The sequence below is a fragment of the Lepidochelys olivacea genome (genome assembly GCF_965140295.1).
Source record: "Lepidochelys olivacea isolate rLepOli2 genome assembly, chromosome: 11".
NCBI lineage: Eukaryota > Metazoa > Chordata > Testudines > Cheloniidae > Lepidochelys > Lepidochelys olivacea.
Genome location: NC_140421.1, coordinates 75,071,950 through 75,216,128, shown reverse-complemented (window position 1 = coordinate 75,216,128; position 144,179 = coordinate 75,071,950). Strand labels below are relative to the sequence as shown.

General features: G+C 43.0%; 2 protein-coding genes across 5 annotated transcripts; one reads left to right on the top strand and one right to left on the bottom strand.

Moving 5' to 3' along the window:
- Positions 1-2,971: 2,971 nt before the first annotated feature.
- On the bottom strand, positions 2,972-13,275 carry LOC311528248 (anterior gradient protein 3-like). Its single transcript, XM_084643033.1, has 8 exons — positions 13,076-13,275; positions 12,145-12,288; positions 10,517-10,580; positions 9,508-9,560; positions 7,823-7,899; positions 7,219-7,282; positions 5,075-5,158; positions 2,972-3,070 (listed from the first exon to the last, which is right to left on the bottom strand). Exons 2-8 carry the CDS (start codon positions 12,281-12,283, stop codon positions 3,021-3,023), a joined length of 531 nt encoding a protein of 176 aa, XP_084499159.1. The 5' UTR covers positions 12,284-12,288; positions 13,076-13,275; the 3' UTR covers positions 2,972-3,020.
- Positions 13,276-29,645: 16,370 nt separating this feature from the next.
- Positions 29,646-122,962, top strand: TRAF3IP1 (TRAF3 interacting protein 1). 4 transcript variants are annotated; one of them, XM_084643331.1, is made up of 16 exons: positions 29,648-29,844; positions 31,749-31,817; positions 32,537-32,698; positions 37,087-37,230; positions 37,354-37,836; positions 43,893-43,970; positions 50,393-50,468; positions 57,354-57,455; positions 63,731-63,751; positions 72,296-72,386; positions 86,756-86,839; positions 91,760-91,880; positions 92,063-92,099; positions 97,420-97,493; positions 114,388-114,611; positions 120,521-122,962. In XM_084643331.1, the coding sequence occupies exons 1-16, from the start codon at positions 29,722-29,724 to the stop codon at positions 120,684-120,686; spliced, it is 2,055 nt and encodes a 684-aa protein (XP_084499457.1). In that variant the 5' UTR covers positions 29,648-29,721; the 3' UTR covers positions 120,687-122,962. The 4 variants fall into 4 exon arrangements, with proteins under 4 accessions (XP_084499459.1, XP_084499460.1, XP_084499457.1 ...); XM_084643333.1 differs by lacking the exon at positions 86,756-86,839 and having other exon boundaries at positions 29,646-29,844; XM_084643332.1 differs by lacking the exon at positions 63,731-63,751.
- The last annotated feature ends 21,217 nt before the right edge of the window (positions 122,963-144,179 follow it).

Below are 144,179 nucleotides of genomic sequence, written 5' to 3'. Positions count from 1 at the left end.
CCCAAAGGAAGTGTCAGTGGTCACGGTGTAACCAAGTGTGTTAAATGCATTTGTAAAAAAACCCTGAACGTGGCTAGTCTAAACCAGCAGGTTACCATATGATTGTGCTGCTGAAATATTGACCTTCCTTATAGATGTTTACACTCACTCATCACGTCACATCTAAATGTAGATTGTCAACGGGTAGTGATCAATGGCTCCATGTCTAGTTGGCAGCCGGTATCAAGTGGAGTGCCCCAAGGGTCGGTCCTCGGGCCGATTTTGTTCAATATCTTCATAAATGATCTGGAGGATGGTGTGGATTGCACCCTCAGCAAGTTTGCAGATGACACTAAACTTGGAGGAGAGGTAGATATGCTGGAGGGTAGGGATAGGATACAGAGGACCCTAGACAAATTAGAGGATTGGGCCAAAAGAAATCTGATGAGGTTCAACAGGGACAAGTGCAGAGTCCTGCACTTAGGATGGAAGAATCCAATGCACCGCTACAGACTAGGGACCAAATGGCTCGGCAGCAGTTCTGCAGAAAAGGACCTAGGAGTGACAGTGGACGAGAAGCTGGATATGAGTCAACAGTGTGCCTTTGTTGCCAAGAAGGCCAATGGCATTTTGGGATGTATATGTAGGGGCATTGCCAGCAGATCAAGGGACGTGATCGTTCCCCTCTATTCGACATTGGTGAGGCCTCATCTGGAGTACTGTGTCCAGTTTTGGGCCCCACACTACAAGAAGGATGCGGAAAAATTGGAAAGAGTCCAGCGGAGGGCAACAAAAATGATTGGGGGACTGGAACACATGACTTATGAGGAGAGGCTGAGGGAACTGGGATTGTTTAATCTGCAGAAGAGAAGAATGAGGGGGGATTTGATAGCTGCTTTCAACTACCTGAAAGGGGGTTCCAAAGAGGATGGCTCTAGACTGTTCTCAGTGGTAGCTGATGACCGAACAGGGAGTAATGGTCTCAAGTTGCAGAGGGGGAGGTTTAGGTTGGATATTAGGAAAAACTTTTTCACTAAGAGGGTGGTGAAACACTGGAATGCGTTACCTAGGGAGGTGGTGGAATCTCCTTCCTTAGATATTTTTAAGGTCAGGCTTGACAAAGCCCTGGCTGGGATGTTTTAGTTGGGGATTGGTCCTGTTTTGAGCAGGGGGTTGGACTAGATGACCTCCTGAGATCCCTTCCAACCCTGATATTCTATGAACTCTCCAGTTCAGGGGCACCATCTCTGTTTGTGTGGATGCTGTAAAATATACTTCAATAAACCTAGATCTTTCTTCTCATCCCACTGCTCCCTAGAAATGCTAATGTAATTTAGAGAACGTTCTTAATGCCAAAAAAAAGTTGAATTTTTAAAGAGATTTCATAGCCTTGTGTTTTTCTCTCAGATACTTATTGCAGGGATCAGGTTCTGTTTTTCTTTTTGAACATAAGTGTGGGTTTGGTCTGAAAAGTGATCATGTAAACATGACTGCGATGGTTTGAGATATTTGGAATCTATTCTGACTCTGGGATGGTGAATAAAGTCATTAAAGATTCAGCAATAAGAACTTGGTCATGTGTGACCCAAAAATAATCTCTGATTTTCAGATCCGAATCTCAGGTTGCAGAACTGGCAGTTAAATTAAATCGTTATGAATTGAGCAGATTTGATGGGAATCATAAGCATGGAATTCCACACTGTTATTCCCAGTCACTTTTCTGAGTGTAGCCATGCTTATATCAACCAACCAACCATGTAAAGGATTAAAGAAAAAGTTGGACTGGAAAGAAAATCAACTGAAGATGCTTTTGCGTTGTTCTTTGAATGATAGTAAAGACTTGGTGTTTTTAAAAACAGGTAACATTTCTGAGACCTACATTAGTCATGGTGGAAATTCACAATGTAATGTGATACCTTGCTCTTACCTAATGCTTTTCATCAGTAGATCTCAAAGCACTTTACAGAGGAGGTCAGCATCATTATTGCCATTTAATGGAGGGGGAAACAGACATAGGAAGTGATTTTTGCCCAAGGTCACCCAGTAGGCTAGTAGGTAAGGGGTAAGTACAAAACTTGGAAAATGTATACAGCTTGCCCTTGAGTGCATTTTAATCTGTTTAGAATTTTACACATCTTAATTTTTACTACACAACTATGGAAGAGTATATTTAACCATAGCTACCTTCTGTGTCGAGGACGTAAGCAAGATGACATGAAAAAAGTAAAGCAGACTTACAGCTTATAAAAGACTCATATGGTAGATGTGTCCAATCAGAGTACTGGGATGTGATTCATAACCAACTATTAGATTGTTGGATGTTTATTACCAAAGAAAACATTGGTTAATCTTCTCTTGGAGCTTTCTAGCAGAAATGGTCACGTGCAAAGAAATGAAGAATTACTCATTTGCGAGATTCGTTAGCAGCTTCTCATGGGAAGAAAAAACCAATAGCCCATAATTAGAGAGAAATGGTTAAAATATAGGTTTATGTTTTGGAAAAATTAATGGAAGTATATACCCTCCAAAATACAGAGCAGAAATGGATACTTAGATATTTGGTTACTATTTATTCAATAATTAAAGTAAACTGGCCCACAAAAAAACATTGTATTTGACACTTTTTTAAATATTAAGTTTGAAAGACATCAGACATGAGCAAAAACAGAATCCTGATGCTTGTATAGTGATTTGTAAACTTGCTAACTTCCTAAATAAACAGTTACTTACAAGAAAGAAGTGTACTGTTCAGATGTTCCCCATCCAGCACACAGGGTTCACATAAGTTTGACTTTGCCATAGAGTTATTTCAGAGAAGATTGAATGTATTCTAGTCTAATCCCTCAGTACCACCACTTCCTCTATATTAACCTTTTTTGAAAAAGCCACTATCTACAGAACATTTGAAAATGCACTAATGCCACTAAACTTCCAGATTTGTATTTTCATGTTTTCTGCACTATCAGGGTTGTCAAACCCTGGCTTTTGCTGTGCAATCTGTCCACTTCCCTGGCATGTGTAGATCTGGTCAGGCCCGTTGTTCATAGTTCTGTGTGGAGAAGTGTCTTTGCTCGTCTCATGTTTTCAATCACTGTAGAAAATACTGGAGTTACTGAAAGCACTGACATGTTGTTGCTGTGTGCATTTGTTAATGTGCAGTACAGACCAGATGGCTACATTATGTGGGAGTGAGAAATAAGAGTATACTATGCTTTGAATCTCCTGACTTTTAAATGGTTTGTTTTTTCAAATAATTACATCTTTCCAGCAATTTTTACATTGATAACTATTCACAACCATAACTGTATCTTAGCAAAGCTTGTTTGCATGAGGATTTTTCTGTAGAAAATATTTTAAAACACTGATTTGTAAACTTGTTGTAGATTTTTTACTTTTTCTGATGGGACTATATTTTAACTCTGGATTTAGTGTAAACTCACATTTAGAGTAACACACACACTTCTCAGAGTAGCAGCCGTGTTAGTCTGTATTCGCAAAAAGAAAAGGAGTACTTGTGGAACCTTAGAGACTAACAAATTTATTTGAGCATAAGCTTTCATGAGCTACAGCTCACTTCATCGGATGCATTCAGTGGAAAATACAGTGGGGAGATTTATATACATAGAGAACATGAAACGATGGGTGTTTACCCTACACATTGTAAGGAGAGTGATCATTTAAGGTCAGCTATTACCAGCAGGAGAGCTGGTGGGGGGGGACGACCTTTTTGTAGTGATAATCAAGGTGGGCCATTTCCAGCAGTTGACAAGAACGTCTGAGGAACGGTGGAGGGGAGGAATAGTTTTACTTTGTCTAATGACCCATCCACTCCCAGTCTCTATTCAAGCCTAAGTTAATTTTATCCAGTTTGCAAATTCATTCCAATTCAGCAGTCTCTCGTTGGAGTCTGTTTTTGAAGTTTTTTTGTTGAAGAATTGCAACTTTTAGGTCTGTAATCGAGTGACCAGAGAGACCACTGTTCCTCAGACATTCTTGTCAACTGCTGGAAATGGCCCACCTTGATTATCACTACAAAAGGTTCCCTCTCCCCCCCACCCCTCCTGCTCTCCTGCTGGTAATAGCTCACCTTAAGTGATCACTCTCATTACAGTGTGTATGACAACACCCATTGTTTCATGTTCTCTATGTATATAAATCTCCCCACTGTATTTTTCACTGAATGCATCCGATGAAGTGAGCTGTAGCTCATGAAAGCTTATGCTCAAATAAATTTGTTAGTCTCTAAGGTGCCACAAGTACTCCTTTTCTTTTTACACACACTTCTGTTTTAATCAGTATTTCAGTAGCAGGGTTTGTAACCTTGAAACAGAGCAATTCAATTAACATATTACTGACCTGCACAAGTGCACTGTTGCCAATGCTTGTGATTTTTCTTTATCATAGGTTTTAAAATGATTGTTCTTTTTCTTAAAGTCCCAGCTCCTTGAGTTATGTGACTGTGCCAATCTCATCTTTCATTTTACAAAATAAGTTTCTAGCCCTCATGGTTTCAGAGAAAAGCTTGAAAATGATCTGCCAGGTACCGTAAAGGTTTTAAAACCAGAAGGCAGAGAGAGAACCCAAAATACAACTTTAAAGACCTCATGGTTTTTTAAGGGGCAGTCTCATTATATTAACACTCAGGATTGGTAATATTCAAGTGGGAATCGTTATCCACTTTAGTGACTTAAGTGATAGAAATTTCAAACTGAGTCAATTTCAAACTAATCCTGAAGTTTGCAAAAACCTTGAACGCAAGCAGGTAAGCTGCTGTGGCCCGCACAATCTATCACATCTCTACAACCAGCTTCCTGAGGAAGTTTTCAGAGGTTCAGATAGTGTCAGGGAAGTTATCAGAAATAAAGAGCTCAGCTTTCCAGCAATACTCAAAGGTACTTGTTCCCATTGAGGGTTAATGAACAAAGCAAACATAATATTTCAAAAACAAGCTGTTTGAGAGGATGTTCCATTAAAATAGGTCCCTTTTCAAAAATTAAACTCTCAAATCCTTATTTCTTTATAAATACCATGTCTTGTTATAAGCTTGAGATGAAACTAACACTGTTTCATGTAAAATGTTGCTTATTTCACTCACAGTTTGAAATATCTTCTGGTTCATATGCATACATTCTGTTCTTATACTTTCCTGTCAGATCGGCTCGAACTGTCATAGAGGGATCTTGAGGGGAAAAGTCCAAAATGTTAGCAATGGAGGCCTTTAGGAAGGAGCAGTGCTGCTTAATTTTGGGGGGTGGGGTGGGGGTGGAGGGAGGAGAGGGGAGAGATTCAAGCCTTTAAAAACGGTGTTCATTAGCACAGCACTCTGACGCTGTGTTTAGGCTAGGGTTTCTCAGGGAAAAGTTTTTGGTGGCCTCAGAGTGCAGCCACCAACTCTTGCCAGTGGCCGCTCTCACAATTTTTCCTAAAATACTTAATTAGCTTTAGGAAAGCCAAATAAATATGCACACATTCACATCCAAATGATTGAAATTTATTTATTGCTGGCTAGTAAGTCTGTTGTGAAAAGTGATATTAATAAACATACAAGTATCACTTTTCACAGCAGACTTGATGAGCCCTGGCAGGCCTTGGGACAAATTAAGCTCTGGATGGAGGGTTGGGGGAGGCAGTGTGGGGCTGGAGCCTGAAGTCCTGGGCCCAAAGCCCCATGGCCGGACGACAGGGTCCAGGGACAGAGCCTGAAGCCATTTGGCTGGAGCCTGGGGCCTACCACTGTGCAGCCAGAGCCCAGGACTTGCAGCCAGAGCTTGCTGCCCTGCTACCCGAGGGCTGAAACCCAAAGCCTGGGAAGGTGGGGAACTCACTGGCTGCCTGCTCCTACAATATTCTGCTCCAGGTGACTCCACATGGGGGCAGGGCCCAATCCTGCTGCTGGCCCCAGCAACCAACATCAGGGTGGTACATCCAGGGGAGGGATTTCTACTTTGCCCTCCCCCCCTTCACAGCCCAGGAAGCTGTGGCTGCAAGTAAAGCCCCTGGTAGCCACATCTGAGAAACACTTTAGGCTAACAGCCCTGTGGATCTCAGAGCTTAATCTCTGCCTTAGATTGACTGTTGGACAATAAACTGGTTAGATGCATCTGAACTGCCATTCTGATCTTAGTAATGATGCCAGGTACGTGTGGCCATTAAAAAGGGTCGGTCTTTGTCCCATTCATGCCCAACAATCTCACATTGGGTTTCCCCTAGAACTATTGCTTATGAGGCTAGACCCTGTCCCTGGGAAGCCCAATGAATCATAGAATATCAGGGTTGGAAGGGACCCCAGAAGGTCATCTAGTCCAACCCCCTGCTCAAAGCAGGACCAATTCCCAGTTAAATCATCCCAGCCAGGGCTTTGTCAAGCCTGACCTTAAAAACCTCTAAGGAAGGAGATTCTACCACCTCCCTAGGTAACGCATTCCAGTGTTTCACCACCCTCTTAGTGAAAAAGTTTTTCCTAATATCCAATCTAAACCTCCCCCACTGCAACTTGAAAAATTCATCAGACTCCTTGTCTGCTGCACCATCTCTGTTGTCTTAGAATCATAGAATATCTGGGTTGGAAGGGACCTCAGGAGGTCATCTAGTCCAACCCCCTGCTCAAAGCAGGACCAATCCCCAATCTGCCCAAAGCAGATCCCTAAATGGCCCCCTCAAGGATTGAACTCACAACGCTGGGTTTAGCAGGCCAATGCTCAAACCACTGAGCTATCCCTCCCCCCTTAATCCTTAATAAATATTCAGATATAGGCAGGGAGTCTAATCCTTATCCATTTTCACACACTCCAGCATGGTGCCACGTTGGGTCTGTATCATGTGTGTATAGAGGACCAGCTCCTTAACTGGTATAAGTTGGTATGTTGATGTCAGTGGCGCTACACTGATTTATACCAACTGAGGATTTAGCCCATGGTGGCCAACATTTAAATAAGGTGACTACTGATTTTTGGGTGGCCAACTTTACACCTTAAAGGAGCCCAATTTTCAGACAGTGCTGAGCAGCCATCCTCTGAAAAGCAAATCTTTTTTAAATGTCTCAGGTTAGGCAAGAAAAATCACTAACCACTTTTTCAACTCTTGGTCGTAATGTCCTGCAGCTTTAAAAACCAAACCTTAACTATTTAAGTATAACTTGGAGAAATGTGGGTTTCCTGCTGACCAAGCAAGAAATCTGAGCTACACATCACACAAGGCAATTGTTACATTTTGATTATCACAAAGAATTGGGAAGCTCACCAACAAAGAGGATCCTAGGGACATAGTGGCCATCAGGGGCCAGGTTGTCATCTGTGCTCGAATGCTGAAAGAAAGTTAGTTAATTTTTTTTGTGACAGGTCATTATCAGAACAGCTGTCTCATCAGTCAAAGCAACAGAAATGGAACAAACTAATCAGTCGTCTTTATTTCGCTTCAAGTACAATTTGTGGGGTGATCTATGGAGTCTCCCTCCTCCCCCTGCATATAACACAGCACCAATAGTTAGTTACATAAGGCTTGCTGTCTTGGATCAGAACAAGGTCCCACTCAATTCAGTATTCTGTTACTGACCGTGACCTGCCGATAGAGGTCCTAAGAAACCTAAGAAAACTATTTGAGACTAGATAACATAAATATATCTGGATTTGAGAGTAGTAATGTCTCTGTCTTCTCCTCCTAAAAAAGGAATTTTTACCAAACCCTGTTGTGGGTTTCCAGCAACTTGGAAACCACATATTTGAATGAAAATAAAATAATTAATAAAAAAGCCCAAAGAAGTAAATTTCTGATTTGATATTAAGACTCTTTATTCTGCTTCCCATCATATATTTTGATAATTATGACTTTTAAATTATGATCTTACCACCAGATTAAGCATAATAAAATCCTCTTGAGCCATCTTTTGGATCTCTGGGCTGGAAACAAAAGCTTTCTTTAAAGCTAAAAACAAACAAAAATAATTTAGGTGGGGAATTTGATCTGTAGCTCACTGTTTTCCACTCCGGTGTATGTTTTATATCCACTTATAGTGTTCCTAAAACCATCAATTTATGGTTAACATCTTCAGACTATCACATGCACATGTTAGATAAGGCTTGGATAATTCAGGTCTAATAAACTAAGCAGCAGGAAAAAAAATCTGTAGTTTGCCTGTGAAGCTAGTTGCTGCTTGATGTAATGTAAAATAGTTCATTCCCTTTGTGGGACTCAATCATAAATCTAACTTGACTTCCTCCAGTAGTCACTAGCATTACAAGACAGAATAGGAATCATGCATGTATGTATGTTTTATGCTGCATAGAACTAAAACCACTATAATAACAAATACTTAAAATGTTGCAGGAAATACTGAGGTCAGAATTTACATGTGATCCTCAAGTTTGTTCTGAATGACCTACAGTGGGATGAAAAGCTAATAGAGCAGTGACTCTTCTCAGGTTTTCTTTAGCAAAAAAGGATCTTCCTAGATAATGGAAAGGTACCAATATTCCCTCTTGGAATGACTGACTGGTTTATAAATATAAATGGCCTTGAAGGCTTGAAGGTCCTGTCTTAAAATGCCACACCAGACTGCGGTCTCAGGCCTTATGGTGGCATTATAGAGCAATTAGAAGTCACTGCACTTCTAAGAGATGCCATCCTACAGATGAGATGTTACATTTGGAGAGAAGTCCCATCTAAAGTTATTCTAGATGTTTTAGACCACGTTGATCAGAGAATGGCTGTTGCAGGTCATTGGCGAGTCACTTCTTTACCAATATCTAACTCATCTCATTTTCAGAATACTATAAGCATGAAGGTCCCTTTATCAATAATAAAAATAATTAGCAGCTAGCGATGCCTGTAATTAAGGTTGCATGACACTTGCCATTCTGGCCCTGTTCTGTACTTGCTTATTATTTTGCCAAACTTCAGCTGTTAGAGCTGAAATTTCTCATGCTAATTGTGAATTGAGGAGCCAGAGCTCTGCTGGACCAGCTCTCTGCGCAGAGATGGGAAAGCACAGGGAGAGAACACACCAAACACGCAAGCCAACTAACAACATCACGGTTGCAAAGTCAAGCACTCCAAAGTTAGGAAATGCCTGAATTAATATTTTTGCCCCCTTGTCCCATATGTGATGATGCAATCTTTAATGATATGATCACATACTGTTTTTGTAATGTTGTATATACTACATAACTATGAAACAAATAACAGAATATCTGAGACCTTTTTCTGATAAAATTATAATCCCTGATTAATATAAATTGAGCTTTACCCTGGCTGGGTCTGTGTGAAAGAAGATGCAATGACTTCATGTCCCTTGTCAGTGTCCTCTGAGGAAGTTTAGGTGCCAAGGCTATTTTGGATGCTGATCCAAAAAGCTAACAGGTTTACCCTCCATAAACAGTGCCTCAGCCAGTGAAGTTTTGACCTAAAGCAGGTTGCTAAAAAGGTGTTATGGACCTTTTATTCCATACTCTTATCTATAAGCCAAGCAGAGTTTATTGCTCCTGTTTTGGAGGATGTTTCAGGAGGTCTTAGAAGGGTTTCCTTTTTTCTCACCTTGGCTATAAGGGCATTCTTCTAAGTGGTGGATGACCATCACAGGTTTCTTGCTAAAAGAACATGAAAAAGGTGGCATGTCAGATCATTTATAGAAAACACTAACATATAAGCAACTATGTTGTTACAGGGCTATAATTGCATTGGGGTTCTGATGCTGCTAAAAACCACATCCAGGAACTATGAGAAGAGCTTGATTGGTTTGTCAGTGGATCTTCCAAGTATACTTCCCATACTAAGGTTTTGTGCATTGCTTAGCTGTTATAAGTGGAATGTCCCTTCATATTCCAAGTCACAACAATATGGCTATTCGATCATATGGCTGCAATGATATACAAAGAAAGGATTATGTACAAGGGTTCTAGTGAAACCGTAACACGCAAATGAAATTTAATGAAACCAGGATGGAACTACATTCCTATAACTCTCTTCAGCCTGGTTGATTTTATAGTATAAAAGTCCAAGACTTTTGAAGTGTGAAAGTTTTGAAGCATGAAAGCTTTCAGTTAGAGCAGCAACTGTATTAAAATTAATCTGATAAATACTGTGGACCCAATCCTGCAAGGTGCTCATCTCCTGGGAGGTCACCTCCCACTGAAGTTCTATTCAGCTGTTCTTTAAATCAACAGGATTGAAAGGCACTTGTCATCTTGGAGAATCAGGCTTGTACAAGGAAAACAAAGATGAGTCTTTGTCAGGGTGTCAAATGACATAAGTGGAACTGTAGTTCCTAGAATGTTCATGAGCTTTAGTTTTTCCAAAGCCGCTGTGGGCAGGGGTTGCTTTTTACAATATATTGGTACAGTGCCTAGCTTCAATGGAGTATCAGTTCTGAGTAGGGCCTCGCTCACTGCTGGAATACAAATCAACCATAACACAATCATAGTCAATAGTTTTGGCATCATATTAGCACATTTTGCCTATTTAAACAATAGCTTCTTGTAGAATTATCACCAGTGTCCCTAAGTAAACCCTTTTATGATGCAGCAAAAGAATAACTAAAGATTACCTGTTTCTTGATATAGCTAAAGCTTCTTCATATGTCTGAACCCATTCAATTTCATCACCCCATCCTATAGAGAAGATAGATTGATTAATTTCTTTTGTGTACAAATGGTACAGTTGATCTCTGGAGCAGGTGGATGTCCACACTTTGCTGACCAATGTCGCCAAAGGCTAAATGTTGTCTACTACTCATCACTCCTGTTATCCAGGACAAAGGGGAATGAAGAACTTGGAATCTCTCTGGGGGGTGAAGCTTGGAAATAAAAGTTTGGAACCACATAAAATGCATTTAAGCTCTGTCCATGCTATGTCTTACCTGCAGAGTATTGAACAATTTCCACCAGACACCTGGTAGACTACGGGATAGGAAAGTTACTCTTCTACAGATGCAGCCACTCACGTGCTTCACTAACACACGTGCTTTTGTTCTACTAGATGATTCCTCCAGGTGGACACCCATCTGTACTCCCTTTTCACAAGCACTGAACTATTCCATTATCCCTTCATTTAAAACATCTCCTTTCATGGAAGATGGCCCCATTCTATACATCTTTTTCTTTATCCACACTACAATAATGAACCCATTTACTTAGCATACAATGGGTATAGGAACAAGAGTTGCCACAATTCATAAATGCCTTCCAATCTCTTCCTTGTCTCTTTTTTTGTAATAATCCTTTTTTTCCTCTGTATGTGTCTATGTGAAGACTGGGACCTTTGTGGTCTTACTAGATTTACTCATTTTCTTGATAAGACCAGTCAGGTATATGCCTTTGATCAATTATATGACAATTACCCAAATATACATTATTTCAATATTTCCAAACATCTACATTTTACAGGACAGTTGTGCTTTAGTGATTAGATACACACCAACTTTGAAGAACATTTAAGAAATCTAACAACAGAAGCAGGTTATCAAAAATCTACACAATACTTTTCAAAACTGATGACTTCCACTCTACAAATATTGCTGTCCTCCCCCTGGTCCCCGGTCTTGTGCCTGGCCCCTAGGAAGTAAAGATGCTACCCTGACTCTCAGCAGAGGAGCAGCTCAGGAAAGGAAGAGTGGAGCTGGCTGCAGTCAGGAGCCATAGCTGCAGATGTCTGCCTGCCAAGATGGGCAGGAGGGGATGGCACTAGTGAACCTGCTGGCAGAAGGCTACATTTGCTTCCTGCCTACATGGAATTTAACCTCTTAGTAGTGGATTGGCAGCCAGCAGGATGGGCAGGGTGAGCAACTTCAGACTCCCCTCCCTCCCCTTCATAGCCTGTCTAGATTTGGGTCTGGAAGCACTGTAGTCCCATACAAGCTGAAAGCTGGGGAAGATATCTCAATCTCCCCAAGGGCCAGAGGCAGGATTTATTGGCCTTCAGGGCCCAATCAAAGTGCACCTCTTTAAGTAATGGTTTGGGACTATATTTCTGAATGTCAGTGAGGGAAGGTCTCCCAGCCACTGACTGTAAATATTGGGAAGCGACAGAAGTCATTTGACTACCTGGGTGCATGGGTGATATTCATGTTTATACATTATTTTTGCTAAGGTAAGATGCCCAGAAGTTATGTAGATGGGCATCACATGGAAATGCTAATACAGATAAATGCTGTGCTCAGAGACTTCACCATCTCACCTCGGGAGAGAGTTTGAGGCATCCTTATCTGCGTGACGTTCTCCTCCTCCTGCTCAGGGACCTTCTGTAGTTTTCTCTGGGCAGCTACCACCAGGGCATTGCAGAGGAGGAGAGAACACAGTAACTGAAAGGAGTGCATGTTTTCTGGAAAGTAAATTCAGAAGTGTCTAGTGTTAAGAGAGAAAATCTTTAGACAGCTTCTGCATAAGACAATACAACTTTGAAATGCCTATAAGCCATGTCTCATGGACACCTCACTTCAGCAAAAGTTACTCGGGAAGCATTGTTTCTGGTCAGAGCACCTTGTTTCATTATTGTTGGAGTAAACAATTATGAATAACTCAACAGGATCTTGGGTCTCCATCTATACTGAGCCACGGGATCTTGGACCTTAGCGATCCACTCCTCAAGAAAACTAGAGGAGCTTTCCTGCATTGACAGACATTTCTACGTATCTTATTACAACTGCACCTCTGAATTTTTTCTTTCACTTGGAGGTCAAAAGTTTCCAACCTCATTGCCTAAAAATAGGCTTCCAAGTCCACTTTAATCAAAGTTGCCTGGTTTTCAGAGGTGTGCTGGTCATTTGTGTGCTGGGGTTGCTCAGCAGCTCTGAACACAAGACTTTCTATTCATATGCTTGTAGCCAAAAATGAATCAGCTACATTTGACAATGTTGGTTTGACATTGCTGCATGGATCCGTGTTGTCAAATACCCCAGCAACAATCCTTTACAGCTCTTGAAATAATTTTTTTTACAGATTTTTACTTATTTTAATTTCTTTGTTACAGTTTTTAACCTACAGAATAGCAATGACAGCTGTAGGAACTTCAGCAAGGAGCACATGTACACCTTGGAAAGGAAATGCATATCCTTTTCAGGAAAAAGACAGTCCTATAAAAATGCATTTTCTTAGAATGATTTTCTCACCTGGAACCTTAGGCTGAGGTCTCGGAGCAGAGAGTGAAAATGCACCTCTTCCAGTTACTCATCTGCAGTAGGAATAAGTAAGCTAACAGCTATTTATACCCCTGTATTTGCTCAGTTAGTGAGGATGAATGTCAACTGAAATTCCAGGATATCCTGCTCCTGACAAAGTGCAGAACAGCCTTTCTACAATAGCTTTCTTTTAATCGACACAGCCGTGTGCTTGGTTTTAATCATGGGATAGTGATTAATGAAAGTATTCACTATAGTGTTTATACTAGACACACCTTCGTCTATCATGTTTGCTTCCCTAAGTATGGGCTATGTGTCTCTAAGCCACGAGCTGGTCTAAGATTTTGGTCTAAGTGCATATGAAAAGTTTATTAAGAGGAAGTCACATATGTAATTTCTTTTTTTAGTTTCATAAATTCTTCCAAAGAGTTAGTGTCATTTCTGTTCAAATCCACTTGAATAACTTTTTCAATGGACATTGTTTGTTAGCATTCTACAGCATCTCAAAGGTGCCTTATAATGTAATCAATTCTGTTTTCATTTTTGTATATTACCATAGCTTCAGCTACACAGGACTGAATTACCGTAGAATGGCTAACACTCTGCATCAGCCTGGTTGGCTGTGTCAGTAAACTCTCACAACTACTGTAGATTGTAAGGATAGTGCGTGGAAAGCATCTGGCCTCTCTTTTGACATCCATTGTAACCCATTAGACCAGCTGTCCATGCCCACAGTGTACTTTCATTTACAAACGTCTTTAGTTTAAGGTGCTTTAGAAGAGATTAATTATTAAGGAAAATAAGCTACCACAATGTGAAGGGCAAAATCCTGTTGTGAACGGAACCATGTTGAAGCCATAGAAAACAGCAGTATAATAAAAGAGCTGATCCGGGGAAGAGCAGTAAATGAATGGGATAATCTAGGTGGTAGCATGAAGATTAGTGTTACAATACAAACCGGGGTCCTGTAATGTCATAAACGAGGGGTGGCTAAACTTACTGACCCTCTGAGCTGCATACGATAATCTTCAGAAGTTCGAGAGCTGCAAGACAGGCACAATCTGCCCTGAAGGGCGGTGCCTGACCCCCCCTCCCTGCAGGACAGAAAACCCTAGTCCCATCACCCTGCTGCAAGGCAGAAGCCCTGAGCTTCTCCCCCACACCTTGCCAGCCCACTCCTCAGGGCACATTTTGACTGTAAAAGAGCCACATGTGGCTCACGAGCTGCAGTTTGGCCATGCCTGTCATAAACCATGGCCAAGGGAGTCTTCCAACCCCCCACAAGGGATTATAGCCTTGTTCTTTAAAACAATATTTTTTAATATATTTCACCCGAAATACTACATTAAAAGAAAATGATTGAGGTTGCAAAGTCAAGCACTCCAAAGTTAGGAAACGTCAGATTTACAGTTGCCTTTGTAACCATCATTTGGCCCCCTTGTTTATCCATCCGGGGCACTGACTGAGCAAAAGGACAGCACGTCAGCATGTAATTAAAGACCGTTTCACAGTGCATACGCACGAAGGCCTGAATTAAGATTGCCCAGGCAACTGTATAGCTGGCATTTCCTAACTTTCAAGTTCTTGACTTTGCAGCTGAAATAATGGTCTTTTAACAGGTTTTCTGAATGTGTAGTTTCCTAAGTGTGTGTGTTTTAAGCAAAAAATTCTCCTTTGTGCCTGAATCTTCCGTAGAGTTGAACCCAGAGCCTTCAGCACAGATTGCTGCCTAAGCTACAGGTAGCAGTAGGAGGAGGCTATTGTTCCAGATGGGACGGTGGGGGCAGGGTTCCTGCCCATCTATCTCTTTCTGCCCGGGAGTTGGAGGAGCTCCTGGCTCGGTGGTTCCACTGGGGACAGTATCAATGGCCACATGCAGTGGGTATGCAGATGTATGGGGGAGTCCAGCTAAGCTCTCCTCCTCCCTTCTGCTTACTATAGCCACGTGCTGGTGTTCCCAGTCCAGTGTGTGATGCTGCTGCTCGGCGGGAGCCTAGCATGTTCAGTGATTGTGGCGTGCTGCCAACATTTCCCTGAGGAAAGTGAGAGAGAAGGGAAATGGTGATTACCAATTTACAGCTCAGCAAAAGCTGAATGGCATTTCCTGAGACGATGAAAGGACACTTCTCAAGCCCCCAGGGATTATCAAAGGCCTGCTGCGAATGAGGGAGATGGGACTGCTGCTCAACAGAAAAGTCACAAACATCCTGTATAACTAAAATTGTTAGGCAGCCTGTCATAAATATAAAGGGAAGGGTAAACCCCTTTGAAATCCCTCCTGGCCAGGGGAAAGCTCCTCTCACCTGTAAAGGGTTAAGAAGCTAAAGGTAACCTCGCTGGCACCTGACCAAAATGACCAATGAGGAGACAAGATACTTTCAAAAGCTGGGAGGAGGGAGAGAAACAAAGGGTCTGTGTCTGTCTGTAGTCGTCTTGGCCGGGGATAGACCAGGAATGGAGTCTTAGAACTTTTAGTAAGTAATCTAGCTAGGTATGTGTTAGATTATGATTTCTTTAAATGGCTGAGAAAAGAATTGTGCTGAATAGAATAACTATTTCTGTCTGTGTACCCTTTTTGTAACTTAAGGTTTTGCCTAGAGGGGTTCTCTATGTTTTTGAATCTAATTACCCTGTAAGATATCTACCATCCTGATTTTACAGGGGGGATTTCTTTATTTCTATTTACTTCTATTTTTTATTAAAAGTCTTCTTGTAAAAAACTAAATGCTTTTTCATTGTTCTCAGATCCAAGAGTTTGGGTCTGTGGTCACCTATGCAAATTGGTGAGGCTTTTTATCCAACATTTCCCAGGAAAGGGGGGGTGCAAGTGTTGGGAGGATTGTTCATTGTTCTTAAGATCCAAGGGTCTGGGTCTGTAGTCACCTAGGCAAATTGGTGAGGCTTTTTACCAAACCTTGTCCAGGAAGTGGGGTGCAGGGTTTTGGGAAGTATTTTGGGGGGAAAGACGCGTCCAAACAGCTCTTCCCCAGTAACCAGTATTAGTTTGGTGGTGGTAGCGGCCAGTCCAAGGACAACGGGTGGAATATTTTGTACCTTGGGGAAGTTTTGACCTAAGCTGGTAAAGATAAGCTTAGGAGGTTTTTTCATGCAGGTCCCCACATCTGTACCCTAGAGTTCAGAGTAGGGGAGGAACCTTGACACAGCCCGAATGATAGAATCATAGAATGTAGACCTGGCAGAGACCTCGAGAGGTTACCTAGTCCAGTCCTCTGCCCTCATGGCAGGACCTACACCATGGACCTTACAGTGGCACAGTTTTACCAATACAGCTGTGCCGCTGTAAGGTCTCCCGTGTAGCCGCTCTTTGCCAGCAGGAGAGAGCTCTCCGGCTGGAATAATTAAACCACCCCCAGCAAGCGGTGTTGTTGCTGACATAGTGCTGTCCACACCAGCACTTTTGTTGGTGAAACACATGTTGGTCAGGGGTGTTTTTTCACACCCCTGGCCGTGACCGACAAAAGTTTTATTGACAAAAGTGCGAGTGTAGACAAAACCCATTACCTAGACCATCCCTGACAGGTGTTTGTCTGACCTGCTCTTCAAAATCTCCAATGACAGAGATTCCACAACCTCCCTAGGCAATTTATTCCAGTGCTTTACCACCCTGACAGGAAGTTTTTCCTAATGTCCAATGTAAACCGCCTTGCTGCAATTTAAGCCGTTGCTTCTTGTTCTATCCTCAAAGATTGAGAACAATTTTTCTCCCTCCTCCTTGTAACAACCTTTTATGTACTTGAAAACTGTTATCATGTCCCCTCTCAGTCTTCTCTTCTCCAGACTAAACAAACCCAATTTTTTCAATCTTCCCTCACAGGTCATATTTTCTAGACCTTTAATAATTTCTGACAGGTTTCAGAGGGGTAGCCGTGTTAGTCTGTATCAGATGCATGATGAAGTGGGTTTTAGCTCACAAAAGCTTATGCCCAAATACATTTGTTTGTCTCTAAGGTGCCACAAGGACTCCTCATTGTTTTTAATTATTTCTGTTGCTCTTCTCTGGACTTTCTCCAATATGTCCACATCTTTCCTGAAATGTGGGACCCAGAACTGGACACAATACTCCAGTTGAGGCCTAATCAGCACGGAGTAGAGTGGAAGAATTACTTCTCATGTCTTGCTTACACCACTCCTGCTAATACATCCCAGAATTATGTTTGCTTTTTTTGCAACAGCATTACACTGTTGACTCATATTTAGCTTGTGATCCACTATGACCCCCAGATCCCTTTCTGCAGTACTCCTTCCTAAGTGGAGTATTTTGCATTTGTCCATATGGAATTTCATCCGATTTACTCCAAACCATTTCTCCAGTTTGTCCAGATCATTTTGAATTATAATCCTATCCTCCAAAGCACTTGCAACCCCTCCCTGCTTGGAATTGTCCACAAACTTTACAAGAAGAATAGGAGTACTTGTGGCACCTTAGAGACTAACAAATTTATTTGAGCATAAGCTTTCGTGGACTACAGCCCACTTCATCGGATGCATAGAATGGAACATATAGTAAGAAGATACATACAGAGAACATGAAAAGGTGGAAGTAGCCATATCAACTGTAAGAGGCTAATTAATTAAGATGAGCTATTATCAGCAGGAGAAAAAAACTTTTGTAGTGATAATCAAGATGGCCTATTTAGACAGTTGGCAAGAAGGTGTGAGGATACCTAACATGGGGAAATAGATTCAATATGTGTCATGACCCAGCCACTCCCAGTCTCTATTCAAACCCAAGTTAATGGTATCTAGTTTGCATATTAATTCAAGTCAGCAGTTTCTCGTTGGAGTCTGTTTTTGAAGATTCTCTGTTGCAAAATTGCCACCTTTAAGTCTGTTACTGAGCGATGAGAGAGGTTGAAGTGTTCTCCTACCGGTTTTTGAATGTTATGATTCCTGATGTCAGATTTGTGTCCATTTATTCTTTTGTGTAGAGACTGCCCGGTTTGGCCAATGTACATGGCAGAGGGGCATTGCTGGCACATGTGTACTTTAAAAGTGTACTCTCGATGCCATTAGCTAAATCATTGATGAAGATATTGAACAGAACCAGATCCAAAACTGATCCCTGCGGGCGTATGCACCAATTCTGGTCCAGCTGCAGCTGTTTGCGGCACCACCGATCAGCTGTTTGGTGGCTGCCTGGATCAGCTAATTGGCGGCGCTGCCAAACAGCTGGGGGTGTGGCTTGCAGGAGGGCGGAGAGCAGTGAGTGGAGGACGGGGCCTTGGGGAGGGGGTGGAATGAGGGCCCGGTCTCAGGGGTGGGGGCAGAACAGGGCAGGAAGCAGCAGAGCGAGGGCGAGACCTTGGGGAAAGGGGTGGGGTGGGGATGGGGCTTCAGGGCAGAGTGGGGCTGGAGCACCCCCGGGGAAAAATAAAAGTCAGCATCTATGCCTGCAGGACCTCACTTGATATGCCCTTCCAGCATATCATATGTGAACCACTGATAAATACTCTCTGGAAACAATTTCCAACCAGTTATGTTCTATCTAGGTTGTATTTCCCTAGTTTGTTTGTGAGAAGGTCATGTGAGACTGTATCAAAAGCCTTACTAAAGTCAAGATATACCACGTCTACTTCTCCCCCCCCCATCCACAAGGCTTGTTACCCTGTCAAAGAAAGCTTTTAAGTTGGTTTGGCACAATTTGTTTATAAATCCATGCTGTTAGTTATCACCTTATTATCTTCTTCTACGTGTGTACAAACTGATTTCTTAATTATTTGCTCCATTATCTTTCTGGGTACTGAAGTTAAGCTGGCTTTCACTATGTTAGATGTCCAATTGCTACTAGCCTTTTTGGTGACACAAAACAAACAGAAAATACAGGGGTCACTACCACAAGGAGTGAATCAAAGTTCTGCATCCGAGATCTTCACAGCTGACCTCTCTCATTTTTCAACCATCCTCCATTCCCTTCTACTGCTCTCTTCTCTTTCAGATACCCAGCAGTGGTGTCCTCAACCTCCTCCAGCTCTTTACCTTGCCAGCATCACTGACTGGGTGAAATGTAGTAATTGACAGGTGTGATGTCTCCTATATTTTTGCCGTGTATTTATTCTTACACTCCACTACATCCAATGATCTTAAATATATTAATGACTTGGGGTGAGGATGAAGGTGGAGAGCAAGTTGCTGAAGTGTGCAGATATCACATTTTGGTTAGGAAAAATAAAGGTGAAATTCCAGCTGGATTTTTAAATATCTTGGAGGAGTTGAGCCAGAGGATGAATGGTAAAATGGAATAAATAATCCAAAGAATTAAATTACACTAGACCTAGTGCCTAATCTTGAATAGATTACTGTGTCCAATTTCAGCTACTTCACCTCAATAGAGAGAGTTTGCAGTTTTGTTGTAGCTGTGTTGGTCCCAGGATATGGGAGAGACAAGGTGGGTGAGGGAATATCTTTTATTGGACCCAATTCTGTTGGTGAAAGAGACACAGTTCTGAACTATACAGAGCTCTTCTTCAGGTCTAGGGATGGTACTTAGAGTGCCACGCTAACTACAAGGTGGAACAGATTGTAAAGCATAAAGAGTTAACACATGTTGCAAGAGACCATTCAAGGTTTCAAAAGGCATGTGGTGTACCTCATCCAGTGCACTAAATGCCCCAAGAACAACTGTGTGGGTGAAACCAGAAAATCACTATGCTCTCGAAGGAACTCACACAGAAAAATGATGAAAGACAAAAACACCATATTAACCACATATTACAAAGCGATCACTCCATATCTGACTTTTTAATCCTCATTCCCCAAAGGAAACCTGCATGACACCTTCAAAAGATGAGCCAAGGAACTTGAATTTATAACTTGACTGGACACTAAAAATAATCAGCTCAGTAAAGACACCAGATTTATGGTTCATTACAACACTCTGTAACCCACTAATCCTCCTTTGTCCTGTGACTGCAGAGGCATTAACTGCTCACGTCACCTTGAATGGTCTCTTGCAACACATGTTAACTCCTTATGCTTAACAATCTGTTCCACCTTGTATTTAGCTGTGACATTCTGAGCCCATTTCCCAGAACTGATGAAGAGCTCTGTGTAAGCTCGAAAGCTTGTCTCTTCCACCAAGAGAAGTTGATCCAATAAAAGATATTACCTTGCCCACCTTGTCTCTCAATGGAGAGAGAATAGATTCAGAGAATGGCAGTACCTGGAGTCTTGTTGTAACATGTTACTTCACTAGACACAATGGGAACCGCATCTCCTGATTGTGCAAGCAGGTTTGTTTCATCTATACCCATTAGTTACAAAGTCCATTTTATTTGATTCAATAGAATAAAACAAACAAGATTTTCTATTAACATTCAATGGTGTATACGTGTTACAATATGAAGGCTGGTTATCATAGTTTGGGTCTTTTTCTGAGCAACCAAACACAGATAAGCCAGCCAGATTTGTTCAAGGGATCGGACCGGTCCCTCTAATCAATAGCTTGAGCAGATAAACGTAAAAGAGAAACAAACTGCTTTTAAATGTTTGGCACAGAAATTGAATGTAAGTGATCAAAAGGAACAGGAAGTGTTTATCCTGGAAACCAAAAAGTCCTACACTTCTAAGCGTTATCTCTGGGCACAGTGTATTTGCTACCATGGTATTTTAAGGCATGTTTGCAGGGCGACTAATTAGGAGCTTTCAGATCTGAAAAACAACCCATACAGGCAACTCAATCTCTTTCTTGGTTTCCATCTAGAGCAAAACAGAGGCAATAGCCTTTTTTTATCATGCTTATGGGAGAAGAAGAGGGAAAAATCAGCTTTGCCTGTAAGTGGAATAAGCCAAAGAAGCAGTTGTGGTTCAGGGACACATTTCACTAGCCAGACCACTGCTGGGTGCAGCAGTTGAGAAATGGAGCCATTGTGGAGCTGAAATCTTACAGGAACTGCCAATAGCCAAAAAAGAAAAAAAATAGTGTCAAAGCAGCGTGGCTAAGTTTCGAAGTCCCGTATAGGTCTCATGATAGATATGGAAGGTCACTTCTGAAAACACTAATTAAGCCTTGTGGGCCAGATCCTGAGATGGTGTATGCAGCTCCATTGAATCTGGCCCCGTCTTTCAATACTAAAGCTAGTTTTAAACTATACTTACAACTGCTTGTTGCATCCATTCACTGAAATGCTTACAACTAAACCACTTATTCTTTCTAGCTGTCTTGCTACAATGTGTTTTACCCTAATCCAGATTTTCAAATGTGCTTGGTCCATGACAGCTTATTGTTTTCATCCAGCCTGCTGAACACTTCTTTTGAGGTGCCCAAATAGGAGCAGAACAGCCACGACTATTGATGGCTATTTCTACACTGCAGCTGGGTTCGAGCCTCCAGATCCAGGTAGACAGATTCAAGCTAGCAGGGGCTCGAGCTAGCTCACTAACAATAGCTGTGTGGGCACTGTGGCTCAGGCTGGGTTTTCAAGACTGGGACAGTGGAGACAAGCAGCCTTAATTAACTGGTAGAGAAGACTGGAAATATATGTAAAGAACGTTTTCTCACTGGAAACCTTAAATTGTCTTTGAAATTAAAAGCTTAAATGAAAATGATCATTTAGGGTCTGGGCTCTCAACAACTGAAAGTTTGATTAAACAACGGCTTGGGCGGGATCTGCTAAACTAGGGGTGGGCAAACTTTTTGGTGGGGAAATTGCATGCAGGGCCATGAATGTAGGGCTAGGGCAGGGAGTTGGGGTGCGGGAGGGAGTGCGGTGTGATGGCGGGGATGCAGTGTGCAGGAAGGGGCTCAGGGCAAGGGGTTGGGTCCCAGGAGGCTGGTGTACCAGGGGGCTGAGGTGTAGGAGGGATGCAGCAGGGGGTTAGGATGCAGGAGGGGTGTGATAGGGGGCTCAGGGAAGGAGATTGAGGTGCAGGGTGCAGCAGGGGGTTCGGGTGCAGGAGGCATTTGGGGTGCGGGCTCTGGCCCGGCACTGCTTACCTGGAGCGGCTCTGGGATGGCAGTGGTGCGCAGCAGGGCTAAGGCAGGCTCCCTGCTTGCCCTGGCCCCACGCCGCGCTGCTCCTGGAAGCGGCTGGCACCATGTCCCTGTGGCCCCTGGGGGAAGGGGGACAGAAGGCTCCACGTGCTGCCCTCACCTGTGGGTACCTCCCCTGAAGCTCCCATTGGCTGCGGTTCCCCATTCCTGGCCAATGGGAGCTGCTGGGGGCGGTGCCTGCAGGCAAGGGCAGCGCATGGAGCCCTCTGCCCCCAGGGGCCGCAGGGACGTGGTGCCGGCTGCTTCCGGGAGCGGTGCAGGTCCTGCAGCGCCAGAGGGGTGGCAATCCCGCAGGCTGGATCCAAAGCCCTGACAGGCCGGATCCGTCCGGTGAGCTGAAGTTTGCCACCCCTGTGCTAAACAAATACATTGTGTGTGTGCAGAGCCACAATATATGTTGTTTAAAATAATTGACTAAAGTCCAAGTTATACACTGAGTAGCAGTTCATAGAATCATTGAAGATTATGGTTGGAAGAGATCTCAGGAGGTCATCTAGTCCATCTAGTTCCTTGCTCAAAGCAGGACCAACCCCAACTAAATCATCCCAGCCAGGGCTTTGTCAAGCCTGACCTTAAAAATCTCTATGGATGGAAAAAGAAAAGGAGTACTTGTGGCACCTTAGAGACTAACCAATTTATTTGAGCATAAGCGTTCGTGAGCTATAGCTCACTTCATCGGATGCATAAAGTGGAAAATGCAGTGAGGATGTTTTATACACACAGACCATGAAAAAATAGGTGTTTATCACTTCAAAAGGTTTTCTCTCCCCCCACCCCACTCTCTTGCTGGTAATAGCTTATCTAAAGTGATCACTCTCCTTACAATGCGTATGATAATCAAGGTGGGCCATTTCCAGGGTTTAACAAGAATGTCTGAGGAACGGGGGGGGGGGCATTTTTCTGTTGTAATATTGCAACTGTCATGTCTGTAATCGCGTGACCAGAGAGATTGAAGTGTTCTCCGACTGGTTTATGAATGTTATAATTCTTGACATCTGATTTGTGTCCATTTATTCTTTTACGTAGAGACTGTCCAGTTTGACCAATGTACATGACAGAGGGGCATTGCTGGCACATGATGGCATATATCACATTAGTAGATGTGCAGGTGAACGAGCCTCTGACAGTGTGGCTGATGTTATTAGGCCCTGTGATGGTGTCCCCTGAATAGATATGTAACCCTTCTGCCCGTCAGAGTTGGCAGCAACAAGGGCCGGGTTCAATATCTCGGGGATCCATTCCAATAACACAATGCAAACCGGCTTGAGCCCCCACCCAGTGACCTGGGATAAATATATACCACCCCCGCTGGGCGCCTCCAAGAGGCAATACTTCCCCTCTCACAAGCACGTAGTCTGAGTGTAACAAAAAGCCTTTTAATAACAGAGAGAAACAACGTGGCATTATGTTGGGGAAACACCACCAACAGGATTCATAACACAACCCATGAGCAAAAAATCCACCCCAAGCAAATTGGGGCATGCCCCTTTCCCTTTGGTTCTTGAGTCCGGCAACCTCAAATCACCCAAAGTCCCAAAAGTCCAATGACCCAAAAGTCTCTGTCCCTGGTCAGGGCAGCCCCAGAGTTCGAAAGTTTATCTGTGGAGCTTTACCTCCCAACCTGGGTGTAGATGAGACGGGGGTAAGAGGCGCCTTACATGATCTGAAGCTGACCGCCCCACAGCTCCATAAGCCTCCACTCCACTCCGCTCCGCCAGCCGCCCCACGAACTCCTTCGCTCAGCTCCGCTCCGCAGCCCACAAGCAGCTCCCGCTGTCCCATGAACTGCTCCACCAGCCGGTCCACAAACTGCTCCGTGTCCCACCAGCAGCTCCCGCCGTCCTATGCACTGGTCCACCAGCCTGTCCACAAGGCACTCCAGCCGTCCCGCAAACTGTTTCCACAATATATCTTCAGGCTCCCCCACTACTTAACACAACACTCAGTGATTTCAGCTCTTAGGTGAATTCAGCTTGTAGTAGGGGAGCCTCAGTGCCGGTGCACCATTAGCCCAAAGTGAGCTCAGCAACCTGTAACTAGACTCCTAATGGAATCAAAATTAGCTCTGATATTCCACAGTGGAGAGAGGAAGAAGTACAATTAGCACGTAAGGCCCTCACCAAGGGGCCCATACCACCAAGTATTAATACTTGTCCCCAGCCTCTCTCCAGTCACAGAGTTTTAAAACCATGACCCTTGCCTAGCGAGTGCTACTTAGTTGATGGTGAGTCCCTCCATCATAACAAAAGGCCAAGTACAGTTCCAAGCACAGTTCCCATAATCAGGGTAATAACAATTTATTCTTCCTGCCCCAATAACAGAGACACTGGGGATCCCACAGCAGCCAAAGTGACCATCTGGGCAGCTATGGCCTCATTCTAGGCGGGGTGGGTGTGCCTATGCAAATGAGATCAGCCCCTGAAGTTCTTTTCCACAACTTGCCACACCTCACCACCAGATGTCAGGGTGGAGCTCATCCTGACACTGCTTACAGATATGTGGGCACAATTGACAACGGGCTTTGTCGCAAGGATAGGTTCCTGGGTTAGTGGTTCTGTTGTGTGGTATGTAGTTGCTGGTGAGTATTTGCTTCAGGTTGGGGGGCTGTCTGTAGGCAAGGACTGGCCTGTCTCCCAAGATTTGTGAGAGTGTTGGGTCATCCTTCAGGATAGGTTGTAGATCCTTGATAATGCGTTGGAGAGGTTTTAGTTGGGGGCTGAAGGTGACGGCTAGTGGCGTTCTGTTATTTTCTTTGTTAGGCCTGTCCTGTAGTAGGTGACTTCTGGTACTCTTCTGGCCAAGTACTCCTTTTCTTTTTGCGAATACAGACTAACACGGCTGTTACTCTGAAATCTATGGATGGAGATTCCACCACCTCCCTAGGGAACCCATTCCAGTGCTTCACCACCCTCCTAGTGAAATAGTGTTTCCTAATATCCAACATAGACCTCCCACACTGCAACTTGAGGCCATTGCTTCTTGTTCTGTCATCTGCCACCACTGAGAACAGCCTAGCTCCATCCTCTTTGAAACCCCTCCTCAGTTGAAGGCTGCTATCAAATCTTCCCTCACTCTTCTCTTCTGCAGACTAAATAAACCCAGTTCCCTCAGCCTCTCCTCGTAAGTCATTTGCCCCAGCCCCCTAATAATTTCCATTGCCCTCTGCTGGACTCTCTTCAATTTGCCCACATTCTTTCTGTAATGGGGGGGCCAATAACCGGACGCAGTACTCCAGCTGTGGCCTCACCAGTGCCGAATAGAGGGGAATAATCACTTCCCTCAATCTGCTGGCAATGCTCCTACTAATGCAGCCCAATATGCCATTAGCTTTCTTGGCAACAAGTTCACACTGTTGACTCATATCCAGCTTCTCATCCACAGTAATCCCCAGCTCCTTTTCTGCTGCTTAGCCAATCGGTCCCCAGCCTGTAGCAGTGCATGGGATTCTTCCATCCTTGTTGAACCTCATTAGATTTCTTTCGGCCCAATCCTCCAATTTGTCCAGGTCACTCTGGACCCTATCCCTACCCTCCAGCATATCTACCTCTTCCCCCAGCTTAGTGTCATCTGCGAACTTGCTGAGGGTGCAATCCATCCCATCATCCAGATCATTAATGAAGATGTTGAACAAAACCGGCCCCAAGACCAACCCCTGGGGCACTCCGCTTGATACCGGCTGGACATCGAGCCGTTGATCACTACCCACTGAGCCCAGCGATGTAGCCAGCTTTCTATCCACCTTATAGTCCATTCATCCAATCCATATTTCTTTAACTTGCTGGCAAGAATACCGTGGGGGACTGTATCAAAAGCTTTGCTAAAGTCAAGGTATATCACAGCCACTGCTTCCCCATTTCCACAGAGCCAGTTATCTCATCATAGAAGGCAATCAGGTTGTTCAGGCATGACTTGCCCTTGGGAATCCATGTTGACTGCTCCTGATCACCGTCCTCTCCTCCAAGTGCTTCAAAATGGATTCCTTGAGAACCTGCTCCATGATATTTCGAGGGACTGTAGTTCCCCAGATCCTCCTTCCCTTTTTTAAAGACGGGCACTATATTTGCCTTTTTCAGTCATCCGGGACCTCCCCCAATTGCCACGAATTTTCAAAGATAATGGCCAATGGCTCTGCAATCACATCAGCCAACTCCGTCAGCACTCCTGGATGCAGTGCATCTGGCCTCATGGACTTGTGCTCATCCAGCTTTTCTAAATAGTCCTTAACCTGTTCTTTCACCACTCAGGGCTGCTCGTCTCTTCCCCATACTGTGCTGCCCAATGCAGCAGTCTGGGACCTGACCTTGACTGTGAAGACAGAGGGAAAAAAAGCATTGAGTACATTAGCTTTTTCCGCATCCTCTATTACTAGGTTGCCTTCCCCATTCATTAAGGGTCCCACACTTCCCCTGACTTTCTTCTTACTGCTAACATACCTGTAGAAACTCTTCTGGTTACTCTTCACATCCCTTGCTAGCTGCAACTCCAATTGTGCTTTGGCCTTCCTGATTACACCGCTGCATGCTCAAGCAATATTTTTATACTCCTCCCTAGTCATCTGTCCAAGTTTTCACTTCTTGTAAGCTTCCTTTTTGTGTTTAAGCTCACCAAAGATTTCTGTTAAGCCAAGCTGGTCACCTGCCATATTTGCTATTCTTTCTGCACATCAGGATGATTTGTTCCTGTGCCCTCAGTAAGGCTTCTTTAAAATAGTTGTGTGCATCCTTGTTCTATGGGCAGATTTTGGCCCTTGAGGCGTAATAATTATTTTTAAAACATTGAATATAAGGGATGGAAAGTTCAAAAGAAAGTTCCAAGGAAGTCTGTTCCCTAGCACATGGCAATTCTCTTCTAGTTCTAAGTTTTCTGCTTACTTCTCTTGATTTTGACTTGCCTGGCATTGGGTGGTTGTTTCGAAGGCAAATGATTTTTAGTGTAAGCTTTTTAAAAATTCCACACTGTAGGGTTTTCTGAAACCCCACAATGTATTGTGCACAGCTATCAGATGCTTGTTTTCGGGTTTTCAATGTAGGCTGAAAACAGAATGCTCCACTGTTAGTGTCTGGGGAGCAGTGTTGCACTTGGAGCTCATCCTCAGCTGATTATCCACCATGATCCCCACATCTTTCCCAGAGTCACTGCTTCTCAGGATAGAGGCCCCCATCCTTCTGGCCTACGTTCTTTGTTCCTAGACATATCTATTTAGCCATATTAAAATGCATGTGTGTCTGCTTGTGCCCAGCTTAGCAAGCAATCCAGATCACTCTGTATCAGTGACCGGTCCTCTTCATTATTTACCACTCCCCCAGTTGTTGTGTTCTATATCCACATTTTCTGCTTCTATTAGGGTGCTCCCAGAAATTGAACGGAAACACTTCGCTCAGCTCTCTACCCCACCGATAAGAGCTCTCTAGACTTCATATTTCTCCCCTTTTCACAGATCCCACCCCTCACACCACATCACAAGTTCCCATCTTAATACGGTGGGATTGAATGGAGCTCCCAACCAGCAACAGTTCTAGCCGTTGGCCCCAAAAAGGACATAGAGACCAAGTCCAAGACTCAAGCCTTCTCCGTGTCATTGCTCCAGGACATGGCCTTCAATTCCAAGTGCTTCTCTTTGGGTCCAGAGGGATTTACACAGTCTTTGTGGCTTGTTAGCCTCTGACTCTCCAGCTAAACCGACCCATCCTTTCTCAGGGTACCACCTCGCCATCCAAATAAACACTAAAGTTTACATTTAACAGAACCCCTGAGGACTCTTCCTCCCAGTCCTTCTCAGGCATTGCAGACACTCCATGGAGAGCCAGTGGCAGAAGTCCAAATAAACCAGACAGTTCCAAAATAAACACAAAAAGAAAAGGAGGACTTGTGGCACCTTAGAGACTAACCAATTTATTAGAGCATAAGCTTTCGTGAGCTACAGCTCACTTCCTCAGATGCTGTAGCTCACGAAAGCTTATGCTCTAATAAATTGGTTAGTCTCTAAGGTGCCACAAGTCCTCCTTTTCTTTTTGCGAATACAGACTAACACGGCTGCTACTCTGAAACCTGTCAAAATAAACACAGTTCCTCCTCCCCAGTTTCTTCTTCCCATTCTTCTGGATTCCTACGAGACTCCTTCCAAAGCCCTTGGATGTAGGAAACTGTCACCACCTCCTACTCTTCCCAGGCGCCAGAGGTCCTCTGACGCGGAGTTGGTCTGGGAATCTCGTCACTTTCAGATTGTTTCAAACTGAGAAAAAAGAGACAAACTAATTTCCCTCCAAGCTCTTTGTGCTGAAGTACCTGCTCTCATGAGCGCAGCAGCAAACTCTCCTGCTGCTTGGCACCCTCTCTTGCCTGGACTGAAGCAGATTCTGAGAGTCCTATTCAGTCACATTCTCACTCAGACTTTCCATTACCCCGCAGCACTTGAATTTGAATTTGTCTGAGGGAATACAATAGTTTCGGAAAGAAAAGTTGAGAGGGGTAAGTGAACCTGTAATAATTCCCAATTTATTGCTGCTCAAGCTGAGCTGGGAGGTTGGGCTGATAAAGGTGTATGCAGCCATAATGCACCACAAGAAACCCAATTTTTCATAGGCATATCAACATTTTAATTCCAAACATTAGTGGCAGTCAAGTATCAGGGGGTAGCCGTGTTAGTCTGTATCCACAAAAACAACAAGGAGTCCGGTGGCACCTAAAAGACTAACAGATTTATCTGAACATAAGCCTTCGTGGGTAAAAAACCCCACTTCAGATGCATGCACCTGCCCCGTTCCCTTATTGGTGTCCCTCTGCCCCTATCGTTCCGGTGGTGCCCCCCTGACTCGTTCCCTTATCGGTGCCCCCCTGCCCCTGTGGTCCCGGTGGTGCCCCCCTGCCCCATTCCCTTATCGGTGCCCCCTGCCCCTGTCATCCTGGGGGTGCCCCCCTGCCCCTGTCATCCCGGGGGTGCCCCCTGCCTCGTTCCCTTAACGCTGCCCCCTGCCCCGTTCCCTTATCGGTGCCCCCCTGCCCCTGTGGTCCCAGTGGTGCCCCCTGCCCCTTTCCCTTAACGCTGCCCCCCTGCCCCTGTCATCCCGGTGCTGCCCCCTGCCCCGTTCCCTTATCGGTGCCCCCTGCCCCTGTCATCCCGGGGGTGCCCCCCTGCCCCTGTCATCCCGGGGGTGCCCCCCTGCCCCTGTCATCCCGGGGGTGCCCCCTGCCTCGTTCCCTTAACGCTGTCCCCTGCCCCGTTCCCTTATCGGTGCCCCCCTGCCCCTGTGGTCCCAGTGGTGCCCCCTGCCCCTTTCCCTTAACGCTGCCCCCCTGCCCCTGTCATCCCGGTGCTGCCCCCTGCCCCGTTCCCTTATCCCTGCCCCCCTGCCCCTGTCGCCCTGGTGGTGCCCCCCGCCCCCGTTGACCCCATTGGCGCTCGGATCGGGCCCTGTCCCGGCCCCGGCACGGAGGGGCGGGGCTGCTCCAAGAGCGGGGGGAGCCGCTGGGGGCGGGGCCCAGTAGGGCTCTTCCGGCCTGTTGCTAGGGCCGCGATGTGGGTAGTCACAGCGAGCTCGGCCGCTGCGCCTGCGCAGTCGTGGGCGGCGCGGTGCATGCCGGGAGGGGTCGGAGCCCGAGCCGGCCCGGCCGGTGCTGAGGGGCCGCCATGAACGGGGCCGTGGTGCGGCGCACGCAGGAGTTGCTGGGGCGGGTGATCCGCAAACCGCCCCTCACCGACCGGCTGCTCAGCAAGCCCCCCTTCCGCTACCTGCACGACGTGATCGGCGAGGTGAGGCGGGGCGGCCCCGCGCTCCGCGTCACCCGGTTGCTAGGCGCCGCCCCCGTGGGCCTGGCTGGGGGCAGCGCCCGAGGGAGCCCCCCACCCCGTCTCCCCTACCCGCCGCCTCAGCCCCTGCGCAGCGCCGCGGGAGCCCCGGCGGGCCGGGGGCCGGCGCGGCCCCCTCCCCGGCACGGTTCTCCAAGCTGCCGTCTCGAGAGTCTGGCTCCCGGCTGCTGAGGCCAAGGAAGGGGGCGTGTGGCTGGAGCCCAGCCCCTGGGGGCAGCGTCGGCCTGGGGAGAGCCCTGCAACTGAGGGGCTAGATCAGGGGCTGCGCCGTGCAGGGGGCCTGGGTTGAGTTCCCATACTTCCACCGGCCTGCGGAGTGGCCATGGGCCAGTCCCCCGGGCCTGGGCTTGACACCTAGACCGTAGGGCAACCTAGCGGCAGGGCTCAGGGCTGTGACCCATTTCACACCCTGGGCAACCTAGTTAGGGCCACCTAACCCCTCCTGTGGACCCAGCATTGTCGCTATCTACCTGCTGCCCTGGGGAGGGATTTGTTACAGCAAGGAGAAACCCCCTCCGTCCCTGCAGTGCCATGCTTTTGCCTCCCTTTTCTAATGTGTGGAGGCAAGAGTTTTTGCCCATCTTCATCAAACTTATTAACAGCCGCAGATGAAAGATAGTGCCAAAGTCTAAAGTAGTTTTGGTCTTTAGCATTCCAGTTGGCCTTTAATACTACAGGAGATGCTTGTTTGCAGCAAACCTTGTAAGAGCAACCGCTGCTTATGAGTAAGGCTGCGAGTTTGTGATGGAAGTCACGGATTCTGTGGCTTCTGCAGCAGCCGGTCCGGCTGGCCTGGGGGCTGCCTGAGGGGCTTGGGCAGCCCCTGAGCCAGCCACACCGGCTGCTGCTGGGGCAGTGTCAGGCCCCCTCCCTTCCCAGCAGCAGCAAAAGTTTGGGTGCGGGGGGTTGGGGAGGGTGTGAGGGCTCTGGGTGGCGCTTACCTTGGGAGACTTCCCAGAAGCAGAGACATGTTCCTCCCTCAGCTCCTAGCTCTGTGCGCTGCCTCTGCCCGCAGGCACGGCCCCAGCAGCTCCAGTTGTCCACATTTCCTAGCCCATGGGAGCTGCAGCACTTGGGGCATGGGCAGCATGCGGAGCTAGGAGCTGAGGGAGGGACATGTCACCACTTCTGGGGAGCTGCGAGGAGCTGGTTAGGGAGTCTGCCAGCCCCACCAACCTCCCACTCCCAGCATTAGCGGGGGTCCTGGGCCGTGTGCTGCTCTCCCACCCCCGCCCCTGTGCCTCCACAGCGCCCCCAGGCTGCCCTTCTGAGCATCCACAACTCCCACTGGAGCAACGTAGCAAAAGGCACAGATATGTTGCTACTAATGAATGTCTACTATATTCTCTTCTGACAGATTTAATAAAAGGAGGTAAGCACTCCTATATTGAAAGATGTTCACAGAGTTTATGCTTTTTTACCTTTCTTGAAAGAAAAATGGATTACTCACTAGAAAATTTGAAATTCTCTGAACTCATAGTCTGTGCATGTCCACAAAGAAATCAACCACCAACAAGTTAGGCAGTAACAGAAACAGAATAAATCAAGATTGTAGTTAAAGCATAGAGCCTTGTGGGTTCATGAACCTTAATTTCCTATTAAAAAAAAAGAGTGGATGCACAAATCTTCCATACTGCAGAGATGTAATAATTGACAAGATTTTGAATGGCTTATTGAAACACATTACATAAGTGATCATTGCAATAGAGAAGATCTTTAAAACTGCCCCCAAAATAATTCAGCATGAAATAGTATCTCTCTAAATGATTGCAGGAAGCTCAAAAAAGTTTTTTTCAGAAGCTTTCCAGTATTTTTTAGTAATTTATTGCATTTCCTTTGCTTTGAAGGTAATCAGAGTGACAGGTTTTATGAATGGGCTTTACACAGATTTTGAGATGAAATCTGATAATGTTAAGGTGGGTATGAAATTTCCTTATTTCATGTTGGAATTCTTTATAACTTGCCATCAGGTACTGTCACTTATTCATGTGTCACTGAATTCTATTTACTATGGCAAACCTACACTCTTCTAAAGCTAATATTGTCAAGGACTAGTCTCAGATGCTGCCTTTTTTAAAGTGTTGTGGTGATGTTTGCATTGTGGTAGTGCCCAGTCACTGATCAGAACTCCACTGTGCGAGGCACTGTACAGATACAAAACAAAATTGTTGGAAAGATACTTACCTCTACAGTTTTTTAAAATTAATCTGTTTAATATGTAGCTCAAGAAAATAGAACTCAATGTCTGCACATCTTATAATGTACATGAGATGAACAATGATTTGCAGTGTTGCTGTAGCTGTTGGTCGCAGGATAAGAGAGGCAAAAGGGGTGCAGTAGTATCGTCTAGTGAACCAACTTCTGTTGGTGGAAGGCACAAGCTTTTGAACTTCCTCAGGTCAGGAGAAGGTAACTAGAGTGTCCAGGTTAAACTGCCCTCTTCATTTCTCTTACAATTGGAACTTCATATTTTAATTTTGGATTACAATAACTATCCATTATCAAAATGCTTATTTCTAAAATGAAAATGATTTGTAATAATAATGGATAATTTCATATAGGAAAGTTTGTGTAAATATGCTACAAATCAGAGGTTAAATAGACTTTTAATAAAGTATGTTAATTTTTTTCCCAGGATAAAGATGCCAAAATCAGCTTCCTCCAGAAGGCTATTGATGTTGTCATAATGGTAACAGGGGAGCCATTGTCAGTGAAGCCAGCACGTATTGTAGCTGGGCATGAACCTGAAAGAACCAATGAGTTTCTCCAAGCAATTGGAAAATGCTGTCTCAATAAGGTATGATCATACTGTCAGTGATTCACATGAATGGTTCCCAACCTTTTCAGTCCTGTGGGTGTCTCTTGTTAAACATAACCAATATGTGATTCATAGACTTCAAGACCAGAAGAGACCATCATGGTGACTCGTGAGCCACATGTGGCTCTTTTACAGTTAAAGTGAGGCTCCTGGAGCCCTCCACAACCCTCCATTCTTCGTCTACCAGACTGTGAGGGGGGGAGCTCAGGGCTTCTGCCCTGTGGTGGGGCTAGGACTTCTGCCAGAGACGACTGATGCCTGCTGAGAGTGGGGGCACACATTGTAAAGGTTTTTCCCCCACAACAGCTTGAGTCATACCCCCTAGGCACACCCTCTCTCTTCCCCTCCTTGGAGTGGCTCTCCCTGCAGCTCTCAGCTGCTGACTGCTGCCTCTACCCAAATCGCAGCTCCCAGCTTGCCGGCTCCAGCAGCTACCGTATAGGGAGGGGGCCCGGCGGCACCATGTGACTCAGCGGGGCCAGCAACCCCTGGCAAAAATTGTGGGGGGAGGATGTGACCCCATGTGTCTCCCTCCCATATTGCCTCTGGCTTCTGCCCAGTGGGTCGGTCTCAGGGCTTCAGCCCCGCGGGAAGCACCTGCCAGGGCTTCAGCCCCATGGGGTACACGTGCCATGGCTCAGGGCTTCAGCAGGAGTGGGACAAGTGCCTTCCATGGGGCTGAACCTCCAACACCCCTCTCTCTGCAGGGCTGAACCCCTGAGCTTGGGCAGGTGCCTCCTGCAGGGCTGAAGCCCTGAGACCCCCTTCCTTTCAGGGCTGAAGCCCCAGCAGGTGCATCCCATGGGGCTGAAGCCCTGAGCCCCAGCAGGCACTCCCCAGCTCTCGAACTTCTGAAGATTGTTGTATGTGGGTTGGAAGTTCAATAAGTTTGGCCACCCTGATCTAGTCTGACCCCCTGCACAGCACAGGCCATGGAACCTCACCTACCCACTTCTGTAAAAGACTTTTAACTTCTGGCTGAGTTACTGACATCCTCAAATCATGGTTTAAAGACTTAAAAATACAGAGAATCCACCAGTTCAAACCAGCCAGTGACCTATTCTGCAGAGGAAGGCCAAAAAAACCCGGGTCTCTGCCAATCAGCCCTGGGAAAAAATTCATTTCCAACCCCAAATATGGCAATCAGTTAGTGACACTGAGCATGTTGGCGAGACCCACCAACCAGACTCCTGGAAAGAATTATCTGTAGTAACTCAGAGCCCTTCCTATCTAGTGTTCCATCTATGGCTGTAGGATATAAATGCTAATAGCAGTTGTGGACGGGCCAGATGCCATTGTAGGCAATCTCATCATACCATCTCCTCCATAAACTTACCAAGCTCGGTCTTGAAACAAATTGTTTTTTTGCCCCCCACTATTTCCCTTGGAACGCTGTTCCAAAACTTCACTCCTGTGATGATTAGAAACCTTCGTATAATTTCAAGCCTAAACTTGTTGGTGGCCAGTTTATATCCATTTGTTCTTATCTCAGCATTGTCCCTTAACTTAAATAACTCCTCTCCCTCCCTGGTACTTAACTCTCTGATGTATTTATAGAGAGCAATCATATCTCCCCTCAGCCTTCATTTGGTTAGGGTAAACCAGTTCAAGGTCCTTAAATTTCCAGGCCCCCTGGATTTGATCCCGTCAAGCTGTTTGAATTTAACTTCTATCTCTGATATTGTGATTTCTACTTGCACATCTTCATTTCCGTTACTGATCCTGCCACTATCCCCAGGCTCCTCATTGGTCTTATCAAAAACTGAGGCAACGTATTCATTTATGTGTTAGGCCATTCCTAGATTGGCTGTAATCTCCACCCCATCCTCAGTGTTAAGCACTTCTTCTTTCCTTGTTTTCTTTTTCTTTACATAGCTAAAGAACCATTTACTATTGATTTTAATTTCCCTTGCAAATTCCAGCTCTGCTTGGCTTCTGGCAATTCTTACTTGTTCCCCTACGCTTTCTGACTTCCAAGAGGTATCTTTCCTTGCGGATCCATCCCTTCTATTCCGCATAGGCAGGCTATCTGCTTTCTCTTAATAACCGGTTTGAGGTGTTTTTCCATCTAGTTTGGTCTGCAACCCTTCCTATGATTCCCCCTTCTCCCTCCCCCTTTGCTCAGGAGGTGGGCTCCAGATAATTCCTGCAACTTTGAGTTAAAGTGATTCCAAGCCTCTTTTCTATTCAGATCCTTGGGTTAGTCAGTGTAGTCCTCTTCTGTAACTAAGTCCCTTAATTTTTTTTTTTAATTTGTCCTTTTGAAATCAAGGACCCCAGTTGTTTCATCCTTCCGTTTAGTTTAAACTGATTCATGGATATGACAAACTATATGGAAACTCATCCACTATTTGTATTTACTCAATATATGAATTGTATTGTTGTGTTAACTGCAGCATAACATAACTAAAAGTACAGATGGCCTGATCCTTAACTGATGTAAAGCAGTGTAACTCCATGGAAATCAGTGGAGCTTTTTACATAAATTGAGGATCTGGCCCATGAACTTTGGCTGTATCATCACCATATTAGGTGAACATGGAATACTCTTCGGTTTAATTACAACAGAATCCACAAGCATTGTCTCAGTAGGAATTTCCAGATTTTCAGTGCACTTGAATATTCCTGAAAGAGTTGATGAGCATATCTTTAGGCACTTACTTTTCAAAATCTTTCAACCTTTTAAAATCACAAATGGAGGTGCTTACTGTAGAGAAGCCACTCTTTCCTCCGAGTGTACAAAAAAGCAGCAATGGAGACATTAGATCTCGTCTTAGTACCCTTGGAAACTCATGGGTTTTAAAACAGCTGTTGCCTTTAATATAGCTTGTTGTATTCCTGTTTTTTGCTTATAGTCACTGTGGAGCTTTTCAAATAAGACTAATCTTCTCAAGCTCTTTATCCACTGATGCCCTCCTTGATTATAGCCTCAGTCTGATCATTGATCTGAACAAGAACAGATGGACAGGCTCTAGTCTCCTGCAGAGTCCTTCCCTTTCATAAAAGAAAATACTATATTAATGGTCCAAAACACTTGGGATAATGATAGTGAAGTTTTTAAGGACATTATTATAAAATACTGGATTGTACATGAGGATCATTCAAATTGATTTTTTGGTAATCCAGTAGTTTTTGAAGTTCATATTGCATGCGAGCCGTTCCCATAGCTTTTCAGTAAATCAATTGTGTTAGATTCTTTCTTGTTTGAAATTAGGGAGGGAGAATCTAGGAAACAGGCTTTGGATTGCTTAGATAATGTTCTTGACCCGAATTTCCTTGGGAATTTTTGACAAGATCCAGTATCCTGAAAGTAGTCTCAGTTGCCTGGGTATGGGGTTGAGATAATTATCCTATTTATTTTTATGATTGTGAAAATATCAGACTTGGTCTGTTGTGTGCAAAGGATCCTCTGGTCTCAGGACTGTTTAAGACTTTTCATGCCAATCTGATGCTCTTTACTGTTTCTGTAAATGTGGCAAATGTCACGAATGATGTTCAGATGCTAGTGACTGAATGTGAAAACCCACAAAAAGTCATCCTTCTCCAATTGTATACCAAGAGAGGATCAGAGTAGCTCAGGTGCCTGACTTTTCTCTCTACTGAGTTATCATGAGGGGCAAAATCAGTTCCAGTGATTTTAACTATCCAGTTCTCTTTCAGGAAGAGGAAGCTTGAGTAGCAAAATTCCTAAGGGTATGGTAACCTCAGTATATATACTCAGATCTTGGTATAATAGAATTCATGGTCACTGTTGTGCAGAAGCTGAGATCTGACTTTAGCTGCCACCCAATTGGACTGGTAAAAATTATTTGCTTAGTAGTTTTTCAAAGCTGGATCAAATTGAACTGGACACTTGAGGGCTTCTTTTAACATGGTCGCTAAATTCTGTTGGAAGTGCTCCTCAGCATCGGGTTCCTAGCATTTTGTAAAAAATGCATCTTTAAAATGAAACAGTTTGTTGGTTAAAATGGAGCCACATCAGAGTATATCTAAATGCGGCATTGTAGGGTTTGGAATATTTAGTGTAGCAGTCGTAATATGGTAGACACTTTCAAAATAATCCATGTTGCTATTACAGAGAAAATGTAAAAGACGAAGTACTGAGAATCATTAGCATTGGAAACATGTAATAGTAATAGAAAAATATCACAACATATATGGATAGCTTTGGTGGATAGAGTCAAATTAAAAAAGAGGCACAAGAAAGCAGTTGACTTAAATCGGTGAATTGTCTTTGAATGAGAGGAGTAGCATAAAACATACGTGATTTCATAAAAATCATCCTGGGAACTACAGAATTAGAAATGCAGATTGCATTTAATAAAGTAACACAAGCTAATTTTCATTGGATTTAATCTTCTCTGCAGTTGTCCAGTGATGATGCTGTGAAGAGGGTGCTTGCTGGGGAGAAAGCAGATATCAAAGGAAAGCCTCCATCTACTTCTAAATCTCAAGATAAAGAAAATAGAGAATCCAGGGCAGAAGAACAAAAAAGCCATAAGGATAAAGAGGTGGGCTTTGCTGTGTTTCTGGGGGGAAATGGGCTACAACTAGAAATATTTTGGGGTGAAAAATACTGTGTAATGGAACTGGCTTGTGCTGTAGTTTAATATTACCTTCTACTCTATTTTTAGGGCAGAGGAGACAATGAAATAAAAGATAGAAGTACAAGCCGAGACAGAAAACCTAGCCGAGACAGAAAACCTAGAGAAGAGGTGAAAGAAGAAGAGAAGAAGCAAAGAGAAAAGGAAAGAGACAAGCATAAAGATAATGAGGACAGGCACAAAGACCTTGAAGGGGGCAATTTTAGAGAAGATGAAAAACATGAAAGAGAGAAAAGCAAGAACAGAACATCCAAACGAGGAAGAGAAACAGAAAAAAGCAGAGAAAAAGACACAGGAGATCTGGAACGTGATAAAGGACGGGAGAAGGAAAGAAAAAATGAAGGAGGAAAAGAAAAGGAAAAATTGAAAGAAAGGGACAAAGAGAAGGGCAGGGACAAAGACCGTGAGAAAGACAGAGATAGGGGAAAAGACAGAGAGAGGGACAGACGAAGGGATCGAGGCAAAGTCGGGGAACGCTTGAAAGAACAAGGAACGGTTAAAGCAGAAAAAAAGGTAAAACAAACACTTTGTGGGGAAAAAAGGTCCCTTACTAATGTGCTCTGAGCCCTGTGGTATTAATGTTGAGTCTGTGTCTTAATATCATGTTTGCACATATCTTCATCTGGCATTTTTGGTTGTCTGTGGTTAATTTAATGATTCTTAAGTGCCTTTGTTTTCAAGCAAAAACCTACTTGCTTCATTAAAAGTAATGGAGACTCTTTCCTACCATCAAAATCCCTTTCCCTTCTTTTTTTGTAGCACTTAACATGGTCTGCGATTGTATGAACGCATATACACGCTATACCTTCAGCTGAATACTGCTTTGCAGAGGCAGCTCCAGGGGCTGTAGTGTCCTCCATGATCCTGTTTGTTGATGCTGTGTCCTTTGTACTAGCCTTTTCACAGCTTTTGTAAATGGCATCCAGCAAAGAGAATCTTGGAGCATATCAAAACCTTGAAGGTAGTGGAACCCCTTGCATCTCATTTGAAGCATTGTGTGCTCTAGCTAAGAGGATCTTGAGCATCTGAGTCCTGCAAGTGACCACATAACCAGCATCCTCCCTACAAATGGCAGCTGTTGAAAATATTCTTGTGGTATAGTGGAGTCCTTGTAGACAGTAGCAGCAGAGTCTCAGTAAAGAAACAGTCCTGCAACAGTTCAGATATGCAGAAGGTGAGGACTACTTTCCCTTTTATGTAAAATGATTGCTGAGGGGGAAGGGCTCTCATTATTAAACCGCAAAACACAAACCAATAGCTGTTGCCTCTGATTTATAACTTAATTTTTCTCTGGGAAGCTATTGCCCATTCTGGATTGTCTACTTCTAGTCTTCAGTCAAGAAATCTTTCAGCTCCTACTACTGTATCAGGGATAAGAATGTACTCCGGGTTGCTGCTATGCAGGTGACTGTCTTTACAGGCCTGACTCTCTTGAGCTGAGGAACTCTTCTCACCAATAAATCAGTCCATGTAATTGCTAGTGGTAGATATCCTGATGTCTTCTGTGAAAAAAACAAAATTTGTGAAGAGAGTGGAGTAATGGTGTAATAATTTTAAATCTCCAGTTACATACCAACACCCTCTTTGAGTGCCATTATTGGAAATGTTCCCTCTGAAGTTTTTAAGTTTCTCCAGGAGGAATAACACATAGCAGTAATTCTCAAACTTTTTACTGATGTGACCCATCAGCTGAATTTTGTCTTTTGCCACCCACCATTACATATATGCACCTCCCATCCCAGCACTGCAACCCTGATCCCAGCCAGGTATGGAGGGATGCCCTGGAGGAGGTGGGGGGATAGATAATGAGCCTACCCTGCACTCAGCCTGCAGAGGTGGCTCCTATCTCATGGGGCTGGCTCCATCATCCAATGGTTACACCACGTGTCAGGTTGCAGTGCTTGGAGAGGGGAGAAGTGTACATTTGCCTACGTCCTGTGACCCATCTACAACCTTCCCATGACCCACTTATGGGTAGAGACCCCTTGTTTGAGAAACACTGACATATGGGCCTGTTAGCACTTAAATCACCTAGTGGTAAAATCAACTGAATACTACTAGGTGCTAGAAAGCCTTGTTAACATCAGGCCTTTGTGGAAATCCCACCTCCCTCCGTGATACCTTAATTTGAGCCATTAGGTTCTGTATTGTACTTCCTGATAATCAAATTGGCATTGCTTTTCTGAATGGCAGTAGGGCAGTTAGTGTAGAAGTTTGGCCTCTTTGGCCTGCCTTTCTTGTGACTGGCTGTCTTTAGACTTGTTCGCTTGGTTCCAGCTCTGTTCTTGCTGGGAGAGCTGAAAGGAAGTCCACCAGCATCAAGCCATTTCCTTCCTGAGGGGATATTATGTCCATCAGGACGTAAGGAACCAAAGGACATGAAAAGAATAAATTATTTAATTGCCTATATACCAATGAATATAAATACAGGAATTGTGGAAAATTTATATGGGGTGCCACGGGATACGAGGAGAAATCTATGGTCAGGAGAGTAAAGGACAATAAGGAGTTTTTTTTAAAGTATATTAGGAACAAAAAGAATCCTAACAATAGTATCGATCCATTACTAGATTCCAATCAACATGGGTTTATGGAAAACAGATCCTGTCAAGCTAACTTGATAGATCTTTTTGATCAGATTACAAGTTTGGTTGATGAAAAGTAATAGTGTTGATGTAATAGACTTCTGTAAGTCATCTGACTTGTAACGCATGACATTTTGATTTAAAACCTAGAACGACATGAAGTCAATATGGTACACATTACATTGCTTAAAAGCTGACTGATAGGTCTCAAAATGGGGAATCATCATCCAATATATGCGTTTTTAATGGTGTCCCAGGGGAATTGGTTCTCAGTGCTATGATATTTTATATCTGTATTAAATCATCATTGATAAAGTTTGCAGATGACACAAAAATTGAGGAGTGGTAAATAATCGTGAGGACAGGTCACTGATACAGATTGATCTGGATCGCTTGGTAACCTGGGTGCAAACAAACAGTATGGCATTTTAATATTGCTAAATGTGAATGTATACATCTAGGAACAAAGAATGCAGGCCATGCTAACAAGATGAGGGACTCTATTCTGGGAAGCAGTGACTCTGAAAAAGATTTCGGGATGGTGGTTGATGATGAGCTTCCAGTCTGATGCTGTGGACAAAAGAGCTAGTGCAATCCTTGGATGCATAAACAGAGGAATCTCGATTAGGGGTAGAAAGGTTATTTTACTGCTATATTGGCAGTGGTGCAGCCGCTACTGGAATACTGTGTCCAGTTCTGATGTCCACAGTTCAAGAAGGGTGTTGATAAATGTAAGAAGGTTCAGAGAAGGGCCACAAGAACGATTAAAAGTAGGGCTATCGATTAATCGCAGCTAACTCACGTGATTTAACTCAAATTAATAGTGATTAAAAAAATTAATTGCGATTAATCACAGTTTTAATCACACTGTTAAACAATAGAATACCAATTGAAATTTATTAAATATTTTGGATGTTTTTCTATGTTTGGATGTATTTTCATATATATTGTATTCTGTGTTGTAATTGAAATCAGTGTATATTATTTTTGATTCTAAATATTTGCACTGTAAAAATTATAAATAAGAAATAGTATTTTTCAATTGACCTCATACAAGTAATGTAGTGTGCAGTCTTTGTTGTGAAAGTGCAACTTACAAATGTAGAAATTTTTTTGTTACATAACTGCACTCGTAAACAAAACAATGTAAAACTTCAGAGCCTACAAGTCTACTCAGTCCAAACTGGGCATTATGATGAAAAGCTTGTTTTCAGGATCAATAAAAATCAATGATTTAAAAAAAAATTAAATTTAAATTAAATACAGGTTTATATTCTTAAAACTATGGCTGTCTATTAATCACAGTTAACTCACACGATTAACTCAAAAAAATTGCGATTAATCGCACTGTTAAACAATAGATTACCAATTGAAATCTATTAAATATTTTTGGATGTTTTTCTACATTTTCAAGTATATTGACTTCTATTACAACACTGAATACAAAGTGTACAGTACTCATTTTATGTTAGTTTTTATTACAAATGCACTGTAAAAATGATAAAACAAAATAAATAGCATTTTTTCAGTTCACCTCATACAAGTACTGTAGTGCATTCTCTGTTGTGAAAGTGTATCTTACAAATGTAGATTTTGTTTGTTACATGCCTGCGCTCAAAAACAAAACAATGTAAAACTTTAGACCCTCCAAGTCCACTCAGTCCTACTTCTTGTTCAGCCAATTGCTAAGACAAACAAGTTTGTTCACATTTACAGGAGGTAATGCTGCCCTCTTCTTATTTACAATGTCACCAGAAAGTGAAAACAGGCATTTGCATGGCACTTTTGTAGCTGACGTTGCAAGGTATTTACGTGCCTGATATGCTAAACATTCGTATGCCTCTTCATGCTTCAGCCACCATTCCAGAGGACATGCTTCCATGCTGGTGATACTCGTTAAAAAAAATGTGTTAATTAAATTTGTGATACAATTCTCCCTCAAGGAGTTCAATGTCCCCTGCTCTGTTTTACTCGCATTCTGCCATATATTTCATGTTATAGCAGTCTCAGATGATGACTCAGCACGTGTTGTTCATTTTAAGAACACTTTCACTGCAGATTTCACAAAATGCAAAGAAGGTACCAATGTGAGATTTCTAAAGATAGTTAGAGCACTTGACCCAAGGTTTAGGAATCTGAAGTGCCTTCCAAAATCTGAGAGGCATGAGGTGTGGAGCATGCTCTCAGAAGTCTTAAAAGAGCAATACTCTGATGCAGAAACTACAGAACCCAAACCTCCAAAAAAGAAAGCTGCTTTGGATTGTTATTGAGCAGAACCCGTCATCAGCATGGGTGCATGTCCCCTGGAATGGTGGTTGAAGAAGGAAGGGACATATGAATCTTTAGCGCATCTGACACACAAATATTTTGCGACACCAGCTACAACAGTGCCATGAGAATACAATGTCACCTGAAAGTGAGAACTGGCAAACAAGAAGCGTGCAGCATTTTCTCCTGCAAATGTAAACAAACGTGTTTGTCTGAGCGATTGACTGAACAAGAAGTAGGACTGAGTGGACTTGCAGGCTCTAAAATTTTACACTGTTTTATTTTTGAATGCAGTTTTTGGTACATAATTCTACATTTGTAAGTTCAACTTTCATGATAAAGAGATTGCACTACAGTACTTGCATTAGGTGAATTAAAGAAATACTATTTCTTTTGTTTTTTACAGTGCAAATACTTGTAATAAAAATAAAGTGAACTGTATAAATTGCTGTACACTTTGTATTCTGTGTTGTAATTGAAATCAATATATTTGAAAACATAGAAAACATCCACAAATGTTTAAATAAATGGTATTCTGTTATTGTTTAACAGTGTGATTAATCGCAATTAATTTTTTTAATCACTTGACAGCCCTAATTAAAAGATTAGAAAATGTGCCTCATAGTGATAAACTCATGGAGTTCAATCTATTTAGCACTTAACAAAGAGAAGGTTAAGAGGTGACTTGATTACAGTCTATAAGTACCTACATGGGAACAAATATTTAATAATGGGCTCTTCAATCTAGCAGAGAAAGGTATAATATGATCCAGTGAATGGAAGTTGAAGCTGGACAAATTCAGACTGGAAATAAGGTGCACATATTTAACAGTGAGGGTAACTAACCACTGGAACAATTTACCAAGGGTCGTGGTGGATTCTTCCTCAATGGCAACTTTTAAATCAAGATTAGTTTTTTTTTTCTAAAAAAATCTGCTCTAGGAATTAATTTGGGGAACTCCTCTAGCCTGTCTTCTATAAGAGCTCAGGTGATCACAGTGGTCCTATTTGGCCTTGGAATATCTGAATCTGTAATGGATCACACACTTGTTAGTTCTCTCTCAGACAAGGGACATATTCCCAGTCATTACTCCCTGTATGTAGTCTTCTCTTGTCTAGAACTCGTAACTGTCTTAAGATCCATCTCCTCATTGTCTTTCACTTCATCACTCAAGCTGTGGCTTTCTGGATGCAGGGTCCTGCTAACTTTCTCTAAATCTTTCCTAGCTTCTGTTTCTCTTCTGCTGCTTGCCATTTGCCAATAGTGACTCCAGATTAGGGGACATCTGGAGTGTGGGGACAGGTTAATTTTTGTGTGAGAAGATAATTTACAGGTACATGTCCCCCCAATCTGGAGGATTCTTTTCCCTCTGGGATTACTCAGAAAAGGTGACATTTTAAAAGTTTTAGTTGTTTATCAGTGGATGCATACTTGGAGGTGTGGTGCCATCTGGGTTTTTATACAGGCACTGCACTACACCAAAACCTCTATCAGAGAACTCCCTTTGTCCTAAGGGTGACCCTTACACCAGTAATTGCTTGGGGATATCTGTTAAAAGAAGACAGATAAGAAGAAACTTGCCTCATTATTACACTCAGCATTACTGTACATTGATTTTATCATCAAGTTTTTTCCTTTAGGTGGCTTAATGTAGGTCATTCGTTTATATTAAGTATCTCAGTGGTTGTGTATATATAGCAGCTGTCTCTCTTCAGTCCACAGGAGCTGAGGATACTTTAACTAAGAAAACAGAGAGATCTTCTAAAGACACTAAGACTGAGCCAGATAAAGAGGTAAGTATTGCAAAGCGATACAAAAGCTCTATCAAGCTGGCTATTTAAAGTGTCACATTTTAGAATATATTAACTCATATTGAGCTCTGGGAGTCTGCAGTGGAACTGGAACAATTTTCATAGTGTGGGGGCTGAGAGCCATTGAACGAAAGTGTAAACTCTGTATATAATGGAAACCACTTTAAGCCAGGGGGCCCTAGTGCCAGCACCTATGGGAGTCTGTCATCTGAGGATTGCTGTGATTTTTTTAAAAAAAATTTGGTTTAGGTTAATATAAAGTTGCAGGATGCTAAAGCAAGTATATTAAGGCAGTGTTTTTCAAACCATGGGTCGCCACCCGGTACTGGGTCGCGGCATGTAAGGCACTGGGTCACCTTGCTCTGGTCAGCAGCGCCGACCGGGTCGTTAAAAGTCCCATTGGCGGTGCTACCCAGCTAAGGCAGGCTAGGGCCTACAAAGGAACTGCAGAGAAGTTTAATTGTCCATGAAGAGACTGTCTGGTTGTGGTCACTGCATGATATCTCTATAACTCTTTCTATGGACAGTTTCATCCTGAATGATCATACATCAGTGACTCACAATGCGTATGACATTAGTGACTGTTTTCGTAACAACAACAGTCCTTCAGGGCAGATTGAATTTTCCTCCAGGGCAGATTGGAAGAGGCCCTGGAGGTTTTTCGCCTTCCTCTATAGCATGGGGCACAGGTCACTTGCTGGAGGATTCTCTGCTCCTTGAAGTCTTTAAACCACAATTTGAGAACTTCAGTAGCTCAGACATAGGTGAGAGGTTTTCGCAGGAGTGGGTGGGTTAGATTCTGTGGCCTGCGTTGTGCAGGAGGTCAGACTAGATGATCATAATGGTCCCTTCTGACCTTTAAACTATTCCGACGCTGCACTGCGCCCCAGTCTATGCCACCACACCCCTGGCTCATCGTCCCAATCTCTTTGCCCAGCCAGTCCCCGTTTTCTCTCCCTACGCTCCAGATCTGTTTCCACTCCTGGCTCCCAGTCATTATCTCTCTCCCCTCCCACCGTTAGTCCGAGTTTTACCAGCCTTCTTGTACCAATCTGCTCCTTTCCCTTTATGTGGTCTGGCTCCTGTCCCCTTTGCAGTCAAGTCAGGCACCTTCCTGTTCCTTTCTGACTGGGCAGCAGCAGAGGGGATATTGAAAGTGCAGGAGAGACAGGCTCCCTGCTCTCAGTTCTGATGCCTGCAGTGTTTCAAACTGAATGGTTTGAATACTACGTTTAAGAAAGCTTTGTTCATTTTAGAAGTCTATCTTAACACATTTCATGTATAGTAAAGCTGTCACTTAGGCCTCAATTTGTTAACCATGCTTGTTTGAGATTAGAGTTCTAGACTAGATTTTGTGTGTGCTTCTCTCTTTTCAGAATTTTAATATTCCTTTTGCTATTTATCCCCAGATGTCAGAGTACTGGGCAAATTCCTTCAAATTCTTGCGTATTCTTTATTAGTGAAAATCTGTTCTGTTGCCAGCAAGTGGTGATGTCCTGGAATCCATAATACATTTTCTGAAATGAAAGTAAATATAGTATGAGCAGAAACAAACAGGAAGCATTTGGATAATATCTGGCTGGCAATCTTCAGTGTCTGTTGGAAGATGGATGCCTGCTGGTTATTGCTTATCACCTTGCTTGTGATCAAAGAAAGTAAAATTGTGTTTTGTATGTTCGTGGTCCAGATTAAGTGAGTAGTTTTGTTCTCAAGTGGGCATTTCCATAGCATGACTGACTTTTTAGATCATAAAGACAACTTGGAGACTTGTGACAAAAGCGGGGGACTCAGGCCGTAGGCAGACCTTCTGAAGCATATGGTGCTGTTTATGGGGAAAGTGGCTACAGAAGATGGATAGGTACGTCAGTTAAATGTAAGGCAAAACACATTGAAAAGGTCTGTCCTGTTTTACAGATGACTGTTGAAACTTTTGGCAGTAGCATTTTCAAATATCCTCTCATTTTTGGCCACATCTATAGCGTCTGTTGTTTATTGCTGCACAAGCTATGTTGCTCTGGAACTGATCATTTGGATCATCCTTTAAGTCACATCTAATGATGTTCTTTCAGAGGAGAATTTCTACTTGAAGTTGGTCTGGAATACATATTAAAACAGTTTTACTGAATCAAAGAAAGCATAGCTGCTCTGAGAGAGACAAAGGCAGTAGTTCCACAGAGCTTTGTTTGGGAGTTTTCCATAAATATTAAAGTTCCAAATGACTCTCTTTTGATGGTGTCACTTATTCATGCTCCATTCATATAATGGAAGTCGTACGTTAAAATACACAATTTACCAGCCAAAATTCTCTGTCCTAGGACATTCCTTTGTGGCTGCAAGGGTTAGCTAGCATTAGCCAAAGTTGGTGGGACATCTCTTTACAGGCTACAGACCTCAGATAGTAAGTCATACCATCAAAATCACACAAGTTGTAAGGACCTTGACAAATATCGATCTTTGTCTGTTGCTGTTATGCATCTCAAATGGTCAGTAAATTGTGGCTGTTAAACAAAACTTTGATTCAGAATGACAGCTGTTTTAGAAGCAAATAATGGGAATATAAAAGGTTGGAGAGAGATTCAGGGAACTCTCCAAGGGAGATAGTAGCTCTCAGTGCATTGGAAATGAGCTGTATTTCAAGTGTTTACTGTTCACTTAACACAACAGTACATTCATTCAGAGAATGTGCTAAATGCTTTATATTGATATGCAGACATGAGCAAAGCCTGGGTCTATATTTAAAAAAGAAGCATAGCAATGTTGTTCTAATTAGGGTAACAGTACCCTTTGGAAGATTCTGGGGTAATGGGTGAATTAGAATTACGCCTGAGAATAGGAATGCTGAAGGGTTGTTTTTTTTTAATGTAGTGCCCAGTCTGTTGGACTTGATGATTGACAGAGGGAGAAGGGTATAACAAACTGCTAATACCTTACAGTACATGTATGAGTTGTATACCCTTTCTGTTGAGTGGGAGATACATTTTACCACAATGGCCAGTGAGAAATATGAGAAGTCCAGTAAGTAGACATTGGTCCAATTTATATCCCCATGAGACCCTGAATACTATGGTGCAAACACTAACTTCTCTTCCTCCCAGGTTATAAAGGTATATTCTCAGTATGTTACTTTTGTCCTTGAGTTCCCAGTTAACTACTTAGCCTTCAGACCACCTAGGAGTATAAAATCACTGAGCCAATGATTGGATCGTGAACACATCTTGTGTCCAGCAGTGTTCTAACCTCTGCCATGCCATTACTTTTGGCATGAGTTTTTTGTATGTCATGGTGACTTGAGGGCAGTGGAGCTCAGCGGAAGGGCTTTGGACATTGACAAAGGATTTTCATAATGTCTCTGCATTAAGTGTCTCGTTAATGTAGTGGTTGAACAGCATTGCTCACATGGATCAGAAGAGGGATTTAAAAGCAAAAGTGGCAATCTCTCTGGAGCATATTCTCCTCTTGATCTGCTAGATTTCCAACGATCAACATTACTTTTGTGCCTCTTACCACATAAATACAGCTATCGAAGGGGTGTAGCTGCTGATACGGAAGGCCTGAGAACTAGATTTAGATGTAGCACAGACTTTTTTAACCTTCCCAAACAAATACAAGTAAGACCTCACAAAATTTGCAAGTATTTGTACTTACTACTTGGGTTAAGTCTTAAATTAATTTTTCCAGACTAGTTTCAAATTGACTATAAAGTAAAAACTGTTGTAATGACTCCATTATTGACTGCTAAGGTCTCAGAGCCTCTGAATTTGTAAGAGAACAGAATTAACATACCTTTTTTTTTTTTTTTTAATCTCCCTTTGGAAAAAGTCAGATTGTAAACATGTGGCCTTTCTGTTTTTGTACATTACCACAGAGATAAAAATAAGCTATTATTTTTGCATCTGTTGCCATGGTGCATGTGTTGTACAAAAATGTAAAACCATGCTTTCAGTCCCTACCTGACGCAAATAAATCACTAAACCAGCTCTGTTAGAAGCCTCTCCACCTATTCTCAGCTTCTTCCCCACTTGTGCTAATAATTGCATCACCAAAAGTCAGAAGAATGCTTGACCAGACCAGATGTGCCCCAAAGGCTCTCAACCCAGATTTTGCTGGAATGCTAGGTTTTATTTTGCCTCTTGCATAATGTTATGAATGTAAAAAGATGGTAGTAATTAAAATAAACCACTTCATTATTACCTTCACTTTTGTTTATAGTAGTTTTATTTTGCAGTAAAACTCAATACTTCCTAGAGTGAAACCAAAACATTTCCTATCTTGCTATAGGTAAAATAACTGCAAAAATCTAATTGAATAAATGTTTATCAAAACCAGTTGCTTTATTCAATATCACCTGTTGTTCATTTTGTATAGTGACTTTTCTGACTGTAATATCTGTATGTTCTTGTTTTATTTCAAGCCTTCTGAAATTCTGAAGGCAGACGTATGCGCCTTACTATTTTTGAGTGGCTCAAACTAGTTGTTAAATCTGACTTGCCCGTAGATTGCTTGCTTGTCCATAGGATGCCTGTAGTGACTAATGGCTCCTGGAAAGAGGTGAAGCAATCACATAATTGCAACCACCACTTAAAAATAACTATTTTTCACTTCTGTGTTAGGACAAAATCAGTAAGTTCTCTCTACTGTCTGAATCCTTAACTCCCACTGTGCTCATGAACATTACTAGCACATAATGGGGAAAATATACCCTCTAAATGCAAATTTACAGACCCTCCTCTAGCGTGTAATCTTCGCCTTCTTAATATTAATAGTGTCTCAAATTATTATCAAAGGGGTGCACTGTCTCCGTGCTTTCTTAGAAATTGATTCTAGCATTGTTGTGAATAGGAATATACAGTAGTTTATAAGCATACTTTTCCTTTCTCCTATATTTCATTTTACTTCATATATGTCTTTTATGGTTAGTGTTTTCCTTAACGCATGGGTAGGGGTTCTATAGCCATGTATTTAAGTTATCACAGATGTAAGAAATATTATTGTGTGCTGTTTAGCTTAGAGCAATGTTCAGATTTGAAGGCGTATTGAAGCATTTTTTTAATAACCATATAGAAATGATCAAGATATGAGTCTGATTCATATTATGAGAATATGCATTATCAGTAGGGTTGGCAGTTATTCTTGGATGTAAAACACATGGGTTGTTAATTCATAGAAGCATTCAAAAGTCAGATGAGGGGGAAATCCTGAGAGGTGCTAAACATATTTCAGGATTTGGACCAAGATGCTGAGATATATAAAGGGATAGTGAATATAGCAGTGGTTCTCAAACTTTTGTACTGGTGACCCCTTTCACATAGCAAGCCTCTGAGTGCAAACCTCCCCCCCCATAAATTAAAAAACACTTTTTAATATATTTAACACCATTATAAATGCTGGAGGCAAAGCAGTGTTTGGGGTGGAGGCTGACAGCTCGCAACCCCCCATGTATTAACCTCATGACCCACTGAGAGGTCCCGACCCCCAGTTTGAGAACCCTTGGAATATGGGAAAAATAAAACTGCTTTCTATAAAGAACTAGTATGCTCTCACCTCATACTGTTCAATTTTGGTCACTACATCTTAAAAATGATGTAGACAAAATAGGAAAGTTCTGTAAAAGGGCAGTGAAACTGATTAGAGGTATGGTGGATGACATTAATAATGAATGGTTTAGTGAAAGCTACTGGGTGTTCTGTTCCCTCTGTGCCATGCTATAAGAGCAAGGGAGCAATGGTTAAATGATGAGCTAATCTCCATCATTGGGTTCATCTTTCAACCTACAAGTGAGCAGAAGTCTTCTCAGCAAATTCAAAGACACCTTTTTTTGAGCAGGGGGATATGACAAAATAGTACTTGTCTGAAGACCTGTTTTTTTCCACTCTACCCCACATTTGGCTTTGGAGTGAAGTTTTTGTATGGTATGATCTCCCCTCCCCTGCCTGAATCTTCTGCTAGAGTAGAAGGAAACTACCTTATACCCCATGTACAGAGACCTTCTTTGGGGCAGTTGAGCCCCATCTAATGTATCTGCTGCAGCAGTGGGAGTGGCAGACCCCTAGGGCACCCACTCCTACAGTGGCTCACTTCCCCCAGGTTGCCTTAACGGCGGTGACAATCAGCGCCCCTATCACTCCAAGACCAGCAGTGACACTGGAACAGTCTTTCTGCAGACTGGAGAGACATTTCTGCATTGGGTACGCTTAGCTCACAAGAGGTTCTCTCTTGAAACTGTGAAGGCTAAAAACTTCATTTGCTTTAAAACAAAAAAGGTAAGAAATTGCATTAATCTACGAAAGTTTCCTGCTTGCTAGACCTTCTTTTATTAATATATGTATGTGGATCTGTCTATATGAATGAAATCTAACTTACATTAATGTGGGGCTTTTTTTTGGTTTTGTTTTTTTGTTTTTAAGAGTGAAAGTCCTGCAAGAATACCGAGGCAGTCTTCAACAAAGGGACCCAGGCAACGAGTCAAACCTGGAGCGGAAGGTAACTGTAAAGCATTTTTCTTTGTCTATTAAATATGCTTGAGAGATAAATAGGAATATCATAAATGTATAAAGTATCTTTGTTTACTATTTTACGCACAAAACATGTATTTATAAATCCAAATGGCAATTTTTTGCATAGATTGAGTGAGTAGATATATCTACCCAATTTAGCATGCAAAACAAAAATGATGACAACCAAAAAAACCCAAAACAAAACCCCCCAGAAAAGCTGTGCATGCAAAATTTAAGGCACAAACTTAGGGGCTGATGTTGAAAATTTGGTACGGTTTATTAGATCATGACCTATGATCTCTAGAAAGTCTGGAAACTTTTTATTTTTTTCTATCACAAAGGATGCTTCTTGATGCTCCATAAGCTATCAGGACTAGACAAATATTTCCTTTAAAACTCTGTATAAGTGTATGTGTGTGGGTGTGCACATGCTATGGCATTACTGAAAAATGGACAGCTTGTATGTATAGCTAAGTATCTAGAATTTCCCTTTCAATATGAAATCCTTGAGGGCAAAAGATTTTGAAAGACTTAAACTTGAAATACTTATTATAGGATGCCCTTCACCTTGGTATCTGGGTGCCTTTGCAAAGATCTCAATAATGAGACAAAACACGATGCTGCCCTGCAACTTTTAAACTGATCACTTGACTAGGAACCCAGCATTTCATAATTTTATCAGTTGGTAAGACCTAGGCATAGAAGTGTATCTTAAAACTCTCTTTCTGAGAGCAGCCAGGGTCATATTTGCATTTATTTTGGGAGAGAGCAAATTCCAGAAGTGTGGGCCTGCAGTTAAGAATGTTCTTTCTCCAATACCTACAAGTCTTCGCTTCCAGAACATGGAGTTCCAGATTTGTGCATGAAAATCAGATAGGTGCTTTTTTGGCAATGACAAGGTGGTTCATAGAATGAATTGAGCATAATCCATAGTAACCAATAACTTAATTTCACCTTGCAGTAATTTGATAGACAGCCCAGAATGTAGAAGACAGGTTTGATATGCTTTTATGAGTTCACCAGATTCAGAAGATGGTTGGATGAATTCTGGACTAGATAGGATTTTTGGGGTAGCGTTTGCTTACAATTTCAGTCCTGAGAGGTGCAGAAGTAACACAACCCATATCTGACAGGATGGGGATCAATGTAATCTGCAAGTCTAGCAATATTGAGGAGTCAAGTAGGATCGCTAGACTGCAGACCATGTTGATTAGGGAAGATGCCCCCAATTATTGGAACAGATACCTTTTGATAGATTCTCTAAGTGCTTTCCTCAAACTCTCTGTATAAGATCAGGCTTGTCCAGATTGCGTTTCAGCTATCTTTTTTCATCCTGCCTTGTGGCTTGTCTAGGTAGTTGGAGAAGGATAGGGCGCTAGGTGTTGTCAGTATGCTGCTGACTTTGTAGCCCCTATTTTTTCCCACAATGGTTTCACCTAGAAGTCGAGGAATAAAAAGTGGGATGGTACTGAACGTTGTGGGATATCACTTCTGTGAACCTCTGATTGGGAGAAGCTAGTCGCTTATTTAATCTCTGGAAACAATCAGAAAGGAACGAGCAGGTCAATCTGAGGCAATTCTGTGCCTGGTAGCTGTCCATTTCCCTGAGAAGATGGGAAGGAGTGAGGGGAGTGTAGCAGCAACGGGATGTGGTTTGGAATTGTGGCAGGATTATGGAGGATGCTGTTGCACAATTGACTGCACCTTGGGCTTTCCTTGGTTTTAATATCTCTCATGCATTATGCTCAGAAGCAAGGTGCAGCCTGGAGTTTCCCAGTTTTAGTGGAATTCAATGGATACCATCATATTTGTGACATTTGTGTATTATTTTGTCATTTGATTAAATACAAATACTAGCAAATGGCCGGTATTCAGAAACACATCTAATCTGAATCAAAGAATTTTCACATTGCTAGCGTGGATAGGCCATGCTGTTGTGGCATATGCAGGAAGAAGCTAGATCTCTGTGTCACAGACGCTTGATCTATACTAAACCAGTTTAAACCGAAGTTTAGAAAGTCATGTGTTTCTCGTTTCTGTTCCTTTTCTCATTTTTGCCGGTTCTTGTACCCAAAGTGGCTGTTGTCATGGATGTCAAATGTCTTCTCTGTCAAACTTTTGTGCTCTGAAACCACAGTATTCAATGATCAGTTTAATGCTGTGATCTTAGAAAAACCTAAGAAATACTTTTACTTTGTAAATAAATCACATTGTTTAAGGCACTTCCCTTACTGCAGAAGTGGGCACCAGCATTAGGAAAGAGTATTAGTACACCATCAGAGTCTTAGCATACATGCTTGAATGGTTGTGTTCACATTGTCATCTTCTGGGTGTTACATGGAAAGTCACAGTGCTGTGAAGGAAAGGAAGCTGTAGCAAACAACTGTATGCTTATTGAGACATTTGATATTCCACCTTTCTCTCATTTCAAACATGATTTTCAAGTGAAATGTAGTACCATAGTGAGTGAAAATTAACTGTGTATACCAAGGTGAATCATATGGAAAAAAGAAAACTAGGTTCCTATCAATATTAGAAAATTACTTCTGTGCCATCTCCAAAAACCAAAAAAGCCCCATGGATAAATTCAAGCAGAAAATTTTCCAAGAGACTCTCCTGGGTTTCCTGCTTTAGTGTAATGTTGGGATCAAGTGTACTAATCAAACTTTTGCTATGATTTGGGTTCATAATTAACTCGTTAACAAGAAAAAAAATGAGTACATGTGAAAAGTGCCTGCTTTGACAGCATGCAAACTGAAGGCATCTGTAGGACAGATACAGATGGGGCAAGCAGCAACGTAAGCCTTTCACTTGCCACCCTGCCAGCATACCATGACTGTATGTGAAAAGATCAGTAAGTAAAGATGTAGTTGTCTCCAAGTTTCAGTCCTTGGCCTCTGTCCTAAGACTGTCCAAGTTATCAGTTGTGGCAATGGTTCTGTGATGGCCACACTTGCCCATTAGGAAGTGGACTGAGACCACCAATCTATTCGTATGAATAGGCAATTTAAGTTATTGTATGGAGATCTGTTTGAATTCCTACAGACCATAGCAGACTTGAGCCTGATACCAACTCTTCACCTCTGTTGCCACATTCTCCTTCTAAGAATTTCTCTTTATCTCCTTAGACCGTGTTTAAGTGAAGATTTTAGTCTTTTGTTAATTTTAGCTATGCCTAGGAACAGCTGTCCTGTACTTTGCAAAAATGTAACCTATCTTGTTTATCTTTTAAGGTTCTTCATTCCAGCTGATTAGGTCACCACCTGTAGTTAGTAAGTGCATTAGATATGGTATTTGTACACCAATTGAGTCTATAACATTTCTTTTAAAATATCCTAAATGCTTATCTCATAACTTTCACGTCAGGAAGAAAGGAATCTAAAAACAGTGCAGCTAGTGTGTCAACTGAAAAAAAGCTTAGCCCTTCATATATGAAAGCCAGGAAGGACACTATAGTGAAACAGCTAGGTAAGAACCAACCTGTCCATTAACCATGTCTCATGTTTTGGTACTTTAGTTGGCGTTTCCATATTCTGTGATTCCCCCCCCCCCCTTACTTCATTCATTTTAACTGTTTAATGTTTATCATACTTTTCTCATTTTTGAACACTTTAAAGATTTAACACTATTCACATTGATTGCAGCAGCAATCATTCTGATTTTTACATTAATTTAGACACTTGCATTGATTTTTAAAAGGTGAATTTTCACTTTCTTCCTCTACCTGGTTTTTAAAAAGGTAAGAAATACTGCTGAGAAAGACTCACAGTTTAGACAAGTGAGATGTTTAGTTCCCCACATCCCTTAGTCTTGGCCTGGAACATTCCTGCTATTCCAGCTTTTGTGCAGATTGCTAATCATGGTGTACCATTCAAACCACTTTGTCTGTGTACAGGACTCAAATCCCCTGTGTTCAGAAACTGATCCCAAGCTAGTTTGGTTCCGAGGTGTGTCAGGTAAAAAGCTAACATGTTACATCAGATCATGGGTACAATATTGAAAAGAACTTAGGCACCTGGTAGGATTTCCAAAAGTGCCAATGTGCCTTAGACCCATTTATTTCCTGTGTTAATGCCTGTTGCAAATTATTTTGTGGCTGTTGTAAGTTTGTCAGGGGGCTCAGAGCTTTGAATGTTTTTTAATGTTAAATCTAAAAGAAATAATGCCAGGAAGAAAAGATGCTTGCACTACAAATAGACCTGCAAATGCAGTCGTGTTAATAAAACTGAAATGGAAACTACAGGAACCTTTCCAGCTTAATGAATACTCATTAGTCATAGCCGATGATGCCATATTTTGCCCATCCTTATTATTAAGAATAATTTTTCAATATTGCCATTTTAAATTTTTTTAATTATCCTGTGTAGTTAAACGTTAAATCTACTGTCATTCAAGTTGGTGATGAGCTATTTTCACTGTTGTAGCATGTCTTGTAGTAAAACTAATTGTATAGCAATGCAAATATTAAGTTAATCCATAAATTATATGTTGCAGTTGTCAGTGATGTTTAAATAACTCCTTCCATTAAATCAGTTGTGATTTTTGGTCTATAATTGTCTTTAACAGAGCATGTGAACAGCCTTCCTTTTAAAAGAATGAATATTTTTGTTTCATAACATTGTTTCACTAAAGCATTTCGTCCTCATGTAAAGAAAATACTAATTTTTGTGCAAGTGTTAGGAGTAGATCACTTACAAGATTTAAAGCCTCTTTGCCTGTGTATCCATGTCAAAAGTAAAATGTTTATAAAGTAATATAAAAATGCATCCTTTATATTGGGAGAGGAGGAAAGCTTGTGAATTTTACATTAAAAACATTTGTGAAATGTCAGTGGATCCACAGCCATATCTGCATGATCGTCAAGAGTGTCATCTTGCCTACCCAGAAGGCAGCAAAAGCACTCCACCTTTGTGGTTTATAAATCTGAAGAATAAACATATGGTAGGATGCTCTTGACAACCGAGATGCATGGTGGGTAGCTTGTGAACACATTACATAATGCAGCAACAGATTTTGAAATGTTTGGGATTATGTCCCTGATGTGTATAGTATATATCTCATTGTAAACTATTTTATGTCAGGAAGAAAGGAAGCTAGTAAAACTGCCACTAGTGTCTTGGTTGAGAAAGCAGCTAGTATATTAAAAGAGAAAGCTGAGTCAGTCACTACAATGCAAGAGCCAGGTAAGAGAAAACAGTGCTTGGTATGTCATAGCTGAATAGGGTTTAATAACGTTCTATTAAACACTCCTGCAATAGCAGTGTCTTCCTTGTCCACCTTTCTAGCTAGTTGATGTAATATAGGAATTACTATACCAGATTAGCTCAGTGGTCCATATAGTCCAGTATTCTGTTTCTGACAGTTGTTACTAGCAGATGCTTCAAAGGAATCCTCTAGTGGACAATTATGAACTAACCTGTCAACGAGATATATTTATTCCTAAAACCATTAGTGGTTGGCTTACACTCTGATGTATGAGGGTTCATATCCCTTGTGCATGTCAATATTCTTTTCTAATGTACCTGGATGTTTTCACCATCCATACAAATGTCTATTCCTTTTTTGATTCCTACTAAGCTCTTGGCCTCATGGATAGCTTATGTCAGAGTTATATAGATTGATTGTGTGTGGTGGTCCAAATTTGTAACAGTTTTAAATTGGTTGCCTTTCCTTTTCTGTGAATGTCCCTGTCTTCTTTTCTGATGAGCAAAGCTAAATAAGAGCACCTGATTTACCTTCTCTCTACTATTCATTACATTGTGTACCTCTATCGTGTCCCCTCTTGTTTCTCCTCTAAACAGTCCTAGTCTTTTCAATCTCTCCTTACACTAGTCTTGCCATGTTTTTAATCTTTTTCATCGCCTATCTCTGGACCCATTCTACTTCTGCTGTAGTTTTTGGGGCAAGGGTGACAATTGAACACATTATTCCAGCGAAGGCAAACCATTGATTTATATAATGGTATTATAATACTTCTAGTATTATTTTCTGTCCTGTTTTTTATATGTCCTAACAGTTGGTTTGCTTTTTTGACCATGGATGCTCAGTGCGCAGAGGTTTCATTGAGCTGGCCACAGTGATGCCCTACCTCCTTTTTCAGAGTGGTTGCAGTTAATATAGCACCCAGCAATCTGCATGAGTAGTTCATATTATTCTTTCTGATATGAATTACCTTGCATTTGTTAAGTGTCCTCTCATTATACATACACCTGGGAAAGTAGTTTAAGGTAGTGGGCATATGAAATCTCTTCCATCATTTTAGCATGGACTGTACCAAAATAACTGTACTTCTACGTAGCATTAAAAAGTTGGACAATAACCATGGATTTAGGCATTTTGTTATGTGATTAATTTCAAATTGTATGGTGCGCATATTGCATATTTTGGAAGTAGTTACTTGATAACACTTCACAATTTTATTACTGAATACCATGTAATGGAAAGTTATTGGAACTGAATCAGTCAGTTATTTGCCATATAATCCAGAAAGCATACTTCAGTAACTGCTTAGGTTTTACTAGGTAAATACAGTTTCATTTAAAGACTTACCCTTCTAGTAAATGATACTATATATTTGTAAACTGCTCCTGAATAGAATAAACTTTCTTGTGTTTGTAACTTACATAGTTCAGTCTTTTGCTTCTTGGGATGAAAAACTTGCTGTGGTGATTTTTTTTTTTTTTGTACTTCACTAATTATGTGAAAAGCCATTGTAAATTTGTAACTTTCCTTATTTGCACTCAAGATAATTCATTAAACCAGAGTAATCTTTAAACAGGTAGTTAAGTGGATTAAATATTTAGCACAGCAATTTATTCTAAACTTTTATTATATGACTAATTTCTTCCTCTTGTAAATTCTTTTATGCTAGGAATAGTGGAAACGAATAGTCCTGCAGATAGTGTTTCAGATGAAAAAGCAGCTAGCATATTGCATGCAAAAGCTGACCCCAGACCTGCAATAAAACACCAAGGTAAGAAGAATAAAACCTTGTTCACTCCTCAGAATTCCTTATTTGGGTCCATGCTCTTAAGTACATCTAAGAAGTTAAGTTGTGTTCTTTTCTACCTAATTCAGATGCTCCCCTATAATTTAATCTCACCCTGTAACTATTCGTGAACTTCATAGTTCAGAAATCATACCTTTCCTAGTAAGGTCTTTACTCCCTACTGAAGCAGAATGCCTTTCAAATCAAAACTTGAAGATAGGTGGTGGTACTCTAATGAGTGGTAGAGATGAGCCACTCCACATCTATTCTCTAGTTGTATTCATGAATAATGCGATAATAGATTTGAAACCCTAGTTAGACATCCTAAAGCTTTATTTTCTGGTCTATTTTTATTCTCTGTGTCCTTCCTATGATGACCAAGCAACTATTGTTTTTCTCCCCACAAACTGAACTTTGTTGCTGGCATGCTGTGGGGGGGATACAAACAATGCTGAATGGGAGAGGGAAGTGTGGTAACAGACTACATTGTTGTTGCACTTGCACTTCAATGCAGGCAGAACTGTCAAAAGAAGCAATCAGCATGCTCCCTTACGTCCGAGGAGAGACAGGCCAGCTGCACCCCGTCTTGATGACTGTTTCCATCCCAGAATTGCGTGATTGCAGGATGTTCCCATTTGTTCAAGTGGATGGGTTTCCCCCGCATATCTACAGACTGTCGCAGCCTGCTAACCCTGTACAAGATTTTAGAGCAAATTCCATCTCCTCATCCTTATTTCACTATTTTAAAACCTCAGTTCCTGAAGATTACAATATAAGAATACCTAATTGAAAGGGTAAGTAGATACTGTAACCAAATTAAAATTTAGAAACAAATCAAGAATGCAGGCTAAAAGCCTGTAGATATTCAGGGGGAAACCATACCTCATCGTCCCTAGAGATGTCAACAAGCTTTACTGGCCATGTATGATTTCCTTAATTGATCAGCCATGGCTAAATTCGAGGAGCAGGTGCCTGAGGCCTCATGTGAGGAGTTCTAGGCATTTGTTTCAGAGGACTGTTTAGTTGCCACAACACCTCTGAAATCCGCCATTGATGTTGCAGTTACTGGGGTCAGGGCCATAGCCTTAGCAGTAACCATGAGGAGGGCTTCTTGGCTGCAAAACTCTGAGATCGCTCTAGATGTCCAGCAAGCCATAAAGGACTAGCCCTTTGACAGCTGAGTCTTGTTTTCAGAGAGGTAGGATGACACTTTGCGCTTCTTCAAGGATTCCAGGGCTACTTTGTGGTCCTTGGGAGTATCCATGCCGTCGGCACAAAGATGCCCTGAGGGGTGGTGCAGCAGTAGCAATATTTCCCGCAGCATTCCATTCCCAAGAGAAGGAGGCGGGTGGTGGTAGTCGGGGACTCTCTCCTCAGGGGGACTGAGTCATCTATCTGCCGCCCTGACCGGGAAAACAGAGAAGTCTGCTGCTTGCCAGGGGCTAAGATTTGTGATGTGACGGGAAGACTGCCGAGACTCATCAAACCCTCGGATCGCTACCCCTTCCTGCTTCTCCACGTGGGCACCAATGATACTGCCAAGAATGACCTTGAGCGGATCACTGTGGACTACGTGGCTCTGGGAAGAAGGATAAAGGAGTTGGAGGTGCAAGTGGTGTTCTCGTCCATCCTCCCCGTGGAAGGAAAAGGCCGGGGTAGGGACCGTCGAATCGTGGAAGTCAACGAATGGCTACGCAGATGGTGTCGGAGAGAAGGCTTTGGATTCTTTGACCATGGGATGGTGTTCCATGAAGGAGGAGTGCTGGGCAGAGACAGGCTCCACCTAACGAAGAGAGGGAAGAGCATCTTTGCGATCAGGCTGGCTAACCTAGTGAGGAGGGCTTTAAACTAGGTTCACCGGGGGAAGGAGACCAAAGCCCTGAGGTAAGTGAGCAAGCAGGAGGAAGCACAGGCAGGAACGTCTGTGAGGGGAAGGCTCCTACCTCATACTGAGAATGAGGGGCGATCAGCAGGTTATCTCAAGTGCCTATATACAAATGCACAAAGCCTTGGAAACAAGCAGGGAGAACTGGAAGTCCTGGTGAAGGCAAGGGATTATGATGTGATTGGAATAACAGAGACTTGGTGGGATAACTCACATGACTGGAGTACTGTCATGGATGGTTATAAACTGTTCAGGAAGGACAGGCAAGGCAGAAAAGGTGGGGGAGTTGCACTGTATGTAAGGGAGCAGTATGACTGCTCAGAGCTCAAGTATGAAACTGCAGAAAAACCTGAGTGTCTCTGGATTAAGTTTAGAAGTGTGAGCAACAAGAGTGATGTAGTGGTGGGAGTCTGCTATAGACCACCGGGCCAGGGGGATGAGGTGGATGAGGCTTTCTTCCGGCAACTCGCAGAAGCTACTATATCGCACGCCCTGGTTCTCATTGGCGACTTTAATCATCCTGATATCTGCTGGGAGAGCACTACAGCGGTGCACAGACAATCCAGGACGTTTTTGGAAAATGTAGGGGACAATTTCCTGGTGCAAGTGCTGGAGGAGCCAACTAGGGGGAGAGCTTTTCTTGACCTGCTGCTCACAAACCGGGAAGAATTAGTAGGGGAAACAAAAGTGGATGGGAATCTGGGAGGCAGTGACCATGAGTTGGTCGAGTTCAGGATCCTGACACAGGGAAGAAAGGTAAGCAGCAGAATACGGACTCTGGACTTCAGGAAAGCAGACTTTGACTCCCTCAGGGAACTGATGGGTAGGATCCCCTGGGGGAATAACATGAGGGGGAAAGGAGTCCAGGAGAGCTGTCTGTATTTCAAAGAATCCCTATTGAGGTTACAGGGGCAAATCATTCCGATGTGTCAAAAGAATAGTAAATATGGCAGGCGACCAGCTTGGCTTAACGGTGAAATCCTTGCGGATCTTAAACATAAAAAAGAAGCTTACAAGAAGTGGAAGATTGGACAAATGACCAGGGAAGAGTATAAAAATGCTGCTCGGGCATGTAGGAATGAAATCAGGAGGGCCAAATCGCACCTGGAGCTGCAGCTAGCGAGAGATATTAAGAGTAACAAGAAGGGTTTCTTCAGGTATGTTGGCAACAAGAAGAAAGCCAAGGAAAGTGTGGGCCCCTTACTGAATGAGGGAGGCAACCCAGTGACAGAGGATGTGGAAAAAGCTAATGTACTCAATGCTTTTTTTGCCTCTGTCTTCACGAACAAGGTCAGCTCCCAGACTGCTGCACTGGGCAACACAGCATGGGGAGTAGGTGGCCAGCCCTCTGTGGAGAAAGAAGTGGTTAGGGACTATTTAGAAAAGCTGGACATGCACAAGTCCATGGGGCCGGATGTGTTGCATCTGAGAGTGCTAAAGGAATTGGCGGCTGTGATTGCAGAGCCACTGGCCATTATCTTTGAAATCTCATGGCGATCGGGGGAAGTCCCGGACGACTGGAAAAAGGCTAATGTAGTGCCCATCTTTAAAAAAGGGAAGAAGGAGGATCCTGGGAACTACAGGCCAGTCAGCCTCACCTCAGTTCCTGGAAAAATCATAGAGCAGGTCCTCAAAGAATCAATCCTGAAGCACTTACATGAGAGGAAAGTGATCAGGAACAGTCAGCATGGATTCCCCAAGGGAAGGTCATGCCTGACTAATCTAATCGCCTTCTATAATGAGATTACTGGTTCTGTGGATGAAGGGAAAGCAGTGGATGTATTGTTTCTTGACTTTAGCAAAGTTTTTGACACGGACTCCCACAGTATTCTTGTCAGCAAGTTAAAGAAGTATGGGCTGGATGAATGCACTATAAGGTGGGTAGAAAGTTGGCTAGATTGTCGGGCTCAACGGGTAGTGATCAATGGCTCCATATCTAGATGGCAGCCGGTATGAAGTGGAGTGCCTCAAGGGTCGGTCCTGGTGCCGATTTTGTTCAATATCTTCATAAATGATCTGGAGGATGGTGTGGATTGCACTCTTAACAAATTTGCGGATGATACTAAACTAGGAGGAGTGGTAGATAAGGTGGCAGGTAGGGATAGGATACAGAGGGACCTAGACAAATTGGAGGATTGGGCCAAAAGAAATCTGATGAGGTTCAATAAGGATAAGTGCAGGGTCCTGCACTTAGGATGGAAGAATCCAATGCACCGCTACAGACTAGGGACCGAATGGCTAGGCAGCAGTTCTGCGGAAAAGGACCTAGGGGTGACAGTGGACGAGAAGCTGGATATGAGTCAGCAGTGTGCCCTTGTTGCCAAGAAGGCCAATGGCATTTTGGGATGTATAAGTAGGGGCATGGCGAGCAGATCGAGGGACGTGATCGTTCCCCTCTATTTGACATTGGTGAGGCCTCATCTGGAGTACTGTGTCCAGTTTTGGGCCCCACACTACAAGAAGGATGTGGAAAAATTGGAGAGAGTCCGGCGAAGGGCAACAAAAATGATTAGGGGTCTGGAACACATGACTTATGAGGAGAGGCTGAGGGAACTGGGATTGTTTAGTCTACGGAAGAGAAGAATGAGGAGGGATTTGATAGCTGCTTTCAACTACCTGAGAGGTGGTTCCAAAGAGGATGGTTCTAGACTATTCTCAGTGGTAGAAGAGGACAGGACAAGGAGTAATGGTCTCAAGTTGCAGTGGGGGAGGTTTAGGTTGGATATTAAGAAAAACTTTTTCACTAGGTGGGTGGTGAAACACTGGAATGCGTTACCTAGGGAGGTGGTAGAATCTCCTTCCTTAGAGGTTTTTAAGGTCAGGCTTGACAAAGCCCTGGCTGGGATGATTTAATTGGGGATTGGTCCTGCTTTGAGCAGGGGGTTGGACTAGATGATCTCCTGAGGTCCCTTCCAACCCTGATATTCTATGATTCTATGATTTGCGCAGTCTTTCCCCCGAAACAATGGGACTGGCCTAGGAAGAGTGGGATAGACCCCACAAGAGAGAGGAGTCTATGGGTGGGATAAAACCTAGTTTTGACCTTCATGGCCTCAACGAATTCATCAAGTACATGAGACTCCACATGGTCACACTGTTGACTGTCCTCCCTGCGCTAGTCTCAGAATGACTAGTTCGTTGGTCTGGACTTTCAGAAAGGGTACTTTCATGTGGGCATTCTGTTGAGCCACAGGAAGTTCCTGTGTTTCATAGTAGGAAAATGCTACTTTCAATATACGGTTCTCCTGTTCAGCCTTTCTTTTGCCCCCCTAAGTCTTCACCAAATGTCTGGTGGTGGTCATGGAATATATCAGGAGGAAGGGAATCCACATGTTCTTGTATCTCAACAACTGGTGGTTGAAGGGTGGCTCCAGAGATGATGATCTCACCCACGTCAATATCATGTTGCATTTTCTTGACCATCTGGGACTCATTTTAAAAACCGCAGAGTCAATCTTGGCTTCTACTCAAAAAGTCGAGTTTAATATGACCATGTTAGACTCCACGAGGTTGAGAGCATTCCTGCCGACCGACCTCTTCCAGGCAATTCAGCATCTGCTTCAGTCTGCAATCCCAGCCATCCACAACAGTTTGTGTGTGCCTGAGCTTGTTGCGCCACGTGTCTGCCTGCACACAGGTGGCCCAGTTCGCCAGGTTGCACCTTCTGCCCCTTTCAGATATGGCTCAGGAGAGTTTACTGCCCTGTCTTGCATCCTCTGGACAGGTTGGTTCACCTCCCGCCGCCAGTCCTAGATTCCCTTCATTGGTGGGAGTCCCCACACAATCTGTGCCAGGGGTCCCCCTTGCTCGGCCCTCTGACCAAGTCAGTGGTTACTGACACGTCCCTTCTGGGTTGGGGTGTGCATCAGGACTCATTGAGGGTGTAGGGCCTGCGGTCAGAATAGGAAGCCTTCATCCATATCAATGTGCTGGAACTTCGGGCTTACCACAAAGCATGTTGTGATGACTGCTTCTAAATATTCTCATCTCTGAGTTTTTCTTTACACCTTTCATTTGTTAGTGTAATTGTGGATTATGCTACATTTATGTCAAAGTGAGGCAGCTCCCTATGGTCTGGTCAGGTGAAAGCTACAGGAGTTTCTTGTCTTTCATTAAATTTGTTTCAGCCCATGATTAAGACACTAATCTGTGTTCTGCATAATAACTACAGCATCATAGAACAGACTGTGATTCTATACGTGGAGTACTCCACTAAATTATTTGCTCTCCGTGGTAATGATTCAATCCCTTTGTGGGTTGTACTTTTCTGTAGTTCTGTTTTAGTGCTAGAAGTCTAACTTGATCATTATTTTCTCTAGCAAGATATAGAATTTCTTATCTGAAGATTGATAAATGTGTGTTGTTTTTTTTTCAGGGGAATCTGCCAGTGATGCAGGTATAGTAAGGATTACACTGAAATATAAATAGCACTCACAAAATACCTATCCACAGTTAAAATTAAATTCATCATTGTAGTATTAAATAATTTTTATGGTTTTAATGGTGTATTTTTTACACTTACAGCAGTATACATTAAAGAACGTTTAATTTATAAACAAAAAATGAAATATAAAATGATGTGTTTTCACACTTTTTAAAATTTTTTATTCAAGTAGTTCTAAGTCAAAAATAATAAGTTACTCTAGGAGTTGGTCTGTATTTAGGGCTAAGTGGTGTTTCTGTATGTTTATTTTTTTAAATTACAACTGCTTTATATATTTTGAGAATAAGCAGACACTGCATGGAACTTGCCTTGCAAATACTGTAGGTAGTTACTTCACCATCTACTTCAGTGGCATTTCCATCTTCCACTTTCCTAATGTAAGTAAGTACAAGTTTAGAAAGACATTGGTCTCTCTCCTTCCCCCAGTGCCCCCCCCCCCCGCCCCCATTTATGTGTTTACGGCTTCAATTTATGTTAAAGCTGATCTGCAACATTTACTTCCCAAATAGCATGGGATGGATAATTCTGCTAGTAACTGCCTTTTAGAAAAATGAAATATACCAACTCTTTAAAGTCATTGGTATTTTGCTGTGATGTTCCACAGTCTGTTATGCTGTGATGTTGCAGCTACCATTTCCCCCTGTTGCACTTAGGAGCCCAGAAGAGTTCACTAAAGTGAAGTTTTATATGTAGTATGGTTTTCATCTCTAGGTTAAATAATATTTTAAAGACTCTGTAACTGCTCCATATAATAGCCATGCCATTTTCCTGGCTACTTTTAGGCCAACTCTGTACTCCAGCAGAGTTTATTGGTAGCTGTTATATCAAAGAGGGATGCATTTTGAGATATCTGGTTTCCCTCTTTTGCTAACTTGAGTACAGCTGATTTTTGTTTTAAAGGCTAAATTCAGTTAGCAGCCTGCACTCCTCGCTTAATTTTAAAGTCTTGCAGGGAACCTTTTAATGGGAGTTGGGTGTGCATGGAGGCCAGGAAAAACCATGCACACGCTTCCCCCCAAAGTTAGAAGAAAATCATGATGCCAAGTGATGGCTTTACAGTGTGAATAGTAAAACTGTGCCATTAATAAACCAAATAGAACACATTAAAAAGAAAAGGAGTACTTGTGGCACATTGGCACCCTGACAGTAGGATTGTCTGGCTCTGTAGACTCCTTCCTCAGGCCCTACGCTACCAGCACTCCCAGCTATCTTCGAGACACCACTGACTTCCTGAGGAAACTACAATCCATCAGTGATCTTCCTGAAAACACCATCCTGGCCACTATGGATGTAGAAGCCCTCTACACCAACATTCCACACAAAGATGGACTACACGCCGTCGGGAACAGTATCTCCGATAATGTCACGGCTAACCTGGTGGCTGAACTTTGTGACTTTGTCCTCACCCATAACTATTTCACATTTGGGGACAATGTATACCTTCAGATCAGCGGCACTGCTATGGGTACCCGCATGGCCCCACAGTATGCCAACATTTTTATGGCTGACTCAGAACAACGCTTCCTCAGTTCTCGTCCCCTAATGCCCCTACTCTACTTGCGCTACACTGACGACATCTTCATCATCTGGACCCATGGAAAAGAAGCCCTTGAGGAATTCCACCATGATTTCAACAGTTTCCATCCCACCATCAACCTCAGCCTGGACCAGTCCACACAAGAGATCCGCTTCCTGGACACTACAGTGCTAATAAGCGATGGTCACATAAACACCCTATACCAGAAATGTACTGACCGCTATACTTACCTACATGCCTCCAGCTTTCATCCAGACCACACCACACCATCCATTGTCTACAGCCAAGCTCTACGATACAACCGCATTTGCTCCAACCCCTCAGAGACAAACACCTACAAGATCTCTATCAAGCATTCTTACAACTACAATACCCACCTGCGGAAGTGAAGAAACAGATGGACAGAGCCAGAAGAGTACCCAGAAGTCACCTACTACAGGACAGGCCCAACAAAGAAAATAACAGAACGCCACTAGCCATCGCCTTCAGCCCCCAACTAAAACATCTCCAACACATCATCAAGGATCTACAACCTATCCTGAAGGATGACCCATCACTGTCACAGAACTTGGGAGACAGGCCAGTCCTTGCTTACAGACAGCCCCCCAACCTGAAGCAAATACTCACCAGCAACCACACACACCACACAACAGAACCACTAGCCCAGGAACCTATCCTTGCAACAAAGCCCGTTGCCAACTGTGTTCACATATCTATTCAGGGGACACCATCATAGGGCCTAATCACATCAGCCACACTATCAGAGGCTTGTTCACCTGCACATCTACCAATGTGATATGTGCCAGCAATGCCCCTCTGCTATGTACATTGGTCAAACTGGACAGTCTCTACGTAAAAGAATAAATGGACACAGATCAGATGTCAAGAATTAGAACATTCAAAAACCAGACAGAGAACACTTCAATCTCTTTGGTCACTCGATTACAGACCTAAAAAGTCGCAATATTACAACAAAAAAACTTCAAAAACAGACTCCAACGAGAGACTGCTGAATTGGAATTAATTTGCAAACTGGATACAATTAACTTAGGCTTGAATAGAGACTGGGAGTGGATGGGTCATTACACAAAGTAAAACGATTTCCCCATGTTTATTTCCCCCACCTCCACCCCCCACTGTTCCTCACACATTCTTGTCAACTGCTGGAAATGGCCCACCTTGATTATCACTACAAAAGGTTCCCCCCCCACCCCCCGCTCTCCTGCTGGTAAGCACTTAAGTATGGAAACCCATTGTTTCTTGTTCTCTGTGTATATAAATCTCCCCCCTGTATTTTCTACTGAATGCATCCGATGAAGTGAGCTGTAGCTCACGAAAGCTTATGCTCAAATAAATTTGTTAGTCTCTAAGGTACCACAAGTACTCCTTTTCTTTTTGCGAATACGGACTAACACGGCTGCTACTCTGAAACCTGTCATTAAAAAGAAAAAGGCCTGACCTTCACACTAATCATAACAAAGCACTCTGAGTTAAGGCTGCCTAAATCTTCTCTAAAGCTCCATCACCGTAGTCTCTAAGTAACTTAGTATTGTGCATATGTGCAGTCTCTCAGTCAGTGGATCTTAATGCATACTGTCATGTGCTTTACTAAGAAATTACTTCCTACTTTTATAAGCAATCTGTGGTATTCTTCATTCGAGTGGGATAGAGAAATATTATGCCTATTTTATATATGAGGAAACTGAGAAACAGGAAGGCTTACATGATTTGCGAGGGCCACACAAAGTCCGTCAGAGTCAGCAATGAGAATCAGAAAACCTGTTCTTAGCCTAGATATTAAGTCACTGAACTATTTGTCCTCTCTTGCTTAAGGGTGATATGGCTTGTTAACTCCTAATTTCCTTATTCATTAGTTTGTACTATCAACTTTAATGTTAAAGTAGCATTTTTGTACATTAAATGTGTTCATGCCTATTCTTTTACTCTAACGAAGTAAATCAGTAGACTATGTATTCAAAATGCCTGGGTGCTGCATTAAGTTAAAATTAACTTTAAAAAATCCTTACTATCTATTTGCCAGTGAAAAAAGAAAGGGGATGTCTTACTGGTAATAAATGAATTGTTCAGGGCTCAGGGTAAAAATAAAAAAGTTAAGAAAAGTGAACAAATGATATCCCAGTCAGCAAAGTACTTAAACATGCGAGTAGCCCCATTGAGGGCAGTGGTGGCACACATGCTCAAAGTTAGGCATATGCATAAATACCTTGATGACTCAAAGCCTGGTTTACTGGGACGGAGCCATTCTTCGGAGGTATCAGAACTAAAGTTTATGGGGGCAGAAGACAAACCTCTTATAGAGGGTTAGTCTTCTCTTAGAGCACTATCTGAACACATCAATACTAAATAGGAAAAGTCATAGAATATCTGTTTATACAAATTTTAAGATTGGTTGTAAGGGTATCGAATGCTTTCTGCCTCTAATATTGTTTTTTTCTAATTTTTATGTTTACTTATAAAAAGTATCCACAGAAATACTGTTGCAAAGCCTGAGGAACTGTTTATATCCTGCTAACCTGCACAGTTATTGTCAGAGAGAACAGAAAAAGAACTAGATAAATTCATGGAGGAAAGGTCCATCAATGGCTATTAGCCAGGATGGGCAGGGATCGAGTCCCTAGCCTCTGTTTGACAGTAGCTGGGAGTGGATCACTTGATGATTACCTGTTCTGCTCATTCCCTCTGGGGGACCTGGCATTGGTCACTGTCAGAAGACAGGATACTGGTCTAGATGGACCTTTGGTCTGATCCAGTAGGGCCATTCTTATGTCTATTTAAACTCAGCTTGAAAAAGACAGATTCAGAAGACAATCTCCATAGGTTTAGCATGAGGAAATGTTGAGATTCCCTTTGACCAGGCTAGTTTTGTATTCCATTCAAGGGTCGGGGTGGGAGATTAGTTGTATTTTATTAGAGTAATCTTTATAATACGTGGCATCAACTGTACTGAGATCATAATCATGTAACTATAACTAAACAAGAATTGGAATCACTAACTAATTGGAAATGCTAACAGCATTTTGAGATGTATAAGTAGGGGCATTGCCAGCAGATCGAGGGACGTGATCTTTCCCCTCTATTTGACATTGGTGAGGCCTCATCTGGAGTACTGTGTCCAGTTTTGGGCCCCACACTACAAGAAGGATGTGGAAAAACTGGAAAGCATCCAGTGGAGGGCAACAAAAATGATTAGGGGACTGGAACACATGACTTATGAGGACAGGCTGAGGGAACTGGGATTGTTTAGTCTGCGGAAGAGAAGAATGAGGGGGGATTTGATAGCTGCTTTCAACTACCTGAAAGGGGGTTCCAAAGAGAAGGGCTCTAGACTGTTCTCAGTGGTAGCAGAGGACAGAACAAGGAGTAATGGTCTCAAGGTGCAGTGGGGGTGGTTTAGGTTGGAAATTAGGAAAAACTTTTTCACTAGGAGGGTGGAGAAACACTGGAATGTGTTACCTAGGGAGGTGGTGGAATCTTCTTCCTTAGAGGTTTATAAGGTCAGGCTTGACAAAGGCCTGGCTGGGATGATTTAGTTGGGGATTGGTCCTGCTTTGAGCAGGGGGTTGGACTAAGTGACCTCCTGAGGTCCCTTCCAACCCTGATATTCTATGATTCTATGAACACTGTTAGAGGGGAAAGAGCAAATGTAAATATTTAATGGAATGAAATAGAAGCTTGTAATTGCAATAGATTTTAAATGTCCTAATGTATGGAACATGATCTTTTTTTATGAACTTCATCTCCTCTCTCATATGTACCTTGTATAATGAACAAATCTGAAGTTAAGAGGAAAAATTTGCTATGTTACTTTCGAAGAACTGGAGGAGAGAGTGAAATCCTTGTTCTTCATGTGGTTGCAACTGTGTGAGCATGCCCAGCACATCAAAGCTGGAGAATTTTGCCTAGCAGTACCTGTAGGGACAGAGCTTGCACCCTTTTCCCTCATAGCCCCTCCCGTGGCTATATAAGGGCAGCACTGCCCTCACCCGCCTCAGTTCCTTCTCGGATGCTTGCTGTAGGCAGTGAGTCTTCGGTGAGATTTTTTTTTTTAAACCCCGCACTTACCTTCACAGTTTTTTCTGTTTCTTTGGAAAATAGTTATAGTTGGTTAGTAGTACCTGTTAGTCATAATAGTTAGTAGTAGTAATAGTAATTAATTAGGTAGTTTCTCCTGGTGGAATGCCCTTACCAGGGTTTAAAGTTTGTCCTTTGTGTAGGGTAGCTACCCCAATAACGTCCCCCACACTTGACGTTTATGATGTCTGGGGGAAGGGCATATTAGAGAAAGGTGCTCCATCTGTAAGCTTTTTAAAAAAAAAGGACACAGGTGGCTTGAGACTTAAGATTAAAGCGGCATCTTCTCAAGCAGGCCCTGAGCTCTGCCTCTGCACTGGGGACCACTCTGGAGCATCAGGCCCGTCAGAGGTACTGAGGGGCCTGAACTAGTACAGGCTGGATCTTCTCAGCTGAGCACAGTTTCCTCGTCAGAAGGAAGAGGGATCTCTTTTCATCAGGTCCCCCATGCAGATGTGTATTGCCAACCAGCATGTGCTATTGTATAAAAATGACCTTGTGAACTGGGACCCCATGTCCAAATTTGTGGATAAGTTACCAGAATCCTTCAGGGAGGAGTTCAAGGCTTTTGTTGCAGAAGGCCGTTTAGTGACGAAGACATCATTACAGTCAGCTCTGGATATATAGTGGATGCTTCATCCAGGCTAGTGGCTTCAGTCTTTACAATGAGAAGGATCTTATATGGTTGCAAAACCCTGTCATAGCTTGTGAAATCTAGCAGAGCATAGAGGACTTGCTGTTTTTAGTCACCTCATCATTACTGAGAGAAATGACGAGACATTGCATTCCTTTAAAGACCTCCAAACCCCCCGTGCTCCTTGAGGATTTATGTGCAGGCCCCAAGGAGACATGGCTTTGGTAGCCATCGACAACAGCAGCAATATCCCCCTCAGCGATATTTCCATCAGTCCTCTACTCTATGAGGTAGCAGGATTTCTCCAGAAAGGGGCACAAATTGCAGAGAAGACTTTCTGGGTCTAATTCTAGCCACATGGCCCATCTTCTTGTCTCGTGGACTTGACAGCCTATTTGACTTGAGTCTCAAGAGCAGGACTCCAGCTTGGAACATCACTTTCCTGTCCTTTCTGTTCCGGGACAGGTTGTCCCGCTTCTGTAGTACTTGGGTGGCTATAATTACAGACAGGTAGGTCCTTAGCACTATGTGATCGGATTATGCTATTCAGTTCATATCCAGTCTCTTTCCTATCATTGTTTACTCAGCAGGTGCAAACCCTGTGTGCTATGGGGGTCATAGAGGAGCTTCCTCCTTATGTTCATGGAAAAGGATTCTACTCCCAGTACTTCCTGATCCCTAAGTCCAAGGAAGGAGAGAGACCTATCCTTGATCTCTGTGATTACCCTGACTACTGTTCTTTCTGCACTGAATCATAATGTCTGGTTTGCTGATGTCTTTCTCCAATATGCTTATTTTCAAATGAGGAATCTTCCCAGGCCACACAAAGATTCTGAGATTTCTTGTTACTGGCCAACACTGCCGGTACACAGTTCTCCCCTTTGGTCTATCTTCAGTCCTGTGGGTCTTTACCAGATTGGGTGACTGTGATGGTGGCGGCAGCCTTTCTCAGAAGGAGAGGGGTTCATGTCTCTCTGTACTTGGACAATTGGCTGGTGAAAGGCACATCCAAGAAGCAGGTCATCATTCATGTCCAGTTCACTTGGACCTTTTTGGTTAGCTGGGTCTGATCCTGAACAAAGGAAAATAAATTCTAATCCCAACTCAACTCAAAAAATTGAATTAATTGGGGCCCTATTAGACTTTACAAAGTCTAGGGTCTTTCTCTGGTAAGAACAATTCCAGACAATTTGGCACCTTTGTCTGGCTCTCCAATTCCATCCTTCAACCATGGTCTGTGTATGCCTGAGATTACTGGGCCATATGGCCTCGTGTATTTCGAAGGCACAGCAGGAGAGGCTCTTTGCCCTCATCAGTTGTGGCTGAGGTTGGTCCGTCACCCAAGTTGCTAGTCATTGGACACCCTTTTCTGAGTATCCTTAGAGCTACTGGACTCACTACAATCATGGATAGAGCACAGCAGTGTGTTTCAAAGGGGTCCCTTTTGCCTTTCTTCCACGAACCAGAACTTTAATCACGAATGCTTCCACAATAGCCCAACAGACTGCTAATGAAAATAACTGCTCAGAGGTGCATCTGCACCTGAAGTGGAGCACCCCATTGGGGGACACAACTTGAAGAATTACAGTTACAGGGTGAGTAACCTTTCCTTCTTTTCATCCCCTCTGCATCAGAGTTTCCAGCCTCAGTTTTGGTGTAAAGGAACAGAGGGAGGGTTGGGGTGGTGCTGCCCTTATATAGCCATGGTAGAACCTACGAGGGAAAGGGCACTAGCTCCGCCCTTGCATGTATTACTAGGCAAAGTTCTTCGCCTTGGTGTCTGGGCGTGTGCACACCTGAGTGGAATACATGTCTGCACCCACATCTCAAAGAACAACAATTATGCTACAGGTAAGTAGCCATCTTTTTCCAAATGGAAAAGGTCACAGTACTGTGAACGAATGTGAAGAGTTAGCGTATAGACAGTGTTGGAACTGATGAAGGTGCTTCTTCACGCCCCAGACTCGAACCATACTGGAGTATAGTATTATTTCTCAATATCCATTTGAACTGTAAGTTCAATATTTAAATAGTTTTAAATATTTCAGGCTTAAAAGGTTTTGGTTACAAATAAATTTTAAAAAATAAACTCAGTGTTTCTTTTGTAGTGGATTTAGTTAACTGGCACACTGATGAGCTTTGATAAAATGTAAAATAATGCAGTACAAAATCTTAGATTTACATTTCAAACTTGTAATTATGACTAAGCTGTGGTGGTGTTTCCTTTTAATAGAAGGAGAAGCTGGAAACCGTGCCTCTGAGAAGCCAATGGTGTCCGAGAATGGCGAAGTATCTAATGATCTTCCACCTCACGTCAACCAAAGGTCCGTTCCTATCTCTCTGTTCCTTTCTAACCTAACTGTAACAGGTCTGAAGAAGGCAATTGACTTGAGAGCAGATAAGGACACTTCTGGCAAGAAATTGCTGCTAATGATAGTCTGCATTAAGAAGATGTATCAGATGATTCAACCCAGTACTCCTAGCTATGGTTGACTTCATTGTCTTAATGAACAGTTATTTCCAGTTTGTAATTTTTGTTGAATTCAATGTTACTGTGTTAGTTTATAGCATGCTTTGATGTAAATGGTACTATTTTCAATTACAGTGCACAGATTGAGAATGAAATAATGAGATGTACATTACATTAATGCATTTCCCAAGTTCGATACTACTGAGGTACAGAACTCTCCTTTTCAATTGCCTTATTTTTTTCAGTCTTTCCAAATCCAAATTTACATTTCCTCTATATGTCCAGGCAAGACAGCAAAGGTGGTTCTTTGAGTGATTGCACATGTGTGTTCCGCTCTTGGTGGGTGCACCCTCTAGGCATAGTTGTCGGAAATTTTTTCCTCAGTGCTACCCATTGGGGCAGCTTGAGTGCCCTCTGCTACCACATGCCACTGAATGCAGATAGGGCCAAGCTGCCCTTGAAACCTCTCTCGCCTCAGTTTCTTCTTACTTCTCATGATGATGGTTCGAATCTGTTGGTCTTGCATTAGCAAGAGCTCTCAGCATGTTTTTTCTTGTATATAGTTACATGTTTGTACAGTTATTAGGGATAGTTGGTGTTTGTTGAGTTAGTTTAGCGTCTGTTAGTTCTTTCTCGGTTCCCCAAGGTTGGGGATCTGTTAAGTACTTAGGAATGCTTCAGTCACTGGGCTTCAAGCCTTGCCTGGCATGACTGAAGCCTTTGCCTGTGGGTGACCCTCACTTTGGTTGTTTGAAATGCTTGAGTGAGTTTCATATAAGGATTGGTACCAGATTTGCAAGGACTTCAAGTCTAGAACCAAGAAAGATCTAGAGACCAGACTGGAGTTTCTTTTGATAGAGACTGTTCTGAGACTATCTTCAGAGCCGTCTCGATTGGAGATGGTACTGAGCATTTCAGCATCTGAAGAAGTGAGGCTCCGATACTGACTGAGTTCTGGCACTGCTCTCCCTTGCCTGTGCCCAGGAAGAAGCAGAAGGCTTCCAAGGACGCTGCTGGGAGATGCAGATCCCCAGTCGCTAAGTCAGCCAAGAAAGGGGACAGTGTAGAGTAGAGTGCAATCAAAACTGAAGCACTCCTCCACTCATCATCAGCTATATCAGCACCGTTGACTCTGGTGCTGGGGCAGGGACTGTCGAGTCTGGGGCCTGAAGAAGCATCTTCATCAGTTCCAACACTGTCTACGCCTATTGCACATCAGTCAAAGACTATCCCAGTACATCTACTCCAGAGATGTTTTAAGCTGCAATGGACTTGCTGAGCTTATCAGGGCAGCGGTGCAGATCGCTTATATGGTATCGATTGACCACTTGGTGCCAGCTCCTCAGTGCAGTTCCCAGCACTGAGTCAATCTCCTGTGTCTTAGAACAGAAGAACGGCCATACTAGGTCAGACCAAAGGTCCATCAAGCCCAGTATCCTGTCCTCTGACAGTGGCCAATGGCAAGTGCTCCAAAGGGAATGAAGAGACAGGTTATCATCAAGTGATCCATGTCCTGTCACCGAATCCCAGCATCTGGCAAACAGAGGCTAGGGATACCATTCCTGCCCATACTGACTAATAGCTATTGGTGGACCTATCTAGCTCCCTTTTGAACCCCGTTATAGTATTGGCCTTCACAACACCCTCTGGCAAGGAATTCCAGAGGTTTGACAGTGCATTGCATGAAAAAATACTTCCTTGTGTTTGTTTTAAACCTGCTGCTTATTAATTTCATTTGGTGACCCCTAGTTCTTGAGTTATGAGAAGGAGTAAATAACACTTCCTTATTTACTTTCTCTATACCACTCATGATTTTATAGACCTCTATCATATCCCCCCTTAGTCGCCTCTTTCCCAAGCTGAAAAGTCCCAGTTTTATTAATCTCTCCTCATACAGAAGCCATTCTATACCCCTAATCATTTTTGTTGCTCTTTTCTGAACCTTTCCCAATTCCAATATCTTTTTTTGAGATGTGGTGACCACATCTGCACGCTGTATTCAAGGTGTGGGCATACCATGGATTTATATAGAGGCAATATGATATTTTCTGTCTTATTATCTATCCCTTTCTTGATAAAAAGAAAAGGAGTACTTGTGGCACCTTAGAGACTAACCAATTTATTTGAGCATAAGCTTTCGTGAACTACAGCTCACTTCATCGGATGCATTCTTGATGATTCCCAACGTTCTGTTTGCTTTTTTTGACTGCCGCTGCACGTTGAGTGGATGATTTCAGAGAACTATCCACAATGACTCCAAGATCTTTCTTGAGTGGTAACAGCTAATTTAGACCCCATCGTTGTATATGTATAGTTAGGATTATGTTTTCCAGTGTGCATTACTTTGCATTTATCAACATTAAATTTCATCTTCCATTTTGTCGCCCAGTCACCCAGTTTTGTGAGATCCTTTTGTTGCTCTTCACAGTCTGCCTAGGACTTCACTATCTTGAGTAGTTTTGTATCATCTGCAAATTTTGCCACCTCACTGTTTACCCCTTTTTCCAGATCATTTATGAATATGTTAAATAGGACTGAGTCCAGTACAGATCCCTGGGGGACACCACTATTTACCTCTCTCCATTCTGAAAACTGACCATTTATTCCTACCCTTCGTTTCCTATCTTTTAACCAGTTACCAATTCATGAGAGAACCTTCCCTCTTATCCCATGACTGCTAATTTTGCTTAAGAGCCTTTGGTGAGGGACCTTGTTAAAGGCTTTCCGAAAATCTAAATACACTATATCCACTGGATCTCCTTTGTCCGCATGCTTGTTGACCCCCTCAAAGAATTCTGGTAGATTGGTGAGGGATGATTTCTCTTTACAAAAGCCATGTTAACTATTTCCCTACAAATTTTGTTCATCTATGTGTCTGACAATTTTGTTCTTTATGATGGTTTCAACCAATTTGCCCGGTACTGAAGTGAAGTCTTGGAGCTCTTATCCTTCACTCTTCCCTGGACTCTTGGCACCAGTCCCTGGCAGTGACTGGATTCGCCCCTCCTTGGTCAGGAGAAGGTGACTCTTCTGCTGACTCGGACCTTTGCTCTTATGTTTCCCAGCTGCAGTGTGTGTCTTGCTGTTCCCCCCTCCTAAACCTTACCACCCAGGGTACACTTGCTAGATCCTGTGAGTGGTGCTGACATGGACATGTGACCTGCAAGACTTTGGGGTCCAGTGCCCTTTCAGTTGCCCTTCTGGAACCCATGGGGGCTCCCCCTGTTTCCAGATCACCCTCCCAAAGTTCAGTTTCCTCAGCTAAACATGATGAGTCAGCTCGTCAAGCCCATTATTGGGTCCAATACAGAGCAGGAAGAAGGTGTCCATGAACGTTTGGCAGGACAATGAACAGGGACGCACAGCCCCAGCTTGTGCTGGATTCATCTTTCTCCTCACCAGGTGAGGCAGTTTCCTTAGGGTTGCCTTTGCCCCCTTCTGATGACTAGAGGGTCCACCAGCAGCTCTTAAAAAGGGTGGCCTTGGACATTCAGGTAGAGGAGGTCAGGGAATCTTTTCCCTGTCTCATTGATATTCTGGCCTCTGCCGCTCCATCTCGGTGGCACTGCCAATTTAATGAGGAAATTTTAGAACCTATCAAGTCTCTCTCTGGCAAACTTCCTCCTCACTCCTTCCCACATCTAAATGAGTGGAGCATAAATATTATGAACCCTCCGAGGTTTTGAGCACTTTTATTCCCATCCCCCTCTGGGGTCACTAGTCTCAGCTGATGATGAGAGGGAGCTCCGGGGCAACTGACATCTACCCCTAAATCAAGGAGTGCTAAAAAGCTTGAGTTGTTTGGTAGAAGAAATTATTCTATGGCAGGGTTACAGCTTAGACTCACTAACCAGGAGGCTTTATTAGGGCGATATAACTCTAATATCTGGGACGCCATTCTAAAATTTAAGGACAAGTTGTAAGGCCTCATGGATCTAGAACCTGGGCCTGTAGAGCTACCAGGCAGCTGACATCTCCAGGCTGGCACCCAGCGGCAGCTGCAATCAACTTGCACTCTGCTTCCCGTGACCCACCGTGGACACAGACCATGGGAAGTTCCGCCTCAAAGGTTTTACAGATGGCAGCCCCATATCTCCCGATTGGCTCTCTGCCCGATATAAATCCCAGAGGAGTTCCAGGAAGTGTCCAGGCAACAGCGTGGATCTTCTGAAGCTGCCATGACCATTCCTGCTCCTTGGTCTTGAATTCCTCGTTTAACCTTGGCTTGATATGGACTTTGCCTCCTGATTCAGACGCTGACCCTTGTTATCAACCCTGGCCTGGCCCTTACTCCAAACTCCTCTGCAACTCCTAGCCTCAGGTTTGTCCCTGCTCTGACCCTAGGCCCTGACTTCCCTTGTCGGGATCCTGAAACAAGTTGGCTGAGGATTCTAAGCAGGAGTTTCTTTCACTGATAGATGAAGGGAAGTGAATGTCAAGAACATCACTTCAGGCTGGTTTGGACATGGCTGATTCAGCTGCTAGGACCATTGCCTCTGCCATCACCATACGCAGGTGCTCATGTCTACAGTCTTTGGAGTTGCCCCAGAAGGTTGAGCAGATTCTGTAGGACCTGCTATTTGAAGGTCATCCCTCTTTTCATCTCAGACTGATGATAAACTTCACAGCTTAAAGGACTCTAAGATGACTCTGAAGTCTAGGAAGCACTTTTGTCCTCAGCTGTCCCACAGCTACCCCACTTCTGCACCTTGTCAAGCTATATGGAGGAAAATGAATAGGAGTTATAGGCGCAAACTGGCTCTTGCTGCTGCTTCAGAATTTCCTGGTCCATCTAAGCATCCTGGGGTTGCTAAGCAACCATTTTGGTGGTGGAATCGAGGATGCCAAACCAGTCTCTGAAACAGCAAGGTTTGTTTTGTTAGTTGCTAAGTAGACCTTGATGGGACTATCTTGGCCTTCCACCTTCAGGTGGATAACTGCTGTCTTTTCTAATAGAATGTCAAGAAGATGTTTGAAAGACTTGGAAAGATGTATCCTCAGGAACAAGATCCTGTTCCCTAATGGGATCTGAACTTGAAATTGTCCTTTTGAGCCTCTAGCTACCTGCTCTTTACTGCATATTTCATAGAATCGTAGAATATCAGGGTTGGAAGGGACCTCAGGATGTCATCTAGTCCAACCCCCTGCTCAAAGCAGGACCAATCCCCAATTAAATCATCCCAGTCAGGGCTTTGTCAAGCCTGACCTTAAAAACTTCTAAGGAAGGAGATTCTACCACCTCCCTAGGTAACGCATTCCAGTGTTTCACCACCCTCCTAGTGAAAAAATTTTTCCTAATATCCAATCTAAACCTCCCCCACTGCAACTTGAGACCATTACTCCTTGTTCGGTCATCTGCTACCATTGAGAACAGTCTAGAGCCATCCTCTTTGGTACCCCCTTTCAGGTAGTTGAAAGCAGCTATCAAATCCCCCCTCATTCTTCTCTTCTGCAGACTAAACAATCCCAGTTCCCTCAGCCTCTCCTCATAAGTCCTGTGTTCCAGACCCCTAATCATTTTTGTTGCCCTTCGCTGGACTCTCTCCAATTTATCCACATCCTTCTTGTAGTGCGGGGTCCAAAACTGGACACAGTACTCCAGATGAGGCCTCACCAATGTCAAATAGAGGGGAACGATCACGTCCCTTGATCTGCTGGCTATGCCCCTACTTATACATCCCAAAATGCCATTGGCCTTCTTGGCAACAAGGGTACACTGCTGACTCATATCCAGCTTCTCGTCCACTGTCACCCCTAGGTTCTTTTCCGCAGAACTGCTGCCTAACCATTCGGTCCCTAGTCTGTAGCTGTGCATTGGGTTCTTCCGTCCTAAGTGCAGGACCCTGCACTTATCCTTATTGAACCTCATCAGATTTCTTTTGGCCCAATCCTCCAATTTGTCTAGGTCCCTCTGTATCCTCTCCCTGCCCCCCAGCGTATCTACCACTCCTCCTAGTTTAGTATCATCCGCAAATTTGCTGAGAGTGCAATCCACACCATCCTCCAGATCATTTATGAAGATATTGAACAAAACTGGCCCGAGGACCGACCCCTGGGGCACTCCACTTGACACTGGCTGCCAACTAGACATGGAGCCATTGATCACTACCCGTTGAGCCCGACAATCTAGCCAACTTTCTACCCACCTTATAGTGCATTCATCCAGCCCATACTTCCTTAACTTGCTGACAAGAATACTGTGGGAGTCCGTGTCAAAAGCTTTGCTAAAGTCAAGAAACAATACATCCACTGCTTTCCCTTCATCCACAGAACCAGTAATCTCATCATAGAAGGTGATTAGATTAGTCAGGCATGACCTTCCCTTGGGGAATCCATGCTGACTGTTCCTGATCACTTTCCTCTCATGTAAGTGCTTCAGGATTGATTCTTTGAGGACCTGCTCCATGATTTTTCCGGGGACTGAGGTGAGGCTGACTGGCCTGTAGTTCCCAGGATCCTTCTTCTTCCCTTTTTTAAAGATTGGCACTACATTAGCCTTTTTCCAGTCATCTGGGACTTCCCCCATTCGCCATGAGTTTTCAAAGATAATGGCTAATGGCTCTGCAATCACAGCCGCCAATTCCTTTAGCACTCTCGGATGCAACTCGTCCAGCCCCATGAACTTGTGTACATCCAGCTTTTCTAAATAGTCCCTAACCACCTCTTTCTTCACAGAGGGCTGGCCATCTACTCCCCATGTTGTGATGCCCAGCGCAGCAGTCTGGGAGCTGACCTTGTTAGTGAAGACAGGCAAAAAAAGCATTGAGTACATTAGCTTTTTCCACATCTTCTGTCACTGGGTTCCCTCCCTCATTCAGTAAGGGGCCCACACTTTCCTTGGCTTTCTTCTTGTTGCCAATATACCTGAAGAAACCCTTCTTGTTACTCTTGACATCTCTTGCTAGCTGCAGCTCCAGGTGCGATTTGGCCCTCATTGATTTCAATGAAGGTAACATTTTTTGGTGGCCGTGACTTCTGCTAGGTAGGAGATCAGGTGAGCTGCAGGCCCTGCCTGTCTGGCCCTCCTTATACTGTTTTCTTTAAAGACAAAATGTACCTTCATTTTCACCCAAAGTTTCTCTCAACCGCATTATCTAGCTTCCGTATCAACCAAGCGATTTACCTACCTTCATCTTTTTCCCCGAGACCACACCTGAATAAAGATGAAGAGCATTAGCATTCTCCCTTGACAGTTCTAAACAGTTCTGTCTGTATTCCCAGCTCTTTGTGGTGATCTCAGAGAGAATGAAGGGGCTCCCAGTTTCTTCTTATAGAATAACGTCTTGGATAGCCTTGCATATTCTCTTGTGCTACAGTTTGGCTAATGTTATCCCCCAAGCAAAGCGGCAGCAATTTGACAAGATTGCAAGAGGCTTCTGCGACTTTCCTGGCTGTCCTAGACATTTGTAGGCAGCATCTTGGTCTTCATTGCACATGTGTATTTCCCATTATGCCATCACTCAGCAATCAAGAGACGAAGCTTGTCCTTCAGTTGTTCAGATGGGCTTTGATGCCACCAAAACTGGAATGCACTTGTGCAGTCACTGGAAGAAGGAAAAACGGTTACTTACCTGTTCCATAACTATTGTTCTTCAAGATGTGTTGCATATGTCCATTCCATGACCCATCCTTCTACTCCTCTCCATCGGAATTTTTCTGGCAAGAAGGAACTGAGAAGGATCAGGGCAGGTCTGCCCTTTATACCTACATGCAGTGACATGCAGTGGCATGCAGCAGCAGAGGGCCCTTGAGCTGTCCTGATGTACCACTGAGGGGAAAATTTCTGACAGCTGTGCTTGGGGCACATACACACCAAGAATGGAATGGACATGCGGAACACATCCTGAAGAAAAACTTATTGTGAAATAAGTTAGTAACTCTTTCCTTATAGTTGGAGCCAAAACCAAACTTTCTCTTTTACATTAAGATTTCTGTTGTTAATGCTGAATTTGAAGCAGCTGCTGCAGTTCAAAGTCAAGCTAAACATATGCCCAAATAAATCTTAGTCTTTAAGGTGCCACCGGACTCCTTGTTCATAGAATCATAGAATATCAGGGTTGGAAGGGACCCCTGAAGGTCATCTAGTCCAACCCCCTGCTCAAAGCAGGACCAATTCCCAGTTAAATCATCCCAGCCAGGGCTTTGTCAAGCCTGACCTTAAAAACCTCTAAGGAAGGAGATTCTACCACCTCCCTAGGTAACGCATTCCAGTGTTTCACCACCCTCTTAGTGAAAAAGTTTTTCCTAATATCCAATCTAAACCTTCCCCACTGCAACTTGAGACCATTACTCCTCGTTCTGTCATCTGCTACCATTGAGAACAGTCTAGAGCCATCCTCTTTGGAACCCCCTTTCAGGTAGTTGAAAGCAGCTATCAAATCCCCCCTCATTCTTCTCTTCTGCAGGCTAAACAATCCCAGTTCCCTCAGCCTCTCCTCATAAGTCATGTGTTCCAGACCCCTAATCATTTTTGTTGCCCTTCGCTGGACTCTCTCCAGTTTATCCACATCCTTCATGAAGTGTGGGGCCCAAAACTGGACACAGTACTCCAGATGAGGCCTCACCAATGTCGAATAGAGGGGAACGATCACATCCCTCGATCTGCTCGCTATGCCCCTACTTATACATCCCAAAATGCCATTGGCCTTCTTGGCAACAAGGGCACACTGCTGACTCATATCCAGCTTCTCATCCACTGTCACCCCTAGGTCCTTTTCCGCAGAACTGCTCCCTAGCCATTCGGTCCCTAGTCTGTAGCTGTGCATTGGGTTCTTCCGTCCTAAGTGCAGGACCCTGCACTTATCCTTATTGAACCTCATCAGATTTCTTTTAGCCCAATCCTCCAATTTGTCTAGGTCCTTCTGTATCCTATCCCTCCCCTCCAGCGTATCTACCACTCCTCCCAGTTTAGTATCATCCGCAAATTTGCTGAGAGTGCAATCCACACCATCCTCCAGATCATTTATGAAGATATTGAACAAAACCGGCCCCAGGACTGACCCTTGGGGTACTCCACTTGATACCGGATGCCAACTAGATATGGAGCCATTGATCACTACCCGTTGAGCCCGACAATCTAGCCAGCTTTCTACCCACCTTGTAGTGCATTCATCCAGCCCATACTTCCTTAACTTGCTGACAAGAATACTGTGGGAGACCGTGTCAAAAGCTTTGCTAAAGTCAAGAAACAATACATCCACTGCTTTCCCTTGATCCACAGAACCAGTAATCTCATCATAAAAGGCGATTAGATTAGTCAGGCATGACCTTCCCTTGGTGAATCCATGCTGGCTGTTCCTGATCACTTTCCTCTCATGCAAGTGCTTCAGGATTGATTCTTTGAGGACCTGCTCCATGATTTTTCCAGGGATTGAGGTGAGGCTGACTGGCCTGTAGTTCCCAGGATCCTCCTTCTTCCCTTTTTTAAAGATTGGCACTACATTAGCCTTTTTCCAGTCATCCGGGACTTCCCCGGTTCGCCACGAGTTTTCAAAGATAATGGCCAATGGCTCTGCAATCACAGCCGCCAATTCCTTCAGCACTCTCGGATGCAACTCGTCCGGCCCCATGGACTTGTGCACGTCCAGCTTTTCTAAATAGTCCCTAACCACCTCTATCTCCACAGAGGGCTGGCCATCTCTTCCCCATTTTGTGATGCCCAGCGCAGCAGTCTGGGAGCTGACCTTGTTAGTGAAAACAGAGGCAAAAAAATGCATTGAGTACATTAGCTTTTTCCACATCCTCTGTCACTAGGTTGCCTCCCTCATTCAGTAAGGGGCCCACACATTCCTTGGCTTTCTTCTTGTTGCCAACATACCTGAAGAAACCCTTCTTGTTACTCTTGACATCTCTGGCTAGCTGCAGCTCCAGGTGCGATTTGGCCCTCCTGATAACATTCCTACATGCCGGAGCAATATTTTTATACTCTTCCCTGGTCATATGTGCAACCTTCCACTTCTTGTAAGCTTCTTTTTTATGTTTAAGATCCTCTAGGATTTCACCATTAAGCCAAGCTGGTCGCCTGCCATATTTAGTATTCTTTCGACTCATAGGGATGGTTTGTCCCTGTAACCTCAACAGGGATTCCTTGAAATACAGCCAGCTCTCCTGGACTCCTTTCCCCTTCAAGTTAGTCCCCCAGGGGATCCTGGCCATCCGTTCCCTGAGGGAGTCGAAGTCTGCTTTCTTGAAGTCCAGGGTCCGTATCCTGCTGCTTACCTTTCTTCCCTGCGTCAGGATCCTGAACTCAACCAACTCATGGTCACTGCCTCCCAGATTCCCATCCACTTTTGCTTCCCCCACTAATTCTACCCGGTTTGTGAGCAGCAGGTCAAGAAAAGCGCCCCCCCTAGTTGGCTCCTCTAGCGCTTGCGCCAGGAAATTGTCCCCTACGCTTTCCAAAAACTTCCTGGATTGTCTATGCGCCGCTGTATTGCTCTCCCAGCAGATAACAGGAAAATTAAAGTCACCCATGAGAACCAGGGCGTGCGATCTAGTAGCTTCTGCGAGTTGCCGGAAGAAAGCCTCATCCACCTCATCCCCCTGGTCCGGTGGTCTATAGCAGACTCCCACCACTACATCACTCTTGTTGCACACACTTCTAAACTTAATCCAGAGACACTCAGGTTTTTCTGCAGTTTCGTACCGGAGCTCTGAGCAGTCATACTGCTCCCTTACATACAGGGCTACTCCCCCACCTTTTCTGCCCTGCCTGTCCTTCCTGAACAGTTTATAACCATGTGAGTTATCCCACCAAGTCTCTGTTATTCCGATCACGTCATAGTTCCTTGACATCACCAAGACCTCCAGTTCTCCCTGCTTGTTTCCAAGGCTTTGTGCATTCGTATATAAGCACTTGAGATAACCTGTTGATCGCCCCTCATTCCCAGTATGAGGCAGGAGCCCTCCCCTCACAGACATTCCTGCCTGTGCTTCCTCCCGGTATCCCGCTTTCCCACTTACCTCAGGGCTTTGGTCTCCTTCCCCCGGTGAACCTAGTTTAAAGCCCTCCTCACTAGGTTAGCCAGCCTGCTGGCAAAGATGCTCTTCCCTCTCTTCGTAAGATGGAGCCCGTCTCTGCCCAGCACTCCTCCTTCATGGAACACCATCCCATGGTCAAAGAAACCAAAGCCTTCTCTCCGACACCACCTGCGTAGCCATTCGTTGACTTCCACGATTCGACGCTCCCTACCTAGGCCTTTTCCTTCCACGGGGAGGATGGACGAGAACACCACTTGCGCCTCCAACTCCTTTATCCTTCTTCCTAGAGCCACATAGTCCGCAGTGATCCGCTCAAGGTCATTCTTGGCAGTATCATTGGTGCCCACGTGGAGAAGCAGGAAGGGGTAGCGATCCGAGGGCTTGATGAGTCTCGGCAGTCTCTCCGTCACATCGCGAATCTTAGCCCCCGGCAAGCAGCAGACTTCTCTGTTTTCCCGGTCAGGGCGGCAGATAGATGACTCAGTCCCCCGGAGGAGAGAGTCCCCGACCACCACCACCCGCCTTCTCCTCTTGGGAGTGGTGGTCGTGGAACTCCCAACCTCAGGACATAGCATCTCATGCTTTCCAACCAGCGGAGTCTCCTTCTGCTTTCTCGCCCCAGACATATCATCTGGTCCACTCTCCGCAACGATACCTGTGGAGAGAACATGAAAGCGGTTAGTTACCTGTGTCTGTGTTACTGGAACCCGGACATTCCGCTTACCTCTTCTGGAGGTAACATGTTGCCAAGCTTCTTCACTGGCCTCCTGGCTCCTCTGTGCAACCTGCTCTATATCTGTAGAGCTTTGTGCCCCTAGAAGCCTATCCTGAGTTTCGTCCAGAAAATCCTCAGTTTCCCGTATGCAACGCAGGGTTGTTATCTGTTGCTCCAGACCTTCAATCTTCTCTTCCAATATGGAGACCAGCTTGCACTTTGTACAGACAAAGTTGCTTCTGTCCTGTGGAAGAAAGACAAACATGGCACATCCAGTGCAGGTCACAACAGCTGAACCCCCCCCTTCCATATCACCTTCCTACTACGAGCTTCCTCAGAGCAGTTTGCAAGACGTAAGCCTCACTGGGCTCACTCCAGGCGAACTCCCAGGCAAACTCCTGCTGTGAGCTGCTCTGCTGTTCCCGCTGCTCAGCTGGTTCTCCGCCGCTCAGCTGGTTCGCGAAGCTCTGGCTATTTTTAAACAGCCAGGCTTCCCTGTCGCAAACAAACAGACACCCTACTGCCCGCCCCCTGTTGTTTAAGCTAAACATAGTGCAGCAGATCATAGCTATGTTATTAACAGGGTGCGCAAGGTGTTCAGCTGGTGCAAAAGATTTGGATTCCTTGAGATGCAAAAGGTTACTGTGCAAAGGATCACTGTATATTGATTTATGGAATGCATTCTCTACGTTGCTTCATAGTATGATCACAATACTTACTACTGTTGTGATATCGGGAGATGAGTTGTTTTATAGGCACAACCCTTAATGTTTGTAAAGTTCAGTTTGTGTTTTCCTTTAATCGCTGTGAAGCGATTAAAAAAAACTAATTGCAGTTAATCACACTGTTAAAACAATAATAATACCATTTATTTAAATATTTTTGATGTTTTCTACATTTTCAAATGTATTGATTTCAATTACAACACAGAATACAAAGTGTACAGTGCTCAGTTTATATTTATTTTTGATTACAAGTATTTGCACTGAAAAAAACAAAAGAAATAGTATTTTACAATTCACCTAATACAAGTGCTATAGTGCAATCTCTTTATCATGAAAGTTGAACTTAAAATGTAGAATTATGTACAAAAAAACCTGGATTCAAAAACAAAACAATGTAAAATTTTACAGCCTGCATGTCCACTCAGTCCTAATTCTTGTTCAGCCAGTTGCTCAGACAAACAAGTCTGGTTACATTTGCAGGAGATAATGCTTCCCGCTTATTGTTTACAATGTAACCTGAAAGTGAGAACAGACATTCTCATGGGATGTTGTAGCTGGCATCTCAAGATATTTACCTGCTAGAGGTGCTAAAGATTCATATGTCACTTCATACTTCAACCACCATTGTGTCCATGCTGATGACGGGTTCTGCTCAATAACAATCCAAAGCAGTGCGGACCAATGCATGTTCATTTTCATCTGAGTCAGATGCCACCAGCAGAAGGTTGATTTTCTTTTTTGGTAGTTCAGGTTCTGTAGTTTCTGCATCGGAGTTTTGCTCTTTTAAGACTTCTCAAAGCATGTTCCACACCTCGTCCCTCTCAGATTTTGAAAGGCACTTCAGATTCTTAAACCTTGGGTCGAGTGCTGTAGCTATCTTTAGAAATCTCACATTGGTACCTTCTTTGTGTTTTGTCAAATCTGCAGTGAAAGTGTTCTTAAAACAAATAACATGGTGGGTCATCAGCCGAGACTGCTGTAACATGAAATATATGGCAGAATGCCGGTAAAACAGAGCAGGAGGCATACAATTCTCTCCCAAGGAGTTCAGTCACAAATTTAATCCACACATTTTTTTTAACGAGCGTCATCATTCCATCATGTCATGGAAGCATGTCTTCTGGAATTGTGGCCGAAGCATGAAGGGGCATACAAATGTTTAGTGTATCTGGCATGTAAATCCCTTGCAATGCTAGCTACAAAAGTGCCATGCAAATGCCTGTTTTCACATTTTGGTGACATTGTAAATAAGAAGAATGCAGCATTATCTCCTGTAAATGTAAACAAACTTGTTTGTCTTAGCTATTGGCTGAAGAAGAAGTAGGACTGAGTGGACTTGTAGACTCTGAAGTTTTACATTGTTTTGTTTTTGAGTGCAGTTATGTAACAAAAAAAATCTACATTTGTAAGTTGTACTTCACGAAACAGACTGCACTACAGTACTTGTATGAGGTGAACTGAAAAAATACTATTTCTTTTGTTTATTATTTTTAAAATGCAAATATTTGTAATGAAAAATAATATACACTTCTATTTCAATTACAACACAATACAATATATATGAAAATGTAGAAAAACATCCAAAATATTTAATACATTTCAATTGGTATTCTATTGTTTAACAGTGTGATTGAAACTGCGATTAATCATGATTAATTTTTTTAATCACGATTACGTTTTTTTGCGTTAATCGTGTGAGTTAACCATGGTTAATCGACAGCCCTACTATAAACTAGTAACTTCCATGGACATGTATTAGTACGTTTTGTAGCTATAAATGGAAAAATCTTTTGTTTATTGTAGAAGACCACCACGTCCCAATAGTGCCAGGCCAGCTCCCCCCCGGATAAAACGACAAGAAAGTACAGAGGTTTTACTTCCAGAGAGGTAAGGGAAGGGCTATGTGTGGGTACGTGATGCAGAATAAACATTCCTAGTTATCCCAACACATCATTCTGTAGTGTGCCATGTGACACTCACCCATAACAATGATACTAAAACATACATGCTGCACATGGCCTCAGCTTAGAAAATTTAAACATTTCATATGCTGGTCTTACTGTTTCTGCAGAACCAGTATATTGTCAGAACAAAGTGAAACTGACCTGTGGTGTCAGAAGCTTTGAAAAGCAGATAAAATCGTCGGCTGTTGCAAACTCTGGAACAATAAATCTGATAATGCTAATCTAAAATAGGCCTAGAGAAGACCTGTCAAAAATGCAGTGAATAGACCATGGCCCCAGAATGCTGAAGGTGCGTTTTGAAACTAGTTCTAATTACCAAAATGATAAGCATCTGATAACTGCTAACTTCCTCTAATCCAGAAAAGCAAGTTGATAGTTAAAAGAAAAAAAAATTATTTCTGTGGCCAAACAAGACAGTTACTTACCAGTATTGTAACTGTTCTTTGAGACGTGAGTGCAGACATGTGTCCCGCTCAGGTCTGTGTGCTCCTAGCACTACCTGTAGAAGCGGCACTCATGCCTTTTCCTTCCTAGTCCCTCCCATGGCTATATGGCAGTGCCGCCCCGTCCTCCCTTCCCTTTCTTTGCACTGAAACCCCAGGTTGGAGACTCTAGTGCTGAGGGATCAGATGGTGGACTGTGGAATATATGTCTGCACTCACATCTTGAAGAACAACAGTTACGATACCGGTAAGTAACCGTCTTTTCTTCAAGTGGTTGCAGACATGTATTCCATTCAGGTGACTCTCAAGCAGTTTGAGCAGGAGGTGTGGATCAGAGTCTATTTAAACAGTGACTGCAGAACTGTCTTTCCAAAGTTTTCATCCGATCTCGATGCCGTAGTGATAGCATGATGATTAGCAAAAGTATGTACAGAAGACCATGTCACTGGCCTGAAGATATCCAATATTGAGATATTGCTAAGGAATCCAATTGATGTCACTTGATCTCTCATTGAATGAGCCCATAATGACTGAGGGGATGTCATCTGAGCAACATCATGAGTTTAGGTAATACAAGCAGTTATCCCCTTGGAAATGGTCTGAGTGGAGACCAGTTGTTTTTTCATCTGCTCACATAGGGTACGAATAGTCGAGATGATGTATAAAACTGCTTAGTCCTTTCTAAATAGAATGCTAGGCACCTCCTGACATTTAAGGGATATAGATGTTGCTCATCTGCACTTGAATATGGTTTGGAAAAAAAATATAGGTAAGTAACCTGAGTAAAGTGAAATGGAGATACCACTTCGGACAAAAATTTTAGATGTGGTCTTAAAGCCACTTTGTTCTTGAAGAATTGAGTGTACAAGGATCTGCCACTAAGGCTTGTATCTTGCTCCGTCTTCTTGCGAGAAGAGAGCCAATAAACATGTTGCTATCTGCTCGAGCTGCAGGCTCTTTAGCACCGTCAGCCCCCATTAAGGTCCAACAATTGCACCATTTCCTTCACTGGTAGAAAAAGGAGAACAATACCCTTAAAAAAACACAAAAACTCACTTTCATGGGGTTTGAGAATACTGACCGTTCCTTGTATGGGAGGATGGAAAACTGAGATCACAGCCAAATGAGCAGGAGCACTTGTCTCTGTGGTGGTAATGGTACCAATCCCAGAACTGACCATGATTCCCATTGTCTCGATGACCTTCAAGATTGAAAGCGATAGGAGGAAGCAGAGGGAGATGCCTCCAAATTCCACTTTGAGGACCCTTCCAGGTAATCTGATGGTGGCAGGGGAGCTGCTCCTGATGGCGCCACTAAATGCCCTGCATCATCTGTGTTCCAACCTGATGATGTCATTGGTGCAGGAGGAACAGTCAACGGCTTGTTGACCGCTGGTAGCAGCCTCACACTCCTATTTGGCCCTGGAGCAGCCATTGAAGCTGGTCTCAGGCCTGCCAGATGCAGACTACATTGTAATCAGTGTCTGCACCAAAAATTCCGTCCCCATTAACGACACCCTCAGCGCCAATGAGGAAAACAGCTGCACCCCTGGACCGCAGGGTGGAGGACATTGCTGTAAATAACTATAAGTCTGCCCCTGGTCCAGGTGGAAGTGGGGACACCACAGATAACACTGCTGCAGTCAATTGTTCCTGAATAAGCAGCAAGTTAGGACAGGCAGGCACAGCAAATCTGCTGTCTGGTATGCAATTGGTGTGGAAACAGACAATGCTCCTTAGTACTGGATTCTTCAGATGTCCCCAAGGCAATACCAGAGTTCACAGTATGGAGTACCCCTGGTCCTGCAATGGAACTGTTGAGAGGTTGACAGCCGAGCTCTATCCCACATACCCACAGACTCATGGTGCTAATTGGTACTTTCCCTATACAGAGAAGATGAATCTCCTTTATACTCTGGAATTCCCCCGGTCCATTTTCTGGGTTCTTTTTCTTGGGGGACCTGCTGAAGGAGAGCATTCCCTTTTCTTTCTGGGCAAGGAATCTGAGCTCAGTCAAGAAGTCAGGTCCTTTTTTTAGGAGCCGGACACACCTGGATTGTTCCTGTTACTGAGGCAAGTCTCATGGCCTGCTCAAGAAGTTGCTGCTTTAATCTGAAGTCTCTAGCCACCTGAGTTCTTCTTAAAGGAGTTACAGGTGAAGCACCTTTCCTTCATGTGCCCTTCTCTGAGGCACAAAAGCGTCGGTGTTACAAAAGGACAATATTTAAACTCTGGGAGAGCATCCCACTGGGAAAAACTACCTACCTAATTACTACAAACTAAAAGGTACTACTAACTACAGTAAAACCTGCCAAGAGTGACCACTCATGGGAGTTCGGAAAAGTGGTCGCTTGTAAGAGGTGGCTTCTCTTCAGAGGTTTGCACACCGGAGAGCAGCAGCTGCTGGAGGTAAGGAAGATTGGTTTCTTCTACAGGTTTGTTTTTATAGATAGGAGTAAGAAAATGTGGTCACTGGTTGCAGATGCCAGGTTATCGCTCTTCACGTTTTCTTCACAGTTAAATTATAGGGGGAAAAACTTTCGGTGGTCTCTCTTCAGAGGTGGTTGCTAAAGCAGGTTTTACTATATATGCAAAAAAGATCACAGAAGACAGTGAAGGCAAGCGTGAGGTAAGGTCACACTAAGTGCTAGCTGCTGGCGGTAGGAAGGAACTAAGGGGGGTGTCACTGCCCTTACATAGTCATGGGAGGGGCAGTGACAAAAAGGGCCTAAGTGCTGCCCCTGCAGTGACTGCGAGGCAAAATTCTCTAACTTCTGTGAGCTGTGCATGCATACACCTGAAAGGAATGTCTTTAACAACTCGAAGAAGAACCTGAATGCCTGGCCAGTACTTTTGTCTTCATAGATTCATGTATTCCAAGGCTCTCAGTAAGTTTCCCAAACCTGAGGAAGAGCTCTCTGTAAATTGGAAAGCTCGTCTCTCTCACCAAGAGAAGTTGGTTCAATAAAAGATACTACTTCACCCACCTTGTCTCTCTGATATCCTGGGACCAATGTGGCTACTACAACACTGTATAAAACAGGCCATAGAACTTCCCAAACCAGTCTTAGAACATATCTTTTAGAAAAACATCCAGTCCTGATTTAAAAATTGTCAGCGATGGAGAATTCACCACAACTCTTGGTCAGTTGTTCCAGTGGTTAATTACTCTCACCATTAAGAATTTTCACCTTAATACTGCCAGTCTATATTTATCTAGCTTCAGCTTCCAGCTATTGGATCTTTCTCTGCTAGATTGAAGAGCCTGGTATTAAATATTTGTTCACTGTGGAGATACTTATAGACTGCAAAGTAAAGTTGGGCTACAATTGGAAAATGGCATAAATTTAGATTAGGAAGTGATTCTCCTATACAGTGGAACCTCAGAATTACAAACACCAGAGTTACAAACAGACCGGTCAACCACACACCTCATCTGGAACCAGAAGTATGCAATCAGGCAGCAGCAGAGACAAAAAAAAAAAAAAAGAGCAAATACAGTACAGTACTGTGCTAAACATAAACTACTAAAAAAATAAAGGGAAAGTTTAAAAAAAATTGACTAGCCAAGGAAACTGTTTCTGTGCTTGCTTCATTTAAATTAAGGTGGTTAAAATCAGTGTTTTTTCTTCTGCATAGCAAAGTTTCAAAACTATTAAGTCAATGCTCAGTTGTAAACTTTTGAAAGAACAACCCTAACGTTTTGTTCAGAGTCACAAACATTTCAGAGGTTCTACTGTATTAGAGAGAACAAGGAGTCCGGTGGCATCTTAAAGACCAACGTATTTATTTGGGCATAAGCTTTTGTGGGTAAAAAACCCACTTCTTCAGATGCATGGAGTGCAAATTACAGATACAGGCATTATACACTGACACATGAAGAGAAGGGAGTTACCTCACAAGTGGAGAACCAGTGTTGACAGGGCGAATTCGATCAGGGTGGATGTAGTCCACTCCCAATAATTGATGAGGACGTGTCAATTCCAGGATGGGCAAAGCTGCTTTTGTAATGAGCCAGCCACTCCCAGTCCCTATTCAAGCCCAAATTAATGATGATAAATTTGCAAATGAATTTTAGTTCTGGTCCTCTATTTGTGAGGTAACTCCCTTCTCTTCATGTGTCAGTATATAATGCCTGCATCTGTAATTTTCACTCCATGCATCTGATGAAGGTTTTTTACCCATGAAAGCTTATGCCCAAATAAATCTGTTAGTCTTTAAGGTGCCACCGGACTCCTTGTTGTTTTTGTGGATACAGACTAACACAGCTACCCCCTGATACTTGTATTAGAGAAAGAGAGGCTCTACTGTATTAGAGAGAGAGGTGTGTGCTCTCTTCAGGTATGGACAACTTTTGGTCAAATTTCTGTATGGTTTAAATTTCCATGGTCTGTCTTTCAGGAATGGCAGCGGTAAAGCCGTCTCAAATGTGATCATAGACAAACAGAATTCTGACGATGAGGATGATCAGTTTGTGGTGGAGGCAGCACCACAGCTACCTGAAATGCCAGAAATGGAAACGGTCTGTTAATATAACAAAACCCAGCCTTTTTGTCCAAATGTGTTCCCTTAATGTTGAGTTCCCTTAATGCTGTCCAATTATTTTTTTATTTGAGCAGTTTCTTATCTGAGATGCGTGCATGCGTTAGATCACAGCAGTGTAAGCTTCCTAATAACTAAAAGCTTTTTCTTTTTCTTATGTAGGAGCCAATAGTGGAGCTGGATGGTGATGAGAAGCATGGTAAGTTTCTCTGGCTCTTCTCCGTTCATCTGTGGTTCATACTCTGCACAGGATGTAAAAGAATCTTAAATAGATAATGGGAATAACCTTTCTTAATCATGTTTTGATCTTGCATCTTGAGGGTACATACTTCTAATTTATGCAATAACTTTAAAAAAGAAAAATATAGAAACAAGCTATTTAGCAAAAGCAGTCTGTTCTTATTGTAACAGGGTAGCAGGATCTACAATCCAGGTAGGGATACAGATTTGTTAATTCATCCTGTTAACAAGAGTTTAGAACCCTGCTGAGTAAATTCTGCTAACTTATTATGGTAGGTACCGCTGGTAAAGTCCACAGAGAACCAGCATATTATCAGATCAAAGTGAAACTAAACTGTGGTATCAGTATGTGTTTGCTGCGAAGTTTTAAAGAAGATCAAACCACTGAACTGGCAGAAGTCACTGACTAAGCACCGTGAACCAAAGTTTGTTGACGTGCTCAACCAGATTTTAGAGTAATAGCTTCAGGTGCAGAAAGAATATTTTCTTCGTTTCAGTTTATTCAGCTGGCTCAATTCAATGACTAGTTCATTCACCGTTGAGAAACTGGTTATGAGTTGAAAAAGCAGGGAAGTTTATTTTCCTTCCCTAATCTATGAATAAAAACTACGGATTAGAGGATAAGATCTACTAGTTCTAAAATCTTGAAGGACATGGTGACCAGAAACAATTAGTTCTCTTCATTAATTACGAATAATACTTCCCTTTGTTTATTAAATTAGTTTTAAATGCAAAACGTTTTTAATAGACATTTTTCTTACATATCAGCACATTTAAAGTAGTGTTTAGTAAATAAAATGCGATTTTTATACATTTTTAATTGAATTTCTATTTCCATCCAAATAGAGATAGACACACATTGTATTCTTTGTAAGTAATCATTGTAATCACATTGTAAGTTAAAAAAAAAAAAAAATCATCTAGCAAATAAGAAACGCATCATTCACATTCACCATTTTCTAACTTAATAAAATATAAAACTTAAGAATCTAAATACATATAAGTTAAACTATATAATTGCTTAAATAAATCTGTATAATATAGTATATCCTCCTGGTTAGCAAAATAAGCACCAAAGTTAGGATAATGGCTATATTTAGTTGCAAATCAACATGTTTTAATGGTTACCAACCAATGAGAATCAACCTTTCTCTTTAGGAAGATAACTAAAAAGTACAAATGCAAAACAGTATTAAAATTGAAGATTTAAATCATGGTTTCCGATTTAAAATTGGTGATTTAAATCAATCCACCAGGCACCTAGGCTTAATTAGTTTTGTTTTGTGGTGGTGACTGAATTACCAGTAAAGCAAAGCCCAAGAAGGAGCTAAGTTTGGTGGTATTATACAGCCGATGTAGACTTTCTTTTGAGTGTGGTCGGAACTGTCAGGTCACACTTATGTAATAAGCAGCACATATTATCAGGAACTAAACTTGTTGTCCTTTTAAATCAGGGGTCGGCAACCTTTCAGAAGTGGTGTGCCGAGTCTTCATTTATTCACTCTAATTTAAGGTTTGGCGTGCCAGTAATAAGAATCCATGCTGAGCTGCTCCCCCTCTTGGCCCTGTCTTCACCACTCGCTGCCCCAGGCTGGGGCCAGAGGGGCACAGCGTGGGGCAGCTGCAGAGCCCCCCGGGCCGATGCCAGGAGCAGAGCTCCGCGGGCCAGTGGCTGGGACCCGGGGCTGGCAGCGGGCTGAGCAGGGATGGCGGCTGGAACCCCAGTCCGGCAGCGGAGCCCCCGGGGCCAGCAGCGGGCTGAGCAGGGCCGGCAGACAGAACCCTGGATGGCAGAGGGCCGGCGGATGGTACCCCAGGCCGGCAGCGGAGCCCCCGGGACCGTTGGCCAGGACTTGGGCAGTGTGAGTGCCACTGAAAATCAGGTCGCATGCCGCCTTTGGAATGTGTGCCATAGGTTGCCTACCCCTGTTTTAAATTCTAATAACACTGAATAGATACTTAACTTCTGAGAAGTGTCTCCTGAAAAACAATCATCTAGATATGAGTTCTAATCTGAGCTCTACCACTACCCATTTTGTGGCCTTGAGGGAGTCACTTAACTTCTCTCTGTCTCTGCCTATCAGGGACTGTGGTTTTGTGATTGTGGTAAGCCGCCAAGGGGTCAATTCCCATTTTATACTGAGACAGTGTATCTACACTGGAGTTTTGCATCAGTGTAGCTGCCCCAGTACAAATATCTCTATATAGACAGACCTTGGGATTGGATTGAGGATTGTCTAGTTTACAAGAGCTCCAGTTCAGCAAAGCGCTTAAGCTTTTGAAAATTTTACCTCACATGCTTAAGTGCCTAAGGGCTTGTCCATACGTAAAACACTACAGCAGCATAGCTGCACTGCTGTAATTCTTCAGTGTAGAGACTACTTACTCTGACAGGAGGTAATCCACCTCCGTGAGAGACGGTAGCTAGGTCGACATACCAATGTCTACATGGGGACTTAGGCCTGGTCTACACTACAGAGTTAGGTCAATGTAAAGCAGCTTATGTTGACCTGTTTATGTCAGTGTAGACACTACAGCCTTGTTCCCACTAATGTAAGTGCCCTACTACACCTACATAATAATTCCACCTCCACAAGAGGCGTAGGGCTTATGTCGATGTAGTTAGGATGATGCAGCATCTATGTGAACACTATGAGTTACTTACATTGGCTCCATGCTGGAGCCGTGAAACTGACAAGAAAGCTGCTGGCAGCTTGAGCGATCACCCAGGGGTGGGTCGGGGGCTCCAACTAGAGCCTGGCTGCCCCCCAGGCTCCTGTCCTCCAGTTCAGCTGCTGCTCTGGCTCTCTGTTGGGAGCCCCGCAACACCGAGGCTCCCAGCTCACCACTCCCTCCACACTGGGCTCTTGGCTCCCCACTGGGAACCTGGCAGCCACCCAGGTTCTAGGTGTGGAGCTCCAAGTGGGGAGCAGGGAGCCAAGAACCCGGAGGGGGTGGGGGTGAGAGCAGACAGGCTCCCAGCAGGGAGCTATGTAGAGCTGAGATTCTGAGCTCTCAGCCCCCCCTTAAGTCTCTGGAAGTGTTCCTGGTGAGTAGGCATACCACCAACAGAAGGAGGGCAGTGTGGACTTGAACCACCGCAGTAACTGCTGCAGTAGCTATAAGACAACCTAAAATAGTTTGTAGTGTAGATATGCCCTTAGGTTGGCTTAACTAAACTGCTCAGGGATGTGGATTTTTCACACCCCTGAGTGACATAATTATACCAACCTAATTTTCTGCTGTAGACCAGGCCTGACTCCTGCTGGTACTTAACTTTCTAAGTCACTTAAATGCTTTTGAAAATGTTATCCATACTTAAATTTATGCAGATGCTTCAGTCTCATTGATTTCACATGCTTAAGTGCTTAGCTGAATCAGGGCTAAGGTGTTGTGAAGACTAGCTTATGTTTGCATAGCACTTTGAAAACATAAAATACTATCTAGGTATCAAGTACTATTGTTGTTTCTCACAGCCATAAGAATGTTATGTTAAAGTATGAAAAAAGATGAGAAAAATCATGTGGAAACTGATTCTGAGCTAGCCCAGAAATCTGCAGGGAGTTAGTTTCAGACTTCATACTCAGTAGCCCAGCATGGTCTGTGTGACCACTTCAGTTAACAGGAAAGATGAGTTGTCGCTACATAGTGTCATTTAAATGAGAATTTCTGAAGGACACTGTACCTGAATGAAAGTATAGAAAACCTGTACCTCCAATATTTAGCATTGTTGTGCTAAAATGAAATAAAATGCTTTGAAGGAAAAAAAACAAAAACCTTTCAACTGTTTGATTGCTGAACCTTAACAGACTACATCTCTAGATGTATTATAACTATATTTTAAAACAGAATAAATTAAATGTCTCTTACCTAACAATACCTGAGTGCTGTTTCCTCTTCTACAATACACACCTAAGACTGCATAGGAAATGCAGGTAATACCTTGTGTTGCTTTAGGTACTAATGACGACATTAAAAGTTGCAGAAAAAATAGAATCCTTCAAAATCTGATCTTCATAGCTGTGAAAAGTCTGTTGAGCAGTGCACCATGGCAGTGTAATCTGTAACTCTGTCAGTGTGAATAGTAGACTTGGTATCTCTGAAATGTAATCAAGTATCCAATTCAAATGGTTGTCTCTTTAGGCTGAGTTCAGGAGACATGTTTTGTCTCGAAATAATTTAAATGTTCTTGTGGCATGTTACTTTAGCCAGCAGTGTGTGTACCTCTGTATGATTGACCGATTTAGAGTAAACTTTGAAAAAGTGTACAAATAAATCTACACAAGCAACTTGGTTCTAAACATCATTAGGCTTATTCTTTATCCCAAATCTCATTTATTTAGTTTCTCAAAACCTAGAATCCATTGTAATTGTATTGGACCTGGTTTATTTGAGAGAGGTGTTTTCCTAAATGTCCACATGTAAATTTTGCACTTTGTAAAGGAAGGGCGTAGAGATTAGATGATCTCTGTATGTAGTCTGTACAGCATTTGGCTAATTTTTCTGAATGAAAAATGCTGTATAAATGTAAGAGATTGTTATGATAACATATAAGTCAAGAGTGTGGTTCTATACCTTTAGTGAACTGTACTTTCACATAATTTTGTGTTAATTTTTTCAAATGTATTTAAATCAAAATTAAAACCACGTTTACTCTTTGATATTTTTGCAAAAGAAAGGTTTACTTTAACCTACTTTGGGTGGTTCAGGTTGCCTTTAAGTCATCAGTTCAAAGGCTAGAATAGTAGTCTTGTAAATATACTGTTATAACATGAGGTAGTCCGATTGACAAAAGTAGTTGTTTGGGGATGTTGTCCTTTGAGCTGTTCCCATTTATCCTTCTCCTATCCATTACCCTCCAGCCAAGCAGATTTGGATGTGGCTCCCATAAAGCCTTTATCCTTGCTTTGACCACCAGTTTAGATGCTGCCTCTTTGGCAGTTCAACTGAGAGGAGCAAAAGACAAACCTTGGTATGTGCCTCAGGAAGATGAACGAAGCCTAGTAGGCCTCTATTATGATTCTGTGACCTGACTTGATTTCTTTCCTCCCCATCTCCTCTCTGGTTGTGCTGTGTAATGTACTTGCCACTACACCATCTTGACATCATATAGAGATGGGATAGATAGACTAATTTACTGGAATACAGTTACAGCTGGTCTAAAATCACTTTTCATTTAACAGAATTAAGTGATCAGGTTTTAGATTAGTTTTCAGATTATTTACAACAGTGTTTTAATGTCAGTAACCAGCACTAAGAGAAACATTGATCTTCAACAGGTGGTCTTGTAAAAAGAATCTTGGAAACAAAGAGAGATTATGAGACATCGCAACAGTCAAAGTCTACAGAGAAGGTAATTTGATAATGGGCTCCAAAGACTTGTCATTCATAAATGTTTCAGTAGTGACCTCTCTTTCGTCCGTGCATTGTTTTTTTCTTCCCAGTTTTATTTTCCTTACTTATCTAGTTATTATCCTTGATTTCTTAAATTTATCTTTGTGCTTCTCAAATTATGTCAAGCTTTCCATATCAGACTCTGCCTTTCTCCCTTTTTTCATTCTGTTTTTGTATTTGGTACCGTACTCCTTTTTCATGTCCTTTATTTTCGTTAGCTAGAAAATGAAAAAAAGACAGGACAGAGAATGAGGAAAATAAGTGAGTCTCAGAAGATAGTGACATCTCTCATTTTGCTACTTATCAAATGTCACTGAACACTCGTATTCTGGTCAGAGCTCTATAATTGAAGTCGCTTGACTTTATCAAGAAAGCATCTTTGCAGCAACAGAAGCCAATGAGTTTTATTAATTTCAAGCTGCTGTAGTTGTAACACTGCTTCAGTTGGGAACTATATGAGGCATGATTTGTGTGTTTGAATAGCTGTAATGTTTTGATTCCAGTCTTAATTGTCCTTTGGGCATTTGTAGAGCAGCATCCTGTTGTCCAACAACAGTTTTCATGGGCTGCTAACCAAAATACGATCTTAAGATACTGTTAACCTTATAAAGTATAATCAGATGTTGGTTCTCTGATACTGCTTCATGTCTCCAAAGCTATCTTGATTCCAGTCAGTACTGAAGTGTAATTAATGTAGTATGTGTCTTTAGTCTTTATACTGAAAATCCTTTACTGTTTGTGCCTTGTCAAGATCTTGTTGCAAATGCCTATTAGAGTGCACAATAACTTTTGATTGATTTTCCTGATCAACCAGCCATTGAGAAGGCTAGTAAATTATTGGGCCAACTTGATGAGCTGGAGAAGGACCTTGGGAGTCACTAAAATATATGTTGGCGAGTGCCAATATAAGAGCCTAGACAGGTAGACTTTCATGTGCTTACAAGAAGGCACTTGTAACTCCCAATTATCATCAAATCTCACCTGGAAAGTCCACAAACCTATTTTTACTTCAGTTTATCCTTAATCTTTATTCATAACTGTTTTCATTGGGCAAGAACTTCAGTAGTGACCTGGGATTTTATGTGCCTCAAATATTGGGTGCCCAACTTGAAAAAAGGTGCTGAGCACCCATCTTCTGAAAATCTTGCCCCTATTAAGGTGTCTCAGGTTGAGCATCCAAAATCACTAGTCAGTTTTGAGGACCTTGGCCATTGGGTTTCTTTTGTCATATCAGAGTTAATAATTTCACACTTAGTGGCAGACTTTATGGCTATAGTTTTAATATTAGTCCCAAAGATACCTTGAGTCATGAAGGTTATTTGATGACTTTGTGGTTGATTCATTGTTGTGAACAAGTATCTTGGGAAGCTTTTGAATACTATAGTCCCATTCTAGTCACATATCTCTTTTTTTAATTTGATGCAACAAGGCTGGCTGCTGGCATCTTGGTGGATCAGGAACAGAATTCATTAGAGAGTATAAATATTTCTAGATGACTGAAAAACAGATACATCCGAAGAACTTACCTTATGAAGAGCTATTATGGCTCAATAGTGGCCTCTAGTTTCTGTGCCAAAAGTGGTAGTGTTAACCTGAACCCTTCGAAGTATAATCTTCAGTTTGTCCATAGTTAAGACCTGAGATTGGTATATCTAGTCTTAAAAAATAAACACAGTTTGCCTTGCTGTCTGGAGGCAGTAGATTATGTTGTCAGAAAGGCCTGGATCCACAAATAGACATAGGGGTTGCGATGCCTAACTTGTAGGCGCCTAAAAATCACTGAAATCCACAAAGCCTGAATTAGGCCATGTTCTCCCGATACAATGAATGGGGGGAGGCAAGCAATTTAGGCACCTAAATCCCTTTATGGATCTAGGGCAGAGGAATCAGGATTTACTTTCCTTCCTCCCCATATTGGGACTGTCAAGGAGGAGTGCAGTTCCTCAGAGGGAAGGAGCATCTTTCTGAGTGATGCGGGAGGCTGTGTCCAGCCAGCCTTCCTTGGCCGGGGGAGAGTCCCACAATGCGGCAGAGGAAAAGTGAGGTCAAACAATACAATGAATACCTCCTCAAACAAGAAAACCCATTAGATTTTTCCAAATGGCAACCCATTATCAGAAGACTTTGCTGCATCAAACTCCTCTTTATTCTACTTTAAAATACATTGCATTACAAATCATAGACCATAGAAGTGTAGTACTGGAAGGAACCTTAAGAGGTCTTCTAGTCCAGTCCCCTGCACTCAAGGCAGGACTAAGTATTATCTAGACTAGAATAGTCAAAAGGCAGACCGCAGACCAAATCTGGACCAAAAGACGTGTTTAAACAGACTGCAAAATCTTTTTATTTACTGATGATCATTATTGTTTTTAAAATTATTTTTACCCTCTCATTTTCTCACAGTGCAATCTCCAATACGTTGCACTGTGAATTAATGATTGACTGGTCCACCTTAATTCTTTATTTGCTTAATTTGAGCTATCATCATTTCCTCCAATAAAAAACTGTGTGTTCCTTTTTAAAAAATGATTTCATGCTCATAGGCGCATTTACTCTGTTGAAAGCAGTAGTCCTGCCTCCGGTGGTTTCGACGTTTAATGGCTTTACTTTTTTTTGATGCCATGTTTAAACATAAAGTTGATACCAAAAACTGTTCATTTCAGGAAGAGTGGACTAATACTTACTGTTTTATTTTGCACAGCATCAGAACAGAGGCTTGACCACTGTGCTTAATTTATACAGCGGTTTGATTTTATTTTTCATGTAATGCATTACAAATATTAGCAATGGGGTATATTACTAATGCACAGCTTGTATGAGTTTGTTGAATAGGGGCACTTGCGGTGTGAAAAATGTTTCTCTAGAGTCTGGACCTTGACTACACCTTGACCGAGAAATTTGGACCTTGACAAAAAAATAATTGACTACCCCGATCTAGCCCAATACTAAGTGTACAGATTTCAGAGTAACAGCCATGTTAGTCTGTATTCGCAAAAAGAAAAGGAGGACTTGTGGCACCTTAGAGACTAACCAATTTATTTGAGCATAAGTTTTCGTGAGCTACAGCTCACTTCATCGGATGCATACTGTGGAAAATACAGATGTTTTTATACACACAGACCATGAAAAAATGGGTGTTTATCACTACAAAGGGTTTTCTCTTTCCCCACCCCACTCTCCTGCTGGTAATAGCTTATCTAAAGTGATCACTCTCCTTACAATGTGTATGATAATCAAGGTGGGCCATTTCCAGCACAAATCCAGGTTTTCTCTCACCCCCCCCCCCACCAACCCACTCTCCTGTTGGTAATAGCTTTAGATAAGCTATTACCAGCAGGAGAGTGGGGTGGGGAGAGAGAAAACCCTTTGTAGTGATAAACACCCATTTTTTCATGGTCTGTGTGTATAAAAACATCTTCTGTATTTTCCACAGTATGCATCCGATGAAGTGAGCTGTAGCTCACGAAAGCTTATGCTCAAATAAATTGGTTAGTCTCTAAGGTGCCACAAGTGCTCCTTTTCTTTAAATGTACAGAAATACTAGCCCCCTCTGGTTCTTACAGCAAAGTCTATTGTTTACAACAAATTTTAGTGAAAGTTCATAGAATCATAGAATATCAGGGTTGGATGGGACCTCAGGAGGTCATCTAGTGCAACCCCCTGCTCAAAGCAGGACCAATCCCCAATTAAATCATCCCAGCCAGGGTTTTGTCAAGCCTGACCTTAAAAACTTCTAAGGAAGGAGATTCTACCACCTCCCTAGGTAACGCATTCCAGTGTTTCACCACCCTTCTAGTGAAAAAGTTTTTCCTAATATCCAACCTAAACCTCCCCCACTGCAACTTGAGACCATTACTCCTTGTTCGGTCATCTGCTAGCACTCAGAACAGTCTAGATCCATCCTCTTTGGTACCCCCTTTCAGGTAGTTGAAAGCAGCTATCAAATCCCCCCTCATTCTTCTCTTCTGCAGACTAAACAATCCCAGTTCCCTCAGCCTCTCCTCATAAGTCATGTGTTCCAGACCCCTAATCATTTTTGTTGCCCTTCGCTGGACTCTTTCCAATTTATCCACATCGTTCTTGTAGTGTGGGGCCCAAAACTGGACACAGTACTCCAGATGAGGCCTCACCAATGTCGAATAGAGGGGAACGATCACGTCCCTCGATCTGCTCGCTATGCCCCTACTTATACATCCCAAAATGCCATTGTCCTTCTTGGCAACAAGGGCACACTGCTGACTCATATCCAGCTTCTCGTCCACTGTCACCCCTAGGTCCTTTTCCGCAGAACTGCTGCCTAGCCATTCGGTCCCTAGTCTATAGCTGTGCATTGGGTTCTTCCGTCCTAAGTGCGGGACCCTGCACTTATCCTTATTGAACCTCATCAGATTTCTTTTGGCCCAATCCTCCAATTTGTCTAAGTCCCTCTGTATCCTCTCCCTGCCCTCCAGCGTATCTACCACTCCTCCCAGTTTAGTATCATCCGCAAATTTGCTGAGAGTGCAATCCACACTATCCTCCAGATCATTAATGAAGATATTGAACAAAACCGGCCCCAGGACCGACCCCTGGGGCACTCCACTTGACACCGGCTGCCAACTAGACATGGAGCCATTGATCACTACCCGTTGAGCCCGACAATCTAGCCAACTTTCTACCCACCTTGTAGTGCATTCATCCAACCCATACTTCCTTAACTTGCTGACAAGAATACTGTGGGAGACCGTGTCAAAAGCTTTGCTAAAGTCAAGAAACAATACATCCACTGCTTTCCCTTCATCCACAGAACCAGTAATCTCATCATAAAAGGCGATTAGATTAGTCAGGCATGACCTTCCCTTGGTGAATCCATGCTGGCTGTTCCTGATCACTTTCCTCTCATATACAAAGTATATAGGTCATCTTGAACTAATAAGGCTGTTGATTTAATATCCATTGGCAGGAATGAGCTCTGTCTGTATACAAATGCTTAGAGAATGGAAGGGATGAGTGAGTGACATTCTGCTCTGCAGTACTGCATAATTAGTTACCAGCAGTGTACACTGAACTTGTATTGGATTTTCTTCTGTGCATGTTACCATTCCTAGATCTGTAACTAGATGGTGCTGTTCAATCATCAAATCTGATAAACTGGATTTGGGGGAAATTATCAGGTCATTTAGTTCATTCCTCTGCCAGGGCGGGATTGTTCTGTAGAGTATTTTGTCCTGTCAAGGTAAGCAGTGGGACTTCATCCATTTCCTGTGAGAAGCTGTACAACACCTAATAGATTTCACTGTCAGGAGACTTTTTTTTTGGTAATCAGCCCAAATCTCCTTTTGAATAATTTCATTCCATTTCTCCTAATTAAATCTCCTTAAACCATAGTGAACAAATCTGCTCCCTTCTGGCCATTCACATTTTTCAAATGCACATGGCATTTGTATCCCTTCTGTGATCATTTAGTCACACTGTATATCTTTGTATCATATGACCTCTAAGTAGCTGCCTGCTATTGTACTGGGTCTTTATCGCTACTGCTTTTCAGATTACATCAGAGGCATCTTTATGATCCAGAGAGAAGCTGTTATTTTTCCAACAATAGAGAAGAACTGTTTGAGGGGGAAATTAAAGGAGCTTGGTAGCTGTGATAATTGGAGGGTATTGGATTTCAGGAAAGCATTTGCCTTAATTTGAGGAATTAAGAAACTGAATGTGTGGTGCAAAAAGAAATAGTATTAAAAATATCTTCACTCAGGCACTGTCAGGGGAATTGCAAAGTCCATATGTTGAGGGTGATACATCTGGATATCTGACACACTGTGGTAGCGTTGGAGCTAATGGAGGAGGTCTCATCTCTCTCAAGCTATAGCTGAACTGCCTCGTTAACTTGGTGACTGCAAAATCTTAGTTGCAGTTGGCAGTAAGAAGGTGGGTTTTTTTCCCCTAAAAGTAAGAGTACGTATCTTCCCTGATGTTGCTAAACTAATCCTGCTGGCAGAAGAATGTTTCTTCTTTCCATCTTCAATTCTTTAGACTTTAAAGCCTAAAGCTGTTACTTAGCAAAGATCAGAAAAATTGTCTGTCTGTATTCTGAGTACTGTTTATGTGCATTAATTTATTATTAGATACTGTTTGATTTTAAAAATCCAATCTATAAAGTGGGTAAAGATGGTAAATTAATGCTTAGAATTCAGCAGTGTTATGTTTTGACTAGAGGATATTACACACCGTAACTTTTAACTGCTGATTGCAATGTAGCATTTATTTATTCATAGCTTCATCTGAAATACTTTCCGTGCCCACCCTCACAAACATACCTATGCTTTCTTGAAACACTGGTGTTAGAAAAAGAAGGTTAAATCTACAAATGCAAAAGCTATGTAGTGAAAGTACTTAAAATAATATACAAATTTTTCAGGTCAAACAAAGAGGTCACCTTGGAAATACACAAGGTTTTTGCTGTCTTGATTAGCTGCATTCAGCCTAACAAATTCTTGAAAAGACTTCCTAAATATATTTGGTTAGAACCTGACCCCTATATTAAACAGTCAGAGAAAGAAACAGATGTTATGTTTTGTATTCCACTTCATTTATTTGATGCATGGCAAAAGTAGACAGGTTATGAAATAGAGTTTTTGCTACGTGGGATCACTTAATAAAAGCTCCCATCTTTGTACTACCAAAAAAGTTCACTGGCTCTGAAAAAGAAGCAATTCTGCAAGGTTTTTGCTTGAAACAAATTTAGTAAATAGTTCCATAACCTGGATAAAGTTTCCTTTTATCACAAATGGTTTAAAAACAAAAAATCTTATCACTTTAAGACCAAACAAATCATGCTGATTGTTGATATTATTTTTGGTAAAGTTCCTCAGAACAGACTAGTGCAGAGTCTATGCTATCAGCCATATGATATGATGGATCCCCCATAAATGCAATTAGTCATTTATGTATGCAGTGGTGTAGTCTTGTCAGTCCCAGGATATTAGAGACACAGGTGAGGTAATATTTTTTATAGCTGAAGAAGCGTTCTGTGTAGCTCAAAAGTTTCTTTTTCACCAGCAGAAGTTGGTTCAATAAAAGATGTTACCTCAGTAGTAGTAATTTATGACAGTTAAATTAGCTCTGTTTGTTTAAACTATCCTCAGATCAAGTGTTGTGACAGTCTGTTCTTTGGGAGCCCAAGCTTCTCTGTATCCTACTAGTTTGTGTCACAAGGAAATGTTTACAGTGGGATTTAACTATGAGAATGCAGCTACCCTAGAGGCATACCGAAGGCCAGTTGTATTATCAGTGCTTTGTCGTGATGTAGTGATTATTTAAAGCTGCAATAAAATACAGTGAGAAACTTTTGATACTAGCATAACGAATATGTTTCTGCAAGTAAACAACCATACTATTTCAGGGCTCCTGCAGTAGAGCCTGGATATGGCTGATGAACCTTTCATTTAACGTCACTGAGGGAAAATTAGCACAGGCTAATGGAATGCTCAAATCCATCTTGTCTTTTATCCTAGTCCCAGGTTCAGATCACTGTGACTACAGCTCTCAGGAATACCCTGAAGTCACCAAAAGATGGTTGCAATGTAATGAACAGGATTTTGTGAATATTTATTATTTGAGTTCCTGTAGTGCCTGGAGTCCCCAATTAGAAATCGGGGCCTGTTATGCAAGACACTGTATGTGTACACCACGCACCCAAAAAAAGAGATGATCCCTGCACTGAAGAGTTTACAATGTAAATATAAGATGAGACAACAGGTGGATACAGCAAACAGACTGGCGGGGGGGCAGAATGTATGCACAAAGTCACAGTGAGACAGTTATGCTTATTGTAATTACCAGGGGTCACAACACATTCGCTGCCTAATTAAGTGTTTTGTAGGTGTCATGGCAGAACCAAGTTTCAAGGAGGAATTTGAAAGAGGACAGCAATGTGTCTTTGTGGAGTTATGTGAGGAGCCCTTCCCATGCATGACCTGAAAGAAAGCATGAAGTTGTCTAAAGGAAAAATTAGGGTATGTCTACACTGAAATGTAAGCCCAGGATTTGAACTCAGGCTCAAGTCTACCCCCTTCCATCTGCACACAAATTGTACTTTCTCGTGGCTCAGTCCCAGGACCCCATGGGGGTGCAGGGTCCAAGCCTGAATCAAGCTGGAACACAGGGTTCAAGCCCTATTGCTTTGCAGTGTTGACGCAGCCCCACCAGACTTGGGCTCTGGGAGTCCACCAAAAGTATCCCACAGGCTGACTTTCTTTGCTCACTGGAGAGTCAAGTTTAGTGGACAGTCAAGATTTCCTACACTGTATACCAACAAAGAGCTAAAGCACCCACATGTGGGAGGGCACTAGTAATTCTGGCATACGGGTGGTTGGACTTGGCCCTACATAATGTAGTGTAGACACTGGAGCCCTAGGTTGGGATCCTGGGTTCAACAATTCCTAATCTGGGGTTACAAATGAGTGTAGACTCTCAAACCCTAGGTTAACAATCCTGGTCTGCTAACTCATGGTTGACCCTGGGCTTACATTGCAACGTAGACATGTCCTTAAACTAATGGCTGATGAAGGCTGGTACCATTGACAGAGAGATGGGGATTCAACAGCTTAATAGTCTGAGAGATGAGGGAGAGCTAAGCCATGAAGGGCCTTAAATATGAAGACAAGTTATTTGTGTTTGTTGCGATGGGTGAGGCATGGAAATTGCCAGTGAAGGGATGCAAGAGTGGGGTCACGCAGTAAATGACAAGGCAGGAAGATGATTTTTTTTATTTTTGGTATCATTTTGAATGGATATAAATGCAGAGGCGGCGGGGCGAAGCATCTGCGAAGGCAAAGAAAGGAGAGATTGTAGTAGGCAAGGTTGAAGATGAGAACGTAAACGAGCTTTAGCAGAATGGACAGAAAGCAACTGCTGGATCTTAAAGATGTCATTCAGAAAGAACCAATGTCTTTATAGAACTACTGCCCTCTATAAATCAATGCTGAGTTAATATTTTCCACTTAACTTCCTGTATGTATAAAAATTAATCATTAGATTTGTTTTTGGATGTGTTTGGGTTTCAAAACCTCCTAGGACTTTGCTTAAACAAACCCTTGCTAAGTATTTAGTTTTGATGCTTCTCCAGAACGTTCATTGATGTTGAGTAAGATGACCACCAGAAGCTGACCTGGGCTAGGTGGCTCTTCCTGTGTTTGTTTCAGCATTTCTATTCCTCCATATAAATATGAACTTTAAATTGTGTGTTCTAAATAAAAAATAATATCCCTACTCTTCATGAAATCTGTTTTTTTTTTTTCTTTGTGGGTTCCAGTTCAGAAGCTGGGAACACTCACTCACTTTCAGAATTTGCAGGGCAAATAACATTGTGTCCTTGTTTCTTGGCCTCCTACTTTGAACTTCATACCTGGTGTAAGCAGAAAAAGCATCCTGTTAATTGAGAAATTATTTGTTTTACTGTTTTCCAATGGTTTCTGTGAAAAGGTTTCTCTTGGGCATCCCTAGTAGATAGTTTCTGCATTTTAAATAGACTATGCTATTTATGATCACACAATATTTTGTATAATAAAAAATCCAAACTGTGGTTTTGGAGTCAAATGGATTTAAAAAAAAAAAAAACTTGTCCAAAATGAGTGTTCTGCCCTTTCCTGTGCTATAGAAAAAAGGGGGAAACGGTGTAGCTCAATAAAAGTGTGGCTGTTTTGTTCTACTTTGATAGCAGGATGTACTACTTCGGTAAAAGGGGATGTAGAAACTGTTAACCATTTATAGTGTGCATGTTTTGTAATTTAATCCATATTTCACTTCCGTTCATTTTCAAACAACAAGCACTGTACGTGGTATTAAACATAAAATAAACTATTATCAAATAATTCATTAAAATATTGACTCTAGAAATACCCTTTCCAAATGGTGAATAATTACATCACCTCTTTCCTAACTTTTTTAGGATGTCAAGCACTTCAAATTTACCGAAAAAATTGAGCATTAGAACTGGGTGTTCTATGATAAACCATCTGCAGAGCTATGCACACCATAACCTTGTGTTAGTCGCTTAAGAAAGGCGGAATGAAATGAAAGTAAATCCTGTGGGTTGGTGGTTTATTTTGGGTTCCCATCCCTCCCCTCTCCCACCCGCACCCCCTGCATCAATGGTAGATTTTCCCTCATTGATTACAAAAAGAGAATGTTCCTACTTTTTAATTTGGCAAATCCCTGCGTGCCGTTCCACATTGCAGTCTGTTCTGAACAAGGTAAGGGGAAAGGTAGACCTTTTCCCCAGGCATCCAAAATAAACATTTATCTTGGTGTCCTAAAAAAACATGAAGAAAAGGAGGCACACTGGGCCTATTGAGTGAAATAGTCCTTTTATATGGGGACAGTTTATTGATTCTTGGATTTTATTGAGAGTGGGTTGTTTGAAGTATATGACCAACTTAAATGATTCTGGCATTTTTCTTAAAATGGAATATATCCTGTTATATATTTGTGCAAAATGAGCAAAGGTGACATGTAGGATTTTACCACCCACATTGCTTGTTGTAATGCACCATCTGCCACAATTCTTAGGGATTTAAAGAGAAATGATCCAAGCAAATTTTAACCCATAAACGTAGCCGTGAGATCAGGAACTCTTCATTTTTATTAACTGCCTTTCTCACTGGGCATTCTTGCAAAGTTTTACTCATTTACCCTGTAGAAATAGTAGCTCTACTATACATTTATCTGCGTCCCTGCACCTCTGATCAGAGATTTTAGATAGCAGTGTCCATTTGGCCCGCACATGCACTCTCCCTCCCTTGTGCTCTTCTTTGAAGGTAACTAGCCCTGCACGGGTGACCCACCCTCAGTTCTTTCTCTGCTGCCCCTGGCCTGAGACAGAGCGAATAGCAGTCTGCTTTTCTCTTTACCTCAGAGTTTGAGTTCACTTTCTTAGCTCCTACTAGAGTTTCCATTTGTTTTTTCTTAGCTTTATAGAGTTTTCTTTAGTTTTTTTCCCCATGTTTAAAAAAAAAAATCCTTCTCCCTGTCCCCCCCCCCACACTTTTCCCCCCCACTGTCTGGGGATCACCACAGTAAGGAGCATACCTGGATCCCCCAGTTTTAAACAGTGCCTCTCATGCAGGAATGCAATACTACTTATGGACGGACACTCTTGCTGCGTCCTGTGCCTCGGAGAGACTCCTATTCCGCGGAAGTGTACCTTGTGCCAACAATTGAATGCTAGATCCCCAAAGAACCAGGAGTTAAAGTAGAAACTAGTCCTGATGGAAGGTGCTCTGAAACAGTCATCTGACCCCAGTCCCAAATCCCCTCCACGGCAAAGATAGTCCCCAGAGCCTTCAACTTCTAAGGAGGGAGAGCTGAGCAGGAAATCTTCAGGCTCTTCTCGCTCTCTCCAAAAAGAGGGCTGCAAGCCCTCAGACTGAGCTCCTGACTGGCTAGAGGAGATCCCCAGCACAATGGGTCACTTAGGCACCGACGGCCCCAAAACACGGTACCCGTAGGACACATGGGTCCTCCGGTGCAGACACCACCTATAAGCCTAAGGACTTGAAGGGTGCAGGCTTTGAAGCAGCAGCACTGCCTGCTAAAGGCAAGAGCAAAGACCATACCGTCTCTGTGAAGGCGGTACCAACGCGGAAACCTACGGTACCAACTACTTCCAAACAACCCTTGTCAAACCGATCATTTCTCACAAGATCTCTTCCAATTTCCTCTGTACCAGCGACTCAGCACCAACAAGCCCTGAATGCACTGATCACAGTGGTACTGCAGTCGTTTAGTTTTCTAGAGACCTCATGATGGCTGAGATTCCAGAGTTCCCACTCTACATCTCGATCCCCAGAATCACCACTGGTACCGGGGCGTTTGCCTCCAGTCTCCTTATTGGCTCCACTGCTATCCAGTGAGGACTCAGTGACCAGGATGATATCCTCTCACTACTACCCCGACACCATGGCCCATCTCTACATCAGCCAGGACCCTCCCAGTTACACTCGGTCTGAGCCTCAACCCTCTTGGTATGGCCACTCGTGGGTACCACCACTCGTGCCCTTTCCCCAGCCCCAGTGGCTGTACGGGGACCTGTGAGCAGCCTACAGACATCATACTTCTCCGGCATCTAGCGTCTCTTACCAAGAATCCATAAGATGGTCTCCTTCAGCCTCTGTATCCAGAGCCCCAGAACAGCAAGAGGAAACTTTTGAAGAGCAAGAGGCCAGCCTAGAAGAGGAGGTTACACCACACGGGAATATCTCCTCCTCCGCCTCCCCAGACGAGGCAGTGATGCCCCTATCACCATCCATGGCGAATGAATTTAAACTGCTTCAGGGTCTCACAAAAAGGATGGGAGACACTACAAATTCCCGCCGAAGAGGTGAAAGATACTCAGCACAAGTTACTAGATTTATATACTGCACATCTCCTCCTCCTCAAGAATCGTCCTCCCAGTCAATGAGATGCTTCTAGATCCTGCTAAGATCATTTGACAGACGCCAGCCTCCAGTACACCAACGTGTAAAAGGGCCAGTTAAAAAGTACTCTGTGCCCTCCAAGGATGCAGAATCCCTGTCTGTCTGTCTTCCTTCACCTACTTCTATAGTTGTGGATGCTGTGGATTCCCGGGGCTGACAATATCATACTAAATCCATTATGAGAGAGACTGGAATAGACTTGATTTATTTGGTAGGAAGGCATACTCCTCAGCAACCTTGCAATTCAGGATTGCCAACTACCAAGCCTTAATGGTGAAGTATGACCACATGAACTATGCTAAACGTAATGCCTTTATTGCCCACTTACCGGAAGCATAATGAGAACTGTTTCAAGCAATCCTACACGAGGGTCAGTTAGTAGTGAGAATGGCACTTCAGACCACGCTAGATGCCGCGGGTACAGCAGCGCGCTTGGTATCGATGGCGGTGGTGATGCGACGGACCTCATGGTTATATTTCTCAGGGCTGCTAAAGGAGGTACAGACAGCGGTTGAGGGACCTCCTTTTTGAGGGCATACAAGACTGATGCATCACTCTATACTCTAAAGGACTCCAGAGCCACACTGTGCTTGCTAGGGATTTACACACCAGGACAGAAAAGAAAATTCAGTTCTTAGCCATCCCACGGATCCTGACCACCGCAGTACCACAGCGTTACTATGAGCCACAGCGAAAGAGGCCTAGGATTCGAAGGCATAAACCATCAGCCGCTGAATCCTCAGCATCTTAGCCCTCAACCTCAAAACACCAGTTTTGATGCCTTGGTCAATTGGGGTGTTACTTTGGGTGAGATTATGCCCTCCACTGTGAAGGAATTAAAAAATAAAATGTGGGCGAGCATAAGGTGCTGAGATACTGTGGTGATAGGTTCAGTACAAGACTCAAAGTAGAATGGAAAAATTTAATAGAAAAATCTGAGTGTGTGTCCATGAAGTTTGCCATGATACCTCCAGTGGATATGGCGTGGTGGATGGCAACGTGAAAAAGGTTGTGGCCCTCCAGGTCAAAGTGTGTCTTGAGATCCAGGGGGAAGTTTTATGGATCTCAGGAGAGAGATGGTGTGTCATGATAAATGTATGGAGTGTGGTATGGATTGCAGAACAAATGGGAATTATTACTGACATAATCAGCATTAATTTGGTTATTTCCCCAAGAGATTGCCAAGGAGGTGAAGCATCACAGCTCTCTGTGGAACACTCCCTCTAAGAAGCTTTGGTATTTTGGGAGTGTCAATGCTTACCAGATCACAAAGGACAAAACTGGTCAAGAAAGACATGCTTTGAAGTTTGTATTACAAACGAGAGCAAAATACCTGAATACTGTCCTCTTTAATCGATACAGTGGTGCAGTATAATGAAACACCTGCTTTGAAGAAAGAAGTAATGGGCAAGTAACAGAAGAATTAAATTGAGTATTTCTTTTAACCGTCAAACCATAAGCCCACAACACTCAAGAACTGACTTTCGAAGCCAAGGTCACAAAGTTCACCAGTGTTCATTGCCTCACCTGATTCCTAATTAAACAAATCTGAAGTTCTAAAGTCCCTGAAAACTCTGAAGTCCCATAGTTTTCATACACAGTGTGTGTGGTAAAATACAAGCATCAGGAGTAAGTAAATCTGCCTTAAAATCTTAGAAGTATTTTTCTAAAATATATATCTGAGTTCATCAGTAAGCCAAAGGCTGTTGAAATGTGGTTGGCAGAATTCCCTGCTGCCTGTAGATTGCAGCTGAGCAAACAATCCACAGCTTGTGTAGGAAGAAAGTCCAATCAGGTAGGGGGGCAATAGGGGACAGTATAGTAGATTGTGGCCCAGTGAGGCACACCCTGGCTGCCACCTCTGGATTTATATAGCCTGTAGGAACTGCTTTTAGTAACCGATCAATCCTGGAGCTAGGATGTTAAATAAAGACCTTCTAGTTTTCCTGCATCCATTAAATAGCTGAAAGGAATTTACATCAACTTCAACATGCACAAACTTTGCACTAAAGGAAAACTCAGTTTTGGAAACCAAACTCTCTGGCTGCTGGCTTTTTTTTAATAGAAAGAAAAATGAATCCAGAAAGGAGGGACTTCGGGGGTGAGGTGGAGATGGAAATTCTGTTGCAGCAAATGGTGCATTTGAAGGAAAGCTCACTGGAATAGGTTTGTTACAGAATGTTAATGATGTGTCAGCTAAGGTCAGATTGGCCATTGTGATTTAGTCACTTTTAGCAAATACTAGTCTGTCACTCCAAGTTAAATGCTGTGGGCTCGGAGTTTCCAAGATGCCTAAGGGACTTTGGCAACCAACTTCCATTGAAAGTCAGATCTGAGTGCCTAAGTCCCTTGGGATGCTTTGAAAATCCCATCCACTGTCCTTTTAATTTTTTTTAAAATCTTGTCTTCCCCAGTTACTGTACTTGGACCACCAAGAGGGAAAATTTTAAAGACACAAATGGCAGTGAGTTGCCCAGCTCTATCAAAAGTCAGTCTTATTTGGACACCTAAACTTCCATCTGTGCCTGTGACAATCTTATCCGAAAATCAGCATGTTGTGTTAGTGACACACTGGGCACACTGACTTACCAGTGCCAGTCTAGCTGAGCCACGCTGACTAACCATGTTGTTGTACCTGATGGAGTCTCATGATGGTGTTCAGTAGACATGATACTCAGCGGTCATGCTTCCCACCAACACAGTTAATGATCAGATCTCATGTTCTAGAGATCTTCCTGGAGCACTGTACCCCCTCTTGTAAACCTCTTTAGAATAGTAAAATACTTTCTTACAGTAAATGTTCAGCCTTCTACTGCTATGGTTTTATAGTTCACTTCTTTGATAGTTTTTCATAATGCTTTGGAAAGTGTCTTCTCCAATTTTTTTGGCTGGCAACTATCAGTATTTTTAAGAGTTAAAAATTTGATCATAATAAGATGAGCTACAACTAGTGGCAGAAAGACAATACTACAAGCAGGTGCTGTTCTAATTTCCTCTCGTGTTCTGCACCTCAGACTTACTACAGCCTATTAGTTGTTCAAGTCCTGTGTCCGTCTTGAGCAGGATGTTTATCATAACACACACTGCAGTGATTTGGAATTATCCTTTTCAGGAGGGCAGCCTCCACTTTGTAGGAGTAAGTTGCACCTGCATTCCTGGAGTTGAGGTATAGCATAATGTATAATTGTAGCTGCTGTAATGAGGACAGAGTGAGCAATCAGGTGGAGGAGGACTATTAGTTGGACCAGGATGAGCTGAAGAATTCTTCTGATGCCACATACGTTTCCACCAGAACAGTCATTTAGTGATTCCATGGAGGGGAACCTACCTTTCCTCAGTTCTTACAGAACCTGTCCAAGTCAGCTGATTTTCTGTTGAAGCTGGACCAGGAACCTACAAGGATACAGTTGATAGGTTCCTGAGCCACCAACTCTTGTCCAGTAAAGGATGCCATGGCCATGCACCTATTTTGGACCCACTGGTTAAGGAGATGTGGCAGACTTCTCACACAGCTTCTTTGTCTTAAGCAGTCAAGTATATCCTTCCCAAGAATGCCACTTACACTGTCTAACACCCTACCCATGAAAAGCTGGTGTTGAGAGGGTAATAGCTAAAAAGAAGACTAGCCACATGGATCCTGAAGATACCATCTTGTAGGAATCTCACTCGCCTCCTGTCAGAATTTGACACTAGCCTTTTTTATAGATTTTTCTCTCAAACACTTTTGATATTCCACTGATCCTTTTGAATGGGCTTTTCTTTCTGGGCAAATGGCCACCCATGCAGTTGAAGGAACAGATTGGAATGTTTGGGCAACAATTACACTCTGCAGTGGTGTGCCTGGTTTGTACTCGCCCTGTTACCATTGCCCTCAAGGGTTACAAAACAAATCTTTATGAATTAGGGGAGGTCTGCCAGGAGTGAGAAAAAGACACCAGGGAGTTGGTGTCTTCAGTAGTTCAGTTTGGGCAGTAGTGATGTTGCCTCTTTATAAATAGATTGAAGATTCAGATTAAACGAGGCCTCCCTTTATCCTTTGATTTTCATCTTTGTGTGATGTCACGTAAGCTATGCATTGCCAAAAGTGAATTTGCACTTGTAATTTAACTTGCCCTTTTTTTCTTGAATGATCTGGAAATCATTCTGTTTTAATGTGGCTAATACTGTTACTACATGGTTCTGTGACCAGCACTTTTCAATGAAGTGGTGATACTGCTGACCTCTTCTAGAATACTGCTTTGGCTTTATAGCTTCATTGCAGTCGATCTCAAACATCCCCTCTACAATGCACAACTTCCTGTTTTTAAAATTCTTTAGTTCACCTCTTAAATATGTTCAGGGCCTTTCTTGACTTCATGTTTTTTCCTGTTTTATTTTTTTAATCAATTAAATTAGGAGAAGCCGCTTTTGTCAGAAGCAGCAAGGAGAAAGGAGAAGGACCTAGTATCAAAAGAAATAGAGAAGTTTCGTGGATCTATTCAGACGCTGTGTCGGAGTGCACTTCCTCTTGGGAAAATCATGGACTACATTCAGGAGGACATGGACTCCATGAAGAACGAACTGCAAATGTGGCAGCATGAGAACAAACAGCATGCAGAGGCTCTCCAGAAGGAGCAGAGGTAAGAAGACCTAAAGAAGTGTCCTCAGGGCAAGGCTGGTTTGCCACCTTGGACAGGCTGAATTACAAATGGCTGTGTCTACAATTTTAATTACCTTTTGTTTTAAAAAAAATAGTAAAAGTTTCACGTATTCTGTCAAGGTTCTGGTTTAACGCAGATTTTAAAGTCTTTTCAGCTCTTCTGTTATGTGAATAAATGATGTTAAATGAGTTACATGGCAGATAGTGGTACCTCTGAAATACTGACCATTTTCCAAACCCTTTCCAAGAGCCTACATGAATATCCATTTAATGCAAACAAATGTTATGTGGTGTAAATTAGATGTTATTTTGGGTTAAGAAGTCTATAAAGCAGTTATTTTAATGAGTGCTTCGTAGTAGTGTCCACAATAGTTAAGTCTGCAGAACAGTTTCAAGTATAAAACCCTAACACACTAATCCTCACTCATCTGCTTGAGCTTGAAACCTCTACGCTACATTAAAACTGGATTTTCTTTTGCACTTAATAAATACTTACAGTGGGGGGAAAAGGTTTAAATGGAGTGAAACTTTTAAATACAGCAGAATAATTGAATAGAAAAAACAACCTTAACAGTGTAGTTTAAAAAAAATGTTGGAAAAGCAGGAGAGTAAAGTTATGCTTACAATTAGCTAAAGCAAATTATGAAAATGCAGGATTAAGGAAGCTGAAATGGTCTGCCTTCAGTGAGTCACTACGAAGTGTATTCCTGTGTTAGAATAATAGAAATGTGGGGCTAGAAGGGACCTCTGGAGGTCAGGTAGTGCACTGATCAGGACCAAGTAAACCTAGACCATCCCTGACAGGTGTTTGTCCAACCTGTTCTTAAAAATCTCCAGTGATGGGGATTCCACCTCCTTTGGAAGCCTATTCCAGAGCTTAACTCCCCTTTTAGATAGAGAGTTTTTCTCGAATATCTAATCTAAATCTCCCTTGCCACAGATGAAGCCCATTACTGCTTGTCCTTGATATGGTTTAAGTCAAGTAACAGATATGTGTCTTCCTGGTATCGCCATAAACCTGGATAGCTGGGGACATTTTAAACCCTTGTGCTTGCACTGTTTTATCTACAGCTGCTGCCTTCAGGACATGTATTTTAGGCTACATGGCACTATATATGTAGCCTAAGTGGAAGGCTTGATTTTTAGGACGTTCTGGAGTGCAAGAAGCCCCATCACACTATGTAGTAGAGGGTTAAAACTATACATTTCTAACATCTGGCATAGGCGTTTAATGGTTGAGATGGGAATAAGTTAGGGCTTTGGTTTGTATGTGAAGTATAATGATGTTAGTATCTTGCATTTACATAGCACCTACTATCCCAGAATCTCAGCACACTTTTCAACATCACACAACACTCCCGTAAGGAGTAGGGAAATGGTATTTTATGGATCGAGAAACTGAGGCCCAGAGGTTAAGTGACTCTCTCCAATTTACATACAGTGTTAGGCAGAGCTAGCAATGGAACTCGGGGCTCAGGGCTCCCCAAGTCTGTGCTTAGCTAGTGGAAGAATATTGCTCACGCCAGGCCTCTCATCCACCTTCATTGTGCTCTCACAGGACAGCTGTACACTGTACATGCCTCGCTGGCCTCTTATATGCCTCTTAACTTTCCAGACAAATTATATTCTGGACAAGATTATGCCTTTTACATTTTGGGTGGATTGATTTTGTTTCAGTGGATTTGTGTCCAAACTGGGCATTATGATGAAAAGCTTGTTTTCAATAAAAATCAATGATTTTAAAAAAAGTAAATTTTAAATTTAAATTAAATACAGGTTTATATTGTTAAAACTAGGGCTGTCTATTAATCACAGTTAACGCATGCGATTAACTCAAAAAAATTAACTGTGATTAAAAAAATTTAATCGCGATTAATCACACTGTTAACAGATTACCAATTGAAATTTATTAAATATTTTTGGATTTTTTCTACATTTTCAAATATAATGATTTCTATTACAACACAGAATACAAAGTTTACATACTCATATTAGTTTTTATTACAAATATTTGCACTGTAAAAATGATAAAATAAATAGTATTATTCAATTCACCTCATACAAGTACTGTAGTGCAATCTCTATTGTGAAAGTGTAACTTACAAATGTAGATTTTTTTTTAAACATAACTGCCCTCAAAAACAAAACAATGTAGAACTTTAGAGCCTGCAAGTCCACTCAGTCCTACTTCTTGTTCAGCCAGTCGCTAGGAGAAACAAGTTTGTTTACGTTTACGGACGATAACTGCTGCCTGCTTCTTATTTACAACGTCACCTGAAAGTGAGAACAAACTTTCACATTGCACTTTTCTAGCCGGCATTGCAAGGTATTTACATGCCAGATATTCATGTGCCCCTTCATGCTTCAGTCACCATTCCGGAGGACATGCTTCCATGCTAACGATGATTGTTAAAAAACTAGCGAGTTAATTAAATTTGTGACTGAATTCCTTGGGGGAGAGTTGTATGCCTCCTGCTCTGTTTTACCTGCATTCTGCCATATATGTTATAGCAGCCTCGGATGATGACCCACCACGTGTTGTTTGATTTATGAACACTGTCGCTACAGATTTGACAAAACGCAAAGAAGGCACCAATGTGAGCTTTCTAAAATTAGCTATGGCACTTGACCCAAGGTTTAAGAATCTGAAGTGCCTTCCAATATCCGAGAGGGATGAGGTGTGGAGCTTGCTTTCAGATGTCTTAAAAGAGCAACATTTCGATGTGGAAACTACAGAACCCGAACCACCAAAAAAGAAAATCAACCTTCTGCTGGTGGCATCCGACTCAGATGATGAAAATGAACATGGGTCAGTCCACACTGCTTTGGATTGTTATCGAGCAGAACCCGTCATCAGCATGGACGCATGTCCTCTGGAATGGTGGTTGAAGGATGAAGGGACATATGAATCTTTAGTGCATCAGGCATATAAATATCTTGCGACGCTGGTTACAACGGTGCCATGCGAACGCCTGTTCTCACTTTCAGGTGATGTTGTAAACAAGAAGTGGACAGCATTATCTGCTGCAAATGTAACCAAACTTATTTGTCTGAGCGATTGGCTGAAGTAGGACTGAGTGGACTTGTAGGCTGTAAAGTTTTACATTGTTTGTTTTATTTTTGAATGCAGGTTTTTTTGTACATAATTCTACATTTGTAAGCGGGGCTTTGGAGCTGTGCTCTGGCTCCTCTCCAGCTCCAGGCAAAAACCTGCTGCTCCGTGCTCCAGCTCCAGGCTCCGCTCCAAAGCCCTGTTTATAAGTTCAACTTTCATGATAGAGATTGCACTGCAGTACTTATATTAGGTGAATTGAAATATACTATTTATTTTGTTTTTTACAGTGCAAATATTTATAATCAAAAATAAAGTGAGTACTGTACTCTTTGTATTCTGTGTTGTAATTGAAATCAATATATTTGAAAATGTAGAAAACATCCAAAAATATTTAAATAAATGGTATTCTATTATTTAACAGCACGCTTAATTGCGTGATTTTTTAAATTGCTTGACAGCCCTACTTAAAACATAAACCTGTTCAAAATTAAATTAGAAAATGTCTACTTATGTTAAGGCCTAAACTTTATTGTCATCTATTAAAATCATTTAAATTAAATTTTAAAAAAATACTAAATAGTGCATGTTTTAAAGAAAGTTCCACCAGTTTTAGTGATTTGAGTTACTGGCTAAGCATCTGGAACTGGAGTATGTATAAATGCTAAACCAGCTTTTGACAGTGGTAGCCTCTTCTGCAGGTGAAGGGAGAAAATTTTCTTATTTTCCCTTTATTCAGCTAGCTCCATTCAATGACTGGTTCATATGGTGACTAGAAACAATCAGTTCACTTTGCTAACTACAGATAATACTTTCTTTGTTTAAAACCCATTGGTTTTAAATACAAAACATGATGTGATAAACTTTTTGATAAACTTTTTTCTTATGTATTCAGCACATTTAAAATAGCTTTATTCATATATATATATATATATATATATATATATATATATAATGCTGTTTTTGTGCATTTTAAATTGAATTTGAATTTCCATTCTAATACAGCTTGACAGAAATCACAAGTAAAACATTACTCTTCTAGTAAATAAGAAATGCATCATTACCCATTTCCTAGTGTAATAAAAATGTAGAAATTAGGAATTTGAATAAATGTAAATTAAGCTGTAAAATTGCTTAAATATAATATAGTATGCATATACTGGAGGATTCCTGGTTAACAAAAAGAAGCACCAAATTTAGTGTATCGGTTATATTTAGTTGTAAATCATCATGTTTTAATGGTTATAAGCTAATGAGAATGCTTTTTTCTTTAGGAAAATAAATAAAAAGCACAAATGCAAAACACAATTAAAACTGAAGATTTTAATCAAAGTTTTCTGCTTGCTGATTTAAATCATAATTAAAATTTGTGACTTAAATTGCTTATGTTTAAATCAATCCACCCTGCTGGCTTCTACTTTAACAATGGAGAGACTAACATCTCCTTGTAATAGCCATTCAGTTTTCACATAAAGAAGAAATAAAAAATCGAAAACTCTGCAACAATACATTCTTTGCCAGATTCATTGTGAAATCCTAATAAGATCATCATCAACTTTATGGCAGTTCACATCTTTCAGGAAAAAATTACTCCGTATCCGACATGAAGAAGACAATGTTTCCCATATGTAGTATAACTTGGATGCACAGTGTTGTTTTCTTTACTTCTGTGGAAGATAATTGATGGGTCCCATTGGGGAAATCCAAGTTCAATTTTCATTGATAATTTTTTGTGATTTGTGGAAGGGAAGGAGAATTAAAAGGTTATGAAATATGGACTTCTAAATGACGACTCTAGGGAGTGCGTGTGTAATTCTGAACTGCTACAGGGCACTTCAGTCCAGCACTGCCCTAACTGTAGGATCTTAAGTCAAGCATTTAGGAAGGGTGCATATTTGTTTTAAAATAAAACATCTCAATTCATATAAACAAACAAAACCCACCCTTACTCATGAGTTAGTTTATTAATAGAGAAGTCCCTTTGCAATGTGCAATCACTGCCTGGGTTTGCAACTAATAGTTTACAATTCTTTGAGCCTCATGGCAGCATATTCCTATTTATGGTATGTGTGATCTGGTGCCACTGAACTTCAGAAGCCTTCTCGGAAATGGGTCTGGAGCTGTGCAAGTGACCTCTTGTAGCACTGAACATTCAGGGCTGAGGTTACAAAGAGGCCATGTGGTCCCCAACTGCCTGAGTTCTTTCCTTTCCAAGGTTAGCTGCCAGTGGAAAGACTCTCAGTCCTTGCCAGGAGAACTTTCCTTTCCTGTCACTGAACTGTGTCTTAGCCTCTGGCATAGCTTCAACCTCCCCACCTCCTTGTCTGTGCAAGCCGGCTTCTCCCCCTGAGAAGTTCGTTGTGTGGGGGGTGATCATTATGCATTATTTGTATTGTGTAGTGCCTAGGAACCCCAGCTGAGGATAGGAGTCCCCTTGCTCTAGGCACCACAATCCCAACCCCAGAGAGTTCTCTGTCTACATGTCAGACAGGATGCAAGAGGTGATGAAATAGACAAACAGGGTAGGGTGGGCTGGGAGGATGAAATAACCATAAAGTAAACAAAGTTTAGCAGGAGAGCAGTTTTAGCTGTGAAACCACCATTAGCCCATGAATTGTGTGGTAAAACATCAGGGTAGCTCTTGGACAATCTACTTCTCTGTCTGTGTTCATTTCCCCTTCAGCTGTCTCACTAATTCTGTCTGTTTCAGGTAGGGTGGGTTTGATTTAACAATTCTTTGCAAATTCCAAGTGTTTCATGTACTGTCTCAGATGCATAAATGATGCAAAACGATGTAGTAATCCCCTAAAATGTAGTGTGCTTCTTGTGTCTTTCAGCATCACAGACAGCGCTGTGGAGCCCTTAAAAGCAGAGCTGGCTGAGTTGGAACAGTTGATTAAAGACCAGCAAGACAAGATTTGTGCTGTAAAGGCTAATATTTTAAAGAAGGAAGAAAAAATCCAGAAGATGGTTCTTAACATTAACTTATCTATGAGAAGGTGAAAAGAAGGATGAACTTATATTCTTACCAAATAAAGACAGAAAAGGGAAAAGAATGAAGAGAAACTGTGTACAAATAAAGCGCCCAAGAACAATGACCTAAATATTTCATATTAGTTTATACACGTTACATTCAATTTACTTGTGAGATTGGTATTATCCACGTCAAATTACATGAATTCAGATATCTTCTAGAGCTTTTAAAGTATCTCTTTTAAGTGTCTTTAGACATAGGCTGCTATGATACAGTTATGTGCTATTTATAACCCACTTGCCCTCCCTGACCCGTTTTTATAACTATCTGCTGTTCAAACTTGCCCCTTTTTTCCTACTGTGTACCCATTTTGGTTACTTTTGGGCAATAGTGGGCTACCCTGATGTCATGAAAAATGGTATTAAGTACCTTTTTTGCAGAAAGTTCTGAAATCCCTACAGATCAGAATAGTCTGCAATACCTTCCATGATTTACAAGTCCTGAAAAAAAACCACGTTGTTTATTATATGGCTCCTTATATCGTCACAAGGGTGATGTCATATTTCCATAGCTCTCAAGGAATTATATTAGGGGGCCTATAAAATTTAGTACAAGCATCACCATGGAAGGGATCTAAAGTATTTTATATGTACAGGTGTTAATTCCATTTTTATTGCATACATTCATTTGGAAAGGTTTCATTGAAGTACCAATTTTCTCCCAAATGCATGTTCATGTATGATTTTTGTACATGCATAATTCCAATGATTTTAGTTAACTGCTGCTGTGTTTTCCTGCTGACCTCTCCAGCGTACTGTGTGTAAGGGTCCAGCCTTGCATGTTCATGAATTTGAAAAGCATATTCAAATGTGGCACAAATTAGTGCCCTGCAACCTGATCAGGACCCAACTACAAATGTCAGGTCCGGGTTGGGTGGGAAAACAACTAGACTGTTCCAGGGTCAGGTCTGCTCTCCGCCACTCCTGCTCATGGGTGCAGTGTTGGCTACGTACCCCCTCTTGCTGGCCGCCACCACCTTGATGCGGTCCAGAATGAGTGAGCCTGCTGCGGAGTGGCAGGACCTCTTGCTCCACAGGTGCACGCAGCAGCAGGGTCAGTGGATGGCACGAGCAGGGCATGCCGCCGCTGTTGCACTAACCCCAAGCAGGAAGAGCCGTGCCGACCCCAGAGGCAGGAGGCGGCAGTGGCTACTCAGGTGCGGGGGCAAGAGCTGGAGTGGGGTCAGGTTGGAAAACAAATCAACCCTCATGGGCTTGGGTTCTGCTTAAAAATTAGGCCTGATCAGACCTCTGTTAAAAGTACGTTGAGCTCAACTTAATGTGAAACACAGAGAATTCTAGCTTCCTGCAAATTGTAGGCCATTCTTTCAAGGTTTTATAATGTACAAGTACCTCTTCGGTTCCATTTTTGTATTGCGTGTAAACTAGAAAACATTGGTCTGTATGTTAGCAAACATGCACTGTGTGGCGGCTTGACCTTTTCAGACATGTTTCTCAAAAGCTACAAAATGTGACATTTTAGATGCTCTTTATAGGAGAGAGATGAATGGATGAATCTCCATTTTCAACCTTGGTATGTCACTGTTGATAGGAATTTTAAAGAAGCATTGGGGACTTAAAACTGGTTCAGTGCAGTATTTCAGTTAGCTCTGGACTAGGCTGTAATTGAACTGATCAGTCTAAATTGTAGAACAAGGTTTATACTGTGAGAGCATGCACTTGCTGGCTTTAAATGATTGATTCTTTACTCATTTTTTCTAGATAGGTTCATCACTAATGAGAGTTTTGGGATGACATCTTAGTACAGTTCAGTTTTCTGAGCGGAATATTTGTTCTTTAAGGAATATTACAAATATCATTTCAAATGTGTTTGTGGAATAAGCAAAATAATCCCTTTGAGTAGGATGCCATGTTGCTTTCCTTGGAAAGGCTCTATGAAAAAACTACCAAGACCTCTGATACACTGGAGTTAAGGTCTTTCTTTGTAATCGGTCAAAAATGTTAAGCTAAAAGATTAGGTACAAGTCTTTGTTTATGCTAGAACTAAGCCACCTGTGTTGATTGGCACTTGGAAGTTAGTCTTAATTATACACTCTCAACATGAGAAGTTCTGTTGATCTTCAAGGTCCTATGTAAGCCTTCCATAAATCTGTAAATACGACTAGGACTGTTTATGTAGAAAAACTTAACAAATATACTGTGTGTGAGCAAAAATTTGTACAAAGTAGAATATCAAATTGTATCATAAAATTATTTTTCTTTTATATAAAAATCATTAAAAATGATCACCTATTTTTTTTATGAAGTGGAGTGTTCGGATTGTGAAGTTCACATTTAAAATAGTAGTTGAATTACCTTTTTGGAAATATAAGTGACTGGGTTTTTTTAAATCCACTTGTTTGGAAAAAGTGTGTTGTAAATTCTTATTTGTGTGTTAACACTGCCTCCACGCTGAGCCCTTGAGAGGACTTTTCAGTAAACGTCCACACAGCAGAGGTGTGACCGCAGCACGTATAAACACACCCAAGCTACCTTTCATCTGTGCACTCCGAGTAACAGCAGCAGGGAAGCTGCAGCAGCGTGGGCTGTGTGGCCCTGTGGATGTATTGGAGCAGCTAGCCCATGTTGTCACCTCTGCTTCATTGCTATTGTTGTCTAAGCTAGTTAGATCAAAGTTAGCATAGGTATGTCTATAAATGCTAAAGTCAATAATGAGGTCTGAGAGCATTATATACGATAAATATGGACATTTTATTAAAATATAAATATTTTAAGTAGCTGATGGGTCTGGTGACAGTTGTTCCATGCAGGCATCTGAGTTTGGGACTGAAGCTTCTGGAGTTGGGACCACTACAGAGGCCACTTTCTTAGCCCCAGGGGAAATAGAATGATTCAGATAGAACAAAAGTGTCCTGCCTTTAGGCCTCTAGCCAAGCCTCCATTACCATAATAACAGGCTGCAGTGATGTGGGGCTTTTGTGGGAGTGGAAAGGAAATGGGGCGATTCTGAAGGTATAAAAAGAGTATTAGAAGCTCTGTTCTTTACAACACATGACCCAATGCTCTCTGTTTGAATTATTGCTAACACACAAGTTGATGCAATAATGCCTGATTCACCATTTGGATAAAGTCCAGTAAGGAAGGAATACTACTGAGAGTAAAACTGGGGTTCCATATGACTATCATACGCCTATATCGTCCTGTGTGCTAATATTTATGCAAGGGAAGATAGGCTACTATTTCTTTTGTCTTGGGTGTAAGAGTCCTGTCATGACATGCAGATCCCACCGGTGGGTCAGAGTGCCTGGAAAGAATCCCCCAAGCTCAGAGTCGGTGGCGCTACCTGAGGGCATTGTACCACCTTTGCCGAGGTGCCTAGCGAGTGTATGTTCTGCTGTCAGCGAGTAGGTTCTTTTCAGACCACTGTGGAGCACCTCAGTACAATTCATTTGCCTCCCACTCTCTCTATTCTCTACTTTAGGGCAGTTAGGCTCCCGGTGGAGCTCTGCTAGCAGAGAGTTGTTCCCGGCTGTCCTGTTCCCCTCCAAAACTGCTCAGGCCTGGCTGACTGTCACTGCCCTCAGGCTGTCAAGCCTTGTCTCCACCTCCTGAATCACCATCTCTTGGGTCAGTCAACAAGCCTGAGGTGCTAGAACCAATTCTGCCTTCAAGTGTGAAATCCGTGGCTCTGGAGTACCAGGGGTCTGCACAGAGCCAGTCCTGTTAGCAATGCCTCTGGCAGGTGTTACGTTAGAAGACATGACACAGCCTTTGATGGAGCCTGCTGAGGCAGCTTCAGCCCTTCCACCCTGCGTATTGATACAGCATTGTGCAATGTCTGCTGGGGGCAAGGAGAGAAACCAGAATTTGGATGACTCTTCTAAGACTGAGCATGCAGCCCTGAGGAAGACAATGAAAACATTAACTCCCTACAGGAGGATCTTGGTCCATATACTAGTTATGGAGCATCTGACCTTTCTCTGCTTCCTGTACAGGAAAACCCTCAAGGGGTGTGGTTAATCGGTACATGGAACCAGCCCTTTCTATAGACAGTGCCTCTTCCCCTACATTTTCTCTTTGGCTGGGTGTGAGCATTATCCTATGGTGCTGGAAGCCTCTAGCAGGGTTCACCAGAAATATTGTACCAGCCCCACAAGAGTCTGGTGGTGGACGCTATGATTAGTTAAGCTGAAAATAGCAGAATGACAGGCTGGGGCTGCCATACTGTGGATTCAATCTATATGTGTGTATGGCTTTCATCACGGTAGAGTCCAATTCCCGATGCTACAGTGCCCAGGACAGAAAGGACCCTCAGGCTTGTAGCGGTTGGTCCTACGTTGTCAACTCTGCCATTAAGTATCAGTCTGAGCTTTGTTTCAATGGTGGGGCGAATCCTCTGTGTTGCAAGCTGTGAGCTGCAAAGGCGGCAGACTTGGCCAGAGGTGTGTTAGGGCATCATCTGACATCCACTAGGCAAGCAGGGCCAAACCTTCCCCTGATGTAAATAGACAGTGTTCCATTGGCTTCACTGATGTAAATAGTGTCACTCCATTGGAAGCAATGCCAGTTTACACCAACTGAGGATCTGCCACTAATTCAATCCTTTAATGCTTTCCAAGGGAACCATGGGTGAATGACAGGATTCAGAGTAACAGCCGTGTTAGTCTGTATTCGCAAAAAGAAAAGGAGTACTTGTGGCACCTTAGAGACTAACCAATTTATTTGAGCCTAAGCTTTTGTGAGCTACAGCTCACTTCATAGGATGCATTCAGTGGAAAGTGTAGATCTTTTATACACACAAAGCATGAAAAAATACCTCCCCCCACCCCACTCTCCTGCTGGCAATAGCTTATCTAAAGTGATCACTCTCCTTACAATGTGTATGATAATCAAGGTGGGCCATTTCCAGCACAAATCCAGGGTTTAACAAGAATGTCTGGGGGGGAGGGGGTAGGAAAAAACAAGGGGAAATAGGTTACTTTGCATAATGACTTAGGCTTGAATAGAGACTGGGAGTGGCTAAGTTAATTGTATCCAATTTGCAAATGAATTCCAATTCAACAGTTTCTCGCTGGAGTCTGGATTTGAAGTTTTTTTGTTGAAGAATTGCAACTTTCATGTCTGTAATCGCGTGACCAGAGAGATTGAAGTGTTCTCCGACTGGTTTATGAATGTTATAATTCTTGACATCTGATTTGTGTCCATTTATTCTTTTACGTAGAGGCTGTCCAGTTTGGCCAATGTACATGGCAGAGGGGCATTGCTGGCACATGATGGCATATATCACATTGGCGGATGTGCAGGTGAACGAGCCTCTGATAGTGTGGCTGATGTGATTAGGCCCTGTGATGGTGTCCCCTGAATAGATATGTGGGCACAGTTGGCAATGGGCTTTGTTACAAGGATAGGTTCCTGGGTTAGTGGTTCTGTTGTGTGGTATGTAGTTGTTGGTGAGTATTTGCTTCAGGTTGGGGGGCTGTCTGTAGGCAAGGACTGGCCTGTCTCCCAGGATTTGTGAGAGTGTTGGGTCATCCTTCAGGATAGGTTGTAGATCCTTAATAATGCGTTGGAGGGGTTTTAGTTGGGGGCTGAAGGTGACGGCTAGTGGCGTTCCGTTGCCAACTGTGCCCACATATCTATTCAGGGGACACCATCACAGGGCCTAATCACATCAGCCACACTATCAGAGGCTCGTTCACCTGCACATCCACCAATGTGATATATGCCATCATGTGCCAGCAATGCCCCTCTGCCATGTACATTGGTCAAACTGGACAGTCTCTACGTAAAAGAATATATGGACACAAATCAGATGTCAAGAATTATAACATTCATAAACCAGTCGGAGAACACTTCAATCTCTCTGGTCACGTGATTACAGACATGAAAGTTGCAATTCTTCAACAAAAAAACTTCAAATCCAGACTCCAGCAAGAAACTGTTGAATTGGAATTCATTTGCAAATTGGATACAATTAACTTAGCCACTACTCTATTCAAGCCTAAGTCATTACGCAAGGTAACCTATTTCCCCTTGTTTTTTCCTAACCACCCCCCCCCCGCCCCAGACATTCTTGTTAAACCCTGGATTTGTGCTGGAAATGGCCCACCTTGATTATCACACACATTGTAAGGAGAGGTTTCAGAGTAGCAGCCGTGTTAGTCTGTATTCGCAAAAAGAAAAGGAGGACTTGTGGCACCTTAGAGACTAACCAATTTATTAGAGCATAAGCTTTCGTGAGCTACAGCTCACTTCCTCAGATGCATATCGTGGAAACTGCAGCAGGCTTTATATATACACAGAGAATATGAAACAATACCTATTCCCACCCCACTGTCCTGCTGGTAATAGCTTATCTAAAGTGATTTCCAGCACAAATCCAGGTTTTCTCACCCTCCACCCCCCCACACAAATTCACTCTCCTGCTGGTGATAGCCCATCCAAAGTGACAACTCTTTACACAATGTGCATGACAATCAAGCTGGGCTATTTCCTGCATAAATCCAGGTTCTCACATCCCCCCACCCCCATACACACACAAACTCACTCTCCTGCTGGTAATAGCTCATCCAAACTGACCACTCTTCAAGTTAAAATCCAAGTTAAACCAGAACATCTGGGGGGGGGGGTTAGGAAAAAACAAGAGGAAACAGGCTACCTTGCATAATGACTTAGCCACTCCAAGTCTCTATTTAAGCCTAAATTAATAGTATCCAATTTGCAAATGAATTCCAATTCAGCAGTTTCTCGCTGGAGTCTGGATTTGAAGTTTTTTTGTTTTAAGATAGCGACCTTCATGTCTGTGATCGCGTGACCAGAGAGATTGAAGTGTTCTCCGACTGGTTTATGAATGTTACAATTCTTGACATCTGATTTGTGTCCATTTATTCTTTTACGTAGAGACTGTCCAGTTTGACCAATGTACATGGCAGAGGGGCATTGCTGGCACATGATGGCATATATCACATTGGTGGATGTGCAGGTGAACGAGCCTCTGATAGTGTGGCTGATGTTATTAGGCCCTGTGATGGTGTCCCCTGAATAGATATGTGGGCACAGTTGGCAACGGGCTTTGTTGCAAGGATAAGTTCCTGGGTTAGTGGTTCTGTTGTGTGGTATGTGGTTGTTGGTGAGTATTTGCTTCAGGTTGCGGGGCTGTCTGTAGGCAAGGACTGGCCTGTCTCCCAAGATTTGTGAGAGTGTTGGGTCATCCTTTAGGATAGGTTGTAGATCCTTAATAATGCGTTGGAGGGGTTTTAGTTGGGGGCTTAAGGTGACGGCTAGTGGCGTTCTGTTATTTTCTTTGTTAGGCCTGTCCTGTAGTAGGTAACTTCTGGGAACTCTTCTGGCTCTATCAATCTGTTTCTTTACTTCTGCAGGTGGGTATTGTAGTTGTAAGAAAGCTTGACAGAGATCTTGTAGGTGTTTGTCTCTGTCTGAGGGGTTGGAGCAAATGCGGTTGTATCGCAGAGCTTGGCTGTAGACGATGGATTGTGTGGTGTGGTCAGGGTGAAAGCTGGAGGCATGCAGGTAGGAATAGCGGTCAGTAGGTTTCCGGTATAGGGTGGTGTTTATGTGACCATTGTTTATTAGCACTGTAGTGTCCAGGAAGTGGATCTCTTGTGTGGACTGGACCAGGCTGAGGTTGATGGTGGGATGGAAATTGTTGAAATCATGGTGGAATTCCTCAAGGGCTTCTTTTCCATGGGTCCAGATGATGAAGATGTCATCAATATAGCGCAAGTAGAGTAGGGGCTTTAGGGGACGAGAGCTGAGGAAGCGTTGTTCTAAATCAGCCATAAAAATGTTGGCATACTGTGGGGCCATGCGGGTACCCATAGCAGTGCCGCTGATCTGAAGGTATACATTGTCCCCAAATGTGAAGTAGTTATGGGTAAGGACAAAGTCACAAAGTTCAGCCACCAGGTTAGCCGTGACATTATCGGGGATAGTGTTCTTGACGGCTTGTAGTCCATCTTTGTGTGGAATGTTGGTGTAGAGGGCTTCTACATCCATAGTGGCCAGGATGGTGTTATCAGGAAGATCACCGATGGATTGTAGTTTCCTCAGGAAGTCAGTGGTGTCTCGAAGGTAGCTGGGAGTGCTGGTAGCGTAGGGCCTGAGGAGGGAGTCTACATAGCCAGACAATCCTGCTGTCAGGGTGCCAATGCCTGAGATGATGGGGCGCCCAGGATTTCCAGGTTTATGGATCTTGGGTAGTAGATAGAATATCCCAGGTCGGGGTTCCAGGGGTGTGTCTGTGCGGATTTGAGTGATCACTTTAGATAAGCTATTGCCAGCAGGAGAGTGGGGTGGGGGGAGGTATTTTTTCATGCTTTGTGTGTATAAAAGATCTACATTTTCCACTGAATGCATCCTATGAAGTGAGCTGTAGCTCACAAAAGCTTATGCTCAAATAAATTGGTTAGTCTCTAAGGTGCCACAGGTACTCCTTTTCTTCATGGGTGAATGGCGTGCGCATCTTCCATTGAAATAGGCATGGAGCTTGCAGGTCCTGCCAGAGGCACTGAGCGTCGAGTGATTTTTCACAGCCATATTTATTGCAAATAAATAAATATGCTTGTTAGGCCAGCTTTTAAATTCAGTCCTTTAAACCAGTGCAGTTGTGTTGCAGAGTGATGGTTCTGTCCATAGAAGGTGTCTGTGTACATAAAGGGGAATAACGTTTTGCAGTTCCTAAGCTATCCTACTTCCTGACAATGCCTCTGCAGGGCCTCCACTGCCACATGCCGCCTGCTCTGCCCCATGGCAACAGGCCCATTTCAAAGCAGTTAGGCCTTCAAATAGGAAGGATGGTCCAGTGGCTTAAGTATTAGTCTTGAATTTGGGAGTCCCTGGTTCAATTCCTGGTTTTGCCACAGACTTCCAAGTTGATTCAGGGAAAGTCCCTTAAGGTCTGTCTGCACTACAATAAAAAACCCACCGAGTCATCCTGGGTCAGCTGACTTGGGCTCACAGGGCTCAAGCTGCAGGGCTAAAAATAGCAGCATAGATATTCGGGGTCAGGTTGGAATCTGGGCTTGGTGACCCACCTCCCTGGGGAGGGTCTTAGAGCCTGGGCTTCAGCCTGAATGTCTACACTGCAATTTTAGAACCCTGAGCCCGAGTTATCTGACCCAGGCCAGACCAAGCTGTAATGCAGGTCTTTTATTTAGTGTCTCTGTGCCTCAGTTTCCAATCTCTGCAATAGGGATAATAGCCATGCCTTCCCTTGTAATGGCGGCCACATGAGTACCAAGAGAGATGGAAATGTGGACATGTTCATTTGTTCTACCCGTCCAGAACAAAGTGTGTGAATTACCTTGCTGTCCCTCACTTACTCTGTTGATCTGAGCAGTCTTAGAAACCAGACGTCTTCCCCCATAATGGGGCTTGTGCTAGGGTATCTTATGGCTCTGGAATTCTGTGTCCTGATTAACATGTAGGTTGATGAAGTTGGGTCAGTCTTTGGGCATCAGCAAGGGGCCTGCTTCTCAGAATTCTCCCACCCTTCGAGGGCTTTACCGTTCAGATCTTTTCTTTGCCAGTGTTTTCCCCAGATCTCCTGATCTTCCACATTAGCCTTTTAACGTCCAAGATTATTCCAGTGAGCTTATCTGGGCAGCAGGAGGGAGCCAGTCTCTAGTCTGTGTTTGTACAGCACCTAGCTCAACGAGGTCGTGGTCCTTGGCTGGGAGCCTGAGCACTACCGCAATACAAATTCATAACCATACTAATGTGATTTCCCAATATTTCCGCTCCTTGGTCATGGCATCAAATGTACTTCTAATCAAAAGGATCAGAGTTAGATATCAAGCATAGTAAATCCTAGCACCAGTATTCATTTGGTTCCTTTCCAGGGAGGGAACAAAATAGTGGTTTGGAGCCAAGGTTTTATGAATTTAAAACCATAGTCTGGACACCGCCTTTCAACAAACAAAGCCGAAATGCATGAAAGGGAAAGATCACCCCTGTGCAAATGGAGGGGTGTATTTTTGATATGTCACGCAACACTTAGTCCATGTAGCTAGCAGCTTGGATTTTAACAGGTGGGTGGTTCTTTAACAAGGGAAATTCACCAGCTTGGTGGTTTGAGGTTTGAAAACCTTGAATTGGCAGGCCCTTTTGGAACTAACAGAGCCCGACGGTTCTGGGAAGCGTTTGTTTGCTTTTCATAAAGTGCATCAAATTCTTGTAACTTGTGCAACTGGGGAGGGTGTGCTGCCAACCCAGCCTTTAGGAGTTCTGAATATTTCTAGAACTGAAATGTACAGCTGTTAGAAGGGCAGTGGACCAACCGCTGTTACAATGATACTTTGTACTTGGCTCGCACCTTGCAGTTGGGGACCTCAATATGTGTGTCAAACATTTCAGCCTTACCACGCCTGGGGTGTGAAGTATGCTGAGTACTATTCCCCATCTGCCAGAGGAGGAAGCTGAGGCATGAAGGTTAAGTGACTCGCTCAGTGTCCTACAAGAAATCAAGAGTAACAGCCGGATGAAGAACCCAGATTTAGGAGCCCAAATCCCATTGAAAAATACCAGCGGCTGGCTCCTCTCTCTTGTAGTTTAACCACAGGATCACACTTCTTTCTTCCATCCATAGGAGACTACCTGACAATGGGTTTCTTGTTCTGCTAAACAACAAAATCGACAACACCACTGCTTTGGGTGATCTTGGGGGCAGGCCCCACCTTTAAAACCCACTCCCAGAATTCTTGGCCTACCCTGCTTCGCAGCTGTCTGATGGGCAGAGCTGATTTTAATTTGGCCCTAATCTGGCATTTGTGTAGAACAAAGGGTTTGGAGGCAGCTAGGGATGATGGAATCAGTGCTTTAGTTGAGCGCTGCTGCTAAAACGAGCTGCTCTGAACCCGTTCCTTTAGATGGTGCCTTGGAGATGAATGGTGGAGTTCATCTCTCTGAGCCATCATCTCAGGCTGTTTGCAGACTCAGGAAATCACCCCTGCATCTATTTCCATGGGACTACCCTTCTTTATTCTGGAGCACAACACTGCAAGCCATAGCATATCACTTACTGCAGAACTATGGGATACATGGGGCTCTGCAAATGGCATATCCTTTGCATAGACAGATGATACCTTTGCTTTCAGGTGCTGGACTTGGTAACTGTCATCAAGGCCTTTCAGTCAGTGATATTGGATTGGCGATTTGAAGACCATGTGGAAACTTCAGCTTGTGCTGAATATTTACTGAATAAGGAGGACTAAGCGGAGAGGAGCATGTTACACCTGTGCTTCGTGCTCTGCTCTGGCTTTCAATTGGATTTGAGGTGCAATTTGAGGACCGAGAGACTGCCGCCTTCTTCTTCAGGGCTACCTCCTGGCAGCAAATCTCTTTGTAATGCGGCACTTTGAATGGCGGGGGATGCCAGAAATTATTTCAAACCGCAGTATAATTGTAGAACTTTGGAGCAATATTTTACCTACTGTAGACAGAAGATGTCAAAAAGATGAAGCTTGTGATTTTTAAAGGGCCTGTGGGAGCTAGGTGCCCACACCCCAATAGGTAAATTTTCAAAAGTTCCTAAATGCTATAGACTCCTAAAGCCAATTGAAAATAAATGGTATTTTGCCTCCTAAAGCACTTAGGCACCTAAACACTTTACCCAATGACTTTCAAAGGGTGTTAGGCACCTTACTGCTATTATCACCCCCTAAATCCCCTAGGTTCCATTGATGGAAATCGGCCTAATTCTCCATTTTCTGCAAACCCTCCTAAAGCCTGATCCACAGCCCTTGAATTCAGTGGGAGTCTTTCTATGAATGTCTATGGTCTTTGGATCAGGCCCTTCAAGACTCCTACCTAATTAAAGGAGGGAGGAGGAGCAGGATTGGGAAGTTCTTCCCTATTTTCTCTGGCTGCCAGAGAACAACCAAACATGCATCAATCAAAGTTAGTTGGCTACGTGGCTGCCAGGTGCCAATTTCAGAAATGCTGTCTGCCATATTGTGCCAGAAAATATTAGGAAACGATTTCCTTCTCCAGTGAGCAATGTAATTAAAATAATTAAAATTATAGTTTAATTTAAAGTGATGAAAAAACATCAGTCTGGAATTGAACCTGAGAACCACAGAAGAAAAATGCTTTAAAAAGCCCAAACAAGCCAAATTATGACTTGCCAAGCAAAGGCAGTAAGGGTTAGAATTATTTTAGGCTGGGCCATGGTCTACAGACTTGACGTTGTTGCGTGGCTGGGTCTGGGTTAAGATTTGATTTTTGTTGGCACCTCTAGCAGATCATTTGTATGCTCAGGTGCTTGCTTTTATAGTCCAGTTATCCACTCATTTATGAATAAATATGAAATATATAGGACATTGTATGTGTGTGGAAATCTAGGCAGTGTAAGGCTATAGCCCCAAGCTGAGGTGGTGCCCTATTTCCCATTCTGTTGTGGTTTATTGGGATTGCAGTACCACCCAGGGACACCAATGAAGGATTAGTGTTAAGCACATGGATACCCAGGAAAAGGAACCCTCCCTATCCCAGCCTGTTTACAGTCAAGGTTGTAACCAATTATTGAGGAGAGTAGGACGATGTATCAGCAGAGCAAGGCTATCCTGCCTGCACAGTCTCTCTGCAGCAGCAGCCACAGAATCTTTGACAGCTCTGCCACTGAAATTGGCACCAAGTCCTTGCAGAACTGCTAGATTCCAAGGGACTACTGTGACCATCTCATCTGACCTCCTGTACAATGCAGGGCAGAGAACTTCCCCAGACTAATTCCTAGAGCAGAGCTTTTAAAAAAACACCCAATCTTGTTTTTAAAATGGTCAGTGCTGGAGAATCCACCACACTCCTTGGTAAATCATTCCAGGGGCTAGTTACCCTCATGGTTACAAAATTTACTCCTCATTTGCAATCTGGAGTTGTCTAGCTTTAACTTCAAGCCATTGGATCATGTTAAACCTTTCTCTGCTAGACTGAAAAGCCCATTATTAAATACTTGTTCCCATGTAGATACTTATAGCCTGGAATCAAAACACCTCTTAACCGTGTCTTTGTTAAACTAAATAGATTGAGCTCTTTGAGTCTAACCCATAAGGCATATTTTCTAGTCCTCTAATCATTCCTGGGGCTCTTCTCTTAACCCTCTCCATTTTATCAAAGTCCTTCCTGAATTGTGGGCACCAGAGCTGGACACAGCATTCCCCAGCAGTGGTCACACCAGTACCAAATGCAGAGGTACAATGAACTCTCTACTCCCACTCAAGATTCCCCCATTTATGCATCCCAGGTTTGCATTCGCATTTTTGGCTGCAGCACGAAACATGCCAGAGGCCTTGCTTTTAATGTGATTATGCTGTTCATTTGGCTCCAGTTCCTCAAAGGCAGGGGTTCTCAAACTTTATTGCACTGCGACCTCCCTCTGACAACAAAAATTACTAGACCCCAGAAGGGGGGACTGAAGCCTGAGCCTGCCCAAGGACAGGTTCCAGACCATGAACAATATCCTAATCCACATCAGACAACCCCCGGGTACCAGTCAAGACATGTCTGTCTCTCAAGTCCTATGGCATCATGCACTTACATCATCCTGTTCACAAGACTCCACCTTTGTTTCCTTCACATGTGGCTAGAGTTGGTACACTCTCCAAACCGCTATCCTATGAATTTCATGGTAACAGTTCCCACCAAGGTAGTGTCCTCCCTGCTGTGGTGGATGAATCCTCGCCAGGTATGCATACGAGTCCGCGTTCTCCCTTCCTCACCAGACAGGACCATTAGTACAGAGGCATACCTATTCGGTTGGGGAGCCCACGTGAACAGCGACATAGCACAAGGTACCTAGACCTCTTGAGAGTCCAGGGTGCACGTCATCAATAGCCTGGAGTTGCGAGCAGTCCAGAAGGCATGCGTGTCCTTTTTTCCATTCAGCCACGCTCACCATGTCCTCATAATGTCAGACAATGTTTTGACTGCCATCTACATCAACAAGCAGGGAGGAGTGAGATCCGTCCCCTTGTGTGCAGAAGCCGTCAGGCTGTGGAACTGGTGTGTCAGCAATCAAATAATCCTACCTGCAGTCTACCTTCCAGGGAAACAAAATATGCTTGGAGACTCCCTCAGCAGACTTTTTGAGTCGACCACGAGTGGGAGCTCCATGACTCAGTATTGTGCAACATTTCTGCACTATTGGGAACCCCAACCAGGGATCTGTTCGCCTCTCAAACAAACAGGAAACGCAGCACGTACTGCTCCAGAGGAGCCCTAAGCTGCAACCCCCAAGGTAATGCTCTACTTCTTCCTTGGCCAGATCATTAGTCTAGGGAATGCATAGCTCAACTGCTCCTGCCACAAGTCCTTTGCAAAATCTGGCAGGACAGGCTATGGGTTATTCTGGTCACCTCACACTGGCCCAGACAGTTTTGGTTTCTGAGCCTCCTACACATCATCTCGAGTGCCAATCATCCTCCCAACATTTCCTGCCCTCCTGACCCAGTTGAAAGGCAAGATCAAGCACCCCAATCCATGTCCGCTTCACTTCAGGGCTTGGTTTTTGGGTGGGCATTGTCCTTAGAATGTTCATGCTCCACAGCCGTATGAGACATCATGTCTAGTAATAGGAAGGACTCTGCTAGAAGATATTATCTAGCTAAAAGGAGACGCTTTTCTTCTTGGGGACATAAGGCACATTCTCCCAGAAACTGCAGATATTCCTCTCATCGTACACTATAACTTTCCTCTGAAGACATCAGGCCTGTCCATCAGCTCCTTTTGAGTCCATTTGGCAGTGATCAGTGCGTATCATCCACTTTCTCAGGTCTGCTTGGATACAGGATGGATTGAAGAGGATTACAAGGGAGAATAGTAATGAAAAGAACTTGCAGCCAGAGGGAGCAGGGGATAGACCGGAGAATCGCATCGTCACCAGGAAAAGGCAGGTCTATGTGATTGGGGACTCCTTACTGAGAAGAATAGACAGGCCTGTAACCAGAGCTGATTCAGAGAATAGAAGGGTGTGCTGTCTTCCAGGTGCTAAGATACGGGATGTGGACCTGAGGTTGAAGGGAGCAGGAAAGAATCCACTGATTGTCCTTCATGTGGGAACAAATGATACTGGTAGATTCTCGCTGGAACGTATCAAGGGAGACTATGCCAGGCTGGAGAAGATGCTTAAGGAAATGGAGGCTCAGGTGATCTTCAGTGGGATTCTGCCTGTTCCTAGAGAAGGGCAACAAAGGTGTGACAAGATTATGACTATCAACAGATGGCTTAGGCAGTGGTGCTATAAGGAGGGCTTTGGGATGTATGGCCACTGGAAGGCATTCATGGACAGAGGACAGTTCTCTTGGGATGGACTTCATCTGAGTAGGGAAGGAAATAGACTTCTAGGATGGAGGCTGGCACAACTGATTAGGAGAGCTTTAAACTAGGAATTTGGGAAAGATGGTTGGGAGATGTCCATGTAATCTCCATGCCGGATTTTAGCATTGAGAGGGAAGAAAACAAAGTAAGAAAGGATACAGCCGTGGGTAGGAGAATGGACATAAGGAGGAAGGGCAGTGTGGATACCAGTCCAATAGGTCATACTGGCTGTAGAATGTCCGTGCCTAATAGGGTACAGAATGCGAGCGAGGCCAAACAGCAAAAATTAAGATGTTTGTACACCAATGCGAGGAGCCTCGGTAAAAAATGGAGGAACTAGAGCTACTGGTGCAGGAAGTGAAACCAGATATTCTAGGGATAACAGAAACAGGGTGGAATAGTCGTCATGACTGGACTACGGGTATTGAAGGGTATGTGCTGCTTAGGAAAGACCGAAATAAAGATAAAGGTGGTGGAGTAGCATTGTATATCGAGGATGAAGTAGAATGTAAAGAAATAAGAAGCCATGGAATGGATAAGACAGAGTCTGTCTGGGCAAAAATCACTTTGGGGAAGAAAACTATTCGAGCCTCCCCTGGGATAGAGCTTGGGGTGTGCTATAGACTGCTGGGATCTAATTTGGATATGGATAGAGCCCTCTTTAATGTTTTTAATGAAGTAAATACTAATGGAAACTGCGTGATCATGGGAGACTTTAACTTCCCAGATATAGACTGGAGGACGAGTGCTAGTAATAATAATAGAGCTCAGATTTTCCTAGATGCGATAGCTGATGGATTCCTTCATCAAGTCGTTGCTGAACCGACTAGAGGGGATGCCATTTTAGATTTGGTTTTGGTGAGTAGTGAGGACCTCATAGAATAAATGGTTGTAGGGGACAACCTTGGTTCAAGTGATTATATGCTAATTCAGTTCAAACTGAACGGAAGGATAAACAAAAATAGATCTGTGACTAGGGTTTCTGATTTCAAAAGGGCTAACTTAAAAAAATTAAGGAAATTAGTTAGCGAAGTGGATTGGACTGAAGAATTTATAGATCTAAAGGCAGAGGAGGCCTGGGATTACTTCAAGTCAAAGCTGCAGAAACTATTGGAAGCCTGCATCCCAAGAAAGGGGAAAAAATTCATAGGCAGGGGTTGTAGACCAAGCTGGGATGAGCAAGCATCTCAGAGAGGTGATTAAGAAAAAGCAGAAAGCATACAAGGAGTGGAAGATGGGAGGGATCAGCAAGGAAAGCTACCTTATTGATGTCAGAACATGTAGGGATAAAGTGAGAAAGGCTAAACGTCATGTAGAATTGGACCTTGCAAAGGGAATTAAAACCAATAGTAAAAGGTTCTATAGCCATATAAATAAGAAGAAAACAATGAAAGAAGAAGTGGGACCGCTAAACACTGAGAATGGAGTGGAGGTTAAGGATAATCTAGGCATGGCCCAATATCTAAACAAATACTTTGCCTCAGTCTTTAATAAGGCTAATGAGGATCTTAGGGATAATGGTAGCATGACAAATGGGAATGAAGATATGGAGGTAGATATCACCATATCTGAGGTAGAAGCAAAACTCAAACAGCTTAATGGGACTAAATCGGGGGATCCAGGAATCCAAGAATATTAAAGGAATTAGCACATGAAATTGCAAGCCCATTAGCAAGAATTTTTAATGAATCTGTAAACTCAGGGGTTGTACCATATGACTGGAGAATTGCTAACATAGTTCTTATTTTTAAGAAAGGAAAAAAAAGTGATCCGGGTAACTACAGGCCTGTTAGTTTGACATCTGTAGTATGCAAGGTCTTGGAAAAAAATTTGAAGGAGAAAGTAGTTAAGGACATTGAGGTCAATGGTAAATGGGACAAAATACAACATGGTTTTACAAAAGGTGCCAAACCAACCTGATCTCCTTCTTTGAGAAAGTAACAGATTTTTTAGACAAAGAAAACGCAGTGGATCTACTTTACCTAGATTTCAGTAAGGTGTTTGATATGGTGCCACATGGGGAATTATTAGTTAAATTGGAAAAGATGGGGATGAATATGAAAATTGAAAGGTGGATAAGGAATTGGTTAAAAGGGAGACTACAGCGGGTCATACTGAAAGGTGAACTGTCAGGCTGGAGGGAGGTTACCAGTGGAGTTCCTCAGGGATCGGTTTTGGGACCAATCTTATTTAATCTTATTACTGACCTCGGCACAAAAAGTGGGAGTGTGCTAATAAAGTTTGCAGATGATACAAAGCTGGGAGGTATTGCCAATTTAGAAACAGACCGGGATATCATACAGGAAGATCCGGATGACCTTGTAAACTGAAGTAATAGTAATAGGATGAAATTTAATAGTGAGAGGTGTAAGGTTATGCATTTAGGGATTAATAACAAGAATTTTAGTTATAAGCTGGGGACACATCAATTAGAAGAAATGGAGGAGGAGGAGAAGGACCTTGGAGTATTGGCTGACCACAGGATGACTATGAGCCGCCAAAGTGATATGGCCGTGAAAAAAGCTAATGCGGTCTTGGGATGCATCAGGGGAGGTATTTCCAGTGGAGATGAGATGTTAGTACCGTTATACAAGGCACTGGTGAGACCTCATCTGGAATACTGTGTGCAGTTCTGGTCTCCCATGTTTAAGAAGGATGAATTCAAACTGGAACAGGTACAGAGAAGGGCTACTAGGATGATCTGAGGAATGGAAAACCTGTCTTAGGAAAGGAGACTCAAGGAGCTTGGCTTGTTTAGCCAAACCAAAACAAGGTTGAGGGGAGATATGATTGCTCTCTATAAATATATCAGAGGGATAAATACCGGAGAGGGAGAGGAATTATTTAAGCTCAATACCAATGTGGACACAAGAACAAATAAATATAAACTGGCCACCAGGAAGTTTAGACTTGAAATTAGACGTAGGTTTCTAACCATCAGAGAAGTGAAGTTCTGGAATAGCCTTCCAAGGGAAGCAGTGGGGGCAAATGACCTATCTGGCTTCAAGATTAAACTTGATAAATTTGTGGAGGAGATGGTATGATGGGATAACATGATTTTGGCAATTAATTGATCTTTAACTATTCATGGTAAATAGTCCCAATGGCCTGTGATGGGATGTTAGATGGGGTGGGATCTGAGTTACTACAGAGAATTCTTTCCTGGGTGTCTGGCTGGTGAGTCTTGCCCACATGCTCAGGGTTCAGCTGATCGCCATATTTGGGGTCAGGAAGGAATTTTCCTCCAGGGCAGATTGGAAGAGGCCCTGGGGGTTTTACGCCTTCCTCTGTAGCATGGGGCACAGGTCACTTGCTGGAGGATTCTCTGCACCTTGAAGTCTTTAAACCATGATTTGAGGACTTCAGTAGCTCAGACATAGGTGAGAGGTTTATTGCAGGAGTGGGTGTGTGAGATTCTGTGGCCTGCATTGTGCAGGAGGTCAGACTAGATGATCACAATGGTCCCTTCTGACCTTAATATCTGAGTCTGAGTCTCCATGCACCCATTGACCACCAGATTCTGGAAAGGCCTAACCAGACCTTCCTGCCTATTTAGAAACCTGCTCCTCAGTGGGACCTGAACCTTGTCCTCTCAGCACTCACAAGGCCCCGCTTTGAACCTTTAACTTCTTGGTGCGTGTCTCTCCTTTACATGAAGGTTACATTGCTTATAGCCAACGCCTCAGCCAGAAGGGTTGGCGAGCATGGAGCAATAATGGTGGATCCTCCTTACACTATATTTCATAAGGATATAGTTTAATTGCTTTTACACCCAAATTCACGCCCAAAGTCATTTCAGAATTTCACCTAAACCAATCAATACGTTTACCTGTGTTCTTTCCAAAACCGCATGCTTCCTCAGGGGAATTAGATGGTCCTTGGCTTTAGCTACAAAGAACAATGCCAATTAGAAAGTCCCTGAGACTATTCGTCACTATAAAGAACCAGAGTGCATGCCATCTCCACCCAGAGAATCTCCAAATGGATCGCTGGCTGGGTTCTACTCTTTCAGCTATCAAACTTTCCCCCTCCTCGTGGGGTAAGAGCTCATTCCACAAGAACACCAGCAGTGATTATGGCATCACGTCAGGAGCTGCCCCTCCTTGATATCTGTAAAGTGGCCACTTGGGGTTCCATTCATACATTTGCGAGGCATTATGCCCTGGTGCAGAAGTCTAGTGATGTCTCCTTTGGGATGGTGCTCCTTTGCTCAGCTCTACCTTCTATATTCTCACACCTCCTCCTACTTAGGTACTGCTTGTCAATCACCCACAGTGGAATACAATAGAGACCATCACTCAAAGAAAAAGAGGAGGTTACTTACCTGCAACTGGAGGTTCTTTGAGATGTGTGGTCACTATCTGTATTCCACTACCCGCCCTCCTTCTCCTTGGCTTCAGATCTTTTCTGATTCACAATAGAGAAGGAACTGGAGAGATTATCGGTCTGCCTGCCCACCCACATCTTTATCCCCTCGGTCGGAGGCACAAGGTGAGCCAGGGCATATGCGCGGACCAATGGATGCTACTTTGACATTCTCTGGCTCTGGGCACATTTTGCACATGGGTAACCCACAGTAGACTACAGTTAGGACCACACATCTCAAAGAACCTCTAATTACAGGTAAGTAACCTCCTCTTACCCATTCACGTAACACAAGAACTAGGGTCAAAAAATGTCTGCAGATTTTTTTAATGGAAAATGGTGGAAATTGTCATGGGGAGTAAATTCAGGTTTTTTGGTGAAAATGTAAGTTGCAATTTCTTTCACATAAAAACATTGATGAAAATTGTTTATCTCGGCCAAAACTTTTCTTAGGTTAAAAAAGGAAAAATCATTCCCCAGCCAGCCCTAATTATCGCAGGGCCTGAGTGCGGCCAGTCTACTGCTCCTGTGCAGGGAACTAGGCGGTGTTGGGCACCCCCTTGCTCCCGGCATTGGCTATTCAGAGTAGGGAGTAGCACAAGTGGAGGGAGAATAGCTTCCAGAGCTGCTACTGCCCCTTCTGCATGGGTAGGTGGGGAGGAAATGGGACAATGTCTTGGTTCCACCCCATATGTGCCAAGGAAGTGACCTGAGGCCTAGATAGGGCTGACACAGAAAGGATCACTGACCGAGGCAGTAGAGCTGGGAGCAATTGAAGAGCTAGAGAGAAATGTGCGAATGCCTAACTAAGATTTACCTCCTCTACAGGGTATGCTGTTGGGTCTGTCCCTTGCCTTCCCTTCCCCCCTGCTCCAAATGAAATGTTCTGCAGTGACCAGTTTCATTGTGGGATCTACTGAAGGCTGAGAACATGAATAATGTACAGCAGGAAATTCATACCACAAAAATAACTTAAAAAATTAGATTAGTGCAAAGAAGTTCATTTTCTTCAGACCCTGGTCATAACTGGGCTCCCCACAGCTGCTTTCTTTTTGTGCTTCATTGTACTTACTTTGCAGGAGACTTACACCCCATTGCAATCAAGTAAGCTCCCTTCTACCATTGTTTGCTGTCACATGTAACTTTCTTCCCACTGAGTGACTAAGTACAGTATGTAAATTCCTTGCAGCAGGGAAGGACTGCAAGAATTGATCGTCGACTTCAACCTGCCTGGACATAAATGGAAAGGTCTTCTATGCAATGAATTGGAAAGATGCACTTCAATGCGATCTTTCTTGTTTTAAACCATAGATTTGGCAGCTCAGAAAATGGACATGAAATCAGGCGGGTAAGCAGTATGAATTCAAGAAGCTTGAGGCTGGATTCTAACTGATGGATGTTTGAGAGGAAGGATTTGGATACACAGCACTCGAAGGCCACCTGTGAGGGGGACAGTATTTGGATAAGACTGCTTAAGCAGGAGGCCTATCAACTTTCTAGGTTCCAAAACTGGCATGGCTCTAAACTAGGTAGGTGGAGGAAGACTTTTCATCCAACTCAAATAATCTGAGCTGTAGGGGGCGTAGCTAAAACAGCAAACAAGATGGTGGCTTAATCTAGCTCTCTGCAATAAAGGGGGATTAAATTAAAGTAATTGAAGATGATGAAAAGAACCAAGCCATCCTGAATTGACAGATCTGTGCCATAGTATATGAATTACCACCCATGGAGCCAGTTTTGAAAAGGCCAAAAGAAAAGAAGGCTGAAGAGAGTTGGCAAGGCCCAATCCCAGAGAGCAGCCTTGAGGGTGACAGGGCAAATCCATCAATGGAATCCAGTGCCACTGGCCTGCAGAACATATTAAAAATTACTCTACAGGCTTGGTGAGGCTCAACTGGACCCTCGTTATCCTGTGTTTGTTTGCTTGCTGAGGAAGTATCCGAGCGTGTGTTTGCTGGGGGGGCAGTGTGAGAGCCTGAGTGAGTGTCTGATTGGCTGCTAGCCTGCAGGGGGCGGGCAGTAGGGTGTCTGTTTGTTTGCGACAGGGAAGCCTGGCTGTTTAAAAATAGCCAGAGCTTCGCGAACCAGCTGAGCGGCGGAGAACCAGCTGAGCAGCGGGAACAGCAGAGCAGAACACAGCAGGAGTTTGCCTGGGAGTTCGCCTGGAGGGAGCCCAGTGAGGCTTACGTCTTGCAAACTGCTCTGAGGAAGCTCATAGTAGGAAGGTGATATGGAAGGGGGGGGGTTCAGCTGTTGTGACCTGCACTGGATGTGCCATGTTTGTCTTTCTTCCACAGGACAGAAGCGACTTTGTCTGTACAAAGTGCAAGCTGGTCTCCATATTGGAAGAGAAGATTGAAGGTCTGGAGCAACAGATAACAACCCTGTGTTGCATACGGGAAACTGAGGATTTCCTGGACGAAACTCAGGATAGGCTTCTAGGGGCACAAAGCTCTACAGATATAGAGCAGGTTGCACAGAGGAGCCAAGAGACCAGTGAAGAAGCTTGGCAACATGTGACCTCCAGAAGAGGTAAGCGGAATGTCCGGGTTCCAGTAACACAGACACAGGTAACTAACCGCTTTCATGTTCTCTCCACAGGTATCGTTGCGGAGAGTGGACCAGATGATATGTCTGGGGCGAGAAAGCAGAAGGAGACTCCGCTGGTTGGAAGGCATGAGATGCGCTGTCCTGAGGTTGGGGGTTCCACGACCACCACCCCCAAGAGGAGAAGGCGGGTGGTGGTGGTCGGGGACTCTCTCCTCCGGGGGACTGAGTCATCTATCTGCCGCCCTGACCGGGAAAACCGAGAAGTCTGCTGCTTGCCAGGGGCTAAGATTCGTGATGTGACGGAGAGACTGCCGAGACTCATCAAGCCCTCGGATCGCTACCCCTTCCTGCTTCTCCACGTGGGCACCAATGATACTGCCAAGAATGACCTTGAGCGGATCACTGCGGACTATGTGGCTCTAGGAAGAAGAATAAAGGAGTTGGAGGCGCAAGTGGTGTTCTCGTCCATCCTCCCCGTGGAAGGAAAAGGCCTAGGTAGGGAGCGTCGAATCGTGGAAGTCAACGAATGGCTACGCAGATGGTGTCGGAGAGAAGGCTTTGGTTTCTTTGACCATGGGATGGTGTTCCATGAAGGAGGAGTGCTAGGCAGAGACGGGCTCCATCTTACGAAGACAGGGAAGAGCATCTTTGCCAGCAGGCTGGCTAACCTAGTGAGGAGGGCTTTAAACTAGGTTCACCGGGGGAAGGAGACCAAAGCCCTGAGGTAAGTGGGAAAGCGGGATACCGGGAGGAAGCACAGGCAGGAATGTCTGTGAGGGGAGGGCTCCTGCCTCATACTGGCAATGAGGGGCGATCAACAGGTTATCTCAAGTGCTTATATACAAATGCACAAAGCCTTGGAAACAAGCAGGGAGAACTGGAGGTCCTGGTGATGTCAAGGAACTATGACGTGATCGGAATAACAGAGACTTGGTGGGATAACTCATATGACTGGAGTACTGTCATGGATGGTTATAAACTGTTCAGGAAGGACAGGCAGGGCAGAAAAGGTGGGGGAGTAGCACTGTATGTAAGGGAGCAGTATGACTGCTCAGAGCTCCGGTACGAAACTGCAGAAAAACCTGAGTGTCTCTGGATTAAGTTTAGAAGTGTGTGCAACAAGAGTGATGTAGTGGTGGGAGTCTGCTATAGACCACCGGACCAGGGGGATGAGGTGGATGAGGCTTTCTTCCAGCAGCTCATGGAAGCTACTAGATCGCATGCCCTGATTCTCATGGGTGACTTTAATTTTCCTGA

What these genes read in the sequence shown, in the direction of transcription:
- LOC311528248 (XM_084643033.1), bottom strand. Translation starts at nt 12,283, where the DNA reads ATGCACTCCTTTCAGTTACTGTGTTCTCTCCTCCTCTGCAATGCCCTG. An exon ending in TTAGCTATATCAAGAAACAG is followed by an intron (nt 9,561 to 10,516) that starts GTAATCTTTAGT and finishes ATGTTCTTTTAG; the next exon opens with CAAGAAACCTGTGATGGTCA. An exon ending in TTATTATGCTTAATCTGGTG is followed by an intron (nt 7,283 to 7,822) that starts GTAAGATCATAA and finishes ACTTTCTTTCAG; the next exon opens with CATTCGAGCACAGATGACAA.
- TRAF3IP1 (XM_084643331.1), top strand. Translation starts at nt 29,722, where the DNA reads ATGAACGGGGCCGTGGTGCGGCGCACGCAGGAGTTGCTGGGGCGGGTG. An exon ending in AGACTGAGCCAGATAAAGAG is followed by an intron (nt 43,971 to 50,392) that starts GTAAGTATTGCA and finishes TTTGTTTTTAAG; the next exon opens with AGTGAAAGTCCTGCAAGAAT. An exon ending in ACCTGCAATAAAACACCAAG is followed by an intron (nt 57,456 to 63,730) that starts GTAAGAAGAATA and finishes TTTTTTTTTCAG; the next exon opens with GGGAATCTGCCAGTGATGCA.